The sequence below is a fragment of the Phalacrocorax aristotelis genome, chromosome 2 (assembly GCF_949628215.1).
Source record: "Phalacrocorax aristotelis chromosome 2, bGulAri2.1, whole genome shotgun sequence".
Classification (NCBI taxonomy): Eukaryota; Metazoa; Chordata; class Aves; order Suliformes; family Phalacrocoracidae; genus Phalacrocorax; species Phalacrocorax aristotelis.
This window is the reverse complement of record NC_134277.1, coordinates 6938823-7081463: the sequence shown is the minus strand read 5'-3', so window position 1 is coordinate 7081463 and position 142641 is coordinate 6938823. Positions and strand designations below refer to the sequence as shown.

General features: G+C 45.8%; 1 protein-coding gene and 2 long non-coding RNA genes across 4 annotated transcripts; 1 reads left to right on the top strand and 2 right to left on the bottom strand.

Moving 5' to 3' along the window:
• Positions 1-33506: 33506 nt before the first annotated feature.
• On the bottom strand, positions 33507-39270 carry LOC142052365 (uncharacterized). 2 transcript variants are annotated; one of them, XR_012658813.1, is made up of 5 exons: positions 39052-39270; positions 37345-38141; positions 35549-35793; positions 34283-34503; positions 33507-33829 (listed from the first exon to the last, which is right to left on the bottom strand). It is a non-coding gene; the product is annotated as an uncharacterized LOC142052365 (long non-coding RNA). The 2 variants fall into 2 exon arrangements; XR_012658812.1 differs by lacking the exons at positions 37345-38141; positions 39052-39270 and having other exon boundaries at positions 35549-37257.
• A 60-nt stretch (positions 39271-39330) lies between these two features.
• ACVR2B (activin A receptor type 2B) lies at positions 39331-136887 on the top strand. Its single transcript, XM_075082266.1, has 11 exons — positions 39331-39767; positions 118353-118560; positions 122266-122375; positions 123735-123886; positions 125004-125147; positions 126250-126393; positions 127286-127434; positions 131088-131202; positions 132775-132913; positions 135302-135432; positions 136576-136887. The coding sequence occupies exons 1-11, from the start codon at positions 39716-39718 to the stop codon at positions 136768-136770; spliced, it is 1539 nt and encodes a 512-aa protein (XP_074938367.1). The 5' UTR covers positions 39331-39715; the 3' UTR covers positions 136771-136887.
• On the bottom strand, positions 87984-92120 carry LOC142052363 (uncharacterized). The gene is made up of 2 exons (XR_012658811.1): positions 90879-92120; positions 87984-90788 (listed from the first exon to the last, which is right to left on the bottom strand). It is a non-coding gene; the product is annotated as an uncharacterized LOC142052363 (long non-coding RNA).
• Positions 136888-142641: the final 5754 nt, after the last annotated feature.

Sequence of the window (142641 nt, the reverse complement as noted above, 5' to 3'; positions counted from 1 at the left end):
CCGATGTTTTGCCTGTGCCAAAGGGGTCTCATTGTGTAAGGGGTTTCCTTCTGAATAGGACAAAGCAAAACAGCGAAGCAGTGGGATTACTGGGCTGCTGAAGGGAGACAATGGGGAAACAAAACTCAGGCCAGAGAGACATTTATTTTTCGGAGGGGCATGGCTGGCCTTACACAACCCCTTTTAAAGTGCTGTGGAGTTGTGTTTCTCTAGCACAATCCAGTCCTGCAGCTAAGCAGAAATCCAGTGCGTTTGAAACCTTTTCACTCCATCTTTAATTTAAAAAATGTGTACCCATATACTACCACAGACTGCAGGGGTATTAAGTTATAGGAAGGTCTAACCACAGGCTTTGGGACTTCTCTGCTTGAGCACCCCTGGATGTTTCAAGCACCAAATGATGATGGCAACCAGACCTTTCTGTGCTGACTACTTGATGTGGAAATCCGAGTGGTGCAGGTTCCGGTGATCCACTGCCTGCTGACCGAGCACATCTCTGTCGTTCCCTGTCCCAAACTGCCTTGCTTTTGGCTTCCAGCCTGAATTTTAGCTCTAAGCCCCCCAAAATGGTCCGAGGCTTTTCTGCTTGGGGGCAAGGAGAAGGGCCAGCCATCTCTTTGGGGCTGTGGTAGTGACCTGTATCCACAGTAGGGTGTGATTGAAAAGGAGGTGTTAATTCCGGGGTGCTGGTAGGGTACAATTTTGCACCTTTTTGGGGATTCAGGCTGTGGCTGTGGTTCTTTCCCTTGCAGAAATTTCTCCAGAGCCCCTCCAATGCTGAAAGTTGACCTTACCCATACAGGACCACTCAGTGCTGTCTCATTTGTCACAGGTGCTGGCTATGACCCCCCAGATTAGCCCAAGGAATTAATATTTCTTCTCAGCTTCCTACATGCCAAGCTGCAGCTCTCTCCATGCCCTGGGCATAATAGGAAAAATGCTGGAGAGAGAGCACGAAGGCATCCCATGGGGCTGCTTGCTATAGGGCTAGCTCTTGGCACTCCTTTGTTCCCCTACAAAGGCATGTGGGGTGGGGAGAAGCCAGTCCCATCATAAGTAAACAAATGCGCTGAGTTAAATTTTCTAAATGGAGTCATAAATAAAGAACTATCATTGGAGAAGTCCCTAAAGACACTGGTTTTGCTAGTTTTTTTTTTTTTTAATGTTGGCAGCTTCAGCAACTTTTACAGAGATGTCAGAGTAAATAGCCTGCGATCCTACAGCATCTTATAGAAGTCTTTAACAAGGTTTTTATGCTTTCATATTAGATGGGTTCCTAATAGACATTCTGTTCATGCCTCCTCATTTTATGTAGTGTAGAAAAAAAATAATAATCCTTGTCTCCAGCATATCTTAAAATGTACATCTTTAGCAATTTCTGACTTAAGGAAGAAAGAACTAGATGCCTTTTGGACAGAAGACGATCAGAGTTTTCTGGGATTTGGAACATCCCATAGCTTCTGCACTAGCCATAAAGGGAGAGGGAGGAGAAGAAATGTTTATTCTGTTTAACTTACAGACAGAAATTTAAGTGAGACTTAATCACACTGCGCAGGTAAATTTCCTGATACACTATTAGAAAGCTCTGTCATCTTGCAGATTAAAGGCTATCTGGAGTTGTTGCACAGTGAGGTAAAAAGGGAGCGTTAACTCTCCTGGCTCAGTAAGTACAAGGTGGGCCATTTCACTTTCAAAATGGAGTAAATTTTATTTCATGAGCAGAGTTACTACAAGGAGCATTAGTACAGTATGCTATATGTTTACGAGTTGCATTTGGGATAGGGTTGATTTCCCCCCAGAGAAGAGGTCAAAAACGTGATGAGATATAGTAGCTGAAAGCTGAGTCTCTCAAAATTCAACCTAAAAAAGCACATACACTCTTAACCATAGGCATTTTTAGCTCCTGGAACAACTTACCTAAATTCCCCATCATCTGACAGCTTAAATCAAGTCTGGATGTATTCCTAGAAAATATACTCTAAATCAGCTGAAAGTCAAGAGCCAGATGCATGATTCCTGCAGGGAGGGCCTACAGCCTACATTATGAGGGAGGTGAGACCAAATGGGCAGAATGGTCTTAGAGCTGCTGAAGCCAAAGAACAACATGTCCCACACCACTCAGCCAAGTGCATCTGCCTGCAGGGTGAGTACCTTTAATAAATCATGGTTTTTTCCTTTCTGTATCAATCACTTGTTTCAGCTCTGTAGCTTTCTCAAAGGAAATGTTATAAGGGCCCAAAACCTTCACCCATGGCTGGACTGCAAACACAACAATGGGGTTTTAAAACATGAAGCTGGTTTTATTAAAGTCTCCTTTCTTCCCTATGCCTGGAATTCATCCTTAAAACCTTCAGACTCCATCCTTTTCTAGACCTACCTCCAAGGTGACAGATAAGGTGAAGCCCACCCAGACTACCTTCAGAGTGGTCTACCTTGCTGCTGCCCGCCTGACCCAGTCGCTATGTATCGTGGATGGAGAGAAAAAAGCCTTTGTAAAGAGTGACTCTTCTGGCCAATGTTAGAATGAAGTGAAGAGTGCCCTGGACTCCCTTGGCTCTACCAACTGGATTGGCAGTGAGTGCAGGAGGACCTGAGGATGATGAGCTCGGACAGATTTACAGCAGAGAGGGTGTTACTTGAAATAATCCCCAAAGGAGAATTTAGCACAGCCAAGTTGGAAGAGGGAGGTGGTGGTGACAATTTTTTATTGGACCTACTCATATCTCTAGTTGAAACCCCAGATAAGCTGCTCAGGGTTGTGTTCCTTCGCCAGGCCTGACAAGAAATAGCAGGCTCCAAGGTAAATACGGGTTAGCTGCAACTGCTAATCCAATTCTCCACACAGGTCCAGCTTGAGGGCTAGGTGCTGAGGGCTGTCAAGAGGTGCCTGCTTCCTAGGAGCACAGTTCCCTGTGATTGCAGGAGCTGTGCTGGCTGCGTATATGGGCAACTCAAGCCTTGCCTGTACCACCAGCTACCTCCAGTCCTTCCTGAACACTGGCTTTCTCTTTTCCTTTCCATGTGTGTAAACCATCATCAGAAGCTCAGTGTTTCCTTTAATGCTATAAATAGACAGGCTGCAGGTTCCGTGACTGTGTTTGGCCTATATACTTTGTAAATATCAGTCTCATGGATTTCTATTCTCTTTATTGCAGGCCATTATCAAATCAGTGTGAACTCACAATGGAGATACATGCAACACTTTACAATGAGGTAGGAATCATTCAAGCTACAATTGCATCTAGTTTTGCTGCAAGGGTATGTCCTTTGTAATGTCTCTATGCTGATAACCTCGGAGACCTTCTTAAGTCAGAGTGGAAGTTTGGAAGGGTAAAGAGTGTCTACACCGAACCTGGAGATGTGACTGCAACGGAGATGGAGGCCTGATTGGCTTGGGCAGACCACCACGCTCCTGCGGGTACTGTAAGCTTGATTCAAGCTAGTGCACCAATGTGGTGTAGCACAGTGCTGCACAGTCAAGCCATGCTGTTCCGAAATAGATCGAGCACCTCACATTACACGAAATGTCCTACTATAGTGTTTATAAGACTACCTAAAGAGGGCTAAGACTGGGCCAAATGAATGGCATCTTGGAATCAGGATAATTTCTTAACCAGCAAATCTTTTACACTATGGAAGTGTAGTGATTTCCCGTGGCAGCTCTATTGCTTGGGGTATTTAAATCTAGATCTGGAAACAATAAAAAACAGCATGACCATCCAAAAGGCATCCTTCAGCTCCACTTCCATTGAAACCATAAACAGGAAAATGGTGATGGATTTACCACCCTGAGCAATTCTGCGGCCACCCCTGGCAGATGACACTGGACCTGACCTGCAAGACTCCACCCAGACACCACCCTCCCTACTCCACTCCAGGACATTAGCTTATGACTGCTACCAGCTAGTAGGGGAGCCACATTTCTTAAACAAGGTAAACAAAGTTGTTCAAATCTTCTGCTGAGCCATGAGGAAGGGATGTACCATTCTGTGCGTATCTGTGTTGGCCCTGCTACTATGATATCCGAGGGTGCTTCAGCATTAGGAGGATTTTTCAGGCAAACAGCAGGATAATAGACAGGTTTTATTAAGTGCTTCTAAAATATCTGCAGACAAATTTAATTCTTTAGTGCACAGAGCTTCACAAATTACCTCGGTGGTTATTGTGTCTTTAAGGTGCAGAACAGCCCGGATATCAAATGCAAAAGGCAAGTACCGACTGGAAGTAGACGGAATTAGAGTTGCTTAATTGTGTGGAGATGTGAAGCGAGGCTGGGTTCAGACAAGGACCTTCTTGTTGTCGGATTGTGGTTTTCTTGTTTACACTGTTCTGCATTACCTCTTTCTGATCCAGCAAATCTGTTGTCAAAAGCCGCATGTGCGCCTGCTTATAATAATTGGTAAAAATGGAATTGAAAGAGTTCAGCAGTAACCGAGGGCACTGATATCCCTTGAGCACTCCTAGAACTGCTGTATCTGAGGAATATGCAGCTGGAGCAATACACTGGGGACCCAACTTACGTTCCCTGGACAAAGCGGTTTTAACATATCTTAAGCCTAGAAGTTACAGTCTGCAGATCATAGCAAATCCGGTGTGTCTATAAAATCATAGATCTTCTTAAAACAGAGGAAGGCCTTTGAAGAAAGCAGAAACAAATCGGCCGAATATGGGTTGACTTTCTGATTTGTCTCCCTCCTGTTTATCAGGGCCCACACCCTGTCTCATTCCCTTTATTCTCTTTATACATCAAATGGTTGAATAGCTACTGTGAGTAAATCTGTCATTATGGCCTTACTTAGCATTCAGACCAACTTTCCTGTTGGATGCAACTTGTGGGATCCTAACTTTGCAGACCTAAGACGACTTGTGTAGTTTGTGTTCATATGAACAGAAGCTTCTGCATTCTGAAATGTTACAATCAAATAATCCCATCTGTATTGGGAGTCTGTAGCAGGCTGACTTACAGTTGCCTTTTTGCAGTAATTATGGAACTTCCTTGGTAGGAAGTATTTTGGCTGAGCTAAACCTCAGTCCTCTCGGCTTTCAGCTTCCTTGCACGATGAGATTTGTAAACACAGTGGAAAGTTCCGCATTTTGCATTTTAATGATCTCTAGGAAGACTGACCGCTTAGTGACAGCATCTCATACCTTCTTCAAAATATCTCCAGTCTCCTATACTTCAAAATCCCTGTGAGCATCCAGGGTGACAGGAAGGTATTTTTATCTCTAGCTTTTCCCTGACTTTTGGGCATTTCAATTTTTTCCTTAAGTACAGTGAAGACCCAGAGAAGATGGCTCTCATCTTCCAATTCAAGCTTTGCCCATCCTCCTGATAATGAAACGCACTGTTGTCTGGTTTTTCCCTGCACAGCATTTCTGGCCATAGGTGGGATGCAATGAAGTCTTCATCAACATGAACAATTAAAATAAAACTACCCTGTTGCTTATTTGTACTGTATTTTGAAAGTATAGGTGATGATTTTTTTTACAAACTGGATTTTCAAGGATCTGTCTTTAAGGTCTGAATACATGTTCATTAGGGGTTCCTAAATGCCAGTCTCCTCCTCCTGTCACTGGTGAGGGTTGCTTAGTATTTCTGAAAAATCAGATCCATTGCTAAAACACGCTGCCAGACAGAATTTGATATCTATTGTTAAAGTTCATTAGACTGAAGCCAAAAAAAAAATCCCCGTCTGGTTTGGTGCAAAGCTCTTTTTCCCCTGAGTGCCTTTGGCTATGAATTCTGCATATTCTAATTTTAAAGTATCATTCATTTTCTATTTGGTGATAAATGCTTTCCTGCGTAAGAGTCTTTTGATTGCTCTGCTAATTAAAGTGGATAGTTTCCTTTTATGTTAGGTGACTGGGCTTCTGGGTAACTGCTGTTTGCAGGGAACAGCCAAGGTTACGTGGCAGTGTTTACCTTCACTCTTATGACCAACAGAGACATGTTCTGGAGCTCCAAATTCTCAGTAAGAAAATGAGTATAAGAAAATGAGGGATTTGTCATTTTGGATGGTCTTTGTCCCCCTTTCCTAGGAATGGCTTTTTATCCATTTGCTCTCCTAGATTCATCACACTGTAAGAAAGTTTTGATGATTTAAAGGGCATAGAGACAGAACCAGGATGGAACCTCCAGGTTGTCCATTTTTTCCCTTTCTAAGCCTGTTTTGGTCAGCATAGATATTCGTGATTGTGGCACATGAACATGTGCTGGGAAACTCACTTTTTTTGGTGAATGCTATTTTAATTACCAACAACACTGTGCGTTCACATCTGCAAAAATGTTGCTTTCTTGATCTGAACTGCTCTGGCAAGCGTGGGGGCCTTGATCTGGAGTATTAAAGACACCGGAGAATACCCTGAACAGAACAGAAAGTTAATATCCATGGCCAGTCAGGGCAATCGAGTCAGAGGAAAGCTTCTACCGGTGGAGATCTAGCTACGATCCAAGGGTCCATTGTTCTTCCAGGCTGGACTCCTATGATGGATATCATCAACAAGCTATCAAAGAAAGGCCTTGAAATATCTCAAGTGAGGGTCTGAAAAAGGGAACTACTGTAAGCAAAGAGAAGTACTATGTAAGCAAAACTCTTTGCAGTGAATGGGCTTTACAGAATGCATAACAAAAGGTCAAGGGGAAGATGTGGAAGTTTTGGGGTCTCTCTGGAAGGACGTTACTCACATCTCCAGGATGCTTCTACCTGTAGCTGCATGTTCCTGCAGGTCTGTAACTATCACGGTGTGGCTGTGTCAGGTATGCACATGGCTTAGGCGTGCTGTTAAAACACAACATTATGATCTTTAGCTTTCATACTGTCAAGGAGACCAGGAGTTCTGCTGATGGTATGCAAGTGTTTTTGGTGAAGGGGAAGGTTCCTCTTGTTTCTGAAGTCTACGGAAGCTGGTCATCAGAGCTCACATAGAGCAAGAAGGTGTACAAGCCTTAAAGGCCACCTCCAGGGCTAGTGTCTAAAGGGATCTTAAATTCAACAGGATCAAAACTCATGGACCAAAGTTTGGGTTTAATATAACGTGATGACAGTTTTCAGGGAAGGTCTGCTTGGCGATATCTGGAGACCTAGTCTGACTGCTCTTCTCTGAATGCTAAATATCCCTTTAGGACCCCAGTTTCCTCTGTCCTGAGTAGCAGCAGGAATCGTGAGCCTTGCAGGCCACATCAGCGAGGGAAAGCAACCATGGATGCAGCATCTGCATATAGGGTAACTTGTTTTAGTCAGGCTCCTGAAGCAGCAGGAGCCATAAACTGACAACCTTATAACAGCACCATTTTCAGACTCCACAGGAATAGAGGGAACCCTAGCTGAAACTCTTCAGGCTTGAATGCTTTGATCCTCACAGGACTCTACATACCCTGAGCTGGGACCTTTGAGGTGAAGAAGAGCTTGGAAGGCAATGTGTGCTGATACCCTGATAACCATGTCTGCTGGGTATCATGTGAGGGGGGAAAAGAAAGAAAAAAAATTTGCCCTCTTGTTGGAGACATAGCTCTCTGCCTGCCCCGGTTAAGGTCGTGGGCAGTGAGCTGGGATCAGTCCTACCCCACACGCAGCCTTCCCCTTCCCACCTACAGCAGCAGATTGCATGGCACGCTGCATTAGTTATAAAGCTACACTGTGCACACTACTTTGACTCCTCTATAGTAACCAGGATTTTCCTTTTATAACCCTGACAGTACATATTGTCTATATGATTACCCTAGAACCATCTCTCCTGTGGTCTCTGAGGCAGAGCCACTGGGTTAATCACCAGCAAGACTGAAGAAGCTGCTATAGTCTTTTTGTTCATCATTTCTGCAGATGTGCCCCTTCCTTATAAGCACTAACAGAAATGAAGAGCCCAGACCTCAGGAAGCCACATGATGCAGCCCCCCCAGGTCTTGTTTACACAGCATTTCCCATTTCTAGGAGCTGGTGACCTGCAAGAAAGCCATCACCTCCACCTGCAGAGATGCTTCTGTCTGGAAAGCAGCGCACACTTAAAAAGGGGGAATCATGGCTTTCTTCAGTCCATCTTTCATATTTGCATGTGCAGTGACAGATAAGCATTGCCACATCTTCAAAGCCAGGGCAGTCTCAGGTGGGTGCCTTTCAAACTCCCCTCCTTACACTTCGGGGATTTTGATTTTGGGCCAGCCCTACCCAGCAACTGCACTGCTGTTGCTGAGCAGTGACTCTGACTTTTGTTACCTTGCGCTGAAACCTCCCTTAAAATGTGGAGAGAATTAGGGGAAAAAAGATACTGCAACAGACGGGTGAGTCTAACTCTCGGCCACTCCGGCTGTAATGGCTGTAACCAGTTGTCATTCATTACCAGGCAGTCTTCCATGTGAAACAAATGCTGTTCACCTTCCAGGTGTCCTCTTGTGGGCATGATGCTGACTGCCCTGTAGAGGTTAATTGGTTATTTAAAAGTGCCTCTTTAGGGTAATACACTGCTAATAGGCAGCCAGCAAGTCCCAAAAAATAAATATTCAGCCAAATAATTCTAGAAAGCAGAATTTCTTTGGATGTTATGGAGTCACCATGAATCCTCCTAATAATGCATTTTAAGCCTGGCTGCATTGGTTCACTGCAGTCATAATTCCAGAGCGCCCGTAGAGCTGATGTGGATCTGGGGAGTTCTTTAACAGATGGTTTCTTTTGGAAGCTGGATAAGAAGAGCTGCTTGTTAGAAACAGGACAAGCAGCCATGTGAGGAGTTTTTGAGTGTTCAGGTAGCCTTCCAGCTCAGCACATCTCTGGATTTAGTCACTAAGCCTGACTGAGTGAAGGTAATGCTTTTTGTGGAACTATGTAAGTCCAGGAACAGTGCAACTTGTGTTCAGGGAGAAGATCTCTGACTTTAGGAAGAGGACAGGATACAGTAACAGTGTATGGAGGGCTCCTTTAAGTCTGTGGCAGCAAGGTTAGGCATGGGAGAGGAGACCTGGGACAAAGGTGTAGATCAGAGGCAGCTGCAGACTCTGGGGACAGTACTGCTCTCCAAGTCCTCAGTCAGGGTTAGAAGGAAGTTCCTTTCTGTGATTCCCTGTTCTTATCATGGGATGATTACTGTAAATTCTAGGAGGAACACAGCATCATTCACTATTTCTTTTTAGTATAGCTAACATCTGCATCCTGGTATGTTTATTCTGAATGATTGAGTACTGAGGTCATTGGGGGAGAGCCATTACAATCATCTGCAGTTCTGCTAAAGTCAGAAAAGTTGGACTTGCTCAAACCAGGTTCAAGATTTCCTGCTCTTGTAATGACTGAGAGGATGTGAGTCCCCACGGGAATTGTACCATCCATCACTGAGATTTTCAACAGAGGTCCTGTGAAGACTTTTGGTCTATTCCTGCCTTGTGAAGTCCCAGGGTTGAGCTTACCTTCATACAGCTGTGCCCTTATCTCCTCCAGTTCTTGTAACCACATCTCATTGGCAATTAAAGCCTTGTGCAGTGGTAGGCTTTTTGCCTTCTCTGTGAGAAGATAAACTCATGGCGCGACCCACAGCTGTGTGTTTGTGATTAAGGGGAAAGAGTTCTCATCAGCTTTGATGGATGGACATTGGTTTGTGTTTCATATCACACAGCCCAAGAGGGAAAAAGGTAGTTCTGGAAGAAATGATGTTTGCTTTTCATATCACATCAATCATTTCTCATTATGGCATGCATAACCAAGTGAGTTGGATGTCTTTCCTTGATGTGGACACTTTTTCTATAGGAGGTTTAGTGACACCCAGGTCAAAGATCAGACAGACTCTCTGAATCCATTCCTAGAACTATGAACAGCATCATGATGAGCAGGTAAGTTTGCTGTACTAGGAGTGTAACAGTAAAGAAATTCAAATCAATATAGGTCTATATAAGTTAAACTGAGCTTTAGGGATTAATCAAATCTTAATTACAGACCAAACCACACAGCCACAGTTATTTCTAAATTCACTGTTTGAGCATTCATGAGGGTGCTAGAAACTAAATATCACCTTTTTGCATTACTGTTATTAAACATTACACATTCATAACCTTTTTGGTTGTAAATTATTAATGTGTGTAGCTATACTTTTAATTAAGACAAACTCTTAGGGACAGATTCTACTACTGTTATTTATCTTGTGCCTTTTCCCACCAGGCACTCCCTTAACTTCAATGGGATGGTTCATGTGATAAGATACTATTAATTTGTGTTTATTTTTGGAAGAGTGAATAGCGTGTTAGACCATATACTCAACATGGGAACATCCATGTCCAAAACGGCTTGAAATCTAAGATCAACAGCCAAGAAGACACAAACTAAAAGAGGAGTGATACAGAGAAATAATGGACAAGCAAGGTGGTAAAATTTATAGCTAACATCACTCCTGTGTCCAGAATAGGTGATAAAGAATTTCTGAAGGTCATAACTGAATTAGGAGAGTGGACAGCATGACTGTACATGACAAGTTAGTATTAGTGGTGGTATTATTTTGTGGGCTTAGATGTGGATCAAGGTCTTACTTTGTTAGGCACAATATAAACCCAGATCAAGGTGAGAGTCCTTGCCCTGTTATCCTTCAGTTAAACCATTGCTGGTGAATGTAGAATAATCCATATAAAAAGAGTGGAAAGAAATCTGAGTACGCTTATTAGTTGCAGATGCAGCACTATTGTAAATCTGCTGCAATGATAGATGGCAGGGGATCTCCGGATAATTTAAAAGGACTTCAAAAGGTTTACAAAAATCTCCTTTTAATTAAAAAAATATTAATTAAGGCAAAACAAACTGAGTTATGTTGACTTACATTGGCTCAATACAAGCCCTCTGTGGGGTCTAGTAAGTGTTTATCTCTTCAGCCACTAATTACAGGTGCCTCTTCCTCTTCCACCCCAGAGGACCTGGGCTGCTGTCAGCAGTGAAAGGTAGTTAGCAGCTCCCTGTTTGGGGTATTGCACAAGGAAACAGGAACTCAAAAGGGAAATGCACCTGCAGAAAACTTGAGAAACAATGAAGCATCTTAGTAACAGCACTCACCTGCAGAAAATATCTCTGAATCATTATTGCAACCTTCTCACTTAAGTTTTTGGCTCAGGGTACAGCTTCCGTCAAACAGGCAAACAAAAGGTTAGGATGTGTAAGAAATGGGATGGAGTAAATTTCAGTGTGGTATAAAACTAAGGCTTCTCTCTCATCTGGAATGCTATATGTCACTGCCAAGGGAATTAAAGGATGTTCAGATAAGGATGACAAGAATAATTTGAGACCTAGAAAAAAAAAAATCTTATATGGAGAGAGATTGAAAAGATAAGTGGTGTTTACGGTGGAAGAGAGCTAAATAAGATGGGCTGTGATAAAACCTCGTGCTGTCAGGGCTGTGGCAGGGGAAGGAGGGCGAATGGCGAAAAGGAACCCAGGAGGTGTGAGCATGCCTGAGCCTGCGGGCAGAGGTGCTGCCGAGCCTGCTCGGGAAGACATCAGGAAGGCTGGTGGGAGAGCCGGGGGCATCGGGAAGGAGCCAGAAATCCTGCTAGGGCTGAGGACATTACTTGGGTTCCAAAGGGAAAGGACACACACTGGTTGCCAAAACTTCCCTCCCTAACTCTATGCACTATCAGAAACAGTGAAAAGGAGGCTGGCTCAGCATTTTTTTTCATGTCTCCCAACACAAGGCATAAAATAAAAGAGTAGAAGTCAGGAAATCCAAGATTAGTAAGAACTGCCACTGTAGGAAACATGATAGTTTTTGGAGCTCATTTCCCCTGGATTTTGAAGTGGCCAAGGACTTAACAAGATTCAAAGAGGGACTGACCATTCTTGTGAGGAATTAAAACCCAGTACTGCCATAGTGGACATGAATAGACTATTTGGAGCAAACAGGCATTTCCCAGCTCCAGGGATTACACCATCTCCTAACTCTCAGGAGTTGATGTGACACCTTCACACAGAAGAACGTGGTCTCCAGAGGGCTTCCTTGCACTTGGCCTGGTTGGTTTTACTGTGGCCAGCTGCCTGTTCCTGAGATACAGCAGGTATAAGAAGGGCTGTCCTCCAGGAAGGTCAGCTGTCATGCAATTATAGTTCTCCACATGGCTTGAAGAAAGTAAGGCACCTTGGCACCGCAGCTCTGAATGAAGAAGAAGAGCCCTGGACTGTGCTCACAGCTTCACTGCTGGTTCCTTCGGTGCTCTTCTCCACACCACAATTTCCTCACATGTGAAATGGCATTAGTGACACTGACTACACTCAAAAGTTTGATGATCTCCTACTAAAAGATGCCACATGTGCTAATAACGTATATTTTTTTTATCACGCAATATGTGCTTAGCTCCACAGGACAAATTTGTTCTCAGCAACAAGCTCCAGCTGCCTTCGGTGTCACCGTCCTTGCTCCAGACAGGCATTAAGAATTTCTTCTCCGTCACCTCATTCAAGAAACTGTTCCAGCAAGAAGCTAAATTAAGTTTACCCAAAAACATTTAATTTAGCTTCACTAAGACAGTTATCCTATATTAGAGAAATACTCACTGGGTTTTAAGAGCATATTTATTTGAAGATTAACTACAAGGCAGAGTTGTTTATCCAGTGGGGCAACTGGACTAACAAGGTGAAAACTGAAGCACCTATTCCATTATATGACAGCTGATGGCCTATTTTTGATACTTTGGTGTTCCAATTTATTCTAAGTCACTGTTGCCTTGTGATTCTCCTGCACTTCCTGCCTAGGCAAAGCTGCTGACCTCAGTCTGTCCAGCTTCAGAACAGGGAACTCAGTTAAAAATGAGTCAGTAGGGTTAGTGATATTAAAGGAGCCTTTGGGATGCAGTCTAGGGTCTTTCTCACTCTTGCTCCTTCTTGCCCTGCTCCCAGCACCCCATCCTCCGCCCGTCTTTCTGCATTACAGGCTCTCTGCAGACCTCAAATCTTTAGTCTTTAGCTTCTTCTAAAACTTCAGCCTTTCTTCTGCAGCAGGTTTGTATTCATTTGTCCAGTAACACTCCTCCAAAACAAAGTCTTTCTATTAGCCAGAGGAAGCAAGTGAGTCACGGCTGTGCTGGGCTGATTCAGTTGCCTGAAGATAGGTGTCTAGTGCCATCTGAGATGGTCTAGCGTCTCCCACTTGCTGCTACGGAGGAGCATAAGGAGATTTTATATCGTATCTACCTGTCACAGTTGTCCTGGATATCCCTATATCGATTTACCACATACCTGTTTTTTGGCAACTGAGTCATGTATTTTTGTGCTTAATTGGGTGCCTCCTCCTTCACTTTGGGATACAAGAAAAAGAAATAGGCGTGTGAAAGCATTATGGCTGTAAACTCAGACTTTCAAAGCAAAGGAGCTAAGCATCAGCTCCTGTTGACTTCCAGTGTATTCTCTGGGTTTGTTTGAAAACACCAGCCACGTTCCTTACAAGGCCACAGGTAGCAGCGCTGCACATAACATCGGCAGCATGGCATCCCAAACTGGCCATGACACGCCTTGCCTGAGACAGTCTTGAAAAGCTGCTTTAGCCACAAATCCAGCAACAAAGTTCACCTCTCCAAATCAGTGATAAGGAAATAAAAATCTCTAATCTACCTCTACTCAGGGAGATGTGAGGTTTTTTGTTGTTTTCATAGAAAAGACAACTGATATTCTAGACCAGTGACATGCAGCAGACCAGTTCTTATCAGCATTAGTAAAATGGATCTAACTCCAAACTTGGTGCCAGTTTGAGTGGAGTTTTGATCAGAGGGCTTCCAGCGTTCCCCATCAACCTAAACCGTCCTCTCATCTTGTTTTTTTTTCTGCAGTGACACATGGGAAATAACGAGTTAGTTGAGGAAAACAAGAATAAGCAGTGGGCTGTAAGAAAGGCTAGGAACTAGCCTGAGGAGAAACAACCATCAGTTGTGCTGAGCAGTGGTCTTTCCATGGGGCAAAAGGTACAGATCGAGCTTGGCCCCAAAGGTAGAAGGGAGGGAAAGAAACAGTTAGAGGCATAAAGTTGAGAAGCATTATCAGTACTGAAGGGGCTCCAGATATCCTTCAGGAAAGCCTGGATGACCTCACAGATTAGAATAGTGGAAATGGGATGAAAACCTAAAATCCTGAATGCACGACCTTGCGCTTTGCATCAATTCCTGCCATAATCAGAAATCCTGTGGTCTCGCTGAGATTGCAGAGGAGAAAGACCCAGATGGATTGGTTAATCATGGCATGTCTGAGCTACTAACGTCATGTCATGTCACGTCAGACTAACACAACCCTGAGAGGCATCAGGAGGCACATTCCTAGCAAAGATACAGCTATATTAATGCCATCGTACAGGTGGCTGATGAGGCCTCTTCTGGAACAGCATGTACAATTCCCATCACTGGTGTTCAAAACTGATGAATTCAGATTGAAACAGGAAGGACCACTGATCAGGGAAACAAACAAACTGCTTTGCAAGAAGAGATTACAAATTGGACTCCTTCAGCCTGGGAAAGACAAATGTATATAATGACTGCTTATAAACGTATCAGGGAGGTAAACATCAAGTGGGGGATAGACCTATTAGCCTGAAGGACAACATTGGCACAAGAATAAACAAGAATGAATTGGCCATAAATTTAAGCTAGTAAGGAGGAAGAAGTGTGCAAGCGACAAGAGAAGTGAGTCTGTAGCAGCTTCTTCTCTGAACCATGGAGGGGAAAAGCTTGGTTAGGATTAAGTTGGAGCATGATCATTTCTGAAAGGGGAAATATGGAATCTGCCGCTGTAGGGATTTGATACAAAAAAACAAACCAACAACAAACCCCCAAAAAACCCAGAGGCACCCTTTAACCTGGACTAACCTTTTTATTTTTTTCTTTTGCAAGTCCAATGCCCGCAATAATGTTGCGTGGATATGAAAGGGGGAGGTGTCGGCTGCAGAATGCCTTTTAGGCAGAACTCCAGCATCCACACTAAAAGAAAGTCCTCCCTGACACATAGTCTTGCTGTTGCTTAACTATTCTTCATATGCTAAGCCCAAAAGCCCCATTTCCCAGGCATTCTGCAAGTGCATAGTTGCAGTCCCTATCCCAAAAGCTTATAAACTAAGGCAGGACTGCTTGTTTTGTTAAAAGTGTTTTATGGTGTCTCAGGGCGCTTTCCAAATGGGGCCAAACCATTGAAATAAATTCACAATATGCTTTTAGTGTTCAACTGATATATTAAACCGGATTACAGACTTGTATCATAGGAAATTATACTTGCGCTTTAGTTCCATTAGCCTACTTTAAACATTGGTATTAAAAGTGGATACTTACTTAAATACCAAACTGTGCCTGGGTTATAATCTGTTTCTCTGATATCATAGATCATTTGCAAACCACAAAGCCCCTTTGATCTTGCAGAATGCTCAACTGAACTTAAAAGGAAATTAAATGCAGAGCTCAATTTTTCATTAAATTGTCACCCACTGTTTTAGAGTTATGACTCTTCAGATCTGTTTCTTCTAACAGGTGGACAAACAGAATGTTAATACCACGGTATCTGCGGAGTTATAAAATCTGCACTTAGCAAGACATTTTCTAATTATTACTGCTTCTTTATTAGGAAGACTAAAATCTCAATTTTCCAAAAAGTATCAGGAGACTCTAAAACAGGAGTGAAAAATCAGAGCCTTTAAAAACTGGGGACAATTCTCTAGCCTCAGATGGTTTAAGACAATAAGAGCTAAACAGATTTTATAAAATTGGAGCTGCAAAAATCAGGGCTTATGTGCAATTAAAGAAGTCCATGATGGGTGGTTTGCCTTTATAAAACCAGGTATACAGTCCTTAAGATCTGCAATACAGTCACAGACTTTGATTATGAACCTAAAACTGCAGCAACAAATCTTGCAGGTGCTTTAGCCAGGGTCCTCAATAGGTGCAGAACCCATCTCACTGAGCAGGATCGCAGCAATCGTTTTGCACCCTAGAACTGCATCTCCAGCTCCCCGAAACACCGGCTGTGCAATGCCTCTAAGAGGCTGAATCAGGAAGCTGGGTGATACAAGCCATAGGGGTGTGTTGCATGACTCTTGCTATCTCATTCTCAGACTAAAGATCTATTGCAGCTCCATCCAGACAGCCGTTGGTGTCTTTAATCCAAGCTGTGGCAGCTCACCATTTTAGGCTTGAAAGCCTCCAGGTTTGGCAAAGATTGTGGCCATAATAGATAGACTTATCAAGCTACCTATTAAAGTCACCGTCTGATGCTGCAGATACAGGAAAGGCTGGCTGGAGGGAAAGAAGAGATTAGGAAGTTGCCTGTTGAATGCGTCCATTAGTACCTCTATTCTTTTGGGTCAGGGTTAGAGTCAAGTTTCGCTAACAGCTAAGCAGAATTAAAAGCTGCCTTGGATCTGTGAATTACCTGTGCTCCAAACTCCAATTTGTTCATACCAGAAAGCTGTCAGGGGAGGGGAATGACTGCAGTGACCGAGGCTGCTCTGTGTAGAGCTTCGCCTGAATCGAGCACGTTTCTCTGCTTCTCATTTCTTTGTTTTGTAGCTGGACTTTGCTTACAGCTGGGATTTTTTTTTTTTACTTTTTAATTACAGGAATTTTTTAATTGGAGGAATTTTGGGTGGGTTCTGTCAGGTCCAACAAGTCCTGTTCTTGGAAATCTGTTTTTTTTGGCAGGGTTTCGTATAAATCTCACTCTGGTTTCAGAAAACTTTCTCTTTTGAGAAGTTGGCTGAGCTTTTGTTTGTTCGCACAGTCATCCCTCTCTTCCAGGAAATGCGTTTGGATCTAATGTCTTCTTCTGTGAACAGCCTGGTTGGCTCACCGGGCTGTTAGAAACAGGGTGCTGGCTGCGTTTGCTGCTTTTATACCAGAGCCTTAATGCTCTGACAAGTTGAGAAATGAAGAGCAGAAGATGTTTTCGAACTGTGGAAGGAAAGAAACGGTGAAGGTGTCTGGGCCTAGGTGGGGAGACAGACACCCCTTTTCATCCTGAATTTCAATGAGACTCTGAAAGCACAGCTATTGTTTCCCAGAAGAGGAGTTTGGAAATACTGGGCAGATGCTTTTATTATAGTAATACAGTCAGTGTTAGTACAACAAAAATTAAAGGCAACTGTTTCCTCTGAGCCAGGGAGAGAGAGAAGACACTCTCTGTGTGTGTCCTCTTTCCACAAACACTGGTGGAAGAAGCAGTGCCTTAGGATTCTTTGAAAAGCAATGGATTAAGACAAAGTGTATGAATTTCCATGTTAAGACCTATTGCAAAGCACTGTTAGCGAGTATTACAAAAGATCGCAACTGAGGTCTGTCAGCCCAGGCTTTTTTTATCCGAGCCTTGCAGAAACTAGGGGGTTTAACTGTAGCCTAGTGGAAAAAAGCTTAAAGAGTTGCATTTTCTAGGTATATACCTTCAGGACTGTAGCTGTCCTGAAAAAATTTTCCACTCCAAAGAATTTTAAGTGGATTACCTCTGAGAACTGTCCTCTCCACACTCTCAGCACCTGAATGAGAGCAATTCTACTGTCATACACTTGGTTAATCCTGAACGATTTCTCTGTCTGATTGGCTTGAAAATCTTTTCTTAATTAGTAAATCAGTGCATAAAGGAATAGTTTCAAACTCCTTTCGAGTTTGCTATGGCTTGAGTCAGGCTCCCACTGACATTCTTCTCCAGTAGTGGTAAAGATGCAGCAAGACTAGGAGTTTTTGTTGAGGTCTTGCTCATGGACAACCCATTGAGCCTCATCATGCCATGCACATGCATGCATACAAAGAGAGCATCCCTGGCTCGAAGGCAACTATAGGAGGACGCTAAAAAAAACGGATGGGCGCAAACATAGCAGGGAAGCATGAGGCCACAGCAAGACAGTTAAAACGAGCTTGAGAATACCTTGGGCCTCTTGACCCCTACCACATCCCCACTGTGGTGTTTTAGCTATTGTGTGCAAACAAAGAGCAGGGAGGGGAAGCTTTAAAAATGGCACTGCAGTCAAAGAACTTTTTAAAAATTCTTTACGCTTAGCCTCCATTAGTCTTGTAATGTTAATTAGGTCTCCTGGGAAGTAAATGTTCTTCCAGGACAGCCTTTTGCTGGGAGGCAGAGTATGGATTGGAGGGAAGATGATCATTCTTTGGGAACAGAAGGCTTTGAAATCTCCTTTGATAATTGGCAGGTCTGGCTTACTTGCAGACTCCCCATGATAATACCTGTCTATCTGGGTGGGAGAACCACAATCCAGAAAATCCAGTAGAGAGGGTTAAATCTTCCTTTGTGTGGTCACAATTTTTTAACTTCAGAAACCTTACAAACCAACACTTAGCCTCTACCACTTTGTTGTTGAGGGCTCCTTAGGGCTCTGACTGTCATCAATGATGTGTTTGATATGTTTAATGCTTCGATTCAACCAGCTAACTACCAATAATTAGCCCTTAACCAGCAATATTTGGCCTTTGAAACTGAGAGGAGACATGTAGTACAGAGGATGCTGCAAGCTTTTCTCTAGGTACTTCAAAACTTGCTACAGCAGAAAAGGCTCCATCCAGGTGGATGACCATTTGCATCATGGTGCTTGGAGGGTCTTGATCCATTTAAGCATTTCCAAGGAACAACTTACTGACAAGTAAAATACTGCACCCCATCTTCCAGGCCCAGGACAGCAAGGCTACCAGTATATTATATGACTACATTGCATAACCTCCAGACAGAATATGTTATTAGGATTTATTAGGTTATAATCCTTTTTTGATTAAAAATTATAAATCAGCTCATGTTTGATGTTAACCCATAAATGCATAGCACATGTCAAGCAAAGCCCCTGGCCGTGCATGGAGGAGCCCACCCTGCTGCTTCCACCGCTTTGCAGAAAATAATGGACCCCATCAAAGGAGCGTGGCCCGTGCTGTGCAGGGGACATGGCTTTCAAGAGGTTAACTCTCAGAGATGGAGCAAGCTAAGCTGTTGCATTTGATTTATTGTCCCTCCTTTCTTCTTGTTTCTCCTTGAAACATAAAAGCTTGCAGCCCACAGACTCTTGACATTTCTTTTAAATGCTCTTGTCATTCAGAAATTGCCACAGTCATCTCCCATAACTTTGTACTTAGTGTTCCCAGCCCGTTTGGGATTACTTGCAGAAGTTGAAAAGGAAATACAAATAGATTACGGGGCTCAATCCTGCAAGGTGGAGAGTCTTCTAGCTCTGAACCAATAAAACACTTAAGCATTTACTTAACTTCGAGGGTGGGAGTAGTCTGACAGAACTGTGTACCAATAACTGAATTATAATCTTGAGAATGAAGATGTGAAGATGTCTGCAAAATAAACAGCCACTTCAGCTACCGAGGGCAGGTGACACTGTGTGGAATTTTTAAAGGATCTTGTTGATTTACGAGCACAATTATGGCTTGCTCTGGCACCTGCCACTTAAATGCTTTTCTAAAAATCTGCCTCCCTATGACTTGGGGTTAGGTCCCTGGGCTCCTTGAATTCTCTTTTGCACAGCAGGACTGCTTTCAGCTCATCCTGGCCGTACCACGCAGGTCTCCCTCTCCCTAACGCATGCTAATGAAGGATGGAGAGTCCTTCAATGTGCAAGACAGTTCAAGAGGTTTGAAACTTATTATCTCAGACCCAAACATCTCCACGGGAAACTCAGTCTCTGGCCTTTGTAGCTATCTAGGGTTAAGAATTAAAGTTGGGGTTGAAGAATAAAAGTTAAGAAAATCCTGGCCTTTTGGGAAAGCACCTTTATTTGCTTCAACACAGTGCAGGAATGCCAGATGGAGCTTTCATCCATTTATGAGCCATTGAACTAACGGCACATTTTTTAGCTCTGTTAGCTATGTATATGAACAGGAATAGAGATAATCAGCTTGTAACCAGCACTACATTCAATATGAAACCAAGCATAATGCCACCTTCAATATTACCTTCTGAAAGACAAACAGAGGAAAGACACCTATCAGGACCTTCCCCAATCTCTGACTGATAGGAAAGGTCCTATGATTCTGACCTGGGCGGTGCTGTTGATCACAGATAGTACTTGGGTTTGGTTTCTTACCTGTTTTGAACCTTATCATCCATCCAGTGCTCATCTCCAGGAAACGTTCCCTGTCATCCAGTCCCTGTATGCATTTTTTATTATTATTTTCTTGGAAATTTTCTTGATTTATTCTTGTTGGTGGAATTTTTTTTTTTTGTGACTAATGCTTCCAAAATCCTTTCTTTTCAGCCCTGAGCACTAGGGAGCCTGAATACTAGCCAGCTCTTCCATGCCACATGGAACTCATATTTCCTAGCTGAATCCTGACAGTTCACTGAGCAAGAAATCTTTTTTTTGTCTCACACATGCTGTAATTTAGAATAAAAATCTTAACTTTTTTGAGTGTCTTGTGGCTGAACGTAGCAGTTGTTTCAAAGAAAAGGTCATGCAAGGAAAGTATGACAGGGTGGTGGCAGATCAGGGTTCCAGACCTCCTCAGACAGAGGAAGGGAACAGACCCAAGTTTTCATCTTCTTGGGTAAGTGTTTGAAGATGAGGTTACTATAGGAAATGTGGTCCCTTCTCTTTTCGCTGTACCCTTTCCAATGCAGCACTGCTGGAGTCCATAGAGCACCTTGCCATCCCGGGAATTTCAGGCAAGCAGCAGTGCTTGTGGACATCGGAGCATGGGTATGGGACCCAGCTGGGCTTAGAGAAGACAGGGACATCCCCAGGCATGGGAAACAGCAAAATTTCAAAGAGTCTGTTCAGAATCTTTTGCCAGGGAAATAGAGACACTTACAACTTTGCAGGCACCAAGGTGGTATGGCAATATTTTTTTCACAGATCTCTCAGTTCAGCTGAGGTGTCTTTATTCTGTGCAACTGCTGTTTTAAATGTTGCCCTTTGTGATTTGCAAGATGAGGCCTCAGGTGGCTTCAGGAAGCCATGTTGCACTGAAGAGGCACAGCTTTCTCTCAGTAATCCTGGGTAAGGTAGCAGCGACAACTGACATGAAAGGTGCATTTTGTGTGACGTATGTGGAAAAGCCAATTACTTGTAATTAATGTTGGCTAAATGCTTTGAAGATGAAAAGCTTTTATGTAAGTGTGATTAACATCTATTCTGTCATAATGATTGTCTTTCTAATGTTTTAAGAAGCTTAATAGCGTGCTTCAGCTTTTCAGTGTTTATCTCTGCGATGTGATGACCCTATGTAAAGCATTCACTGGAAAACTGTAAAAGAAAGGCCTTTGGTGGGAGTTGATGTTGGCCACAAACCAAAAGTAAAGACGGAGACACTGTGGGACAGAGATGATTCACCTGTCAACAGCTCAATTTCTTACAAAGGTTCTTGATCAGCAAACCAGTTGAGTGATGCCTAAGTATTGTCCTGACACAAGGTCTTAAATTGTGAGCGCTCACTGCAGAATGGCTTATGGAGCCTATGAAAAGATAGTTGGTGCGTGCTGGACCCAGTTTTAGAAGGTGCATGGTAAGGCGTACCAGCTTACGCTTAGCAGGAGCCCGGGACCTGGCACAGGACCGAACAGACACCTCCAAATGGGAATTTTGCCACCGATTTCAGTGAACACAAGAAATGACTACATTGTAGCACGCACAAAAATAAGCTGTTATTGACTGAGGCTTATAGTCGATTGTCTTGCTCCGACATATTTTGCTTTCCAGTGTAAATAAAGTGGATTTCATTGTAAACCACTCACAGGAGATGAGAAACAATAAGGGTCGGATGCTGAACAATAGGCGTTCTGAGAAACTAGTGAGTTCATATGTTGGCAGTTGTTGTTATTTTCTGAAAATGAGTGCAGATGTTTTAGCATGCTGAAATCACTCAAGACTTTTATGGCAGAAAGAGGCCATAGAGCAAATAAACTGGTGACAGGTATAATGAAAGGCATTCAGTTTATTTGCTTGTTCAGAGTTATTTTATTCAAGGGAGCCCTGTTTTGCCTACCACAGGCAAATCCTCGAGACCGTCTTGAAGAAGTATCTCCCTGGAAAAAAGAATCATGCAAGATCATGTAGTAAGCCCAGGGCTTCTGGATGACAATCAAATGGGTTACTTAGTTCTTTGTAAGCAATTCCTAGAAAGCATGGGTTCCCAGAAGACACATATATGAAGGCTCCGCTCTTTATTTGCTGGTGGGGAAACACAAGGGCTGTACCTCCAGTAGTGAGGGGAATACCATTTGAATCGTTTGTGGTGCTGTTGCCAAGAAAAGAGTTCAGATATCACTGAACATCATACTGCTATTAGATCAGCCAGATAAAGGTCAGGGAGGCTTGCAGGGCTGTAGGAACGGGCAGAGATCGTGCTCTTTGTCTCCATCAGTTATCTTCCCGGATGAGCTAATCGCTTGGTGGGTTAGGACCAGTCCCTGCAGGTCTTCCCCGTATGGTGGAGGCTGCAAGAGAGCTCTGAGAGAGGGGTTGCTGGGTTCACCTTTTGCTCAGCCAACCTACAAAACCCTTCCCTGCGCTGCCCTCCTGGCAGTGGTCAGGGAGCAGGTGCTGGGGTCAGCATTAGCACCGATTGTAGCGGCGTTTGCGATCGAGCACCAGGGCAGTGTCACTCTGAACTGTCTTCCTTCAGGCCACCTCTCCTGAGGTTCAGTACATCCCTCGGAAGTCCCAGTGATGTGGTGGAGGGGCATTCAGGACTCACAAAGTGCCACCTTTACCCAGATGCAAGGTCTGCGCTTACCTTGTCAGTCTACACATGGCAAACCAGATGAGACAACCTGAGCTTCACTTGGACCTGCTAACACACACGGACGATGGATGAGGTCCTCAGGGCTTATCTCTGTCAGTTCACATGTATAAATACTTTGGCTGCTTTGCCTGCACTGGGATTTTTCCTCAGGTTAATTACTCTGTATTTGCTAATGCCATGTAGGAACACGCACTTTTTCCCCCTGGTGAAGAGGAGCTGGATCCAGAGAAGCGCTCACCTCTAGTGCAGCTTGACAGAGCACCAGCAGCTTCGTCTTTCAAAAATGCGATTGGTAAAAATGTCAAAACCATCCATGAGGCTGTTTGCCGCAGGTGGGGATTCACGTGCTCTCCCACCAGGCACCGAGGTACGCTGCTGGAAAAGGGGCATCGCTGGGGCTGTCCCCCTCCCTGGCATTTCCTGTGCGTCAGGTTTTCAAGTCCACCACCGTTCATAAATACTAAATTCCCTGAAAAAGAGTTTTAGAGGAGAGAGCTGCAAGATAACCAACCTTTCCCTCAAAGGGAGGCGTCTGATAACTTCAGCTTTTGTTCCTGTGACTTGCCCTTGCAGGACTGAAAAGAGCTTTGAGCACACACCCAGGAGAGCAGGAAATCTCTCCTACGGATCACTCGTAAAATGGCCCAGTTTGAAAAACACGCTGTAGAGAGAATGAAGCCTGGCTGCAAAGGAGAGTGGGGTATTTTTTGCCCATGAATAGGATTTCAAACTAGCAGCCAAAGCGAATCATTATACATCCTTGCCATATGCCACTTTCAATCAATAAGGCCTTATGCTCTGCTAACAATCATCCTAAACTATACCTATTAAAAAGAATGCACATTTTCATAGTAATATTCCATGCACGTCACCGTGCACAGACTGCAAACAGTTGAGAGTGATCACAACCGAAGGGAGACGGAGATTCTGAAACAACGGGCTAAGTGTGTGGACGTACACCACACTGTAGAGGCTGCCGCTCTTACACGTGTAGGCTGGTTTTTGCTTTTAATGGCATACGCTCCTACAGACTGATGCGTTTTTTTTCCTCTCTTTCAAGCGTATGCTTTCTTGATGACCCAGCCAGTTTCTCTCCTGGTGACCCAAGACTTTCTCAGTAGAGGCTGGTGCACTGAGGAAAAAGTGCAGCAATAGCCACAGGGGATGAGATATGGCTTCGGCAGGACCCCTTCTGTTTGGAGGGGGAGAGATGACAGCAATCATCAGGAGCTAATCACCAGTATGATTAGTTCATAGCTGAACTAACCTTTCTGTGAAGACATGGAAGCCTGCTCTACAAGGGATGCGGGGTTTGTGGGACATGTTGCAGGAGCAGGAGGTGCAGACTTTATTTCCTATTGATCACGGGACACCTCTGTTTCCCACCTGCCATTTCTTTTGTCTGCTTACATTGCAAACTCCTCCTGATGGGTGTCACTTCTCCAAAAATACTGTGTTTGCCGCAGAAGTTATTGACTGAAATGCCACAGTCTAAGCTGCTCAGAGCAGCCAAGCCTTACGCTATGGGCACGAAGCTCTCAGTAGATTCACTCATCTAAAGCAGAAATCTGCACTTGAGCTAGTCACCCATACCTTCCTTGCTAGTCAATGGAGAGCCAGTCAATACAGTCGATGGAGTCTACAGTGATTCATCTCTTCTTAAAGTAGATGGTTAAACCAGAGCAGATGAATTGCATAATAATAAAACCCACTTATATCTTGTTGCTGTTTGGAAAGCCCAGTGTGACAGCTCGCATTTAAAACTCTCTTCTGTAAATAGCTGAAATGAGGTGAGTCTAATCCCACCACTGCCCTCACAACCTTCCCCTGCCCTGATGCTCTCTGTGCATCCCAGGCATTTGCTGGTGCAGCTCACTCTGCATCCTGTAGTGCAAAAAGTTACAGGCTTGGGGAGGAGCGGCTGGAGAGCTGTCCGGCAGAGAAGGCCCTGGGGGTGCTGGCTGACAGCCGGCTGGGCATGAGCCAGCAGTGCCCAGGTGCCCAAGGAGGCCACCAGCCCCCGGGCTTGTGTCAGCACTGGTGTGGCCAGCAGGAGCCGGGCAGGGATGGGGCCCCTGTGCTCAGCACTGGGGAGGCCACACCTCGAATGCTGGGCTCAGGTTTGGGCCCCTCGGGACAAGCAGGACCTTGAGGTGCTGGAGCGTGTCCAGAGAAGGGCAACGGAGCTGGGGAAGGGTCTGGAGAGCAGGTCTTAAGAGGAGTGGCTGAGGGAACTGGGGGTGTTTAGTCTGGAGGAGGCTGAGGGGAGACCTTATTGCTCTCTGCAACTACCTGAAAGGAGGTTGTAGCAAGGTGGGGGTTGGTCTCTTCTCTCAAGTCACTAGTGATAGAGCGAGAAGAAATGGCTTCAAGTTGCATCAGGGAAGGTTTAGATTGGATATTAGGAAAAATGTCTTTATTGGAAGAGTGGTCAGGCATTGGAACAGGCTGCCCAGAGAGGTGGTGGGGTCACCATCCCTGGGGGGTGTTCAAAAAACACGTAGATGTGGCACTTCAGGGCATGGTTTAGGAGTCATGGAGATGTTGCGTTACTGGTTGGGCTTGATCCTAGAGGTCTTTTCCAACCTTAATGATTCTATGATTCAATGATTCTATGATTGGGTTGAGGGATGCCGGAGCAGAGTAGCAGTCCCACACTTGGCTAAAACATACCACCGCTGACCAACAGCCCACAGCCCCAGGCCCTCCCACATGTCCCCTGACCCCAACCCTCCAGTCCCACTCATGAGTCATGGCCAGATGACTCAAAATGCTGCATGTGAGCTGTGCATTGGGATTGCATCAGCCCTGGGTGTCTGGTTGTGCAGGAGCTCAGGCTAGACTATACAAAGTTCTTATGTCTACAGCTCCTAGATTAGTACAGCATGCACAGTATGCCATGGTCCCAATACAATGGCTTTCAGATACCACCACATAAAAAAAATTCTTCTTTCTTTCAAAGGGTGAATTTAATCTGTGCTTATTTCTAGGTTTTATAACTGAAGGCTGTTTCTGCCACCCTTGTGTAGATATCTTACACATGGTCTATGTGACCTTCATGAGTAATCCTTGTGTGTTTTGCAAGGTTCACCGTAAAAATTCTGTTAGTCAAAAGGCATTACTGCTCAGATGTTTCTGTGCTGCAAAATACCCCCCAGTCAATCAACCCCCCCTTCAAACAATTCCTGCCTATGCTTACTGCTTTGCAACCTTGTTTTCTGCGGGTAAAGGTGGGGAAGAGAACATGCTTACTTTTGAACAAAGAGCTGTGCAACTCTGGGTGTCAATTATACCACCAAAATATACCCGCGGTGGTGCAGTGCCCTTTTGCTGGCTTTCTGTGCGAGCACATATCTGTAATAGCATCATTTGTTGCAAATATTTCACTTCGTTTCTTCCTCTCTGGCACAGTATGCACTCATTGAATCTTGAAGACCTCGCTCCTCAGACAATTCCTCTTGCCTTTGATAAAGATTTGTAATCCTGGAAGGGCTGTTGAAAACTTATACTACTAATTTTTCGTCTTTGGAGGTATTAATGATGTACAAGTTACTGGATTCAGTACAAGATAACTGGCCAAATTGCTGTAGTCTATTTTACATGTGTAGTAAATACAAGTGATCAAGGGATAACTTCTGGCTTGCAAAGGCATCAATACTACTAATATCAGCTAAAGTAATTAAAATGCGTGTATTTGTTTAAACACTTAGTGTAGCTGTTCACCTTATGGTATCCTCTCCCTTCTTTTTAACATCCATAGACATTTTGACCTTTAGGAATGAGGGCAGTAAAGGCAGGCAGAAAATAAGGTTTACTATCACAAGAATGCTCAAGATCATGAAATAAACACACTTTTTCCAAATTGGGATGAAAGCTCAAAATCAGAGCCCCAGAATCCAGTCCTGCAATGACAAAATCACACATGGTCCCATCTAGTTCACATCTGGAAAAAATGGTTGAACACCTCCTAACTTTTTTGGCCACTGTTTCTGGCCGATACAAGATGCACCTGCTCCCAAAGCAGCCCTGCATCCCTGGGGATCCCGTGAAGGCAGCGATGGCGGTGCAGGAGCTGCCTTACGGAGGCCACCTGGGGATAAAGTCAAAAGATGAGCTTAGCTGGGTCTGAGCAAACAAAGTGGTGGATATTTCACACCGAAAGGTTCCTTTTACATTACTTTAAAGGGCTGTGGCTGGTAGAAAGGGAGATTTGCATCTGCCCATGGTGATTCATCCCCATGGCGTCCCCAGGCATGACGTTCTGCATGGCTTGGGACACAGGGCTGCTTTCTTACACGTCCTCTGTGACATTTTAGGAAGGATGGCAACTACTGAGATAATGATTTTATTACCCTACTATATCCAGAAATGCAGTGCAATCTCATGCTCTTAGTCTGTTGTTTCAGACACAGCCAGTGGGGCCGGTTCTGCATGGACATGTTGAGCTGAATTTAGAGCAAACTCAACTGCCTGTGCTGCAGCTAATTACAAGTGCTTCCAGTGGGTGAGATACTGGAGAAGAGCTTTAGCCACGGCAAACTGTGATCTCCAGCCAGATTCAAATCCACACCCCCTGCAAGTGCAGAAGTGTTTTCTACCCTGCGTAGAGCACATCTATTAATATTTGTGTCCCCAGTTTTTTCACCCTTCGTTTCCCTTTACATACTTCTATTTTTCCCAGTCAATAAGAATGATTTTATTCTTCTTAATTAGGTTTTTTTTTAGGTTTCCCATAGTAATTAATGTACTTTTCTTCAGCAATATAACCTATTAGTTAAAATATTAAATCATGACTGCTGCCAGATCTAAGGGACCAAGAAACATAGGTTTTTCAAAAGCCACTTTGTCTTCATCTTTTGAATGAGTTTGCAGCCTGCTTTACATTTTTGGGTAAGTAATAAGATATGTTGATTTGAATGAAGAACGATATAAAAATAAATTGCATTGTACTTTTAATTACATAGTCTTAATTTTTGTGGTGACACTCCAGGCTTTCATATAAAGTTGTTTAATGTTTACTTCTTTTTATTGATTTGATAATTTAAATACAAAAAAGTAATTTAATTTGAAAATTTCTACATTCATCGTAGGGGTGCTGCGCTCATTAAGGAATCAGGGGAATTCTGTCTCTTTCCCTCTTTCAGGCACACGCAGGCACATATATTCCATATTTGCTTTCTCTTAGGCGCCAGATCTCACCTACAGAGATGCTTTTCTTCTCCAGCGCTGCGAGACCGCGATCCTCCCTGTGCTCGACATTTTGAACCAGGGGACTTGGTGTGAAATGGGCTGCTACTCCAGGAAGCCCTCTTCTTGGGACTCCTTGGAGGTGGTTGAAGATACCAGTGGGTAGGTCAAGAGCTGCACACACTAGCCTCGGTGGGCTATTTCTTCACCTGAGAAGTCAGACACACCCCCAGCACTGAGAGTGGTTTGAGTCCATCCATCCAGAGGACATGGTAGAAGCAGATCTTGCAAAAGCCCACGGAAGCCATAGGAAGAGCCTAGTTTGGTCTCCCTTGGTTTAAGGTAAGAATGATCTCTTTACTGCTCTCCAGGTGCCATTCAGAAATAACTATGAGAATGCATCGAACCAACGGGAAACCTTCAAACCTTCCTTCCTCCATCAAAACCATCTCTAACCTACCTTCCTTCCCCCATCAAAACCAGCATCTGTAAGCTACCTCTTCCCCTCACCTCAGCTCTCTCAGAGAGGAGCCACAGACACGGCTCCATCCTGCCCCCGGCAGCGTTAGCCACTGAGCTATACGCCAGCCTTGTGGACTGGTTTTGAGGTGTTTGTCTTTTAGTTTTGGAGCTGCAAGCACATTTCAGAGTTTCCAGAAGTTAAGCAAAATTAAACTTCTCTTTCAAAAAATCTATCACCATAAAACTGTTTTCCCCCCTCTTCATTAATGATTTACTTTCTGTGGAATAAATGCACCAACTGAGGACAGAATCATTATTAAAATCTCAGTTAACAACACAATATTACTTTGGTCCTTTCATTTCCTCCACTATTATAAAATTCAAGATTCATTTCATTTATTAATATTAGCAATCTATTTTTTTTTAATTTTGACCAGGCACAAATTAAAGGGGGAATGATATTATGGAAGTGGCACTAGAACTTATTCCTTTTTATATAAAATCTATTTTTTCCCTTCCATCAGTTCTTTCTCTGCATCTAATATTGGCTTCTTTTGCATTGATATTCCCAGTGACTTCATTTGACACCTGCACTACTCCCGTGGAAGTAAACTGGAAGAGGCCAACAGACTTCCTTGGAAGGCGATTAAAATTAAGGGTCAATGAAGAGCTGAAGGCTGGCACATGGGTTTGGGAGCAAGGGAGCTGGGTTCTGGTCCTAGCCCTGCCACAAAATTGCTCTGTGGCCCGGTGCAAGTAATTTTATTTCTCTGTACTGCAGTTTCCGCACATTTAAAATAGGAACAAGAGTGTTTGCTGCTCATTGTTCAAGTCTCCTAGCAAATAAAACGTGATGTATAAGGGCTAACTGAGCAAGAAGGCACAGATCCTTCTCTCAGGAAACCTGTGTCCTAGAGTAGCAGCAGACAGTGAGGACAGGGGCAGAAGAGATGCACTCTGTTTTTCTGAGAGCTCACAAATTATTCCCATTCTGTTTATAACAGGTCATTGCTTGTAGGTCCTAATGAGATTTCCTTTGTGTCTCTCTAACTCCAAACATAACTGAGATTTCTTTACAATGTTTCACACGGAAAAGCTCGGCTCATGTGCAGCGTTTCCTTGGCAAAGAAAGGCTGGATTTTTAATGCTCTAGAATAATCAACTTCTACAGCTATGGCACATTTATTTCTTAACTTGTTTCTGTACCCCTACAACCCCAGGAGCTGCACACCAGCTAAATATGCATGGCGCTGCTCTTGCAATCTCCTTGATTGCAAACAGGGGATTGCTATTGTGGCAGGTCTTCTAAAACGCTGAAGTGCTGAATTCCAATGGTTTCACCAGCAACTGGAAGAAAAAGGAAAAGAAAGTTGGATAAAGCCCTCTAAGAGGCCCCAGGACCTTAGAGGACAATCAACAATACCTGAACTATCCCTTTGCCTAATACCTTCCTGCAGTGACAATTCCACAGCAGCCCAGGGGAATATATCCCCGTGCTGAACTACCCATACCCCTCTCTGCATCAGCCGCGCATGTATTTGGCAACTTGCTTTGTCTCACCTTGGTCCCCTCTTCAGACCACGCACTCTCTCAGCTTTTCACCAAAAGCAGGTTTTCTACACCTCCAATCTTTTACTTGCACCTCTCTGGGCTTTTTTCTGCTGAGCCGTGTCTTTCCCAAGGTGTGGAAATTGTTCTTATGCCAAGACCCTGCCACTGCCAGGCTGAATGGAAAGGCTGTCCTGAGCCTTCTGCAGCGTGTCCCTCCGAACAGGCATGCCGGGAGGACTTACTCCAGTGTGGGACTTCTGATGTGCTCCCAAGCATCACAGCCCCGGATCTTTTTCCGCACAGCAGCAGCCTGGCCAATTGCTCTTCATCTTGTATTTGAGAAATTGATTTTAACTCCCCTGCCAGGGAGCGCAACATTTTAATTACTTCTGTGGATGAAGCCGGTTGTTCCCATTCTGATCAGGACTTAAGAGATGAGTAAAGCAAAGCCTATCAGAGATCCTGCAGAAGCTTGAGCTGGAACCCAGGCCACTGGAATACCCCCAACTGGCACCTCTGCCATATGCCCTTCACCCTTCGCATCCTTGTCCCATGCCATCCTTTTTTTTTTTTTTAAAAAAAATCTTTCTTCTCCCTCCATTATTACTGAATTCTTTTCAAACCTGGTGCTAGTAGCTACCTGCACCCATTTAAACTATTGTGGGTCAATTATTAAAGGTTTGTGCACTATCCCACAGCATGGAATGGCCACAAGAAAAGAGAAACAGATTAGTTGCTTGCTGGATTATTGATAACTTCCCTGCCGCCAGTTCCTGCTTCTCAACACAAATGAGTGGCTTTTGGTGGCAAAAATAAAGGACAAGATCTGTAGCCTTTGGGAGCAAGAGAACCTGAGTGGATATGGAGCCAGGAAAGTCAAGACATGAAGTGCAGCCTTCTTTCCAAAGGACCTATTGCCAATTTAGGGGACACAAAGACACCTACAAATAGACAAAAACTTGAGGCTGGCTGTAAAAAATATTTCTGCCTTGTTCTTCTGAAATCCATCGAAAGGCACTGCCCGTGCCAGGAACCCACAATACCCTGGCATCACAGCCTGCAGGGCTGGCTGCTCTCACTTGTGAATACTTGTATCACTCATAACATGCCAAAATGTCCAAGATTTGAATGCCAGGGAGTGCTGGGAAGGAAAGCAGGTTCTTCTCACAGGCACGGCCAAGTGCAGCAGGACCTCACCTGCATCTGTATTGGCAATGTGTCACTCCTGCCTCTCTGCAAAATTGATGGACCAGTGATTGGATTCTTAACAGATTGGTTTTCATGCTTTGTATGTTTTATGACATGTGGTAGGTCCTATGCTATGAAGCTAAGGAAATAGTTTGAGAAAGGGCATTAGGGCAGCTGGGCAGCAAGCAACTGATAGGAGGGTAAAGAGGTAAGACCAAGGTGGAAGTCCATGAAACCCTGAAATTGGTTGGATGAGCCTGTAAGTGAGCCCTTCAGCATCCCAAAGACCCGCAGTGTAACTAGGAGGGCTGAACCGAGAGAAGTCCCCCAGAGTGGAGGAGCGCATGCCAGAGATGGTGGCATGGGGAGTCTAGGACTACATCAAATGTGTACGGTGAATGTCGTGCGACCCAAGGGCCTATAGTGACAGGACAAGGGGTAATGGTTTTAAAGTAAAAGAGGGTAGATTCAGACTAGATAAAGGAAGAAATTTTTTACAATGAGGGTGGTGAAACACTGGCCCAGGTTGCTCAGAGAGGTGGTGGATGCCCCATCCCTGGAAACGTTCAAGGTCAGGCTGGACGGGGCTCTGAGCAACCTGGTCTAGTTGAAGGTGTCCCTGCTCACTGCAGGGGGGTTGGACTAGGTGGCCTCTAACAGTCCCTACCAACACATACCATTCTATGATTCTATGATTCTAAGGGAATTCAGCCCTGAGATATGGTTATGCAGCCCAAGGGATGGAGCGAGGGTCATGCTGCACAGCCAGAAATATGAGGAAGGAACAAATGATTGGCCTGTTTTGGCTTTGGTAGACTGAAGAGAGACAATCTTCCAATGTGTAAAGGCTGGAGCCCAGAGAAAAGGAGCAATCTGTCCCCCATGAGCTCAGCAAGGACCAAACTGCAGCAGGGAAGGGCAGGTTTTGCAGGAAGGAAAATGTTCTGCAGGCAAAGCTTGTGAAGCCCTGGGAGCCTGGAGCACCGTGCAATGCCCAGCACTGCAGGAAGAGGTCAGATGAGCATTTCCAAGGAATGACACAGGTCAAATAAACACTGCCAAAGGGAGGAGGATGGACTGGATGACACCTGAAGATCCCTTCCAACATTAGCTCCCCACTTGCACATTGCCAGCTGCCAGCACATGGAAACAAGTTTCCTCCAGGCAATTTGTACCAGCATTCCCCCACGACGAGCAGCAGAGACCAACACTTTACGGTGTAAAAACAACCTCTGGTCCCAATAAAGACAAAAGCAAAACCACCTTGCTAGTGGTGCCCAATTCATTACTCAATACCACACAACGCAATAATCTTGCACTTTAAAGCTTAGTGCATCTGCCTTGCTCTATTTATACTGTGGTCTCCAGTGTTTATCACCTCTGGCTAATGGCAGTAGAGTATTTGCCACAAAAACTTAATTATTTGCCTTCTTTGAGAGGGTATTTTTCCTGATTAAAGCCTTCCTGAGAGCAATGCAGGAAGCACCACAGTCCCACCAGGCATTCTTATACCCTAACCACTGAAATCTGGGACAAAGGCCAATAATCTGGGACAAACTCTAAAAATACACCGAACACTCCAGGACATATTCAATTGGTCCTTCCATACATGCCTTCAGTGCATCCAGAGACACAAAGCCACAGGTGAGAGTAGTGAAATAAACCCTCCAGCATGGTCCAGATGGCTGCAGGAGGGATACAGATGCTTTTCTTAGGCAGAGCCTTTTCAAAGAGAGACACAGCACCTCCGTATGAACTTTCCTGTTGTTAAAGCTTAATTGCAACCAGTCTAAAAAAACCAAGTCTAGCTTTTTAAATAAAATTTGGAACTTGAAAGACATTTTGCCAACCAAACACCTGGGGAGGGACGAAGATGAGCAAGGTGGAGAGATGACAGGCCTGGACTCTAGGCTGCTGTAGCCACCATACGCACTTTAAGGCACCTGCACTGCGTTTTCAGCAGCTGAAGGCAACGTGCATAAAAACCTACCATCTTCTCTCACAGAGTACGGTAACTACTTAAACGGATAGGGTTAGGGAACAGTCTAAGGGCAGTGACTGAACACACTGTTCTCACTCTGCAGATTCAAAGGTTGTTGCATTCCTGTGCTTAGGCTCTTTTTCAGGTGTTGCAAAACTCCGTGGGATCTGCTGGCAGCCACCCAGAACAGCGCAGCACTTATGGCTGCCCTAACCTGGACCAAACACACTCCCGGCACGAGGAGGTTTAACACCTTGCCCTCCGCCTGCCGCCCCCAGCCGGCGCCAGCAACGTCGGCTGTTGCACAAAGCGAAGCGGAATGCTCAGGGTGACTTGGCGACTCCCGAGCCCCGAATTCATGGTGTTGCACCCAAACTAGCCTCACACTGAGGATGGGGAGATTTTCTTTTGCCCTTCTGCTTGTCCATGTCACATAGATAATCTCTATGCAAGCAAAATGATCTGATGATGGGACCTGCATTTATTTACTTTTGGCTTTTAATGGAAGAAGGACAGAGAGCGTTACAGGCACAGAGCAAGAGATTAACGGATTCCCATTACTGGAGGCTGTCACAGTCATCAGGATTGTCACCAGGAAGCGATTCCGGAGTTGCTACCACCAATTTGGGAGCACATTTTCCAGAGAGGCATCCAAGCAGTCTTAAACATTTCAAACAGAAGGGATTTTGCTGCCATGGCACTTCGTAATCTGTTTGAATGGTTAAGTGTCATCAGCTGGTAGAAACATCTTCCTACCACTGAATTTAAGATGCACTGACTTCAGCTCACTGCAACACGCGCTCCTGGAAGTTAGAAAGATACTCTTTTTTTTTATGAGCTAAGCATCACCCATGCTGTATTTGTATTTTATAGGGAAACTGAGAGGCAGAGAGCTCAAAAGCACGACATTAAAAGGAATGTCTAAAGTTTGGTCCCGTAGTCCGCTTAGAGAAATACGCTGCTTTTCCCCACTCCAGGCCACCGGCTTTTGCGACAGCCAGAGCTTTTGTACCTGAGGTTCAGGGAGGTCCCTCTGTGAGCTGCGAGAGCGGCACAGCCTGGCATTGCAGAGGAATTTGAATGCGCTACTAAAAAGCATAGTAGTGCTCAAGGGCATAAGACAAAGCCGGCAGCCACAGTAACTTTAAGTACAGTGAACCTCAATGAAGAAAATACTTGAAAGGAACCTCAAACATCAGGCAGACCTTTGACACTATGTCCTGGGTTAAAAAAAGATAGAAAATGTAGCCCTTTACCAATTAAGCATATCCTGTCATTGCAGAATTAGTCATATGATGTCCATAATCCTCGTTGTCCGAGCACAGAAGTCTCCAACTCGAGTGTGGGCATCCTTTGGTTCCCAGCGAGCTGGCATGGTTTGGGGGTACGGATTAGAGCCTGGATTCTCCTTTTTGGGGAGGGGTAACATGCTAACGGTACAGCCACCATCCAGCGCCGACTGTCCTCCGGAGCCTTCCTGCAATAGGCCAGACAAGTTCTCCTGGATTTAAAGGGAAATAATTATACGACAACTCTGCTGGCTACGGTGGTAAAAATAATGAGCTCTGCCCGAGAAGTCCTAAGAAAATTCATGGACGAGTAAAGCGACACTGAAGATCCAACATGAACAAAGCTTTGGCATGTGGCTCTGACACGGGCTGACACGTGCCAGTAGCTGGTATTTACACTTTAATCAAAATACACCCAAAAACATAGGGAAAAGCTTAAATTCTGGAGGACGGCAAACCTGTGGGTTTATGGGCATCCTGGTAAGAGATCCCTTTGCTCGGTATATTGCCCCCTAATCTGTCAACATCTGATGCCTTGCTCTTTAGTCTGCAGCTAAGAAAAGCTATCAAAAAATACTTTCATACAGTTTAGGGCCCATTCTGTCTGTCGTATCACTCGCTATTTTTACCGGCCGCACTGAAGCCAGACCGCAAAGGGCAAATTTGTCAACGTGGGTGGGCTTTTATAGCGCGAAAACCAAGGGCTCGTACAGACAGTAGCAAAGACCATCTGCATACGCGTCTGGAAGTTCAGGCTCTAATTTAAAGCTGCTTCAAATATAGAAATTCCAGCAAAGTTAATTGTAGCTGCATTATGGAGAGGTGACAGCAGAGAGTCCTTAGAAAGCTGGGGAAGGTTTAAATCTGCCTTAGCTCCGCTCCCTTTAGAGTTAGGCTAATATTGGGTATAAATCCTACTGGGAAATTCTGCAGGTGAGAAACCGACCGCACAGCAACGGCATTTCTTGAAAATAAGGATAAAGTTCTTTAGCAAAACCACCCTTCTCCGCATGCGGAGAACTGCGCAACACCACCCTGCTATATTAATTGGTCTGTACTTTTAAAAGCTTCCTAATTCTGCTCACAACCGAGAACTTAGCTTACTGTTATATTAAGAAACCGCTTCATAGTGTGGGTTGGTTATTACTGGGAAGCACTTAATTACAATAAAATGCGTAGTTAAACTGACAATTTATTTACTCAAGGTTATGAATATAAATTGTTTTTTCTTACCCGTGCATTTTGAAATGGGAAGGTAGAGGCTGGGATCCCAGGGGTTTCTTTAGGCTGAGCGATTTCCTACAAGCACCTTTAGGAACTGAAATGGAAACTGCAGCCTGCGAACCGGTTGGCTGTCTCGGTGCCTCAGCACACATTTCTCACCTGTTGCAAGTAATGCAAGTTTTGCTTAAGATGACTGGAAACGGGTCCCTTTAATTGCATCAGAGCTCTGTAACTTGCAACGAACCAACGCCGAGCTGAAAAATAAATCCCCGTTAGCGAATGCATGAAGAGATAAAGGAACCGTTGGGTCCCCTTCCCCCAGTATTTTCTATGTTTTATAACACCTCTGTCAGTATAAATTTCCATTCACTGAAGAAATTACATTTCATGAGAGCTACAATAGGATTTTAAGATAAATGACATGCGAGCACTGCAGTTTTATACAGGCTTAAGTGATCCAAGTATCTTTATCACGTGCGGGGTATCAAAATACATGAATTCGACTTGTTACAACAGCCACACAAGAAAGATTGAGTGTCACACGAGGCTGCAAAGCATAAAACCATCTTAGCTAGAATTTATTTCAGCACAGGAGGGTTTTTTTACTAAGTATAATTATTTAAAAATGGTCTGAGCTGTGCGACTCTAATGATAACTGGAAACAGAAAAAAGCTCTTGAAAACGCTGCTTATAAGGGCACTTCTTGCAAGTACTGCCTGCTCTTAACACTTGCTACCTTCCTTCATCGCTATTTCCGAAATTCTTGGAGGCTGACGAAGTTTTTAAGTGTCATCTTGCTCAGGCTGTAACATTATCTCCAGTGACAATACTCACTCCTGGGCTTTTATGTTGCAAGTGGAGAAAACATTTTAGCTTTTCAGAAGGGTAAACGTCTCCCTGTGAAACAATGTAAGCAGGAGGGACTGTAACCCTGGAGTATAAATAAACGAAATGAATAAACGAAAATTCACCGTATCATTTATCCCTGGGCAAATACCAGGCAAAAGGCCACGCTACGCCCTCCTTATTGGGGGGCTTTAGGGCAACATCGCAAGCACCCTGGGCCCGCTTCCTCAAAAATGATGACAGCCGCGCGATTAACGTGCTCCCAGCGCGATTAATGTGCTCCCAGGTCTCTGCCCGTAAATTCAGGTACGGTGAAATGGGGCTTTTCATAGAGCAGCGAATAAAAATAGGAGCGGCGTTTGCCAGGGGGCATTTCAGCCTGGGCAGGGACGCAGCCCAAGCGATGGCCACGTTAGCCACGCCGCCTGCTCCCAAGGACTCGTATTTTCTTGGTATGAATTCAATGTCTTGTTTTAGCTAATCATGGGGGTGCCGGTACAGCGAAACACTGGATCACGTTTTACCACCCCACATACCTCTCCGCACTTCAGCCATTCAGTAGCTGTTTAAGAACTTATTCGTCGAATGAAATAAGCAGAAATATTGACCCGTTATTTGCTTTCAAACGAAATAAGCAGCCTTAAGGAAAATACTGATGCATTATTTGTCTCTTCTCTTGAGGCTCGGAACATACCCCGAGCTGCTGCAGCTCACGGCCAGGACATTCCCTTCTCCTCTGACCACATTTTGCACTCCCTGTTGCACCCCGTGTGGCCTTCTCAGCGGTGTGTCCCACAGCATTCAGTGACAAAAATCAGTCCCCGCTGCCTCCAGATTTAAAAAAAAAAACCCAAACCCTACCTGTGAGTCTTGTTTCTGAATAAATAGGGATCGATCCCTGACCCACCCCTTGGCAGACATGTCTCCTTATTTTCCGTCCGTGATTTGACGTTACTCACCTTCCTTTTTCCATGCCCCAGACCTGCCCAGCAGCAGCTCTTCGTGGCTTTGTTTCTGCTGCTTTTTGCTCCAAAAAATATTTTCTTGAGCGTTTTTTGTAGCTTTACCAATTGCACTGCCCACCGGCGCACGCGCCGGCAGCGACTTTTCCCCCAAGAGTCTCGTGTTTGAAGTCGCAGTCGCTATATTCCTGCCGATGTACTCCTCTTTACTCAGCGAACATACGAATGGGGTATGATCCCATGAATGATACTACTCAGTTTATTGCAACTCCACCTAGGAATCCCGTTCACAGTTAGGACCTTGTTATACAAGTGCTATACGCGTACAAAAAATGTCTCCAGCTTCAAAGAGGTTACAAGCTCTTATAAAAACCTCCTGAAGTTTCCTGTGAGGTTCTTACTGTAAAAAAAATACACGTATTCCTTCCTGGAACAAAACGCTTCTGAAACTTTTAAAAGAATGATTCATATTTACTCTTATCTCCCTCCAGAAAAAAAAAAAAAGCAAACCGTTTTAGAAATATTTCCAGCCTTACTCCCCATCGGACAAATTAGCAAGAGCCGACCTGCGACTCAGGGCTGTGCGCAGGAGCTCCGCCGGAGCGCGGCGTCCGCGCCGCAGCCCTTTCTCCCGATGAGTCAGTGGACCTCGCAGACCCAAAGTCTTGGGAATGACCCAACTTCAGCATCTTCCCTTCCTCTTCCTTCCCCTTAAGATTCCTTCGGTGCTCCCTAATGCCGTATTTAGTTATAATTAAAATAAATTGCGGAGAGAGTTCAATTCCTGTGTAACCCTGGCGATAGAGAAAACGTTATTAACCCTGAAACGGCCTGAAAATTGATTCTGCTGATTTCAGCCCTGGCACCCCCGGACACCTTCCCTGAGCTTAGCGCTCCTGTGCTAAGATTTTGGGATGGAGGGACTTTTTTGGGTGCAGGGGCTCCAGGACAGGCGGGACAAGAGCAGGGGGAACACATTCTCACCAGCCTGGAAGAGGAGAATTAATTTTTTTCTATATTTTCCTTTTTTTTTTTTTTGGTAAGGACACGGTTTATACCCCCCTCCCCGGTGGGGGCGGGGGGGGGGCCCGCGCTTCTCTCCCCCCCGCCAAAACAGCACTGGCCGGGGGCGGGGGGGGGGGAGGCTCACCAGCGACCACCCCCCTTTCCCCCGAGAGGCCGCGGTGGCTCGGCCCCGCACCCCGCCATCCCCCCACCCCCCCCACCCCAGGGGCTCCCCGCGGGCGCTGCGCGGGGCGCGGCCGTGACGGGCAGCGCCGCTCCCCACTCAGCGCCCGCGGAGCCCCCGCGCCGCTCCGCCCCCCGCCAGCCTCTTTGTATCAAACATCCGGGTTTCCCCCGCTGGCTGCGCTTCGGCTTCTCCCTTTTTTAGAAGCCATTTTGGACTCGGTTCAGGTTTTTTTTTTTTTTAATCATTTTAAAAAAAAAAAACCACAAACCCCCAGACCTTCCCTTTCCCCGCCGCTCTTTTTTTTTCGGCTTTATCTTTTTTTTTCCCGCCCCCCTCCCCCGTTACATGGCAACTCCCGACCCAGCCTCTTGCTCCCGCCGCCCCCTCGCTCCGCGCAGCCCGCGATGCCCCGGCCCGCCGCCGCCAGCCCCCCGCCGCCGCCGCTCCGCGCCCCCCCCCCGGCGGGCCCGCGCCCGCCGCCCCGCAGCCGCCCTGGATGCGGGGTCGGTAACCTTGCAAAGTTTCGCTGCCGCCGCCGCCGCCGCTGCCCCGCTCGGTGCCGGCTCTGGGAACGCGTGTGCGTTGCACGGGGGAGCGTGCGTGTGTGCGTGTGCGCGGCGGTGTGTGTGTGCGTGCGCTCGGGGAGGGGGTTGCGCGCCTTGCACGCCGGCTGCGCGTGCATTGCGCGGGGAGGGGAGGGTGCGCGCACGCGGGCGGGTGCGCTCGCCCCTGCTGCTGGGGGAGCCGGAGGGGCTGGGTTGGGAGGAGGAGGAGGAGGAGGAGGAGGAGGAGGAGGAGGGGGAGTCGGTGTGTGGTGCACGCCGCGCTCCCAGCACAAAAGCCCAGGGAAAGAAACTCTTGGAAAGCTCGGAGCAAACGCCGGGGCCAGGCAGGAGCAGGTCGAACCGTCCGGGCGCTGCGGGGCTCTTCCTCCCCACTGGATACATTTTGCAGCTGCGAAGGAATTAAATCCGATTTTTTTTTTCAGGATTTTTTTTCTTCTCTTCTGTTTTTTTTTTTTTTTTCTTTTTAAGAGAGAGCGAGAGGGCAGAGCCTCGCTTCTTCCCCCCCCCCACCCCCCCACCCTTCTTTCACTCGATCTTTTTATTTTTGTTTTCTTGGGGATAGAGGGGCACGCGAGGGAAAAAAAAAATCCAAAACAAAAAGTAAAGGAATATGATTGCTTCGTGGCTGACTTTCGCCTTGCTTTGTGGAACTTTCTGTGCAGGTAAGTGCATTTCTGCGTGTTTACCTCCCGCTCGGGCTTACGGTCGCTTCTCCAAATGCAGAATTGAATGGGCCATGCAATTATTTGCAGCCACCCTCCAAAACAGAGCAGAGCAACCAGCGAGCCTGCAAACTGGGGAATAACCCCACCGCTGCGAGCTGCTTAATTTTATTATTTTCCTTTTTATTTTTTTCTTTCTTTCTTTTCACCCCCTCACACCCCCCCTTCCTCCCCCCGTTTTCTCCCCGCTCGCAGGACGAGCCTTCCCGTGCTGCTTTTTGTTCCCTTCAGGCAGCCTGTGGGAAGTAATGGCAATGTAAACACGGCGCGATATCGAGGAAACTTTACAAAAATGGGCATTTACTTCTGGGCGGGTGCTGCCGGAGTTGGGGGCGCGGGGGGGAGAAGCCGAGGAGGTTACGGGGTGGAGGGGGAAGAAGTTGGGAGCAACGGGAGGAGACCTGGGGGTTGCTCCGAAATGTGGGGAGCCGCTCAGGTAATGGCCATGCGTGCGCCCCGCTCCCGCCGGGCCGCCTGAGGCGGGGAGGCGGAGGGGACGCCCCCCCCTCCGCCTCGACGGGACCCCCCCGGTTCTCCCTCAGCTCCCCCCCCCCCCCCGGGACGCCGGGGTGCCGTCGGGGTTTGCCTGTGAGGAGGAAACGAAGCCGTTTGGGGTCGGGCCGGCGCTGCGGGGAGCTGGGAGAAAGTTGGGAAAAAGGGGGTGTGTTGGGGGGGGGGGGGGAGGGAGCTGGGGGAGCATCCCCCGGGAGGAGGCTGTTGGGGCGGGGGGGGGGGGGGGGGCGTGTGTGTTTATTTTCTGTGCTCTTCATGCCGTTTATGTGAGGGAGCCGGGCTGGCCCCCAAACTTCAGCTGCAGCCTGCGGGGTGCGCGTTTTGCCGAGGGACGCGGGGTGGGAGCTCGGCGGCAGCCCGGGCACGGCCGGGGGCGGGGGGGGGCAGCGCCCCGCGGGGCGGGGGGTGTGTGTGTGTGTCCGCAGGGTGCCCCATCCCGCAACCATCGGGGGGGGGGGGCAGACCCCCCTGTGCCCCAAGCATTGAAAACACGGGCACGCTTGAAGTCCCCACGCTCCCCCACTTTCCCTCCTTGTTTTTATTTTTTAATTATTATTTTTATCCCCCCCCCCCCCCCAATTCCTTTTTATTCCTGACGCATATTGCTCAGGAGAAAACCGGGGCGGCAGCCGATTTTGCCCCCCCCCACCCCCCCCCCCCCGCCTGGACACCACAGCCCCCTCCACACCCCCTCCTCCCCCCCGCCCCGGGGGGCTGAGCCTGCCGCCCCCCCGCCCCGGCACCGGGCTGTAACTTGTTACGTTACCTCCACTGGGGTCGGGGTCGGACGGGGGGGGGTGGGGGGGTGGTAGTTGTGGGGGGGGAGGGGGGCTGTTTGTGGCCGCGGGTTTCCCGGGGGCAGGGTGTGGGAGGCAGGGATGCTGCAGCCGTGCCCTTTCCCCGCTCCGCGATGGGCAGCCGGAGAGTTCCCCTCGTCTTTGCCATCGCGGCTTCATTGTATTGGAAAGCGGGTGGGAGTGGGGAGGGGGGGTTCCCCGCGGGGGTGTGTGTGTGGTGGTGGGGGGGTCCCCCCCCGCCCCGGGGAAGGGGCTGCCCGGCGGGGCCGGCCCCGGGGCGCTCCTGCAGCCGGGCTTCCTTTGTTCCGAATGCCCATTAAATATGCACTGCCTGCCTTTGGCATTATAAACAGTGCCATCGCTTAATTGTTATTATTATTTATTTTTTTTGTTAAGCCACACCGAAAGCGTGAGGCGGGTGGGGTAGAGGTGGGGGGAAGGCGATAAAAAGGGGAGCGGGCAATAAAAATAATAATAATAATAAATTAAAATAATTTGATGGTGAGCAAAGCCAGCCTGGGCTTTTTTATCTGATCGCTGGGACACTTGTACGCAGCTTTGTTTCCATGTGTTAGGAAGGGGGTTGTGCGGGCTTGTATTTACATAGCAGTGCTGAGGGAGAGCAGGTATTTTGGAAGGAGCAGGCGGGGGGGGGGTGTGTGCCATCAGTATTCCTGGTGCTTGGCGTTGCTATCATCACAACAGCTCTCTTGGCTAGAAAATTCTATTATGTGCATAAAGGAGATTTATGGTCAATGTATTTTCTTTCCATATATCTTGGAATCCTTTTATCTCGGGTGATTCAATAAAAGCGATGGCTTCCGGGGGTTGGGTTTTTTTTTTTTATTTGGTTTTGTTTTGGGTATGGGGTTGGGTTTTTGTTGCGTTTGGGGTTGTTTTTTTTCTTTAAACCTGATCCTATGGCTCTGTGCATGCAGTGGTAGAAATCTAAGTTGGAGGGAAAAAAATGCAATTGCTTTCAAAAAAATTAACCCTGAAAGCTTCTTAAATGTATCATGTTATGAAAAGGATAATCTGATAGGGCATACCTACGCTGACTTTTCCTCCCCCCTTGAAAATATGATAAAGAAACCCCCAAAATTAATAGAAATCTTTTTTTTTTTTTTTAAAATGTCCCCTTGGATCATTAAATCAGTGAATTAGCAGTTCTGTAAAACCCTCCCTCTCTTTCAAAGCCTTTTTTTGCCTTTCTTGTGATATTTATGAGTATTTATCAGCGTGATCTTTATTGTCCAGTTTTTCCTAAAGCTGCTCAGTGACAACAAGAAAAAAAAAAAAAAAGCGAAAACAACCTCAAATACCCAAAGTTGCAATGTGTTGCCGAGGTTCACAGCACTGGGCTTTGCTTGAAGTATGTCTTTTGTGTGTGTGCATGTTAGGACTGTGCGAAAGTGGTGGGCTTTTCGAAAATCGCTTGACCTCCATTGTTGATGCTTCTCATCGCTACCTTGGCTGGCTGTAACAAAGCAAGCGCGGGCTGCTATTCTTTCTTTTTTAAAAAATAAAAATCTGTTATGCTTAATTTTTGGAATACTGAGGATTCATTGAGGAAAACATTATGTTCATTTTTAGCCCTTTGTTTGCAAATTTTTCTGCAGCCCAAATGTTCAGAAATCATGTTTTAATCTATGAGCTTTAGAAAATACAGAAGGTGTAAAAGGATTTGTCTTGCAGAATGCATTGCTGACACGTTTTCCCGAGCCATTACATTACTTTTATTTTGGTGCGAGTTTAATGCCATGCAGCAATAAACTGTGCTGCAAATGGATCTGGTCTCCTCTTTCACTGTCTTGTATTTATCCTCTTGTGCTTGAGAAAGGGAATAAAACTGGCTTCATTAGCTTGCTAATTAAACACAATGAAGTGCATGGCCCAAGGTTAATGGCAGTGGCCTTTAAAAACACAAAACTCTTGAACAGGTGTTTGGGATATATATATTTTTTTTAATCTGTCATCAAATCTAGATAATTATACCACCGAGATAACCATTGTCACAGTTCTGTGGAGAAGAAAATGCTATGTTAGAGATGCGAGTGCGCGGTGCATTATTTTTAGTGTCATTATTTATAAACACTTCTCCAGGTCCTGCCCAGTCTGTGGTTTTACTCCCCCCCTCTCTTCCTCCCCCCATTTCAAAGTACCTTCTGCACCTTCCCTTGGGTGCAGGTTTTGGTGGGTCAGGATTAAAAATTCAGTATCCCTGGACCAGAGTGAGCGTCTAACCTGAGCCTGGGTAGTTAGCTAAACTATTTAGCGCTGAAATTTCTGCTATTTCTTGTGTCTTTGAGCAGCCCATCCAGGCTGCAACGCTCCTGCTCGCTTGATGAGATAGTAAGAAACAGCCAATTAAAGCGGAGGTCTCGTACTCCCCGCGCTCGAGCTGTCACCAGCCTCCTGTCCACTCTGGTCTCCATCAGCTGAAGCACGCTTGTCAGTTTTTTTGTGCTTTACGTGACGCAACAGTTGTAGACCTCCCTTGCTGCCACTGAATAGACGGTAGAGAAGAAAGAAACAGGCCAGCCCCACTTTTTTCCTTCTCCCCACCCTTTTTTTTTGTTGTTGTTCTCTCCCTCCCACCGTTTTGCCCCTTCTCCACCACGTTTTCCCCCCTTCTCCACCATGCGCTTTGCAGATCAGCCTAGAAGGGGTTTCCTGGTTTCACTGGTTCTGGGAAGCGGGACACAGGCTCAGGTGGAAGAGGGGCAGCTCTTGGAGCGCTGGGAATGGCATTGCTGTTAGGACCAGCCCAGGAATCCCACCGTGGTGGTTTGCATCATGCCTGTCTGCGGACTGACTTCCTCTGGCGGAGTGTTGCAGGTGTAAAACGAACCAAGGGATGTTTATCTTAATTTATCAAGGGCGAAGGAGGTGGATGGAAGAGGTGGTTTCAGGCTGGGCACCCAGCAAGGGTGTACTTGAGTGCTCTGTCCGCACGGTGCCTGTTTCTAGAAAGCTGGGACAGCTATAAAATAAAAAGAAGTCAAAGTTGCTCCACTTTTGGGCCTCGTAGTGGAAGGTGTTATGGCTGTCATGTTTCAGGGCCTACTTTTAGGAACGTTTCTAAAATTTAACGTTAATAGTAGCTGACTGTATGGAGCTGCACTAGAATAGTCAGAATTAGATGGGATTTCAGTAGCACTGCGTCTTTTAAGCCCTGTAAAAGATGACACCATTCTACCAAACACACCCAGGACAGTTATTTTGGGCTTAATGTAGTAGCTGTATTCTAAAAGTTGCAGGAGTGACTTGATAACCCCCCTGCTTCTGGCTGTGCGTGGCCAAGGCAAGGTACCGTGCTGGATGCCCCTTGTCCAGGGAGCGCCGCGCCCAGCGCCGGGGGGCATCGCTTCTCCTTACGGTGCCTCCCATCCCTCGCCTGGGAATCCGCGTATCCGACGCCGTCAGCCAGCACTGGAGAAGCCTTGCCGTAATTTGGGAAGGGTGGAGGCAGAGGAGAGAGCCTGGTTGAGTTCAGTGGTAAGCAAGACCCAAGTGAAAGGCCTGATGGGGGTCTCACCCTCAGCTTCAGCGACTGAAGAACTGCTCATGGGCTGAAAAAGTCTTGCGAAGGCGACTCTTATGAAAGTGGGGTTGGTTGGTGCCTACTTCAGCGTTGGCTTTCTCTCGTCGTTGGACTGAAGGAGTGGTGTCAAAAAGGCGGCAGCGTTCTCCAATTTCCTTGGGGAGCTGCGGGCAGCGGTGCGGGCAGCGCGGTGCCGTGCCTTGGCACTGCCACGGCTCTGGTGCACTCACTGTAACAAAACATTGTGGGAAGTTGGGAAATGGGAACCGCAGAGTGTAATCTCTGCTTTAAAGAGGTGTTGTCTTTCCCTTTTATCCCTCCTTGGCCTTTGATTTTAAAACTAGCAGGGGGGTGTGATTTTCTTGCCTGGCCAATAATTATTCAGTGTAGCACTTGGCATTCTGCACCCTGTTCCCACTTAAGCTCTTTTTCGTCTGTTCCTTCATGTGGAGATTTTCACATCAGTGAAATTGGATGTGTTTAAGAGAGGTGTTTGTGGCCGCAGCATTCACCAGTGTAAGCTTTCCTCTCCCCTGCCTTTCCCCTCCATTAACCATTGAGGATCAACTAATGTCTAATCTCTTCTCTTCATTATTACTTCATTCTGAAATAATTTTGTATCTCTTTAGTCATTTGTTCCTTTAAGGTATATTAAAAGAATATATATCACTTCCCCCCCTCCCTGACAATCTTCCTTGTAAGTTTTCTTGGAGCCACTGAAGTCAGGGGGGCAGAGGAGTAAATTAAAGATGAAACACTCTGCCTGCTTTCTGCTGACCCAGCACATTTTGTGCTTAGATTTGAATATAACCATTGGTCTTTTTCACCAATTTCATGTTCTTTTCTCTCTGTCATCTTCCTCCTTTACTATGGTATAGCGTTGATTCAAACTAAAAGTTAAGAGCAGCAATTGTCAGTGTACACTGTAAAATAATAGTGTGCTTCCCTCCAGCACACAAGTGCCTCTTATTTTGCCAGTATTTGAGTCTTGTTGCTCTGGTTATGTTATTGCATGTGGCATTGGTCCGTCATGCTACTTAAGAAAAAAAATACATTACTGATGTCTAGGTGCCTTGGAAAAACATAGCTCCTCTTTTGCAAAGTGCTGTTTTTGTAGAGAGAAGGTACCTACCCCAAAAACACTGAGCAGAGGGGCCAAGCAAGAGCAAATGTTACCGTCTGCAAGTGTTCCCCATTGCATCGTGAAGGGGCTCACCGAGGGTCACACCAAATATTTCGTACCTATACTAAAACAATAAGCTGCATGAGGAAGTGTTTCTGTATTGGGTAAAATCAGGCTTTATAAGGTGGCTTTATATTAGGCCACCTTATGCGTTTTTCTTTTGGTGACTTTGTTGAGGTGGTTGGTGTGTTTTTGCCCTTAGAGAAGATCCTTTCCCCTTAGGCTGGGTTGCCCGCAAGCAGGGACCGGCTCATGCATACAGGTTTGTAAAGTTAAATATAAAAGAAACACAGGGGAAGGAGCTCGGCTCGAGGAAGATGCCAATTACCCGTTTCTCATTAATAATTCTGCAATCCCCAGCTTGGTGTGCCATTTCATCGCAGATTCGGTTTCGGATCTTAGGGAGCTCTGCGGGCCGGAGGTTGCTCGGAGGAGGGCGCGGGGCTGGGTGCGGGCAGGGCTGCCTCGCAGGCGCTGGGCAGGAGGCAGCCTGGACCTGAAGCACCATTTTTTGGCTCGCTGATGGGTTTGGGAAGCAGGGGTGTATTAACGAGCTGAAGTGAGCCTGTTAAAATGTTTGCAGAGGAGCTGTTAGAAGTAAAACTTTTATCTGTGGATGTTTGCGTCCTATTCCTATAGTGCATAACCTACAGGATGTAACAAAAGCTCTTCTATGGCGGGAGCGACTTCTCAGGTCTTGGGAGTCAGTGGCAGGGCAAGAGTGTTGCTCCCCATCCTCTTGGGTCTGCAGCTGGTGTTCTGCCCACCCTGTTATCGTTTTTGTCCACCTGGAATTAAATTTGCTGAGAAAAATGGCATATTCTGTTAATTTTATGAAGCTAGAGGTATCATTTTGTTTTCCTTCTCCTGTCTCAGTTTCTTGCTAATAGATCCATATATGAGTTCCTCCTCTTTAAATAAAGAGAATAAAGCATGTCACGAAAAGATGCAGTGCCTTACAGTCTGAGCTACATTAATTTTCCATCTAAGTGGATACTTGTGCAAATTAAGACATGGATTTTGAACTCAACTCTTCATGTCTAATATCTACCCTTGTGTGATGACGGAAGAAGAAAAAGGGGCTCACGGGAGCAGAGGGAGCGCGTTAATCTTCCTCCAGTAAGGCTGGAAATGGAATGTATTGCTGTCACTTTTATAGAGAAAGAACCAAAAACTAGGGGAGGTGAGTGTGTCTTCAGACCAATACAAAACCCCAGGCCTGTGCTGAATGATTCCCAAACCACAGCAGCAAAGGTTGTCACTTTTAAAAAGTCTATGGTAGATGACGCTGCCCTGTAGTGTCTTAGGTGCTGTGACTGTCTCTACCTTTTCTTATTTAAAGCTTTTCCCATTATGGAACTTGTTTTCCAGCTGGTAGCAGAAGTTTACATCTCCTGTGTGGTGCCTGTAGTGCTAATGTAATGCTTCTTCCTAATTTATTGCTCCGAGGTGTGAGATTATAAGCCTTTGAGTGGATGAGAGGGATAAAGTTAGCTCCATTTGTGCCTGATCTATCAAATGGTCAATCTAGGTGGCTAACCTGTCTTTCCTCCAACGTTATGTATTTAAAATGCCTTGTGTAATGTGTGCAGCTTTTAAAATTTGGCTTTTAGGAATATTTTGCTTATACATAATTTACCTCTGCAGACAGTTCTGAATTCCTGGGGAGGGAGGAAGGCAACCGTGGATCTGAAGTGAAGAAATGTTCAATTAAGCTCCGTCGCCTTTTTGTGACTTTTTAAAAGCATTTAATAAGGTGGGGTTATTTTAGGCTTTTTAAGCCCTTTTAGCGCTATTCTCCTGATTTGCAGTCCCTGGCTTGCTTCTGCGGACTGGTGGCTGGTGCTGCAGTTTGGCTGAGCTGTCTGCAGCCTCCCCTCTCCAGTGGCTCTATTTGCCAACGATACTTTATTTTTTTCAGGGGAAATGAGGGCATTTAAGCTTTGCACAGTTGATGTCCAGGCCTTTCTCTGAGGCAGCAAGCTGAGCTTTTCACTATTAAAGCTGTAAGGAGAGTATGGTACCGGTCTTGGAAGAGCCTGTGAGCTTTGTAGGCGCTCAAGTGCGGGAAGGCAGTTGCTTTGTTTGAGACCCGTGCGCTACTGCCTGGATTTGCAGAAGACCCTGTACTCGTCAGAGGGAAACTATGGTAGACTCGAGATGTGGTGGCTGAGCAAAATGCCGATTTGCAGTTACCCTGGTGGTAGCCTTGTCCTGGCAAATCCACTCTTGGGACAACTGAGACGTGGCGGTGCAACCTGTGGGCGCATGGCTTGCTTGTTTCTCCCAAGTCTTTATTTTTCTTTCGCCAGTATGCAAACAGAAACACAGTGGGCTTTTGTATTCCTGCTTTAGTTCCTGAGGGTAATTAATGGGTTAAGAATGCTAATTCCCTTATATATGTGCAGGCTGAGAAATTCAGTTGTCCTTGGGTTTTCGTGGTGGGAGTATCCAGTTACAGCTTGGCGGCTATTGGGTAGCTCTCGGGTGCACGGAAGTTTGAACTCGGAATCCCTTGCTTTCACATGCACCCACAACTTATCAGGCACTATTATTTTTATAGGAAAGTCTGTGCTAGAGCACATTCTTACGCCTGGGGCAAGGCATTTTCCCAAATACCTACTCCAGTTGCGCTGGATAACAACGCTCACCTGCTTGAGTCCTAAAAAGCGAGTTTGGGGGGTGGCAATAGGCACTGTTTCTGACACACGTGAAGTAATTCCCTGCCGTGAGGTTCCCGTTTAAGTAAGGTGCCTGGGATGCGCGGGAGAGGAAGCTTAGCACAACCCAAAGGACAAGAGGAGGGTGGTGCGCTTGATGCCCGGCGCTGCCTTACCGGGGTGTGAGCCCTGGCTGCCGGCAGGCGTGGCGAGCGCCCGACTCCGGTGAAGATACCGCAGCTGTAGCATCTCCGGCTGAAATGCTGCGTGTGGAGCCTTGGGTGGGGATGCTGTCATGCAGTGTGCCCTGCCACGGAGCCACCTCATCCACGTTCCCTTGGCTTCCTTCCAAATAGTCCAAAGACCCATACTTAAACAAAAAAAACCTAATGGAGGTGAACATTTTTATCTGATCACTGTTGGTTTACTGCCTTGATGTTAAAACAGACCGTAGTCACTTCCTCAGGCTTCTGGAGCATCTTTTTAAAGGGAAAATGTGAAGCAGGGGCCTGCAGAAGGGGCAGGCTTGGCACGCTTAGGTCTAGCAAGAAATTACTGTGTAGATTTTAATCACCTTTTAGTGTCTTGGAAGCAAGACAGTGGCCCTTCATTCTCAATTTGCAGGCTTCTTTGCACAGGTGGTAAGGAAAAGCAGAGCCCGATGGAGCACTTCTGATGAGTGCGCTCGTTGTTGCTGTGCGGGTCCCCTCGTGGATGTGGCTGGGTGGCACAAAGCTCGTTCAGCCTGAATTTTGAAGGTGATGAAATAAAAAAAAAGAAAAAAACCCCACATCCCGCTGACGGTACCGTCCCTGCAAGTGCGTGTCCCGGCGGCTGTCGCCTGGCTGAAGCCCTGGCACTGTGCCTCTTTGCGTCGCAGGGAGTTTGGCCCGATGCATCCGTTCCTAGGGGGGTATTTTAACATTTATATTGTACCTGAGATAACTGGGGAAGTCCTTTACAGATAATTTTTATGGCTATAGATAATTTTCCATAGATAGCTTCTGCTGTCGTCTGATGGGACGGAGTTAGTGCTGCTAAAAGCACACGAGAGAAACTTCTTTTTTTTTTATTGGTAACAGAATTTCCTTTCCCATACAATCCTGTACAGATTGGCTATTGATTATGTAAATAGCAGCTAAAAGAAACCCTTCCAAGATAACTGTGGGCCCCAAAGGTAAATGAGATCACTCCTACCCTGTTAGATAAGTGAGATGCAAGCGTATCTGGCTGTGTAACTGTGTCTGTGGGCTCCTTCTCAGTGAATTGCTGATGAGAGGAGAAACCCGGAGCGAGGGACGTGCCATTCTTGCAGCCTGCGCTCGAGAATCGCCCCGTTGATGTCCCCGACGCTTTTTTGCGCATGGAAATTATTTCGAACCAGCTAACGTGCAAAACTTTGAAGTGCGGTATGACAAGATAAAGCCAGCTAAAAATAGGTCTGAATATGAAAGCCAGGCGAAAACTCGGGGGGTGGGGGGGGGGAGCCGAGGGTTGTTTTACAGGCATTGTTGATAGAGTTTCAGGGTCCCGAGAAGGGAAGATAAATGTCTTTCTGTTATAGTAACAGCTGCTCTCTGTCCATTGGGATCTAGTGTTTGCCCATCCAACTCATAATAATTAAACAAAAGAGTTATTTCATAGGAGCCTTGGTGGAGGATTTATGTTGGAATTTTATCTTTTTCCATGTAGACTTTTTTTGTCCAGTAAAGAATAATGCAAAGTTAACCTCTCACCTGGACCGGGTCTTGCTTCTTGTCAGATCCAGCTAATTACTACTGGGAGGGAGATAGCTGTTAACTGGGCATTGAGTTTTATTAAAAAAAAAACAAACCCAAAAACAAATTCCAGGTTTCAGTAATGCAGTTGTCCTTAAAGAGGTCTTCAGCGTTTTTGTGTCCTGAATCCCTGAGAAGTTGGGGGACTCTGCAGGGTTGTTACTGGCTCCCTAGTATGGCCATGTAAGGTGACACGCAGATTTCTTCTTCTCTTTCCCCTTATTTTTAGGGATCCACCCCCAATTCCCATTTTGAGAGCTAACAGCTAGTGTGAACAAGTGAACCGCTTCGAAGGGGTCCCACATGCAAAGTGTAGCAGCGTTTCAGGAATGGATCTACATCGTGGGACTTTATTCTGATGTAGCTGACTCTGCAAAACCCCCTGGTATGGGTCAGTCTTAGAGGGGTCACAGAGGTCCAGAGCAAGGCAAAGCTTAGTCACTCAGTACCTTCTTGCTTATTCAGCCACAACTTTTAATACAATTTGGGGTTACACCTGCACTCCAGAATAAAACAGTCCCTGGCCAAGTGGTACGGTGTGGCACGACGGTTGCCACGTGCTTCAGTTCTCCTCCCACCCGAGCAGGATGGGGATGCTCAAGCCCTGGCCCTGTCCTGTCCGGTCCCCTGGGCATGGGCTGGGGAGGCACCGGCCAGAGCCGTGCCACTTGTTCCTCCTCTTCGCAAATCTCCTACCTTTTTCTGTCATCTGCCTCTGTCCCTGCAGAGGGTTTCCAGAAGATTGCACCTGGAAATAGCTGGTTTGTAACTTTTTTTCATCGCAGCGGCACAGCTTTTTTTTTTTTCAAATGTGCTGAAGCTTCCATTCCTTGAAGATCACAGGCTTGAATTTATCCAGTGCTGAAGCACCACAAGAAGCTACCTGAAGCCCAGGGCTCCCATGCCAGGATGCTTTCCCAGATCTTAATGGGATACATGTCTCTGTGTAGCTGCCTTTTGAACCCTGTCTGTTAATTTAATGCCATTTACCCTGCTCCGAAGGAGACTAGGCCCAGTTGGATGGTAAGGTTAAAATCTGAGCTGCGCTATGTTTTTATTAATAATTTCCACTGGTGAAATATGGATCTGAGACTTTCCTCATTCGTTTAAACCTCATAGTTAATAGGCAATAGTGGAAATGTACCATGTACATGATTATTGCAGTGACCTGATTTCACATGCATTTCTGATCTAACGTCTGTTTGGAAAAAAAAAAAAAAAAGAATTATATATAAAATTTATTTTGGGAGCCCTGGGAAGGAGAAGGAAACCATTTATTTCAACCCCCAAATTCCTTTGAGCTGTAGAAACATTGTCAAAGTAATTGTAGCCTTTTCAATTTTTTTCTGTGTAGATTTCTTTCTGTGTAGTCTCAGAAAAACTGTGCTCTGTTGATGGATGTCACTGTTTTTTTACTTGTGACAAATACTTCCCAAGGTATTGTTTGAGTGATGTAAAATTGGTTCATGTGTAAAATTCTAGCTTTTCATGAATACTTTATCATGGATATGTGTATGCTAGCTTCTTCTGGATTAAGGTGTTATACCTTTAGTGGTTTGCTGTGGGATATAATCTTAATCATTTTTGCTGTAATTTAATCATCTTAATTAAAACTGCATTGAATTGTGGAAAGTAATTTGGGTCCGGAGAGCAGTGGGTTTGTATTTGTATTTTTACTTTTTTTTTTTTGGTCTTGTTAGAAGACGGTAATGGTCTTGGCAAGATTCCGCTAAAAATTAGCACAGTGTACAAAAACTCATGTTGCCAAGTTAGTACAGTATTTCTCCAGCTAATTGTGGCCTTGAAGGGTATAATATAAAAGGTCATCTTTGTTAGTGAACCGCAGGCTTCTCCTGCGAGACAGAAATCCATGTCCTTATCAAGGATGAAATCTTGGCTCCTTGGTTACACAATTGAGCTTTGCTATAATTTGGACATCATTAGGCTCTTTATTAAAGCAGCGGAACACTCTAATCAATCTTGGTGCTTTGCTTTCTTAAACGTACTTCTGTATGTGAATTTATGTTATGCCTTCCCCTTCTTTTCCTGCTCCACGAACCCCATGAAGGGGAAGGGTCTGAAGATGAGGTGGGATGAAAAGTTGCTGGTTTCCCCTTTTCAGGGTGTTCTTTGCCCAGGAGGTTCCCATTTGTAACAGTGGTTTTGAGAGCTGGGATGTTCGACCTCCTCTTCTCATATTCTTGTGTGGTGAAGAACCAGGAGACCACCATCCTGGAAAGAGCAGGCACTTGTTTTGGTTTGTGCTGTTGAACTTAAAAAAATATATAAAACTTCATGAAACCAAAGTTTAATTTAAAAAGTTGTTGGTGTTAACTTTTCTCTTTCATTAAACCCAAACAAAAGGGTTTAAAGTTTGGTTTGTTTGGGGGTTTTTTTGAGGGGAAAAGAACCCCGACCCAAACCAGATTTCTGGCACATGGTCGTGGGGGAAAGAAAAGTGGCTTTTTGGCCTTTTTTGCCCCTTTTTCATATTCTGGGTTTTGTTTTCATTAGTATGTTGGCACTCCCAGGAACGTATTTTTGTGGCTTGTGCCTTGTAAAACACAGCTGGCGCTTACCATTTCTTTGTTTGATTGCTGCTTCTTTAATCAGCAGGTATTTTTCTAGTTGGATAGATAAATGGATCTTGCTGCTTACTGGACAGTTAGATCTGATTTTGTGCAGCTGTAGAAGTTAGAGTTGTGCTTTGGCATAGCTTCATTTGCAAGGTTTTGGAGACACTAAATTTTGGTGCCTTCCATCACCTATATTTGGGTGGATGATGTGCTGGAAGTGCCTGTGTCCTTGAGGCACTCGGTGGAGTTAGAAATGCTTGTAAAGGCAGGAACAGCACTATCAGATCCTCTCTGTAAAGGACTGTCTTCTGCAATATCCCTGCCAACCTCACTTTCATACATTTTGAACATGGTAATCTGAGAGTACCACCCCAGTGGGACGTGGAAGTGCTGTTATTCTCACGCACAGATGAGGACTGGAGCAGAGAGACGTCCTCTGCAGGAGTGATGCTCAGAGCCTTGGTGGCATTTGGCAAGGTAAAGTCTGCGGTCCCTGGTCCCCAAAGACAGGGGTTTGTATGTGGGCCTTTAGATCATCTCAACGTTCCCATGCTGGGAGGTAGATACCTACAGCTGTTACGATTTTAATAACGTACCGTGTAGATGGCTTCCACCTCAAGCACAGATGCTGTGACAAACACCTGGTTTTGCAGTCACTCGGTGTATGTGCTGTGGCTCTGCTCAGAGTAACATGTTATGGCTTTAAAAATAATTAGAAACTGGAAAAGAGACTGTTGTGCTTGCGGGTGAAGAAAGCTCTGTCCAGGGACTTTTGGCAACCAGCAACTTCTTTCCAGGAATCCTGCTTTTCCTTGAATCCGCTTACTGAGGGTTCCCTTCCTCATGCTAGTACCACTGCTAGTGGCTCCTTGCTCTGTGGATGCACACCCAAGTGCTCAATGGCATTTGGAATGGGTTGTGCATCACCTCATTTACAACCCCCCGTTGGTACTTCCCCAGTTTCTGCCTAACAGATACATGTGCTCTTCAGGAGCTCTCCCCAGGTTTTGCTGGTTAGTGTAAAAATTTGCTCTTTGAGCAATTATGAGAACTGAATGTTTTTGCTCTGAAGGGGCGAGCTTTCAGGCGCTGTAAGTTTTTAATGAAAGCTTTAGGTTATGAATGTGTCATCGTCTCATTACGGATCCTTACAGCTTGGTGTCCCGTTGGTCTAAGCGAGTTTAACTGTCTCCAGCCTAAACTGAGTGCTGCTTTCAGTACTTACAAACTCTACAACTGTTAAAACAAACCAAGCCTCCAGTTGCAGCAATGGCAGCGGGGTTGAAGACAAGGAGTTGTCTCTGAGGAATATAGTCTATTATATGTTGGGTATAAATCAACCTCTGACTTGTGGATGTTGGGAGGAAAATTTCCTTGGGGACTTGTAATCCAGAATCAGCCTCCTATAAATCTGCTTGGATCTTCTCCTGAAGCATGTGGCGGTGCTGGAGAGCTGATTGTGGGTGTAGACCATAGTGTGAAATACTATTGTTCTTTCCCTTCCATCACCACGCTGGACGGACAGGTCCGAGGAGCAGATTATTTTTAGTATGTTAGGAGTGATGAGTTCATTGTCCTGTTCTCTCCCTCCCTCCCTCAGTAAAACCTGCAGACTTGGCTTTGGGTATTGGGAATTGAAAGCAAACAACAAGTATAACTGGATTGTTTTATTTGCTTTCTGGGGTTTCAGGTGTGAGAATGCGTGTTGGTTGCATTTTTGTGCTTTTTGTATTTCTTTTCCTGTCTCTTGAGGGGTGGAAAATTTTTTTTTTAAAATGGAAAGTGATGTTTTACATCTTCTAATTGTCTCTGAAAGATGAGTTTGTAGCAGACAGAAATCCAGCTAGTGAGAAATCCCGGGAAGGAAGAACAGGGCAGGAACTGATGCCACCATATCTGCAGGGACAGGTTGGCTCATGCCAGCTGGATGTGACAGTGTGTGAAGTTTGTCATTGAACACTTTCTTCAGATAAAGGGTTTTTTTTGTCTTTTTGTGGCACAGCCTAGTTACTAGCAGCAGTCTTAGTACTGCAGGTTAAGGTAACACTCAGAGGATGGGTTATGTGAGTAGCTCTGGTCCTTTGGGGGTTTCCGTGAAGAGCAGAATATGGTTGATGTCCTCTTTGTAGTTGGTGAAATTTTCCCCAGAAAGGTGAACCATTCCTACAGCAGCTCTAAACTGTCACCCCTATTCTGTGCTAGAAAAAAACCAGCAGTTAGCGCAGCTTTATTCCCTTCAGTTGCCTCGTGGGTTCATCGGCCTCCAGGCCCAGGAGGCTGCAGGGTCAGGCATCTCCTACAAGCCGTAGGACTTGTCCTGTCCTCGTGTTGGTCACCTCTTCATCCCTCTGTCCATCCTGGTTTGTGCACTGCTCAGATGTGGTGTTTACAGGAGCATTCTCCTAATGGGAAATACGGCCAGTAGCAAGCGATATATGGGCTTGGGTTGTGGTTTTTTATTAACCTTTTTCTTTTATCACGTCTGACGCAACTTGCCTACTTCTCTTCTTACCTTTTTTATGAATTTTTTTTTTGGTTGTGCTCTCCCCACCTTTCTTCAGAAGAAATTGTCTGTTCTGACTTAAGTAAATGTTTTCTCACTTGTCAGAACAAAAACAGCCTGGTGGTTTTTTTTTGTCTGTGTGTGTGTGTGCAGGGAACGTGTCAGGGTGTTTACGGGCACTGCTGCCGAGCCTGTCAGCAGCGGCTGGGCCAGGAAAGTCAGGCTCCTTCACAGATAATGTATCTTTACAGATTTTTATCTTCAGTTTGCAGGGAAGGGTAGCCTGAAGTCATTCTTGACAGTTCAGTAGAGCAGAAGGCTGTAACCACACCACTCAAGCCATGCCTTTGCTAACTGACCCGTTGGGCCCGCTAGCAGAGGAGAGGGGTGATGGCTGCTGTGGACAGGGACCCTCTCAGAGCCTCGCCATTGCCAGAGAGAGGTCCTGTGGTGATAGTCCTGTTAATCCTTCTACTTTCTCAATTAACTCTGTTCCCTTCCTGTGCCCTTGTGCTTGTTGCTCCTCACAACTGGAAATGGAGAAACCTGCCCCTGCCCTTTCCTCATCCAGGGGAAGGTCCTCTCCGACACGCTCTTTGGAATCCGAGTGGCAAATGATTTGCCATTAGTCAGGAGTCCTTAAAACTGTGCCCCAATAAAGTCTTTTTATGTATCTTTCTCCCAGGTGGCTGCTTGGGGGTGGATGCTTGCAGTTCTTTATGCATATTTCTTCTCCTGCTCCTTATGACCCAAGGGCCCTGGAGAGGGGGCCCTCTGGAGCATCCCCCACCCCTGGGTGAGCTCCTGTTCCCAGCACGACAGCGCTTGGCCCAGTTTCTGCAAAGTCTGGGCAGTGCCCCATGTGATCCGATGCATTTTTGCTGCAATTTAAAAGATGTCACAGGGCCCTTCTGCGTGTACGGGCATTGACACTCATCCCTCCCCCTCTTCCCCTATGGTATCTGGGACGCCGTTATCTACAGCAGTTCTGTTGTTCGGTGGAGGATGAACTGTCAGGAGTTAAATCGCAAACAGGCAGCAGGTAACTGGACTAAATTAAACTGGTAATGCCCTACTAAACCCTCTCTCCCTCCCCTCATATCCTTGGACATGCCTTTTATCTGGACTGTAAATTGAGTTATTGTTGTTGATGTTGCTTCAGAGGAGCTGCAAGAATGAGTTAATGGGAGCTCCTGAGAGACATCTCCTCAGAAAGACTCCTCTTAGTAAAATGTTAAGGCACCTTTTTTCCTCTCTTCCCTAACTTTTCTGAAGTTAGAATAGAAATAATCACTCAGTCTTTTCCACTTCAAGTTTCATGATACATTTACAAAGGAAAAAAAGAAGGCCTTATAAATGTCTTAAGTATTCTCTTTTCTTGCAGGCTTCATTGTAAAAATATTTATTGAGACCTCACTGGCTTAAAGTGTTGTGGTCAGCATCATGAAAGTAATGTTTTTGTTTGTTTCTTATTTTTAATGGTACTTAAAAAAAAAAACAAACCCACCCACGAATACCCTCATAGCTAGGAAATGCTTGTTTCCCTCGCTTTTTGGTATTTCTTTACCAGACATGAACCTGAAAGGAAAAGGAGCGGCTCCTTTCTGCTGTCAGAGCTGAGCCAGCGGCTGAAAAGGAATGTTTAAAATAGTGCTACAGTTTGCAGTAGCTTTTTCTAAAGAGTTTTTCCTAAAAGATCAGGCATAAAAGGTATACTTTTTTTGGTGGGTTGTTTTTTTTCTTTTTTTTGTGGGGGGTGGGGGTGTGTGTTTGTGGTGGTTTTGTTTGTTTTGTTTAATTATCCTGGTTTTGGAGCTGTGGAGGGACCAGATCCCAGGGAAGAGAAGGAAGGGGGATGTCAACCTTTCACACGATTCGGAGAGGAAGAAGTGGGGTAATGGGAGGACTTGCACGAAGAGAGGCAAGGAGGCCTGTTGGTGCTTCCTTTCACCACTTCTACTTTTTTTGTTTCTGCACTTCTCCTGCCTCCAGTTCTTGGTACCACGTGACTTAATTCTTTTGACACCAGCATCTCCTACACATCTGTTTGTCCCTCTGCTAAACCCCTTCTGTCTAAAGCGTGCTGGCTTTCGTCCGTCGGGGCTGGACACGTGGCACTTGGGCGTATGGTGGTGCGGGAAGGTAGTGGCACACGCCGGGGTGCGAACACTCCTGGGGGCCGGCTTGCCCAGTGGTTATTGCAGGTTCCCTGGGATGTGAGTTAGTCATTATAAAGCAATGGGGAAATGTTCCTGAGCTTTCTCGGCGCTGATGCCCCCTTCGAACTTCTCATGGAGACATTCGTGTTTGTTGTCAGACATGTAGTTGAGAACACAGACCTGCAGTGGGGCACCTGTGGGTCCCAGAGCGCCACTTAGAAATCCCTGGTGTCAGGAGAATATAGGTGGGGAAAAAAATACCTCGGAAGGTATTTGAGAGTCTCAGGCTGGTATCTTTTTATGACCTGTAGCTACCTAAATTTTTCTTACTATTTTCATCTCTGTCAAGACACGGGGCTCACGACTGTTGTGAGCTGTGGTGGCACTAAGCCAGGCCTGGAAGCTGGGGCTGGTGCTGATGGTAACAAAGATCAGAGTTTGGTGCAAGAGAGAGACTTTCTGGAATCAACTGATGAACTAATTCCCCGCGTTTGTTGTTGAAAATACAAACTTTGGAAATCCTACTCCCATGTTGGCCAAGGAAAGACAAAAAAACAGTCAGGGGCAGTTTCTGTTACAGCGTCGTCGCTCTAAAACCCAGCAGCGGTTTCTTGTCTCTTGTCTGCCAGGGCACACTGCAACCTCTCCTCCTCAAGTGGTCGTGGTGGCTGACACAAACCATATTTCTCAAGTCAGAAATCATCTTTTCCACAAAACACAAAGGTCTCTGTGTGTACATGCAAACCTTCCGTCTGTGGAGGGAATAACGTAACCTCTGTCCTTTCAGGCTTCACCTCAGTTGATCTGCACCACATGTCCTTCAAGGTAAGCTGGGTAAGTGGCTAGGAGTCAAGGCAAGGAAAGAGAAATCCCGTCTGAGGCTGACCTGATGCCATCTGACATTCTGCTTATTTGCAAAGAGGAGGTTTCTTATGGAAATGGCGGGACAAGTTCTGAGTTGCTGCAGCCCCTCACGACATGTTAATCTTCAGGGTGAACTACAACAGCCTTATAAAACAAGGTTTTTACTTTGTGGTAAAGACTTTCTTCCACGGGCCACCTAAGTCTGCTTGGATCCTTGACACGTTAGCGTGCCTCAGTTGAAACGTTGAGAAACCGTTGTATACATGTGCGTTAATTCTGTAAAATTAAAACCTCCTTAATTACCCCTCTACTTAGGTTTTATGGATGATATGGTACATGTTCCCTACTTGTAAGTGGGGCCAATATATTCTTGCTCTCTCTTCAGCCCTCCTTCCTGGAGAAGCTGAAAGTTTGCAGCGTGCTTCAAAGACGGAGGAGTTAGTACTGCGGCCTGTCTGCTCTCTGGCAGATGCAATCCCCTCCCTTAGGAAGTATTCAGCTAGAGGTTACAGAAAATAAAGCACGTCTCTGTACGGTAATATTTTTGTTTTAAATGGGGTCTAGAATTTATAAGCTTGGGTAGGAAATTTAGACTACTGCTGTGCTTGCTTTTTCTGTCTTTGTGAAACAGCATTAGCTTTGAGGCATCTCAATACTTTCTGTTGACTTTGTGCCAGGGTGAGGGTTTCTCGAGCCTGCCATCCAGCTTTCCATGACTGTACAGTTTGGAGCGTGCCATCGGCACGCAGCAGGTCATAGTGGTCCTGCCTTGGCGCGGGAGCCCTTACTCCTGCCCTTATTCCAGCTACTGGTACTTGGACTGGCAGAACAGGTGTAGCCGCTGCAGAGAAGTTTAAGGCAATGAAATGCCTGTCGTTGTCAACAGAAGTTACTGGAAGTTTGTGTTTTTCTCACTTTTGATTGGCATGTATGATGTCTTCAGGAGGAAAGGCAGCATCTTTTCTGTTCGTCGCCTCTCTCCCAACACCCAGCAGCTGGCTTGCAATGTGGTTGCTCTTCTGTCCCATCCACATCCCGCTTGGTGCACCAGCATGCTGGGCTGGGGTTGCGTTTCTCACTGTGCTCTCCGCTGGGTCTAGGTAAAGAGTGGGAAGAGCCAGAAGAATGATTTGATGGTCCCTGTCCCGCGAGGACATAGGGAAGGGAGGGCTGCGGCCGCGAGCGAGCCGGGCTCTCTGCCGTTACGCTTTCTGCCCACGTCCCCTTCTACAGTTGCATCTCGTCCAACATTCCTGATTCTCCTTGGCCCAGCACTCGTCTCTGAGATACCCCGCTGGGTGCTCTTTAAAACGTACTGTAATCTGGACATTGGCTCCGTGTGGTCTGCGGGCCACCGGCCAGGCTGTGGGACGGGAGCTGCTCTCTGAGGCGAGGTCCAGCCCGGCCGCTGTGGGAGCAGGTGGGTGACTGCCGCGGCCTTGGGGACATCCACATGGCCGTCCCGCCCCAGATGGATGTGGGGATGGGCCAAGGGGTGATGAGGACATGGCGGGATGCGGGGTGCAGTGGGAAGGTGAAGGACATCTGGGGATCCTCAGCAGAGCGAGCCATCCCAGGAGAGCAAGGGCCATTAGCTTCCATCCATTTGAAGGATGCATGTGGCAGCTCTCCCATCCCCCTTGTTTCCAGGCGGCGGTGTGTACTTAGCTATTCAGGATTTTCCTTCCTAGAAGGAATTGCATTGGGTGAAAATCCCTGCACGAAAAAGCCGCTGTTGTTCTGGTAGGATTGCGTTTGAGAATGCCTTCTAATTCGAAATCACAGCTGAACCAGGACTTGCTCCTATTTTTTTGTTTTGTTTTGTTTGCATTCCTAAAAATCATCCAGACTTTCTCCTCTTTAAAAGCAGCAGGGCTGCAAACCTCTCCAGCTGCCGTTACGAAATGAGTGAGTTATTCTAGCTAAGTAGAATAGATTGGACTGGAAGCACTTCTGGAAATACTGTGCAGGTTGTGGACCAGCTGTTGGCAAAACTAGCCAGGGTTTTGTACACACTGGGCCCCAAAAAAGAAACGGTATTTTACCATGGTCATTTCCACCCCCCTCTTATTCCACTGCAAGCTCAATCCTGCACTTTTTAATTAAAATTTGAGCTGTCTCAGCACTGGGAGAGGGCTGTAAGTCTGCGGCAGGAAAGGGCAGTTGTTTCCCGCATGGTAGCTGGTTTCTCCGCCTCCATCGGGTGGTTGGTGAGCTGAGACAACAGCATGTGCGAGGGGACAGAGTGGAGGGAGCTTTTTTTTTTTTCCTCCGATAGCAGAGTTTTCCTTGCCTTTCCAACCCCCTTCAAGAGCTGACTCTTCCTCTGCTGCTCAACACGTGGCCCAGCGGCAGAGGGGGTGAAGGGAGAGTTCGCAGTAATTAACTCAGCAGAGCATCCAGTGGGGAGCAGGAGGGGTCTGTCTGGGACAGGTAGACCCGCGCTCATCTTAATCCAAGCTGGTCTCTCCGCATCTTCCTCAGTCTAATGTTCTTGGGGACAATCTAGTTTCTTGGAAATCTTCTGCCGTCCCAAGAGTATATCCCAACTTTTTAATTTAGGGCTCTGGTTGTGCACGAAGGCTTGCGAGCCTCCTTCCCTGCCCGGGCAGGTGCAGCAGGCTGGATGGGCACCGGGTACAGAGCAGACCCAGTGGTTTTTGAGTTATCTTTCTTTTGGATGCATAGTCAAAAATTCTCCCAGCAGCATCTCCTCTCTTTCATGGGAAGGAATGTTATCATCAAGCAAAATACAGAGAGCCAAATTCTTCAGCCTGCTGCTTGGTTGTGAAGCATATGTCCTTTTTGACTTCCTTCTTAAATATTTCCCCTTTCCAGTTTGGGTCACCTCTTAATCCATCAGGTTTTCAAACAGGCAGACACAGATAGGAATTTTGTTCTTATTTTCTTGCTGCGCTTGCTTGGTGTCTGCTGTCAGGTATCGAGCCAGGCCAGCCGGAGCCAGCTACTCTGTCCTGCCCTGTGCAGGAGCAGCAAAATCCAGACACAGTCTTGCCACCGCTGGCTAGGGTGAGCTGCTGCTGGTTTCTGAATGAATACAGCTTTAATGCCTTGCTGTCAGGGATTCTGAACATAAAAGGGACCTTTTCCCCAGCCTCCCAAGGGAAAAAACCCTAAACACTTCTAAAGCATCATGTTCAAGAGTCTGCATCTTTCTCTAACCTGTTGACCAAGAGGTTGGCAGAACTGGGGAGATGCTGCTGGTTACGTCCCACCTGCTGCTGGGATAGTTTTGACTCCCTTAGAATAACTTGAACTAGTCTTTGCAGATTGATATGTTCCTGCTCTGCACTGAATATAGCGTTTAAAAACAAAACTTTGGAAGTGCTACAGGAGGAACCATTTCCTCCAATTCCTTGCAGTCTGCCTGGGCCAAAGACTTGCTTCCATTTTGATGAGCAAAATCATGATGCTTGGGAACGTTGGCAATTCATTTCTCATTGCAGAGTAGCAGCTGTATGGTGCAAACTCCCACAGCCAACTTTGCAGCACCGAACTAAGGTTTTGAAATGTTGCTTGTGGTCCAGCAACACGTGGATTTAAACAACGGCTTGAAACTAGGCCACGCTCTGATTTTGGGGAAGACAAGGCAGTGGCGAGCTGTGACTCTGTGGCTGAGTAGGCGTGTTGTAGCAGGGAGATAAGCTACCGCGTCCTCACTCCTCTGCTGTAAATTTTACTGGAGATAAGACACAAGTACGTTCATAGTGACATGGTTCGGTGACCTCCCAGGACCTTGTTTAACTGGGGGTGAGAACGTCCCTGCCTTGCCTTCGTGACGATTTCAGAGTAGTATAGCTATCATGCAATTGTTACTTTATGGCAAAAAAACAAGGGGGGGGGGAGAATTTTACTCTTTAGCTGTTTTATCTTAACTTGTGTTGTAGCTTGAATGAAAACACCCATTTTATCCTGCTGTGCACGGGGTCAGAGACCCTGCATACCTCCTCTGAAACCCAAAAGCACTCAGCGAACTCCATGGATAGTTTTACTAGGTGTACTTGAGATTGCGGTATGCTGATACACTACTTTAAAATGCTGTGTGAGCTATTTGGCTGGGACTTTTGGTCGTGGACTCCCCGTGCTTTGAAAAGCACTGGTCTCGTCTAGTCAGGAAAAACGAGGATCTAAGAGGGCTCAGATTGCTGCGATTGGCCTCGGAAATCCTCCGCTGGACCATGTTGAGCAAAAGCCTTGCTCCTGGCATTGGTGGGGAGGGATATCGCCCTTTGGAAAAGTTTCAGTAGCATGAAATGCTGTCCCTCCCAGCGTGCCGACCCCACAAGGTTGAATTTTTTTCCCTGCCCCCTCTCGCCTCTGTAACTTTTATACATAAAAAACTTTGCCTCGAATTTTTCACCTTTGCATTATGAGCACAAATTACTTCTCTCTTAGGTGTAAAACAAACAAACAAAATACCCCAAACATTCTGAATGGCTGATCTGCTTTCCAAGGAGTTATTTCAGTGCAGTAGGTCATCAATGTATTGCACATATTATGGCCATGCCTTGGCATTTGTTTTGCGTTTGTAATCCAACACCCAGCTGCTTCAGCCACAAACTCCAGGCAGCTATTTAGTGGTTCAGCTAGTGTTGAGGAATGCATTGTGGTGGTGTTTACTTCGTTACGTGCAAGGCTTGTATGGAGTACAGTGAGGTTCAATTAAAAAAGAAAACGAAGAAAAACCAAACCCAAAGCCAAAAGCTGAAAACCCAGGCTTAAAAAATGAAAGCTTAAGGTAGATATTAACCCAAGTCAGGGCAGAGGGTCACAACAGAGAAAATTTGGGTTATATTCTGCGGTCATTGCAAGCATTCTTGATGATGAGAGCAGAGATTACTTGCAGTGTGATAGGGAACTGGACCAAGAAAAAAAAAAAAAGTATCCATCTACTCCTCTGCTGCAGCTGTTCTGTTGCTTTTCCATCTCTGACTGGGCAAAAAGCACTGAAAAACCCCACCCAGAGCAGTAAATGGGGCTTTCCTCTGGGTATACTCAGTTTTTTTCTGGTCCTGATCTAGGTTAATGTTTCAATTATAGACTTGGCGGATGGTTTCACCCAGCGTTTCCACATCCCCAAACTCTCGAGTTTTACTGAAGTGCTATGGGGTGAGTTGCCCTGTACCTTAATGTATATCTAGTGTGGTAGTGAAAGTCCGTGAAGTCAAAGCGAATTGAATTCATTATGTTCAGCTGGATAATTAGGATGCTGCTAGCTGGTTGCGTAAAGGATGGCAGTAAGCAAAGCTTTCGATCAGCTGAGAAGGATTTTGTGCATATTCCTGCTGAGGCTCTCTAAGTCTCCTGGGGGTGAGGAGCAGTGGTGGCTCCTAAGAGGATATAAGGTACTGAAATCTTGCTGCTCCGGGAGAACAGGGAGAGGGCAGAGCTCTTCCTTCTCCTTAGCAGGTGGAGATTGTCATGACAGTGACTTCTTGGTCGCAGAATAGCTTCTCATGACAGGCGAACATGTTGTCTCTGAAATGAGGAGTGATTAATGGGGGGGCTATTCCTGTCCCCATGCTGCAACAGCTGGCGTTGGAGGGGAGGGATCTGAGGATACAGAAAAATTCAGGGAGCTCAGCCCTTGTCCCTGACCATCACTCTTGTGGATGAATTTGGTGGGGTCAGAGTGAGGGTGGTTACCTGGACTCCCAGTTTGGGCTGACCACAGCAGGGGACACACACTGAGTGTTGAAAAAACAAAAGCGGGAGGGGGGAGAAATGTGCTTTTCTGAACTGGAAATTCAGCATGTGTGTGTGGAGTCTCTTGGAAGAGCCACTGCACTGCAGTGGTACCTGCAAATGTTCTGGCGAACAGGGTGTGATGCTCAGTTGTAGGGCTTTGCTGGTCCCAAGTCTAAGTACCTGGCCCGGTCACTTTATGGTTTTGCTGGAAGAAAGAGCGATAACCTTTTTGTGCTTTATAAAGCGTGGGCCTGCTGAACTCAGAAGTCTTTAGAAAATAATGTATGGCCTGAAAAGAATAGAGGCGGGATTAGGGTATAAATCTCAAGGTAGCTTGGCTGTGTGACCTGGGCAGCCTGCACAGCGAGGTCTTTTGGTTTTGGTTTGGGTTTTTTTTAATATTAGGCTAGAGAGCAGTCATTCTAGTTTTAGGCTTGGATTTTGGGGGGGTGTGTGTGTTCAGTTTATCCATGTGTCATTGTGCTTTCTAAAGGTGATATCATCCTTTTTAGCTTCTCACTGTTCTTTTGTGAAAGAAATAAGTGACGTTACCTGTAATGGTACGGGAATACATTCAGACAGGCGGCCAGGAGGTCTCGAGTGCTGGATGGACACAGTTATCCAACAGAGCAGGTTTAAAATCCATTTGGGTTTATCTGAGCAAAAAGTCCCTTGGCATATGTAGCTATATCTGACTTGGCATTTATTTTTTGGGTTCAGAGATTTGCTTTAAAGCTCACGTATCACTGACATGTTTTTGGGGGATGCCTTTATATGCAGCAAGCAAACTATGCCGGGCTCTAGGAGGGGTTTAATGAGTAAAGGTTGGAGCACTGACCTTTTCCACGTGTATTGTTTTGGCTTGGATCCCACTTAGAGCCTGGTGTCTGACTGCCCTGCGTTTGTGGCTGGAGTCAGGGCTTTATCAGCCTAACTCAGCATTGCTTATCAAATCCCAGGACAGGAGTTCAGTTTCAGTGCCAAAAGGAGAAACTGGTTTTTTGTTTTTTTGGTTTTTTTTTTTCCCCTCTTCCTCCCAGAGGAATGAAATTTGAGGGAACTGAGAGAGGCTGCGGTTGTCTTCTGGTCCCCTGCCCAGGGCACTGCACTGATGGAGGCTGGGGAGCAAGGTGGTACTGCTCCCCACAGGTCTCCTAAAATGAGTACAGAGGCAGTGTCCTTCAGAAACAGATCTTTGCATCATGCTCCTGTGTTGAAAAAAGTGGCGGTGGGAAAGAAATCTAAGCCTGTTTGTAACAAAGCAAATAAGAACAACCAGTATTTTATTGAGAAGGGACTGAGACATCCCTTAATTCCAATAAGCTCTTTGTCCTTTACAGCAGCAGTAAGGAAGGGTCTTCCTGCCTCAAAGCTGGTGCTTCCAGAAGGGTTTCCTCCGTGTACAACAGCAGTCTTTAGATCCAGAGAGGTGTTGGATCCTGCAAACGTCTTCAGCTGCAAAATGGTTATTATCCAGCTATTTTTATAGCAGAGGGCATGTAAAAGTGGCTGTGTGGATTTGATTTGCCTGTTTTCCCTGTCAGCGTAGGTTAGGTATCTTGTCATACTCTGCAGTGGCTTTCATTAAAGTGGTTTCCAAGCAATAGCACTTCAGTGGTTTTGTTTTCTTTCTTTCTCTCCCTACTTTTCTGTCGGCACACTTCAGGTTTGAGAAGAGTTGAAGGAAGACGGGCATGTTTTTGGTGCTTTCTCACCTAGCCTGCAAATCTTTCCCTGCAACCTGGGACCAACTCCTACCTGCGCCCCATTTTTCCAGACTCCCAAACCTTTGCAGTACCAGGCTTAAAAAAATCCTAGCTGATGCTGTCTTATATGTTATGGGACACTCTAAAAATAGTGTGCTGCCCTTTTTAACAGAAGCATGTATTATTAAAGAAAGAATGAACAGGCGAGGGAACCAGAATAAAATCCCCCTTCTTCTCACTGAAGACAAGCTTTAAAAACCTCTAAGCCAAAATATTTGACCCTCTTGAAAACAGGAGCAACTCCTTGGGAACTGCAATGTAAACTTTTTTAATTTCTCAACTTGTGGCAAGTTGGTTGTTTGCTTTTGCAAATTTAGGTCCCAGGTGATGGGAGTGTTTGGTTTTTTTTTTTTTCTCTCCAAGAGGAGCAGCAGCAGGGATGGACCTGGAATCAGCGTTTTCCTAACCACTCTGTGCCCTTGCTTTTCAGCCACGCACTTGTAGGTGGTTTATATATAGTGATAATGGGGCTGATTGTATTTACCTTGCCTGGGATGTAGCAGTATAAAATACTCCTAAATTGGGCTGGTAGCATCTGACACTGCACAGTCATTCACGTGGGTACGGTGGTGTGTAAAACGATACCGTGCTGCTGCAGTAGCATCTTATATTCGCTGCTGGCGCAAACGAAGCCAACAGGATGCCCTCTGTCTTTTCTCATCTGAATGACCGGTTGGGACAGATTATTGCAGGGTGTTTATAAGCAGCAGGCTCTTCTCTTTGGCTCAGTTTTCTGTGTGTTGCTGGTTGAATAACAGTGTGTATAATAAGCAATTAATGTCTATACATTTAATTTTAAAGGACACAGTAAATAACAGGTTTTACTTCCCTCCCTCCCCCAACTGTTGCATTGAATTTCATTCCCTTTAATTATACTAACAAATGTGGAAAAAATTATAAATATTTATAGTGGATTGGGTGGCTTTATTCCATAAGTGAGTGAATGTCCCAAGGTTGATTATAATCTCCCATTCAATCACAAAGCAAAAGTATCTATTATACAACTTCAAGAATGAAACTCCAAACTTCTGCCAAAGGCAGAATGAAGCACCATCGGGTGTCAGGAATGTTGTCGGTATGAACCATGGTGTGACTGGCCAATACGTTTTTGTTATCCCTGTTTCTGAGTGGCTAAAAAGTGAATTATATGGCTGTAATTCTGGTGTGACAGTGCATTTTAGGTGCTGCCAATAACTAATTTTTGGAAAACAAATGTCAAGCATTGTGCTTTGACATTGACTTTGATTCAGCGTGTCTTTTAGAGTTCTAATTTGTTAAAGGCTATTTAGCCAGGCATATAAAATGAAGGCTACATAAGTATTTTTCCCACTTTTTTTTTTTTTAATTCCGTGTAAAAGCTCTCCTCTCAATATTGCATTTATTTCCCAAGTTTCTCTCTGGTAATCTGAATTTGTTCCCACATCCTTTCCGTGCGTGCTGGTCACAGGAGCAGCCATCCTCCTGGCAGACCAGGGTGTTACTGGAAATGCTGTATATCCGTTCACCTTCAAGAGTATTAGCAGCATAGCTCTTCATATGTCCTCAATTATTTTTTTTACTTAGTGTCCTGCCTTTTTTTTCCTCACTTGAAGTGCTGTGCCATTAGAGATGGGTCTTCTCTTGCTGCAACAGGAATATATAGTTTCAAGTGGAGTTGTGGAAGGGTTGAGCGTTGATCGCTTGGTGGAAAACAAGAGCTAAAAGTTGGATATTGTTTAAAGCTGGTTAGTTGCATCAGCATATGCCTGCTTTTGCTTTATGACTGTATGGTTGAGAAGAAGGGAGAAAAATATCTCAGCTTTCACCACTGAGCATTTGATTGTTGCTTTAGTGCTCTGAGCAGCTCTCGGTGGACTAATTCCTCAGTCAGTGTGCTTCATCTCTGCTAAACTGCTGGGACTGCTTCGGTGGGCTCAGGCTGTGTGTCTGCACCAAGCTGCTCCAAAGAAGACCTGCCTGAACTTTTTACAAATGAGGGGAAATTTTTTTATGTATAGATAAAAATATATATAAAAAAGCATTGCAGCTATAACTACTGAGTAATGATCTGTTTGATTAAAATGATTTTATTTTAAAGAAAATAAAGAGAAGACTTGCAAACTTTCTTTCAGTTATTTATTAGCTGTCCTTCTTTGTGTCATCCAACTGCTGTAAACCAGCCAGGTAGACTTTTAATGGTGCGGATTGTATTTTATAAAGAGTCCAGCATAGTAAAGTATTAACTGGAGACCATAATAGAATCATAGAATCCCTGAGGTTGGAAAAGACCTTTAAGATCATCAAGTGCAACTGTTAACCTACCCTTGCCAAGACCCACCGCTAAAACATGTCCCAGAGCACCACATCTACACATCTTTTAAATACCTCCAGGTATGGTGACTCCCCCACCTCTCTGGGCAGCCTGTGCCAATGCCTGACCACTCTCTCAGTAAAGAAATTCTTCCTAATATCCAATGTAAACCTCCCCTGATGCAGCTTGAAGCCATTTCCTCTTGTTCTATGGATAGTAACTTGGGAGAAGAGACCAACCCCCACCTTGCTACAACCTCCTTTCAGGTAACTGTAGAGAGTGATGAGGTCTCCCCTCAGCCTCCTCTTCTCCATGTTAAACACCCCCAGCTCCCTCAGCCGCTCCTCATAAGACCTGCTCTCCAGACCCTTCACCGGCTTTGTTGCCCTTCTCTGGACATGCTCCAGCACCTCAAGGTCCTTCTTGTAGTGAGGGGCCCAAACCTGAGCCCAGCATTCGAGGTGGGGCCTCACCAGTGCCAAGCACAGGGGCCCCATCCCTGCTCTGCTCCTGCTGGCCACACTATTGCTGACACAAGCCCAGGTGCTGGTGGCCTCCTTGGGCACCTGGGCACTGCTGGCTCATGCCCAGCTGGCTGTCAGCCAGCACCCCCAGGGCCTTCTCTGCCAGGTGCTTTCCAGCCACTCCTCCCCAGGCCTGGAGCGTTGCATGGGGTTGTTGTGACCCAAGGGCAGGACCCGGCACTTGGCCTTGTTAAACCTCATACAGTTGGCCTCAGCCCATCGATCCAGCCTGTCCAGGTCCCTCTGCAGAGCCTTCCTGCCCTCAAGCAGATATCCCACCTGATTTGGTGTCCTTTGCAAACTTGCAAAGGGCACACTTGATCCCCTCATCCAGATCATTGATAAAGATATTAAACAAAACTAGCCCCAATACTGAGCTGTGGGAACCCTGCTCATGACCGGCCGCCAACTGGATTCAGCTCCATTCACTACAACATAATAGAGACAGTGATCATTATCGTCAATAAAAACTGGCAAATTTGCTGGAAGTGTCTTGTGATTTTATAACTTTAGCTGTCTATCTTACATTATGCCTAAATAAATGGGTCTCTCGAATTAGAAATTTAAGGCTTAAATTAGACCAATATTCCCACAGATATCATTATTTTTGTTTTGCCTTTGAAGAGCTGAAATACAATCACTTCAGTTTATCACTCATACCCCTCCCTTGTAATTGTTGAAGAGGACTGAAGTGACAGTATTTGAAATGTGGTCAGATGAAATGTTGGTTATGTAACTTTTCAATAGGCGCTTTCAACTGCAAATAGCAGGTTTGAGCTGAGGCTTGAGTAGAAGATGTGTCAGACATAGATTCCATACTTTCTGTTGTGGTTTTTTTTTCTTTAATTTTTGAAGTAAGTTGCAGTGATGGGCAAATGCTATATACTCTCCCATGTCTAAGCTGCTGGCATTTGCTCCTTTGGCGTCTCTTCTCCATCTACCAACCCTCTTGCCATTCCCACTGCATCACTTCTGTGGACATCCCCCAGCCTTTCCTTTCAACGTTTCCTCCATCCCCAGTATCGCACAATCTTTTTTAAGCTCCTTTTCCTCATCTTTAAAGATTCTTCACAGCTCCCTCTCCGGTTGCTTAGGTGATGTGGTGCTTTGCCGCGTCACTCGGACGATGCCAGCCTTAATCATCCGTTTGTCTGGCTCTCCTGCGGGCGTCCTCGGCTGCTCTTTCATGTGCTCCTTAAATGGGTCCATGAAGACACTTCTTTTTCCTCTAAATTGTTCTTTAAGACTCCAGGGATCCTACAGAGAGTTGGTATTCACACATGCTAGGAGAAAGGCCCTTTTGATTTGCTCAGAGAGATAATTCAGTGAATCCTGGAGATACAGTTCCGTAGGAGGCTGAGGGTTTTAGCTTTCCAAACCCCACGAATTTTAGGTGGTGCCTGTGTAAAATCACATTATCCGTGGGTCTTGTTGTGGATTTCTGTTCTTATCTCTATTGCTCTCCCTTTCCTTTGTTTCTTCTCAAATTAAATTGCAAATGATGGGATGGCAGAGAGGGAGGCAGGGCGGGAACCTTTCCTTATGTGCTTGAATGGTTCCTGCCACAGCGAGAGCGTGGTTCTGTTTCGTACCTTTTGATACTACTTTAATGTAGACCTTTTTGCTGAATGACATGTATAATTCCCCAACAGCACTATCCACATTCCTGGGGCTAGCCTGTGTTCCCTGTGTGGGCAGGCAACTTTCACATGTCTTTTATATAGACCACAGTGACCGTGAGATACTCAACAACCCATTTCATTTTCTTCTGACCCCTTCCCAAAGTTGGAGTAAATTACTTATGTGGTGTGGTTGCTGGTAAGACTCCTGGTAGTCCAGCTCCATAAGTTAAGCGGAATTGGTTGTGAAGTGCTTCCCCTGTATTTTAACCTCAAGTCATGCCATGCTGGGTCTCAATGGCCATGCGGTGGGAACGAGGACTTGTGCTCACCACGCCGGCAAGACTCGACGCGCTCTGCTGCGGCCATTTGCCGTGTAGCTTTTGTCGTGCGTAATAAAAGTCATATTTATGGATTGGTAGCGGGCACTGTCCCATTCCTGAATAGCACTGATTTGTACTTCAAGACCGGGAGGCACCCAGGAGTGCGCCGAGGGTGAGAGTGGTTGAAGCTAACTGGGAGCCAAGTGCAAGAAGGAGGGGGAGAAAGCAAGGTCCCAATTTTTCTAAAGGAAAGCATGGCTGAACACCTGCTGTTCCCCAACAGAATAATATGAATTTGCATCAAAAAGGGGTCCCAATCAGTTGTGCTGGCTGCTTTTGAGGAGAGCAGTTGTGTCTGGAGGCATTCTGTTGGGGGAGATGTCTTCCAGTGAAAGCATTTTCCACACAACGGCAGTGGGGCCCACCCCGCGGCTGGCATTTAGAGAGGGGTGGAAATGCTATTTAAATTTCAAATGGACTCAAGTTTTCACAGTTGCCATGTCAATAGATCAAGTTCCTTGAAATACATTTTAAGCGGAGTTTACACAGAGCCGCAGGAGCCCGCATTGACTCCAAGGCCTGCCTTTATTGTGCCTCCAGCAGCGGTAAGTCAATATGGCATATTGAAAGCAGCTCTGCTCCGCCGCTGAGTGAAAGTTAGCAAATTTCCCCAGTCTCCTTCCAGCTCCTTTCTTGGGTAACAGCATGTTTAACTAACTGAAATGGTCTTTTTTTCTTCTTCTTTCTTCTTTTTGACTTGTTTTGGGAAGGGGGTTAATTAGATCAGGCGATCAAAGTCATCACACCTTCCAAAATGCCTGTCCAGGCAAGGCTGAAAAACCGGTGTGATACAAGGGAAGGTAACAGGAAAACAAGTGGGATGGGGCGGTGCTGATAAGGGCCGGCAGTTGCTCAGTACAGAACAATAGAAAATAAAACTCGGAAAACAAGACAGGCCAGAAGAGTGGTTGTATTTCATTGTGGGAGCTGATAAACGTTGCAAACCGTAACTCCGGCGGTTCCAGGAACAACATCCTCTGTGAGTGACCTGATCTGACCCTCCCTCCAACTGTTACCCTTGCCTAATTGTGGTTCTCATTCATTTATCATCCCTCCCTACCCAAAATATCTCCAAACCCCATAAGTCTAGGGCTTGCAGCAGGTGTGGTTTGTGGGCAGAGGCTGCTGGAGATGGGGTTGTCTTCAAATAGAGGTGGTGTGGGAGCTCTCAGCGTGGTTAGAGGTGACTGCTCTTGGGAAAGGCTCCAGATCTTGCCATTAACTTCCACAATTGAGCCATCAGGTTACAAATGTATCTGACAGAAATGTCATGGGTTAAAACTGCTTGTGATTTCTCCCCGTGCTTTTTTTTTTTCCCTGGGGGAATGGTGCGTGGAACAACACGTTGTGCTTCTGCATGCTGTCGTTCGTGGCTGACGCTGTAATCAAATGTCTCTGGTCTTCTGGCATGCGTCCGCATTTTGTGTGTGGGTGCATGCAGTGAGTTTGCAGTGCTGGAAACTGTCTTTGATTTCTACAAGACATGTTTGAAATGCTTCTGGAGATGTCGTGTGCACTTCCTTCTCCATCATCCACTCGCGTGTGAAAAATAGTCATTTCTCCTTGGTGTGACTACCATACAGGTTGTCCCTATCAAAGATGCTCGTTAACTATTTCTTGCTGGGCTTTCCCAATGGCTATGTGAATCTGAACGTCCCCATCCATGGTGAGTGGATGCCAGCAGGTACTTCTCCGATTTTGAGTTTGACCCGCTTAGGTATTCTAAGACGTGGCACGTTGCTAGCTCTCTGCAGTCCTCTTTGCGCTGGTGTAGCGTGTGAGGAAGCTGGAGCAGGACGTGCGCTGGAGCCTAGACTTTGAATTTTAAATGCTCTGGTATGAGTTGTTTTGTTTCTGTTTGGATTGCGCCTACCACTTTTATACCCGAGTGTTACCCTGCCAGGATAAATCACTCTTGAGGTGACCACGCATTTCCTGAGACAGGCTGTTAACTTAAGCAAGCAAACAAATGACCTGGCAAATCGCCGTGGGATGTTGGGCACTGATGATGGAGCCTTTGATTCTACAACCCAGTGAACGTTCCTTTTCCAGGGCTCTGGTAAAGCTCTGTGATTGTGGTACCCAAAAAAGGATGGCTAGATTTACATTCTGTCAGAAATAGAGGGTGGCATGGGAGAAACATGTCCTTTGATTTCTAAATGGGGGAAAAAAGGAAAATATTTAGGAAGGAAAAACACTTCTGTGACTAATTATTTTTGGTTTCTTTATAAAAAAAGATCAAGACTGTTAGAGTGCTTCTTCCCCTCCAAAACATCTACAAGTGATCAGGCTACCAAACAGACTAATTAGATGTCAAATAGACTTCAGTTCTTAAATTGGTTTAGTTACACAATGCAAAACATCACATTGGGAAGCAGATGGCGTGTCATTTTTAATATGTCTTGTAACTTGCCTGAAACCACTTCAAAGTTTCCTTAAGGAAAATGTTGCTACTACTGACCGAAAGGGATGCCACTGAGCATCTCGGTGTTACAGCAAGATGTTGGGCCAGTGCCTTGCAAGTATGGTCAGTGCCTTCAGAGGCTTGGAAGGAGAGGTGTCTTTTTAAAGGGGTTTATTTTCAGTGGATAAAGAGCTGGTGCTCTCTTAGAAAACTGGTACCCTTTGAGGTTGGGCAAATCAGACACCAAAAAGAAAAATCAAGGCTGTAATATAATCAGTTCTGAAAAATCTTTCTCTATGCCAAGACTGTGTAGCTCGATTGGCAAGCCTTTCGGACTGTGCCTTCCTTTGAAATGCCAGCGTTGCTCTGGAATCTAAAAGATATGTTGAATAGGAATATGGAGGACCAGAAACCCCGCCACAGCGGGGGGAACCCCTAGCCTCATTTGCGAAACCATGAAAATGGCTCAATATCTTGTAACTCGAGTCATTACAGCATTAACATGAACAGAATTAAGTGCTGTCAGGCTGTTGCATCGCAACCTTAGTTACTGAAAGAGTAGGAAATGAGTGTTTGGGTGATAAACAGGTTTAGGATTGTGGTGGAAATTAAGTAATACCAAAGTGGAGGGAGTGCTGTGCTTGAGTGATGGAAACTGGGAGGTAACCTCAGTTGTGTTTTGAATCTATACCCAAATATGCTTCAGTGGCTTTGGAGGATGTATCTGTTGCGTAGGTGGAAAAGTCCATGAGATGCTGACAGTAGCAATGAAAACAAAGTCAGAAGCAGGTGAAGAGTTTGGGTTTTTTTGATAGGGTCTAGTATATCTAAAAGGTCAGTTTAAGTATCCTCAGATGATTTAATGCTTGAAGAAACACGTCTGCCCATTATAGGTTTCATTAAATATTTTTAGAAGAGTATCAGTTTGGGTTGGGTGAAAATCAGAAAATAAATCAATATAGGCAAAATAAGGCAGAGGGTTTAATTTCTCTCTAATATTCTTCATTCATACACAGCATTAGTTTTGTTACTTAAAATTCATATTTCTAAAGGAAAGCGATAAATGAAAAGGATCAGTTCCAAATTAATATTTTAAACTGTTGTGCAGACTTTCTAAATATCTTCTTCTTTTATCACAAAATAACCTGAAATAGTGGAGTATCCTCCCTCCTTTCCATCCCTCCCTTCCCGATCTCATAAGCGTCAGGAGGGGCAGGGTAAGCTTTGCCATGGGGCATCCTCTTGTCAAAGATGCTTAATTGCTTCCGAGTCTACTAATCTAATATATGAACAAATACTGAAGCAATTAATTGTGTTGATTTAAAACCCATTTCCCCTCTTTTCTTTTTGCTTCCTCGTCTCCAAATCTTTTCCCGTATTCACCCTGTCGGTGACAGACCGTCGGTTGTGAAACTGGGTAACGTATTGGCCTTTTTGGGTCGGGAGGGTGGGGCTTGCAGGGTGAGTGCTGTTTTAGCAAGGAAGGAGGAGGCGGAGGAGTTGCTTTGGATGCGCTGGCGGCAGGGGATGCTTTCTGCTGGGATGAGGTGTGATCCAAACCGCTGTTGGGTGTGGGACCTTTGGTCATCCCCACGGGGTAAAAAGGAAAACCAAGCTGCATTACACCTTCCCTTGGCAGGGAAGAGGGGAGCTGGCCCTTTTGAGTTGTTTTCGCACCCTTTAGTCCCCCTGCTGGTAACAGAGTCTATAATTAACCTCATTAATATGATATGCAGGATCTCAATCAATCTCTGGGCGATTGCTCCCAAGGATATCTTGCTAAAGGCCTATATGAAAAGTGCGTTTGGCACCAGAACGTGCCGAAGATCTTTGTCCGTGGCGCTAATTGCTTGTGTCATCCTTCTCCCCGCTGCCAGGTACACACGGTTCTAGAGATTTTCCTGAAAGGCAAAGAGTTTCCTTGGAAAGAAAACAACCCTGCCTGTATTTTTGATCATTTTATATGGGAGCGGTTGTTTTTTGATGCTGCTTGGGGGAAATTGAGGAGGTGGAGGCAGTTTGGAGGGGGACTGTGAACTCGGTGGAGAGCTGCGTGGTTCTGAAAGGTGCTTCTCACCTTTGGGTGCTTCAGAAAAATCTGTTTCTAAAAGAAAAATACCCGAAACCGAAGATGTAAAGCAAAAGAAGCAAGGAGGGGGATCACCTGCCCTGATTTGTTTCCTTGCTTCCCCAACATGGGAGTGCATGACAGTGTGGAGCTGCATCAAGGTCATGAAGTTTGCAGAATAGTGACCGGGTGGAGGAGAAAGAAAAAGCAAACACAGAAAGACTGGGATTAGTTTGGGATTTTGGGGGAAAATGGTTGTCCAGGGTGTTTCTGTGGTAGGCTGCTTTCTGTTGAGTACAATTCGAGTCAATTCATTTTATTCGGCTCTTGGCATGACTTTGTTTTTTGGTACCTGGTGGGTTTCATCCTCTTGCAGACCCTTCCACGCTTTTACTAAGGATTCACAGGTCTTGGAGGACACCTTTTAATAATATTGGCAATAGAGTTGCTTTTATTGGTTGCTTTCCTAGACCCTTCACAAGTAGTCCTGGGATCCTTAATGGTCTGTCCATCTCATTTAAACTCTTAATTCCTTAAATTATGGTAGTGCTTCAGCTGATGGACTGGGAGCTGTTCAACTCTTTTTTAAATTTTATTTTCCTAAAAGGAAGAGCAAGACGGGAAACTTTATTTTGTTGCAAAGGCATTATAGAAGCTTTCAGCATGACCACACTTTTTATCTCACAGTGGGAGGAAAGATGCTGGAGCATTTAAGAGAAATCGGGGGGGAGGGGAAGTGGGTTCTGGGGTGCCTTTGCTGGTGGGTGGTTGTGGGTGTTTGCTCACCTCCCTGGCAGCGCTGGGTTATTTGCTTCATGCGATCCTGGTGCGGGAAATGTGTTGGAGGAGGACGGGAGGAGCAGCTCTTTTGCCCATCTCGCACATCGAATCCTGCCTTGCTCGTTATTTTAATTACGAATGTTTTACTCATCCTTTTGTTTGCATGGGGGCTGGACTCCAGCAGGAGCCCCTCGACCATACACTCAAATGAATAAGAATGACCCAAGAAATCTGACCTACTGTTGTCTTTCATTCTCAAAGCTATTTTCAGGAACTGCTGTTTTTGTTTGTGCTACATCTTAAAAAAAAAACCCTTTTAGCAGGCTCAATCGGTGGGCTGCAGGAGGATGGGAAGGCCCTGTAACCATTTCCCCCATTTTATTTTCCATAAAGTGCAAGCATTTTAAGCAGAAAACCTGACAAGTCGTTTCCTATCATGCATTGTAATTATCTATTATAATAGGGAATAAAGGATTAATTAGTTTTCAAGCTGCAGATATGATTTAATTAGTTTTCAAGCTGTATCTGAAACACCTGTCTCGGCAAAATCAAAGTGCTTTCATTTAGGGGGGAAAAAGAGGGGAGAGGGAGAGAAGGAGAGGGCGAGGTCAGGGTTCGCTGATGTTTGCTGGCCCATGGGGTCGCTCCCTGGTTTTACACCCTCAGCATTTTCTCGTTATAACTGTCTGATTTATAAGTGTTTAATTGCACCGATGTGTGCACACGTGCTCCAGACATGCCACTGCCGGTTCACGCCACTACTCCGCAAAATTTGAGGAATTTTGAGTGTCCTTTCTAAGATGCATGTGCTGAGCCCAGGGAGGTCACGGAAGAGAGGAAAGGACCAAAAGCCACTGTTTTTTGTGAAAATCTCAGCTCCAGTCACTTTCCTCAGGGAGGGCAAAGTGGTGGCCGTGAAACTCTCCTCTGGCCATCGATTTAGGGACAGTTCAGTGCTGAGTGGTCAATTTAGGCCAAATGATGTTTTTGCTGTATGTGAGCAGTAGCTGAAGTCTCCCGTCATGGGCAGCGGCATCTTCTCATTGGGATTTAATGTCATTTGGGAGGAAAACGGGTGCAAACCAGGAGGATTGAGGGGTGGATTTTACCGTGGCATCACCACTAGCACCCTGGGATGGTGTGGCAAAACGAACCCCCAGGCTGCGGCTTCGCCTGGGGGCCAGCTCTGCCTATGAGAGAAACTGCGTCCTCTCTACTATATTTTCTTTGCAAAATTAGAGTAATAATAACAACAACAATAACAACAGTAGTCTGCAGGAAACCAAGCTACTTCTTCCATATTGCAGGGTCATTCCCTGGGAAGAAGTGTCCAAAGGAATGACAGTTTTGCACCTTAAAGGTGGGAAAAATGGACCTTTCCTGAAAAACGTTTTTTTTTTTTTTTTAAATCTAAAGATTTTTCTTGGCACATATTTTTTTCCCTCCATCTCCCTTTCTCCCCACCACTTTTATTTCGAATTGTGCCTTACAAAGCAGTGCTACCTACCCAGCCAGACGCAGGGTGCAGCGTGCTTTCTTCCTGTAGTAGTAGTAAAGGTCACGCTTCCCTGCGGTGGCTTTTTTGGCTGGGTTATTTTTAACTCAGAACAGCCCATCTGCGCTTCCCCTCTCTCTTGCCATCGCGTTCGCACGCGACGGGGTCTGCGGGAACAGAACAACAAACCGATTGCACTTGAGTTTATTTTCTTGTTATTATTTTTTTTTTTTAATTTTTTTTTTTTTTTAACCGCTGGGGCTCTGCGGTTGGGTTGCGCCTGGTTGCTCGCCAGCAGCTATAAATAGCGTTGTGTACAAGCAAGAAGTGCCTGAATGAGGTTGAGCGGCAGGAAAGGAAAAGCCCCTTTTGGCTTCCAGCTGGCTGCCGGCCAAGCAGCGCATTGCTTCAGCAGATGAGTGTTTTGAGGTAGCGTGGGAAGGAGAGAGCAGTGAGTAAGATGGTCTTTCTCCGGTTAGAGGTGTGTGTGGATGTCTGTGTGTGTGTCTTTTGTTGGGATTTTATTTTATGAATGGCTGCCTGCGGGCAGGGCGGTGCTGCTGGCGGGGATGCTGCGGGCTGCAAGCGGCTTCCAACCGAGGTTTGATCCCTCGAGGTGTTAATGAGTGAGCCTCGGGATGGACGTAGCGGTGAGGATGCTCTGGAGGAACCCTGGCGAGGTGGTATCAGGTTAGGAATCAGGTAGGTTTTGGGGTTTGATCCCTCGAGGTGTAAATGAGCAAACCTTGGGATGGACAGAGCGGTGAGGATGGTCTTGGAGGATCCCTGGCGAGGTAGTGCTGGGCTGAGAATCAGGTAGGTTTGGGTTGTGATTTTGCCCCTGCTGCTGATGTGTTTAGTGTTGGTCAGGTTTCTTCTCCCTTTCTTCTGGTTTGGAAACGTGCCATCGTATTTGAACCGGGGTGTTGGATATGTGTATGGGTGTCCTATCTCCAGCGCTTCTCATGACAGGTCATGATCCTCATGGGTTTTGGACTTTTGAGCTCAGAAAATGGCAATGGTCCTTCTGCAACCTGAGGGTGGACCCCTGAAGGGCACCCATAACCCCAAATCCGCTTCCTTGCACCCAGGCTCTTCTTTCTTGGGGGGAGACGATGATTTCTTGCATTACTCTAGCACTGAGTGGGCCCCGGTGCAATTGGTGCTGTGCAAATAAACTAGGAGGAAACACTCAAAATCAACACCTGATACATATATATTTTTCCCTTCAATGCATAGGTAACTTAATTTTAATCATGGACTTTGCCTGAGAAGTTTTTGTCTCTACATATATTTTTTAAAAAAATGCCTTTAAGTGCTACATGTAGAAGCATGGATTAAATGGCATTGTTACTGTTGAATTAAATGAGTTTTTAGCAGAACACTTAGAGACACTTTTTCAATAAAACCTGAATTGGATGGGGAAAACCTGACTTTCCTCTGTCCAGTTATTTCAGCTCCACTGAAAAGCTTTCTAGGAAGAGCCGCAGCTCAGCCTGGAGAGCCTGCCAGGTTTGTGGGAAGGAAAGAGGATGAGGGGAGAGTTTGCTGTCTTTGGCTTTCAGTTTTAGAAAGAAAAACAATAAAAAAACCCACCAAGTTTCCTTTTTCAGTATAGTCTGAATTTGCTAAAATTGAGTCTGAAACTTGAGTATTTCAATGAGTTATGAGATACTAAAAACAGGGGCAAGAAGTAGAAACATTTAGGGAATTTATTCTCTCATCCTTCTCCCTATTATAAATTGTTTGCAAACTCAGTGAGAAACATTTATGCTAAAGAAAACACATTATATTCTTTAAGAGGTACAATAAGTGATTTACGTAACCAGGTCAGATTTCTTAAAACTTCAAAACCGATGAATTAGCTCTACAAGAAAGTAAGCAGGACTTTAGGGTTCGGCTGATATGCTGATGAAGGCAGCATTAGTTTTTAATAGTGATGTTAATGAGTTAATGATTGCTTATATGGCGGAACAATATATTCAGATATTTATGCTCATCTATGCTGTGTCGTGCTATGAATGAGCCGTTACTGTAACCCATCGCCGCCCAGAATAACCTCAGATCCTGCACAGCCTGCTTCAGAAAAACCATATGCTGTGGGGTTTGCTCTCGTCAACGTTTTGGGAACTTTCCCTTTTTTTGAAGCTTCCTGCTAATTATGTTGGTCGTCTGGCAATACAGATAATGCAGCATTAATTTAATAAATCAATCTCCCTCTTTTTGGTTTCATAGCTGTTCAAATGCTATAGCTGCATTATATTGCTGGATCTTTTTTTTTTTTTCCGTCTGTAATGGAAGAACCTCAAAATGCAGAAACGGCACTCTATTTATTTGAACTATTTAGAGGAAAATTAATTGGGCTATTTTTATGATTGGTCTTTTGTGTCACGGTCTTCTTTTTCACTATCTGATTTCTGTAGCTAGAGTAAAAAGACCAGAAAAAAATCTGCCTCATTTGAATTGCTGATATTTCTTTTATAGAGGTTTAGGTTGGGGTTTTGTAATTCCTGCTTTCAGAGCAGGAGATGGAGAGCTTGTGCAGGAGAACGCAAAAGAAGAAGTTTCTTTTGCGCTGTCGGTATATTGGGGCTGCTTTGATCTCCCATGATGAAATGTAAGATGCTGCAAAATGAAGGGTTGCTCAAGAGACTGAGGGGGCTTCCCCCCCACCCCCTTCAGTTCTTGAGGTGGCTGGATCAGAGAGGGACCATATGCCAACCGTATCCTGGGCTGCATCAAAAGAAGCGTGACCAGCAGGTCGAGGGAGGGGATTCTGCCCCGCTGCTCCGCTCTCCTGAGGCCCCACCTGCAGTGCTGTGCCCAGCTCTGGGGCCCACGGTAAAAGAAAGACATGGACCTGTTGGAGCAAGTCCAGAGGAGGCCACAAAGACGATCAGAGGGCTGGAGCACCTCTCCTATGGAGACAGGCGGAGAGAGTTGGGGTTGTTCAGCCCAGAGAAGAGAAGGCTCCTCCAAGGAGACCTTATGGCCACCTTCCAGTACCTGAGGGGGGCCTACAAGAAAGCTGGAGAGGGACTTTTTACAAGGGCGTGTAGTGATAGGACACGGAGCAATGTTGTTATATGGGAAGAGGATAGGTTTAGATTAGATATAAGGAAGCAATTCTTCACTGCGAGGGTGGTGAGACACTGAAACGGGTTGCCCAGAGAAGCTGTGGATGCCCCATCCCTGGAAGTGTTCAGGGCCAGGCTGGATGGGGCTTTGAGCAACCTGGTGTAATGAAAGGTGTCCCTGCCCATGGCAGGGGGGTTGGAACTAGATGATCTTTAAAGTCCCTTCCAACCCAGACCTTTCCATGACTGTATGATTCTATGAATCTGTGACCCTCCGGAGGGAGCAGGATGGGGTGGGGCGTGTAGGCTGGAAATGCTTTTAGGGGAATTTGAGCAATGAAGGTTGGCAGAGCCCTTTCTTAAACCCAAGCGCGAAGGTTGCAACCCCCAGTCCTGGTGGGGCACCTTCGCCTTTGAGGCTGCAGGATTGCTCCCAGGTGAAACTGAGACACAGAGGGCTGGCTTTTCAACGTTTCCAAACTAGGTAACTTGTTCTGCACAGTGGTGTTTGCTAGCCCAGGTCAGAGATCAAATGCTGGACTGAGCAGGGAGGTTGTAAGCGGGAGTTTGGGAAGTCTGTGAAGAAGTGAACTTGGGAGCACCACCTTCAATGCTAGGTTTGAATCCTCCTGAGCTGTGCTTTCTCCCTCTGGTGCAGGCATTGTGCGTGGATGTGGGAGGTTCCTAGTGGTGCTGCTCTGGCTACTCGAGCAAACCCAGATTTAGGGTAGGGGTTTGGTAGCTGGCAATTACTGACTGTCCAGCCATTACTTGCAATGACAAGAAAACAAGGTGGCTTGAAGCCCTGGAAGGTGGCACAGGGCTGATGTCTCTGCCTGCATTAAGGAGTGGGTGACTCCTCTAACCCAGCCCTTACCCAGCCAGGGAAGAGGCTCCCAGCCGTGCTCTCTGCACAGGCAACACTGGAGGAGAACTGGGAGCTGCCTGCGCCGTGCCCTGCCAGCGCAGCGGGAGGAGCGAGCCCGTGGTGGCTGGACCCCGCTGTAATTGCTGCTGCGGGTGTATGGCGTCCCGTCCGGACAGGTAAGTCACATCTCTGGTGATTTTCCTTCCTGTTGTGCCGTGATTTTAAGAAACCTGCTCTTGGGTGTTTCCCCCTGAAGGTTTGCTAAAATATGTATGTCTGTGGTCTGCCAGCCGGCAAAGTGATCTTTGCCGAGTGCTGGGACTGGGTCAGAGACCGTGGCCCCATAGTGAGCAGCTCTGGTTTGATACAATCCATTTAAAATGGTGAAAGTTTCCTCCTTTTTTTTTTTTTTTCTTCTTCCTTTGCGGATGTCATATAGATTATTTGAAGCAGATAATTATCACCAACTTGTGGTTCTGTCCCTTTCCTCCCCGCTCTGTGTATGAAGGTCTGTAAAGACTTGAGCTGAGGTACAAAGGGACTGGCTGCCTGTCCAGCTGCTCCCCGGCATCACCGCAATGCTGAGCCACATTGGAAGGTCACTGGAGGAGCCTTTTCTGACAGCAAGACCTTGCTATCCAGGGAACCGCTGTTATCCCTGCGATAAAATGCTGTTGATGGGTTTTTTTTTGGCGAATAGCCTTCTCCCCTTAGAGTCACAACTGCTGGAGGAGTTGAATTGTCCTGCATGGGGTGGATGCTTTGAGGAGACAGAGCCAAGCAAGGCACTTGGAGCGCTGCTACCCGGTCCCTGTGAACTCCCTCTCCTCAGTGGCCTTTGCTTGTTTGTGGCACCGTAGCTTGTTGATGGAGAAGCGTTGTCCTCTAATAAAAGAGAAATAGCAGATAAGGACGTGTTAATGATGGAAGATGCCGCATGAGAAACAAACACCAAAAGCGCTTTGGGGGCCATTGGCAGTGTTTCCCTTTTCGTGCGGACTTTGGTGCAGTTCATGGACAGCGTAAAGGCTGTTAGGAAGTTGAAGTTACTGTAGCTCTGAGGCTAAAATCTGCTTTGGCTAATTGTGCTACAATACCTCTCCATTTGACGCTGATTTTTTTAAACTGTATTAAGTGTATTTTCTAGTTAAAACATCTCCCAGAATGACACAGTATTTAGTACTCTAAGCACCTAATGCTCATAGCAAAGGGAGCCAGAAGACCTTCTGCTTGGGGTGATGCCATGTACCCGAGTTTCACTGCTCCAGAAGGGATTCACACCTCCCGGTGCAGCTGAGAAGGTCATGCATGCATCAATGGAAAGAGACCGATAGAAACCACACGGCTTGTTTGAACTGTGGACTAAAAAAAGCATGAGACTTCATGCTTTAACTGCTCTGCTCAGTCAGAAAAGAAGGGGGATAAGAAGATAAACTTGTTCCCCTTCAAAAAAAACGTATAGCCATATTGGTTATATAGCTGATATAGCCATAGTTGAGGGCCAACTCTGCTTCGTCCTGTTGATGAGAGGAAGGATGAAGGAGGCATCAGAGCTCTGGGCCTGTGGGAAATCCCAGGTTGATCCTCCGCTCTCTCGCCAGGCTTTCCCCTGTGGTCCTTGGTAAGTCACCTTGCCTCTCGGTGTCCCAACCCCCATCTGTAACCAGAGAAAATGCTGGGAGGCTGAAAATAACACGTCGGGGTTTGTAGGATACTCAACCTGTCAGGCGGTGGTTATGTATGCACGCAGTACGTGCATGCTGAAATTGCCTCCTGGTTATGCGTACAAGAAATTGCAGTTATGATAAAACCACAAGTGTATAAGGTACTCGTTTTCCTAGGTGGTCAGGTTGCATCAGTTTGGGTTGGGCTGAAGGCCCAACCAGGTCATGACAAGCGCGTTCAGTATGTGAAGAACAAGATGCATCATCCCCGACCAGCAAATCTCTTCTTTGTTGCTACTGTTATGTACTTCTTGTGTTTACTTATACATACATGCATTGAAATTATGGAGAGGGTTTTGCAGGGTTATTTCAGGAGCAAAACAGAATCACAGAATCCCAGCATGGTAGGGGTTGGAAGGGACCTCTGGAGATCATCTCGTCCAACTCCCTGCTGGAGCAGGCACACCCAGAGCAGGGGGCACAGGAACGCATCCAGGCGGGGTGTGAGTGTCTCCAGAGGAGGAGACTCCAGAGCCTCTCTGGGCAGCCTGTAGTCACTGGAGAGAGTGGGTTGCAAGCATTGCTAGATCATGTTTTCTTTCTCTGTTTGAAACTTTGGAGTATGAGATTGTAGAGAGTTGTGTTTTTGAGACATGCGAAGCAGTGTATTTGAGTGTGCAGTGTAATTAGACTTCTAATTAATTAAAGCCTTGATTTTAGATCCAAAATAGTCCTGGTGGTTGGGAAGAACACATATCGATGTGATGGCATTACACAGTGTCCCTAATGACTGCACTGAGAACTGCTGGTCCAGGGCACTCCAGCAGTGCTTCCATAGGGATCCCAATGAAATATGTAGGGCAGGGACACATGCTATTAGGAGAATGATGTAGGCACACTGCCATGGAGATACAGGTTAAATCACTGTGGCCTAATGCAGATTGGCACTAAACCTTGTCAAATTAGATGTTCAACCTTTCCTCTGTCAGAGGTTGCATTAACCAATGGTGTAATTAAGAAAAAAACAGTAATTTTGCTCCAGGAGAGAGTTGAGAGGGGTCCTGTACCTTGAGCTGCAAGAGCGAGTAACGCGAGTGTCTGTTGAATTCAAGTGTTCGTACTAACAGGTTTTTAGCAAAAATGAGTCAGTAGGGAGAATTAATTCTAGTGCCAAGTAGAAGTTCCTGCTGCAAAATATTGTGGCCTAAAGAAGTGGAGAAGATGGGGTTTGGTTACAAGGAAAGGTAAAAACGTTCCTTTTGTTATGGAGGTGTTGACAATAATTGGCTGTTCGGTGGTTGCTTTGATAGATACAGCTGTATCTATCAGACTGTGCCTTCTTATTATTTGTTTTTATAAACTATAACAAAAAAAACCCACTGATTTTAAGCAGTTGAGCCATTTAAACTAGAATTTGGTTTTGTTTGTTTCTTTGGCTCCACATCATTCGTTCACACCAGTAAAGTCTGCTGGTCTGGAGAGGGCAGGAGCTCCAGAGGAGCAATCGTGCAGATGTGGTGGCCCAGAACTTCACTGGATGTTATGTTCCTCCTGATGATATTTTTATGTTTTTGTGAAAGCTCCTGTCTGCTGTAGCTATTCGGTGTCATCTCGGCAAGCTCAGCAAAACTGAGCGCCGTGGTTGCATTGACTTTGCAATGCTGGAAGGAACCTGTTTGGTTTTTGTGTTGGGATGACCTTTTGAGTACCTGATCCTTTCTCTGCCTGGTGAGAAAACAGAGCTGTCCCATTGCAGCTGATACTTTCCATGGTGGAAATAGCACAAGCGAATGTGTGGGGATACAGAGACCACCCGTTTTCTTGGGCTGGAGGAGCAATGCAGGAGGAAAAAACTGATTTTCTTGGGCTGGAGAAGCAGTGTGAGGTGGGAAGAACCTTTTTTCTTGGGCTGGAGGAACAGCAGAGACTCTGGAGGTGGCATTCTGCTAGTGGGGGTTACAGTCAGTCGGACTGCAAGAAATCTTCAAGTGGAGTGAGACTCCCAGGGGCCACGCAGTTATTGATAATCAAGCCCAGGCTCCGTGAAGATGGTCTCAGCAGCTGTGCTGGTCCTTTCATCTTCCCAAGATGACCTGAGCACTGTCACGGCCGTTCAGGTATCACGAAAAATCCCCAGTTTAATGGCACAGTCCTCATGGCTGCAGCGTCAACCCGAGCTCTGCCAGGAACGGCCCCAGTGGGTGTTGTTTGACTTGACAGATTGAAGGTGCTCGTTCAATTAATGCTGCATCATGGTTCGCTTTCAGTAACGCGGGAGGTGTCAGCAGTTTTGTTTACGAGCCTCTGTGCTCTCTCGGTTTAAGTCATTCCTGACAAAAGGAAGTTTAAATGCTTGCATTGATTCCTGGCTCCGCACTGCAAAATATCCGCACGTGGCAAAGACGCGGAGATTTTTCAAAGCAGCCTAAAGGATTTAAAGGGCTTTCAACATCTCAGGCACTGAGCTCCCAGGCCTTGGACCACTGCTTTTAAGCATCCGTAAGTCACAAATAGATTTAGAAGATAAAATGCTGGAGGCTATTAGCTCTCCCAGCGCATACTTTAGTTGTTATTTCTTTTGAGGAGGAGCACACTTGCTAAATGTACCCTTTGTAATATTTAGAGATTGATATTCACAGATTTGGCCTTTCTAAAAAGCACGTTGGGTTTTGTAAAGAACACTATGGCTTAGAAGCAAGATTTCTGGAGACTTTCAGCTAAGTGTCCTCCCTGTCACTGAATAAACTACCCAGAAATATAGCCGGTAACAGTTTATTACGTGATACATGTAAGAAACTAAGATGCTTTTTAGTTTTCAAGTAAAAACTTGAAAATAGCAGAGGGAGGTTGTGTTTTGGGTTTGTGGTGCGTTTTTTTCTTTTCTTTTTTAGGAAACCCAAGTTTTTAAGAGAAGTAGTTAATTTTTTCCACTTCTTTACAGACTTAAGATGTTCTGTACTTGAATGCGTCCTTTGAAATTTTTTTGAAAAGGCTAATTCTGTGTTTGCTGAAGAAAATAAAATATAATATAATAAGATGTCCCAGCATTTGGGGAAAATTGTGGAAGAAAAAAAAAGAATTTCAATTTGAAACTGTATTACATGTCAGATATTTTGGAGTTAATTGGCTTTTGTATCTTGTTCGTTTGCATTGGATCTACCAAAATAGCCTAGATGATAGCTCTGCTCCATCTGGTTATTATCTTGCTTCTGTAATATCCTTGTGCCACGCTGTTGTGGCCGGCCACGGCTGAGAAAAAGCTTGCCTGGAGATTCCTGAAGATCTGCTCTGTTATACGTTACCAACTTGTCAGGGACTCACTTGACAAATTGAAAATTAGCCAAATGCTTTTCCAAGCCAAAAGTAGCCCGAGATGATGTCTATGCATCATACCAAAGAGCTCCTTTTAGTTCCGTAAGGTGACTGACTCCAAATACGCCTCAGATTATTAATAGTGCCCTAATAAACCTGGAGAGTGATCCTATAAATTTCTACATGTTCGGGGGTCAAGCAGTGAAGTCAATATTAATTAATAGTCAAATGCAGTGTTTTATTTCATGTAATCAGCCTCCTGACAGTCTGAGTAGTCTTGGAGGTTAGTTACGCTCGAAGAGTGGGAGCGATGCCAGAGCATCCCGTGCTCCCTTGTTATAAAACAGCAGATAACCTCGAGCGGTTGGGTGTAATAGCTGCAGTTTCAATCCATCGCCTGAAATGCTCCGTGCCCTTTCATAAGGGGCAGTAGGAGCGACGTTCTGGTGGACCTCGCGGTGGTTTCCCCATGCCCTCTCCACCAGCGCTCAGCGCAGAAGCATTGCAAAGCACCAGAAGTTGGCTTTATCATGAGGGCAGGAGAAGGGGGCAAAGACCCGGGTGTTGGGGTGGCCTAGGGTGGTTGGTAGCTTCAGTGGCTTCGTGGCGGCAGCTCCAAGGCAGGAGGCTGCAGGGAGAAAGGAAGGACGCGCGGAAAAGCTCCGCAGTCATAGCATAGGTGGGAAAGGAGAGGGGCTCCAGAGGGAGGGAAGAGAATGCCCCTGAGGATGGCCCTGATGTCAGTTCTAGTATAAACTAAATTACTTCAGAATTGTTTAACGTGCACTACTGGGAATATTTAAAGGATTAAAATTCTTTTCTGGGGGGATTTGTGTTTGTGTACCTGGACTGTCACATTACTGTGCTCAAAAGCAAATCCATTTATTTGAAGGAGTGATTTATAGATTATTCTGCCTTTCAGTAGCTGATCTGCAGCTCCTGGAAAGTCCTCATGAGCTCTTCTCCTATGCCTGGCTGGCAGTTGGCATCTCACTGAGATTTGGCCGTGCTTTAGAGACGCCCTTGGTGGACAAGGGTAGGCGATACCTCAAACTCGTTGCAGGACATTTGATAATAGAGAGCCCATCTTGTCCAGAAGTTCTGCCTTCACTTGTTTTCACGCTAGCTTGAAACTGTAACGTGCCCCAAGCGCCACCCTTCACCCCAAAAAAAGGGCTGAGGGGGAAGAAAGGAAAAAACAAGAAGAATATTTTCCAGGCAGATGCACAGATTCCTCTTAGCCAAGGGTGTTTGACAGTGCCAAGATGGATGCTTCATCCAGGTATTTGTATTTTCTCCACATTATTAGAATGAATTAGGATACCTTTTGGCTACCCTCTCTTCTCCCAGTGGCAGGCTTCTCATAAGTTATTTATGTGGGATATGTCACCCTATTAATTATATTCCTATATAACCTTATGGGGCTGATGCAAAATGCTCCCCAGCATGAGGAAGAGTCGTGTGATGGAGCCGAGCTGGATCCACGGCGCTCATCTCTGCACCTGCGCCGTACTTCATTCTTGGGGAAGAGAAATAAAAAATTTTGGGGACATTTGTAGCCAGTTAACCCAGGCAATACTTCATTTTTGTGGAAGAAAAAAAGGGATTTGTGGCCAGTGAAAGGTTTACTACTGAATTTTTAAAATATCAGGTATATACACATGCACGCGTAAATACAATACGTGAACATAAAATCACCATATATTCACTGCCAGTGCTACTGATGGTACATTAGTGTCTTAATTCAATTTAAATATATTTTGCCTGCCCTCCTGTCGCAGCTGGAGTTGCAGTCTCCAGGTTCCAGTGCCCTCAGTGAAGTCCCTCACCGTGGGGCAGCGGGGTGGTGGCCTTGCAGGGTAGAGCCAAGCATGTTGATGTTTCCAAAGCAAAACATCGCGCTCTCTTCATTTTTTCCCACTGTTGAAGCTGATCAATTCACTCAAAGAATACGAATTTTTGAATGACGTCTTCCTTTGTCCCAGTTTTGGCCAGTGTTTCTGTTCAGACCCATCATATATTTATATATGTTGTCTTAATGTCATGGTTAAGGCCTTTGCTGAAAGTTATGGGCTGATGCCTGTTGTCTGAATGCTAGCTGAATTGGGGTTTTTAATAACATTAACCAGATTTTAGGCAGCCTGCTTTTGCGGGGACGTACGTAGATGGAGGGTAGGAGTGGCAGCTCCTGTCATGCTCCACTTCTCCGACACTTAAGGACGCAGTTGTTCATCATCTGCATTTCTATGTCCAGGTGCAGGTGAACATTAAAGTTTCTGGTTTTAACCATTATTCAGTGAAATTGTTTAAATTCTGTCTCAAAGCCTGGGCTTTGTTTCCATGAGCTCTTCTTATCCCAGGTGTTCCTGAAGGAGATGTTAGGCGATAGCGTTGCGTGGCTGCCCACCCCGCTCCTGCTCAGCTTTTTGACGTTAGTGCCATCTCGATGGATGAAGTTTTTAAAGGCGATGTGTTTCTACAGCTATCCCAAGAAAAAGCTGCTGGGTTGAAAGAGTTGTGCTTCTGCCATCTTCTTGGCCGGGTGTTTTCTCCCATCTGGACTGTTTGGGGTTTTGGGGTGCAAACCCCAGCTGCCTGATGGAGCTGCAGAAGGGATTGCCCCGTGGGTCAGCTCGCCAGCAACCTGTTCAGCAAACCTCTGGCCGACGGGGCATCCCAGCACCGGTGCAAGACTGCATACTGTTACAGTCGCTGCCTTTTTCTGTGTTTTGGGGTTGGTGGCTTTTTTTGTTTAATAGTGTTTTGACTTCATCTCTGGCTGTAATGGATTTTGTGCAGTTGAGGAGATAAACTGAGAAGCTCCACTCAAAGGTACCTCGTTGACAGCCTCTCCTCCGCCGCAGGAGTGCTTTCTTTTTCTGGCTGTGTGTGGTTTTTAGCTGTAGCGGCTGAGTTTCGAGTGCGTGTTGTTGAGCACGTCGCAAGGCTTTTTGGTCGGCAAAGCATGTGTGCACGCAGCACCGAATTGCCCGGCATTACAACGGGTTTTCTTTTAATGCCAGCTATATCAAAACAATTTAGCTAGATCCCTTCTTTCTACACTGGTGCAAAAGCAGGATAAATAACCCAAGATTGATTAATTTGGGAGATGGGTGTTTTGGGGTAGGTTTTTTTCCCTTCTAATCCATGGGGCTGAAAATTGGTCTTGGCTTCAGTGGGGATGAAGATGTGTTCCTGCCGTGTGGATTTAGATATAGCTGCAATCTGTTATGTCTTCTCCTAATGAGAAAGCTGGCTGCCTCCTCTCCCCCATAGCATTTCTTGCTCTGTTTCTTGTCCTTTTTTATGTTTAGGTGTGCATCTTCCATAAAGCCCAGCAGCTTGAGCATCTTTTAGTCTCAGTTTAAGCACATGCTTGCGCAGTGCCTCAGGTAGGGGGGGATTTAAGTCCTGAACTGCCACTTTCTAGGTTGCCTGTTCCCTGAGAATCTGTCTGAAAATTTAACACAAGCCTCCAGCTTTTTTCAGATATGCTTGTGACATGAGTAATTAAAGAGCTCAGTGTTTTCCTAAAGGACCAAATATATTCCATAACTTCACCCAATAACTCTCGTTGTGCAGACAGAGGTATCTTGGATGAGACCATCCAAGTACCTGGAATTTCTCGCTGATATCGCTGTGCCTAAACTTGAGCTTTTATTGCTGTAGCTACATCACCCAGGGATCGGGTGGCCTCAATGCCAGGGTAAGTGCCACACCAGATGTTTAAATAGCTGTTTTTTGAACTAATTCCTTTGTTGTGGGGTAGCTCTGAGTGGATGGAGGCTGATTAATGCCTGCCATTGAGTTTGGGCATTCATGCCTGAACTCCAAGTTTCATTTTTATGATGGGGGAGGCAAAAAAGCAGCTGTGTGAACTGGTTTAACTGGTGAAGTGCTGGTGTTGTGTTGTGTGGGAGTAAGGGGCACGGCGGCCACAAGACCCGGGTGACCACCTTGGCTGCACTTTGTTCTCCAGGATGGGAAAGAAGTTGTAGACCACGGCCATGAAAAAAATGAAAAAATACTTCAGCATCTTAGTGTCTTGGCAGGTGCGAGCCTTAGAGCTGGCTTTCCAAAGGGTATCGGAACCCTTGCGTGATTGACGGGTTTAGGCGGTATCTGCCCAGGCGTGCCCACGTTTGCAACCAGGTGTTGGAGTTCCGTCCTCCACCTTCATGATTGTTCTTTTGCCGAGCGCCAAGAGGCTTTGGGTGTGATGCTGAGACACCCTTTCTCCAAATGGGTCCCTCCTCTATTTGCAGGGGAGCTTAAGTGCCCGTGCAGAGACAGGATTTAATGTGAATGTGATGCCGTAAGTCAAATGCATCCCCTGTCAATGTCTGTATTAAATGGAAATAGGGCTGGTTGGACTCCGCTAATCTCTGGTTTGTGAGGATGAGCGATGGAGAGAGTCTTGGCCTACTTTGAAGTGAGAGAAAGGGAATGTGTAAGGGGAGGCAGGAGCTGGAGTTGCTAGGGAAACACGAGCGAGGATGCTTGCATGGCTCTCACCTGATCCCTGTCGCAGCAGCTCCGTGGCGCAGGTTCCCTTTCATACAAGTGTCATGTAGCCTCCTGGGTGAATTCGCGGTCACAAAAATCTGCTTAAATTGTCCACTCCGGGAGCGTTTCTTTCCTGAGGCTCAAGGGGCAGCAGCGGTGCCCAGCAGGACCCCGAGGAGATGGGGGACACATGGTCAGCCCCTGGGTTGCTCCGGGGATGCGCTGCCCGTCGGCATCGTGGCCAGTCCCCCAGGGTTGCGCTGAGGAATGAGGCAAATAGGGATTCGAATGTCTGGATTCCTCTTGGCTTTCCCCCACCCTTGTAAGATTTAATAATGTCTTGTAAATGTTTTCATCAGCTGCTCCTGTGTTCTTTAATTGAGCGCAGATGAATGAATGGTGTTTGTATGACTGTTTTTTTTTTTTTTCATGTTTAAGCAGCGATCTGTTCAGTTTAAGCAGTGAGTACTTTTGGGGGATGCATGTGGGACTGTTTGTAGTGTGATTATTTTCTTAAGTTTGGAATTAAACAGTTCAGGAGGAAAGCAATTGAAACTTCCCTGTTTCGGCTGGTTCCTTGGGAAGCAGCCTATATTGTGCAAGAATTGGAAGCAGCTGGCTTTACTTTATAATTAATCAAGGCAGCGATTATCTTGCGATAATCTTGCCCCCTTCATCTCCTATTGCATAAGTAAACACAACTTTAGCTTGTATAAATTGAGTTTTGGCCTTCCACCTGTTGCTACCAGAGGTGAAAATTCAAACATGCCGTGATGAGCTTCAGCCCCGTCGCCCCGGGCTGGTGCAAGAAGGGGCTGAGCCGATGGAGCCCGGTGCCAACTCACGCTGGCCGCGAGCGAGCTCCCCCCGACTCCGTCAAGCGGGGACCGCGTTTCACAGCTAGACAGCCGCAGGAGGAGGTGTATGTGGGTGCTGCGGGGCTTCGGCGCTGTTCCAGTAACTGTTGTTTTTTTTTTTAAATGAAGCATTTCTGGCCAGAGACTGACTCTTTGAGCTTCAAACAGATGAAAAAGACCAATTAAAGAATAAAAGGCCCCTGCTAAGGGGTGAGTGGGGGGCTTGCGCTGCGGTGCTGCAGACTCAGCATCTTGAGAGCGGTGGGGTGGCACTGGGTGCGATGAGCTCAGATTAGCTGAACTTGGTCCTTAAGAGCCTTGGTTACATGCGAACTTGCACTGGACTTGAGAGGCAGTTGGCACGCACACAGCCGGCTTTGGGGCAAAGCCTCAAATCCCTTTTGGCCAGCTCACCTGAGTGCTGCCGGGAGGTCAGCATTGCCACTTCTGCAAATCCCAGCACCCCAGGCTGGGCTTTGCCTTTCCATGCTGCTTTCAGGTCCTGTTTAAAAGGAAGGAGAAAGCAAGTCTGAATAGCGGACTCTGCATTCGTCTCTGATTTTATTCCTTACCATTCTCCTGCAATATCTTCCTGCTGGGAAGGTGAAACCATGAGCTGGAAGGAACCGGCTTCTTGCTTGTCAGCGGCGCCACAATGGCCCGTTTGCTCGCCCGGAGGCGGGGGACGCTCAGTGCCAGCTCCTGGTCAAAATGCATTTGGTTTCTAAATTAAGACGGGGATTCTGCAGAAACCCTTGGCATAGGTGAGTTGGAAAAAGGTTTTAAGGGTAAGCAGGTTATTTATACTCTGCCTTGCGTGCCCAGCCTGTGTTTGTGCTGCTAAGTCGTTTATGTTTGTTTTCTGGAGAAAGACCTCTGCCATAAATACTCCTCTAACCATCAGTCAGCAGCAAGCGGAGGGTGGCCGTAGGGCACAGTGTTCAGCTTGGATGGAGGAGTCTGGCTGGGGAGGGGGGTTTAAATGGGATACAGCCCCTTCCCGAGGGCTGAATCCTGCACCATATGACAGCTAAGAGGGTGCAGTGGGCTAGGTGGTGTGAAGACAGGTAGTCCTGCCCTGAGTTAGAGGTTAGGGCATCCACGTGCACACGTGTATGGGTGTCCCCAGCCTCCCTCTTCCATCCCTGAGCAACTTAATTTTAAGCACTGGAAAGATTTACAGGCTCCTTGGGCTGGGAGCAGTCACAGGTTCATGCCTATGATAATTTTTAAAGTAGGGATTGGTGTGCTTATACGAGCCCTGGCACGCTATGGCAATTATCCCACTGATGAAGTCCCTGGGAAGCACTGTTTAATGTACATTTTGCTCCTCGGGACATAAGTATGAACTGGCCATTGGGCACTCAGACTAGTAAAAGGGGTCTGGAGGTGCCTCTTGGTTCGGAGGTGGAGGAAAAGGGTTTGGCAGGAGCTGAAACCCACAGGGTATTAAAGAAAATCCCCGTCTCCCCATAAAATGTCTGCAGGGACATTTATCCTCACATTTGTCTCACGGGCTCTTCAGTAGGAAAGAGTTAACTGTCTCCTCATATGTGTTGATCGCCACAGCCTTGAGGAGGTTTCTTTTCTTCAAGAAATAAACATAGCACGTGTTCAGCTAAAAATATTACAGGAGGAATCCTTTCTTGGCCACAGCCCCGATACGGGAGAGCAGCTGTGTGTCGTGGGGACTTGGTTTGTATTTAAACTTTATCTGTCTTCAAAGTGATGCTGTGGCGGTCGTGGGGCGTTAGAGGAGCCGAAGTCCCCATTGATCTTCTTTTGCGTCCGAGGGTGGACACGGACTAGGACTTCTTGGCAGCTATTTGCCGTGTGGGTTGGAGGAGGCCGTTGGTTTTGTTTGCAGTTACCTGCAAGAGCAGGAAACCTGGAGGTCACTGGGATGAGTTGCACTTGGGTGGCTGCAGGATGGAGCATCTCTGAGGTTGCTCCTCAGCGTGACCATCTGCTGCTGCACAGAGGTGGAGGGCGAGGAGAGGTGTCTCAGCTTAACTTTTCATGGGAATCAATCCATGACACGGAACCTTCCTCATCGAGTGAGGCACCCGGTTCGCTGTGTTAACGGGTAAAATGGATATTGACCCCGTGAATCGACTGTCTTCCTCTAACCGCGCGTGCCTTTGATCAGTTCACTGCATTTGAAAAGTCAAACCGCTCCCGTGTGTCTCTCAGTGGGGTGGGATTTCTTATGTTTGGCTTAACCTTCTACTTTAGGGCCTTTTACCCCTGCAGGTAATTTCAACTTAGTGTTTCCAGTCTTAAGCCCATAGTGTGGGGTTACTGCTGCCTCGATAGACTCGCAGTGTGGGATGGGACTTCCTTGCTGGCTGTTTAACACCGCAGGTGGACGCTGCTGCTCCTTATCATGAAGGTGCTGGGAAGCTGCACTCAAGGACTGGCATTCCCTGTGCTAGCTGCTCCCACTCCCAGACAGATCATTTTATTTTTTGCCTTACTTTGCATTGTAAAAGTAACCATCCCCTCTTTTTTTTTTTTCTTTTTTTTTTTTTTTCATTGTTGGACAGTCATCGCCCACCGCCCCAAATCCCAGTTGAGCCCTGATGCTGAGGGGCAGATGAGGCAGCGAATGTATTCAGCCCAATGATTTCCACATGAGCAGGGCTCTGTGCCGGTGAAAGACGTGAACCCATTGCAGAAACCTCCCACGAACAAAGCTTTGGAGAAAGGATCAACCTTATTAGCACATTTAAGGAGAAAGGGGGTTTGTCACTGTATCAGTTTATGCTTCAGCACACTAGTCTTGTAAATCTCTTCATGGAAGGATTGATTAAAAAACTATATTTACTTCCCCCCCCTAAAAACCCAGAAAGAAAAAATTAAATCCCCAGCACACTAGTTTGCTGTAAATCTTTTAAACAAAGTTTATGGGGTTTGATGGTTTGAAGTCTCCTGCAGTTAAAATTATATTTTTTTTTTCCAAGCAATCTTTTGGTTTCCCAAGTATTCTTCTGGCCTTTTCACTTGAAAAGGAAAGGCAAACTTTCATGAATTGAGCAGGGGCACTCTTTGAATGAAGCGAGGGTCAGTGCTTCTCCAGGCTTTTCTTCCCATTGTTTGAAGAATACACTGAGGATGGTAGGAGCAGATGTGCTGCTTCTATCCGGGCTTTTTCTACCCCTAGTACGGATATGAGCTGCCTTTGCATTAATTCCTCCAATGGTTTCTGCAGTTTAGGCTACATTACCTAGTGTATTGAGGTTGGTTGTAAGCATAGGATGAGGCTCTTCTGATAAAGAGTTGGTGCTTTACATTGACGCCATCCCATTTAAAAACAGGAACAGCAACAAAAAGATGAAAAATATCAGTAGAAGGAAAAATTAGTGAAAATCTTTTGTTTCTGTGATTTGTGTTGCGGGATGCGTACGCTGCACTTGTGACCCTTCGTAGCGGTGTATCTGCCACGCAGTCCTGCCGCAGCTGGGGTCGGTGGACTTAGTGATGGAGGGTGAACTGATGCAGCGTCCAGCCATTGATCGCTGCATGTGAAATGTCATTTGTAATAGTACCTGCTGCTGGGATTTAATTCCAGAAAAAAAAAAAAAAAAAAGGTGGAAGGTGAAGGAGATTGCATTTAAAATAAGTGTATGTGAATGATTTATCTGTATTTCATAATATGCAGAAAGATTAGCCATGCTTTGAACACTAGACTACTAATGGCTTTTGTTTGGCCAGTGACTCTCAATTTAACTATGCTATAAATGAAATGGAGAACGGGCACTCGTGGTCACGAATGCTTTAATGTTAACGGAAAAAAGAAGTGTTTTTTATTAGGGTAGAGGTTAAGCAATCTGGCTTTGGAGCAGAGATGCTGCATTAATTAAAGGCAGCCAGAAACCTGGCAGATTTTTTGCTTTTGGGGGGAAATCCTGCAAACGGTCTTGCTTCTGACTATTCAAATTGACATGCAAACCTCTGCCTTGTGTTAGTTACAGAGGTGGCATGCCTGGTGCGGCTTGGTCCTGTCATGGAAATGCTGTTGTGTCACTGCATGTTACTCGCTGGGTTCCCGCTGTTACGGTATCTTTTAAAGTAGGTTTTGTCTCGCGCGCACACGTCATCACAACCACTGCTTCAAGGACAGTATCTCTTTCACAAGGACTGTATCTCTTTCACCTTCTGAATCTCTCATCCTCTCGAAACAGAGCAATTGTTCAGTGGAGAACGTAAAGTACATCCTCATCCCTACCCGCCACTAATGATGGAGGCAGTCTGTTTTGGTTGGGGAAAAAAAAATATAAAATTCATGTAATTACTCATCTATTCACCTCCCGTTCTGTCCCATTCTCTTGCCTTATTCACACACACGTGTGGGATGTGGTTTACCCAGGGGAGAGGGCAGAGCTGGGCTCAGGTCTGTGCAACACGAGGCAGCAGTGGGAAATCCTGCTTCTGTGAGCGATGGCTCCAAAGAAGCAGGTCATGGTCTGCTTCTCCCCTTGTAGTGGGCAAGGAACAATCTTTACTCCATGAAATGACCATGTGGAAAATCTGTGACATGTATCCCTCTTCCCCGGGGGGGGATATACTGGGAAGAAATCCCGGTTGTCTCTGCTGGAGCTGCCTTTGCTGCAGCCCCCTCCTAATTCTGCCTTGTCTTTTGGAAATTACTGTTTTGCACCCGATTCATTATCAAAAAATGTCCACTCGCGATGAGGCTGGATTAACCATGACATTTTACAAGGCCAGCGGGGAGAAATGCTTTGTGATGAGGTGAAGTTAGTTTCTACTCAAGCCATGTGCTTTACTCTCCAAAATGTCTCATGTCTGGAGGGCAGCATGCCTATTTCGTGCTTTCTTTCTGACAAGTACATTTTAAAAACAGGGCTAAACTTCAACCAGTCAAACTCACTCCACCCCCTGGTCAGAGTTGGAGAGGTGCTATCTTCAGCAGGATTTATGATGCGTTTGTGTGCTTGGAAGATGCTATGTGATACCCAGCCAGAGGCTTGACCGTTCAGGGAAGCGGTCGGATGACAAAGGGAGTCACCCAGCAGAAGCTTGGTGTGATGGGCTTGAGATTTTGTAGAAACTAAAGTTGTTGAAGAGGCCGTGGTGTTCTAATTTAACCTTCTACATAGCACGGACAGAGTAACTATCAGCTGGTACCCGCAGCCTGTCTTTTTTTCTACTGGGGTACGCTTCAGGCTTAAAACCCATTCCAAGAGAAGAGTCTACTTAAGCCTTTAAGATTGCTTAGCAGTCAGTAGAGCTGGAAACAGCACGGTCAGCTGAGAAGCAAAGTGATACTGGGTATATCAGTTCCAAACCCTGCGGGGATACCCATGATGTGGCAGAGGCTGTTGCTACAACGGAAAGCTCTGCCGAAGGAATGGGACCAAGAAATCTGACTGTAATGAAATCTGATATACACCCTGGTGTTTGAGTTGAAAACCATCTGCTTGATCTCTCCTGCTAGTCCAGCATGAGAAGTTTGCGTGCTTCCAAGGGGAACTGTCGAGTTGTGTCCTTCATCTGTAAGCGGAAGATGGAAATAAGATTTGGGAGATAGAAATCTTCCATCCTAGGATAATGAGATGAGAGAATATAGCATCAGGAGAAAATACCTGGAAGGCACATCTGGCTGATGCAGATGACTCCTCTGAAAAAATAATTTGTCAATCCTTAATCTCCCACCGAGGATGCCCTGAGTTTGGGATTCCTGTTGTGCCCCAGAAAACATCTTGCGGATTCATCAGGCTTCCCTGTGCATTGAAATGCACAAGGAAGAGTCGCTTGCTTTCTCGAGCTGTTGCAGCATGCTCTGTTCTTGCCATCCCTTAGGCGGATGGTTTGCGAGGTGGGATTTCCCAAGAGCACTTGGTATTGATTCAGCGCTGCTTCCAGGAGACAAGGGAAATATCTGCTGAGGCACTTGGAAGCCCCTCCTGGAGTTCTCAGGTCTGTGGGGACTTCCACGTGTCCTTTGATCTTGCTGTCTGCTGTTCTTTGAAACAAAGATTTTGTGGAGAGAAGATAGTCAGGATTCCTGAAGACTTTTAACTTCTGTTCTGCAGCAGCTCTCGGAACGTCTTGCCTTTATGGTGTCGATCCCCCATCCAGTTCAGCTTTGGCCTGGAAGACACAGAGGGCATCGCTGGAGCTGCGAGTGGGGCTTTTGGTACGGACAAACTCAGGGCAGTGCCTTTCTGGTTTGCAGACTCTCCTGCTTGATGAGCAAGAGGTCACCCTGCAGAAGGGGATGAGACAGGAATTTGGGGAAGTTGGATGCAGCCAGGAAGTCTTGGTACCAAAACACTGGGTGCAGTGGGGAAGATGTCCTTGTCTGAGTGCTGTGCTCTTTGAGTCCTCGCGTGACTTTGAGTCTCTGCAGGGAAGGTGGGTTGCTCTGTCCTTCACCAGTGAAACCACATCCACGTGAGGCTTTTCTCCAGTGGCACAAACCTGCCTCGCGCTGCTGCCAACAGCTCCTTGGATGCTGCGTCGGGAAGAGCTCTTTGGACTGCTGTTGTAATGCTCTCGCTCAACATACCCTGTGTTTGCCTACCCGGTTTAAAGTGTTACTAGCTCCTGAATACAGAAACTATTTGCAGGAATTCATAAGCTTCCCTGCTCTTGAGCGCTTCAGCTTTTAAGAAGTGGCTGCTAAAGATTTGGTCACATACGCCATGGAAATTAAAACACAATATGAATTTCATGTGAGATAGCTGCTCCTAAATGGCTGCGCGCATGTAGGTATTCCTAATCTGGAGCAGAGATTAATTTTTAATCTGTTATATTTCATTGCAATATATCCACGAAGCTAAATTGAAACAAAACAGTATTATTCCAGGATAAACATGCTCGCCTGCGGGTATCCAGGAGGAACAGGAGCCTGAACAACCCTGCTGGAACAGCGCCGTGTGCGCACAAGCAGCAAACCGATTGCAGGCAGCAGTTGTCTGCTGCGATTTTAAGAGGGAACCCATGATGTGGAAAATCCTTTGCAGCTGATATGTCAGTCATACCTGAGGATCAGCCAGAAGGGAGGGATAACAGCACGTTTGCTTCCCAGTCGAGGGCAAGCAGCTTGCAAAAACCTCGAGTAAAGCTGGAAATAAGCTGCTGGGACTTAATAGGGAATTGCAGTGCGCCGTACAAGCAGTTGTAATGCTGGAGAGTAAGAAGTAAAACACTTGAAAAAATAGACATGGTGCTGGTGCTCCTGTTCTTGATCAGTGTCCTACGTGAAGTAAACATTGAGGAAAATTTCTTGCCAACCACCATTTTCCGGGGCATTCGCACAAGGCCTGCTCTAAGTTAGCTGGTTCTGCAGGAGGTGTCTCTTCAGGAGCCGTTTGCACCAAGGGTCATGTGAGGGGATGGGGAAATTTTCAAGGTGGTTCTGGGAACTCATTAGGCTAAAAAAAAAAAAAAAAGCTATGGTGGGTGTAAGTGGTCACTGTATTTTTCCCTTTTAACATACCTGAGCTGGGCTCCCCACCTCTCCATCACCCCCTTCCTTCTTGGTGCTCGCCTGCGTGTGCGGCTCGGGATGTGCCAAACCAGAAACTCCTCCCTGACCCCTTTGGCCGGATTTTGGGGTAGGGAGAGAAGTTCCTGGCTCGCAGGGGTTGAGATGCGTTCAGGATGCCTTTGCTCCAGCAGAGGTTTCCACGCTGGGCTGCCTTCTCATCCTCTCCCTGCGTGTGCCACTGGCGTTGAGCTGGTGGTCCCAGGCAGGTTGGTCAGCCCCGGTGCCAGTGTCCCTGCACCCAGTGTGGTTGGGATGATGGGTGCTGGTGGTACCCGGGGTGTGCAGCCACGAGGCTCCTCCAGCCACCGCGCTTCCCTAGGTCGGCTGGTTGGAAGCAGTGCAGGACGCCACATTGTCCTTGACAGAGTTCAATAGTGCTTCTTCCTTCCTTTTTTTTCCCTTTTATTTTCTTCTCTCTTCATGGGGGATTGTGATGCTTTTCTGCTTCAGCTATTTATACATCCAGACAATCCTGCCCGCTAGTGCTGGTCCCTTCTTTAGCCTAGCCCAGCTCCTTCCTTGGAGGTTGCCCTCACCTGGTTTATTTTGTGACAAAATGAGCCCATCTTCACCCTGGCTTCACCTCCAGGGCTGTGAGTTATCTGAGTTCAGAGCTATGGTATTTCTCTCTTAGTCATACAGAGATATTCAAAGCCCTGGTGCTAAACAGCATCAATCCAAGGACCGGCTGCCTGGGGTCGTGGGTGCCTGAGGGAATTGGGTGAAACATCTCTTTGCTTTTTGAGCTTTCATTTAAATTGGGTGTTCAAATTGGAAGAAGCTCTGAAAACTTCTTTTTTTTTGTTGCTTAAAAACCCACAAACCCATCGCTTCGAAAGAGGGAAGAGGGCAGGTACGGGGCTGCAGCTGAGATTGCGGGTGGTGGTAGCAAAGCAGTGAAATGCTGTGGGATCCTGGATTGTCGAGAGTCGTGACATGCCTGTGGCATCTTCTTATTGTAGGGAAACATTTGATTTCATCTTAGCAAAACCCACTGGGTGGTTTGTGCTGGGATGGCGGCGGTGGCATGTCAGTTATGTTCCTTGTATTTGATAGCGTGCTGTTTCACCTCCAGTAGAAATAGGATGCTTTTCATCTAGCTCCAACATCATCTGTGCTAAAATGGTTGATGATTAATGTGGTTTTTCCACTAAATTAAGGAAATCTCAGCAGAAGGTTGGAGCAGAGCAGGAAACGGCAGCCAACACCATCTCTCCTTAAAGGGAGAGACCCACCTCCTTCCCTATTAAAAAATCAACAATAAAGAAATAATTCCTTTATACTCATAGCTGATCAGAAATAACTTGCCCATCTCCAGAGTCTCCTTATGTGTTTGCTGAAAATCTTTTTCAGGATGCAGGGCTTTTTTCTAGTTCAGGGAAATTGCATCCTCACTGGGAGCGATGCTGTAATAGTGTGTTGATGAGGAAGCAATCTGGGCACTTTGGTTTCCTCTTGTATTAAACCTTACAGGGGGTTTACCTGCTGGAACCAAGAGGATTTAAAAGGAAAGCGGAGATGTTCAAATGAAGATAGCGCGCTGGGTCTGACAGTGTTGGGAAACGGCTGTAAAACATTAGGGAGGGTAGCCTGAAATTCCAGGCAGTCAGAAGGCAAATCAAAAGTAAAGATAAAAAGTTCCTCAGAGGTATTTGCTTAAAAAAAAACCCAAACAACTTGTGGAAGCAGTTTGGTGCTAATGCGCACCCAAAGATTTAGCAATTCAAAGGAAGAAAATGCTAAAAAAAAAAAGAAATTAAAATTCCTTGTACTCTTTGAAAGGCAAGAGACTGCTGCCTTAGAAGAAGTGCCATTGGCACGTGTGGTGTGTTCTGAAATTGCTTAGGAGAGAATATTGAACTTGGGAGGGGAGTGGAATGGAGGGAGAGTAATTATATATAATCTTAAAATGAATTAGGTGATATAAATGTAATGAAAGCAAATCCTGTTCCTGGAGAGACTTTTCAGTTTGCATTTTGATATCCTAGGGCAATGGCATGTTGCTCTCTGACAGACAACCATTTGATTTGGAAATATGTGAATAATTGGGAAGTGGAACCTCTTTGAATTTGTTACTTTCCCCTCTAGCATTTGAAGGACTAATTATAGGAAGAGCTGCAGAATGCCCTAGGTGGGCATGCATGCAGCCAATTCTGTGCTTTGCTGGTTGCATGAGTCACTGCACTGCATCCTGTGCTCTTTGACATGTGTCCTTGCTTAAAAAACTATATATTTATTTTTTAGATGGAGAGATAAGCGTGTTATACTCCGTGTCACCGAGCCCTTGCTAAAGATACATGTGGTACAAAAAATGCTCAGCAGCTCTGTGGTCGAGGCTGGGGATGGGCTGGGACGTGCAGGTGGTTGGGTAGGAGTAAACGCATGCGCGGCTGATGGGAAGAGTGAGCGGCTGAAAGCTTAAACATCTCGCCAAGGCTTGTGCTACCTGCTCGATTGAGAGGCATCGCCCTATTTTAAGATTACTTTAAAGAAGGCCTGAGGGTCCTTCTGTCTGCAGGTCTCTGCCAGCAGCCGGAGGCTGACCCTGTGCTGGGCAGGAGGGACCGTCTCCCCGTGCCCAACGTGGGCACTGCCGATCCAGCGGATGGCGCGAGCAAAAATCGATGTGACCGACTCAAGCTCTCCAAGGAGGAGAGAGGGTTAATCAGCTGTGTGGCTGGTCCGAGGCACTTGGTCTCATTGATCATCTCTGCCTGTGCCCAGCCGCAGGATGGTGGGTTTGAGGGAGATTCGGACCAGCATCGGGGCAGGAGACACTGAGTGTGTGAATAAAAATAGTATTTTGGCAGAATAAAAACAGAATTTTGCTACCCGGAAGAGCTCACAAATCCTAAATAATAATACTGTATAAACGTATGAATGTCTTAAAAATAGAGGAAGTCTTTCTTTGCCACTGAAGGTAGCGTTCATGATGGGAGCAAAACCACTGCTGGGCTGGACTGTGCAGGGGCAGGAGGGAGTGAGGTGGTGGATATAAAGCCACAAGCCTGCGTGTGAGATCTATAGTTCCCAAGCTGTGCTCAGCAGACCTGTTACAGTGTCTTACATTAAGCTTTTGTTGTTTAGGTAACACGGGAAGTTTGGGATCTTCTGACATCGATGAGTCAAATATTCCTAGTAGCTCATTCCTGACCTGATGTATAACCTTGGGCTTGGAGCTGTGCCTCCTCCTCCAGCTCCCCCCACCTGTGATAACTGGGTGACTATAGGAAGGATGGGAGTAACTTTTTTAGCAAGGCCTATAGTGACAGGGCAAGGGGTGATGGTTTTAAACTAAAGGAGGGTAGAATTAGACTGGATATAAGGAAGAAATTTTTTACAATGAGGGTGGTGAAACCCTGGCCCAGGTTGCCCAGAGAGGTGGCAGATGCCCCATCACTGGAAACATTCAAGGTCAGGCTGGACGGGGCTCTGAGCAACCTGGTCTAGTTGAAGATGTCCCTGCTCACTGCAGGGGGGTTGGACTAGGTGGCCTTTAAAGGTCCCTTCCAACCCAAACCATTCTGTGATTCTGTGATTCTAACAACATCTGCTGCTGTTTGTAAAGTGATGCTGGCATGGAGAGCTGCAAAGTAAACCGGGATCCTTCACCAGGCTAGGATGCAGGAGGGCCCACTCATGGTTCCAGCCGAAAGCCGATGCATGAGGTTGCTCACGATGCAGTACATCCTTTGTCTCACCTTCTTTAGGCAATATCCTCTTTGGGAAGAGGCTAGCGCAGTGAGGACCAGATGCATGTTAAGCCCTTGGGGCCATATTGAAATGCAAATGGAAATGAAACCATGTATTACTTCCAAGAGCAGTAATGGTGGTTATAAAGATGAAAACGTTGGTAGACTGTGTGTCAAAAGGGGATAGCTGGGTATGAGCCCTGACAATACTTTATCCTCTTGGGAAACCTGCATGCAATGCAATGTTGTATTTGGGGTTTCGAGGTCATTGTTACACAGATTATTTAAGCCTGGATGCATTTTTAGCTGGACTTTGTCTAAAGAATAAACATAGCCAGGGCTGTTTTCCAGTCATCAGCTAAACAGCCAGATTGAGGGCTTGAGTCAGCGATCCTTGCAAAACGTTACTGGCTGTCTTCAAAAAAATCTCCTAGCACTTTTCGCTTTTGAAAATGTAATCGTGCATAAAGTGTTGCATGTTATTTTTAATTCACAAACGATGCTAGTGCCTGGACCTTGGGTGAGTGTGTGTCTTGGCTCTGCTTCTCACTCGTGTGTGTGGTGCTCTGCTTCCTATGTGAATCCATGTGCGCCTGGGATGGCAACGTAAGATGGGAATAGCCCTCTTCCAAGAATAAAAGAGCTTAATTATCTCCTTCTGAAAAGAGCAGTGGCGCAGGGGCAGGAGTTGCATTTTTACTACGCTAGGGACGTGTGGCTTGTATCAGCATAACTAACATGTAGTCCCTATCCCACTAGAAAAGCCTGCTGTAAACGAGGGACTCCAGCTCCTGCTGCAAGGCTTGTAGTTCTGCCCTTGCTTTTGATTCAATCCATAGAACTGCTTTTCAGTAGAAACATCAGTATCGTTCAGATTTTGTTGTGAAATAGCTGAACCCCATTAGTTATCCCATGCTAGAAACGCACCTTTTATGGCAAGGAGGACAATACTTTAATTCATTGCTGTGACGAGATCAAAGGTGGTTGTGAGATGCCAGCTTGGACTGAGCACTATGGTGACTTCTCTCTGCTTAGATTTTTCAAAACTGTGTAGTGGCTTGTGGATACTTAATTTGAGACATTATAAATATTTTTTGTCCCCTCAAGAATCGGGCACCTTTTCAAGAGAGCATAGGCTGGCTACCCTGCATGAAAATCTTTACTCCCATTGAAACTCTTGGCCCACATCTTCCAGAATACAGCTGGGCAGGCACGGCAGCTTCCTCTGCATCAGTATAAAGGTCACTTATGATGTGTTGTTAATGAATAATTACTACTGCATGCTTCCCTCTTTAAATGGCAGGGGCATCCTTGCTACATAAAACATTAAATAGTTGTTAAGATGGAAAATACCACTGAACAGATGAAAATCCCTTGCAAAATCTCTGCCCGTTGGGAAGCAGTTGCAAGGGTTGATGTGAAGGGGAGCAGGGATGGGCTCTGGCAGGGAGGAGCTCGCGGAGGCGCTCTGTCCTTCTCCCAGCAGCTGCTGGCTCCAACTGGGCTCGGGGCAGTTGTTTGAAGGGATTGGGTTCCTCGAATCCCAACATGAAAAGAAATGCAGACTGTCTGGGTAGTCAAAGGGAAATCAAGAGCGAAGTGGCAGCCAGTAACATATTGCGTTTGGTTCACCAGTAGCTGCTTGGGTCTTGCAAAATTTGAAGTATCTTTAAATGATGTTTTTCAGTTTGAAGGAAAGTGGACAATATAGGAAGTGGGCAACGGCCAGACTGGGCCAGAACAAAAGCCCCCCCAGGCTGGTGGCCTGTCCCCATCTAAAGCCAAAAGGCACCTGGGGAGGAATGGCAGAACAAGCAAGTGCATGTGGTTGTTTGTAAAACATGATGAGGCATCTTCTGAGAAGGGGTTCCCTACATCGCCTGCTCTTTGTGTGACGAACTGCCTTCTCCAGGTTTGTTTTGAACTGGAATCTCACCAGCTGTGATTGTAGCTTATCAGCTGTCTTGCCCTTCATCAGTTGTCTCACCCTTACGAAGTAGGGGCCGTCTTTGAGACCGATCCGCAATAATTCTGGTCTTAATTCAACATTAAGAGGAGTTCATCTCTTAGTGCTCACCAGAAGTCCCAGGATAGCTAGAATGATAGGTTGTTTTGCTGGGGTTATTAAAGAAAATTAATCCTGGACTAGAGTATTTATATTTAAAAGCCTGAACTGTGACGTGATACCCAAGGGAAATGTGTACATGTACTGGTGGGCTAAAACCCTCCTATAGTCTTATCTTTGCTCCGACCTTAAAAAGAAAGATGTAAAAGGTGGAGAGTTTCCTGGCCGTGTTTTGCTGCCCTGCCTGGGGCAGGTGCATTCACCTGCTTGTCGGTGGGGAAGCAGATGGACAGTCCTGTGCTTTCTGAAAAGTTATCAAAAGCTTTGTTTGCTCTTTTCGGATAGCTGCAACACCTTACCAAAGTTCAGGAAAATTGGCTGAAGGGCCCTGAGACCCGGGTGTTCAAACCTAGGGGATAGCTTAGTGGTTTTATTGCTCAACCAGCTGCTGTCTCAGTGAAACTTTTCACATTGCCTTGGAATTTTTTTATTATTTTATTTAGAGAAAAATTGAATTTATGGGTGATGTGTCTTCCATTTCTGTTCCTGCTGATTAGCAGGAGTGTACGGTAATGTCTCATACTGCACCTTTTTATTAGAGAGGTGGGAGTAGTTTGCACGCCTGTGTCCCTGGTTATACCTGAGCAGGGGGAGGCGGTGAGAAGATGTGTTCAGGGTTGCAGATTGCTCATCTCTGTGTAGCTGCCAAACCTCCCTATGTACGTTCCTGCAGGCACCTCTCTCATCTTACAACTCATGCACATGAAGGTAAACAAGTGATTGTTGCATCTTGCTGATGAAGCTTTTGAGGAGGAAGGGAGAGGGTTTGGCTGCAGCCTAAAATGATCATGGTGCAGGTTATGGAGGGAGTGTTTGAAAGATTTTTTGCAAGGTGGTTTAAACAAGGATGAAATGGTCCTTGATTGCCCTCTTACTGAAATCTGGAGGAGAAGGAAGAGAAAGAAATGTAGAGTATCTTCAAGTTTTCAAATTGTTTGCTCTCTCAAGGTCAAGGCCTGACCTACTATCTGATACCAGGAAAGGTCTCTCCCCTGAGTGTTCAGGTTAGTAGAGGGAGGATTTATATAGAATTATTGCTTAGAAATTCAGCTAGGTCTTATATAGTGCCTCAGATGTCGATGCCTGTTGATAGTCCTTTTTACCTACAGGGAAATGAAGGCGTGGCAAGTCAGGGGTGACTGGAATCAGGATGGTGACTGGCAGCAGAGCAGTGCTGTGTGCTCTGGGTCACAGCTGGTAACACTCAACATGATGACAGTCACCAGGGATCAAACATCCTCTTGTCACCACAACAGTTGTGTAACAGAGGCTGACGACTATATACTGTTGTTTTTCTTTCAGAGATCCGACTGTCTCCATTATAGAATCACAGAACAGTTTGGGTTGGCAGGGACCTTTAAAGATCATCTAGTCAACTCCCCTGCCACGGGCAGGGACACCTTCTACTAGACCAGGTTGCTCAAAGCCCCATCCAGCTTGACCTTGACCATTTGCAGTGATGTGGCATCTGCAGCTTCTCTGGGAAACCTGTTCCAGTGTCTCATCACCCTTATCATAAAAAAAATTCTTCCTTATGTCCAGTCTAAATCTACCTTCTTTCAGTTTAAAACCATTGCTCCTTGTCCTATTGCTACAGGCCTTGGCAAAAAAGCCTCTCTCCATGTTTCCTGTAAGCCTCCTTTATACATTGAAAGGCTGCGATAAGGTCTCCCCAGAGCCTTCTCTTCTCTTGGCTTCTCATTGCATTTCCAGTTGTAAATCCCTCTAAATACTTGTGGTGTCCCTGAAAGTGCCCAGACAAGGGCACCTCCATCTCCTCATTCTCGTACATCAGCATCTGAATACGTGGGAGTGGCATCAGAGATGCGGCTTGTGGAGATTCCCACCTGTCTGAGGTTAGGAAATTGTCTCAGAGTACAGTACTTTCTCTCATTTTGCTTAATATTGGAGCCAGGTCACCATGAGAATGGGCACCTAAATAGAAAGTTGAACTGGAAGGGGATGTACCCAGTTGCTGGGCGGGAGCTGCTGAGCTCATGGTATCCAGAAAGCTCAGACACGGATGCCGTGTAAGTGCTTCTCCTTCCATGCCACGTGCTCACTGTGGTCCAAAGAGTTTTAGTCTTCCTTGTGGCTTGAGAAAACTAGAAAACACCGGGAAGGAGAAGACCTGCACACAGTTATTTTATTGCTTTCCACCTGTGTAACAGGCAGAGTTTCAACTCTCTGGGACAAACTGCTGAGAAACATTTTTATTTCAAAGTGGAATCCAGAAGCTGGTGAGCACGTGTAATCAAGATGAAAGCTAATAGGTGACTTTATTCCGCTCCCCTCCCTTTACATAATACCTCTTCAGCATCTCTTTTACAACTTGTCTTTAGAGAAGCGCTGTAGTTATCCAGCCGTTTCTTCCATGCCTTTCATTATTGTAACAGAAACAATCACTGGAAATTGCATGATGGTATTGGATTGTGCTACATTCCTTCCTCAAGTCATTTGACGGTAGCTTTTTTCAATAGACCCGAAGGAGAAAGGTACATTTCTGTAAACACAAGACAAGTCCTAGATGTGCTGTAGCCACTTGGGAGAAAAATCCATTGTAAAAGAGGCTTTGAAAATTGCTCATGTGGGATTTGCCATTAAGAGCGTAAAGACGGGAGAAATGGACTTCTGATTCGGCTGGCAACTTGCTTCTCATCCTCTAAAGAATTTTAGGAATGTCTTCACTTCCTTTTGGAGGGCTTAAGGCTAGTGTGTGGTTGCAAGGGCTAGAGAGTTGCTTTTCTTCCTGCCTCCCTTCTTTTTCAGGCTAGGTTCAACCGCCTTCTTGTGCTTTAAGTGAAGCTTGTTAACTCTTGAAGTACCAATGTATTCTGGGAAAGAGGCCTTGAAAAGTCTTTCTTCTTTTGCAAAACTTGAAAGGTCTGAAGATCTTGGATGTAATGTAAAAGATGTCGCTTGCTTCAAGGAGTTGTCAAGTATTTTCGTATCTACTGCCGTGGACTGAACTGAGGAATCTCTGCCTGGGATGTGGTAACACATGCTTGTCCTTCACCAGTGTAACACTGGCTATAGACTGTGCTAGTGCTTGTTTGTGCGCTGTATTTTGATTCTATTCTTACTCTTAGAGCTATAATGCACCAGGGCATCAGAGCATCGGCGATAGCACACGTGCTGGGGAATGCAGGCTGGACTGGCAGCTAAAATTTGCGCGTTTTATTCTCTGGAACATAGGGAAATATGGGAGTTTTGTCATATTGTATTTAATGAGAATGGCCTTTGCCCAAAAGGACTTAATTACCCATCAAAATATTGAACCTTCCAGCATGCGACAGGGAGCCGTGGGCTTTGCTGCAACTCAGGGCTCTATGTAAAGGCCTGGACATGCATCCCCTGCATGCAGTGTTTCTTCTTGCTAAAGCCCTTGGTTCCTCTGAAGCAGAAGTTTGGTTTTCTCAGGTGAATAAAGTAAAGACCCCAGTTGGGATCAGCCAACAAACATCCATCATCACACCGCAACTGAGGTTTGAACTTTTACGTATGGTAAGTTTTTCTCTTAGCCAGTGCCTCCCCTTCAACTGGCTGGCAAGGAGAAGCTCAGTGCCTGTAAGGCCACGGAGTAGCAGAGAGGTAATCTTAGATATCTGATTTCTAAATCGAGAGAATCTTCTTCTACTGAAAAGATTTATCAGATTAATTCTTCCCTGAGTTTCCCGCTTGCTCATGTAATCTGCTGCTGAAGTGAGTCATCTCAATGGTCTGTGAAATTTGGTCAGTGACAGAGTTTTGAGCCCTGTCCCACAGTTCAGAGTGAGTGTGCTGTTTTATTTCCTTTCTTCCTCCATCCTGCCGAGAAAACTGCCCAACTCCGAGCTTTGATTATTCAAGTGGAAGAGGGTGACAAGAAGACAAACAAACATCATTTAGTTCTTGGGGACATGCTTTCCTGATGCTTGACCTTTTGGACTTCCAACATCTTCATGTCCATTTACATGTATTACAGTTTTTCCAATTACCAGTGAATTAAATTTGGAATTGTGGTATTTGGAAATGTCAAGCAGAATCAATAGAAAAGCACTTGGGGCCCAATCTTAGTAGACTCAGCACATTTTAAAGCATATTTGAAATGGCCCTGCTGATAAATCTTAGAGGACCATGTGTGGATTATGAATTGAGGTGCTGGTGTTTGGGTACCGAAGCTCTCTGTGGCTTGCCAGGTGGGCCGTGGTGTGTTAGACACATCGGTCTCTCCCTGGAGAAGACCTTAGAAATCAGGAGCTATGAAAGGCATTTCTGGCAGCAGCATGGGAGGATGAGGATGCAGGGATGGAGCAGGCACAGGTGAGAGAGCTGGGAAAGGTATTGTCACGTGGTTATTGCTATTCCTTAAACCTCTGCGCTCCACAGGGGGATGCTCCCCTATCCTCATCCCTTTGCCTGGAAGGAAATTATTTTTTGTAGGCTTGCTTTGAAAGCTTTTCAAAACGTCACTGTGTAGGGGAGGGAAATATTTACGAACATACGCGATTTCACTTCCTCCTCCCATGCTCTTTGGAGACCTCATGCTGGTTCCCGGAGAGAACAGGAGAGAACAAATGATTATGTTTTAAATGTCATTTCAGAATTTGCTGCATATTTTACTTAGTGATTTGTGGCATCTGGTCAAAATCTGCCCTCTGTTTGGTTTTTAGGAGTGTAGTTGGAAATATCTTAATCTTGTAATTAAACTCTTAGTATTTTCCTTCACCAAGGCTGCAAAGTTTGGGGGGTGAGACAACCTTCTCGGTAGCTTATTTGCACAGTGCTTAGCCCACAAGGGTCCATTTTTCATGCCAGAGAGTACTCATTGCTGTTACAAGCCAAATAAATGGTCTGCTTAATGCTTTTATAAATGCACACCTCATATTTAAGAAAAAAAAAAAAAATCTCAGTAACTATATGCTTGTTTGAAAACTCGTGGCCTGGGGGGAAAGCACAGCCTCGCCTCAGTGGAAGTCCTGTACGGAGCAAGGCATTTTCCTGGTGTAGTGATGGAAAGGAAGCCAGGCGGCGTCTCCAGACGAGCAGGGTGGATGGAGGAGCAGTCGGCGTTCTCCTGCTACGCTTGTGGCAGAGGTCCTGCACGAGGTGGCACGCGTGGGGACAGTCACGCATGGACAGAGCGCAGCCCCTCGGGAAGCTTGGCCGGGCGGTCTGCGGCTTCGCGCGTTCTCCTCCGCCCCGCCCCGCGTGCAGCAGGCGGTCGGTGGCCGTGCCCTTTTTGGGTGCGTAGCTTTCTGTTAATCAAGGCTGACTTGATTTTGGTTTTATCCTCTTGGGTGTAGCGGAGGTTTGTGTATCTGTAAAGGAAAAAAAAAATTACAAAAAGAAATTGGGCCTTTTTTGTGTGTTATTACTAATCCAGTTTGAGCTCTGCTGTCCAAATTGCCTCGTTTGTGACCCAAAGTGCATTTAAACATGAACTGCAGAAGCACCACGGCATTAAATGCTTTTGATTGATCTCCCTGATGGTTTTATTAAAGAACTAAAGCCTTTTTTTGGGGAGACAGATACAGTTAGTGATGTGAAGGGAGAAATCTAATTACATTTTGGCTTTGTCCTTAACTGAAATGCTACAAAATGGGATTTTTCTAATGGATAACTAAAATGATCTCTTCTTTAAATAAAATATAGAAATGACCAGCTGAGTTCAAGTAAAAAATGCACTGCTTCCAAAAATTGATTAACTGCTGGCAATGGTTCTCTCCTGCCGCGCACCAGTCCAGCCGGTGACCTGGCCAAACCTCCTTGGATCGCTCTGCCTGGCCAGAGGAATGATTTACTAAACCTTTTCCTGAGTGATCCTCCCCTTTGGGCCAGGAGATTAATCTCATCAGCTCTGTGTGTGTGTGTGTGTACACTCAGTATTTCACTAAATCGAATAATGCTGTCATCTCACTCAGCTCCGTCTTCCCTAAACAGGAATCTGTCTGATTTTATGGATTTGTAAGGAGCTGGGATGCCACACGTCCTTCTCCAGAGCCTTCTTCTATCCACCCTATTCCACTTAAAATACCAGTGAAATTATTCAAAAGAATTAAACCTTTATTGCATCCTTTCCCTGAGCTGGCAGTAATGACTCTTAAAACATGCTCCCTATATTTTACAAAACAGGTTTTACTAGCAGTTTGGGGGAAGATTGCAATAAAGCTCTAATTCTTTTGAATAATTTCCTTGTTATCTTTTACTGAGTTAAGTGCAAGTTAAAAAAGAGATATATGGGGGGGGAGGGGGGGATTGCTACACAGATGTCCGTGGACGCTGTGAAGCGTGAGTCATGGTGTGAATATAGAAGCCCTGAGTTGTCATCCCTGGTGAGCAGGGAGGATGTATTTCTTAATATTAAAGTTCCTTTTTTAATTTTAAAAGAAAATGACTTAAAGCCTCCTGTCCTTTTGAGACTGGTTGTCAATGGCATCATTGCAGGTTACCATGGCAATATATGCTGAGATAATAGATTAACAGCCATTGATTGACTAGAAAACTTAGAGCTCTCTTATCGTGGGATATGCCAAATGTATTGACAGAAAACAAAATTCAAAGTAATATCCTCCCTTGGCATTACACCATTGCTGTTCTTGGTGCTGCATGTGCCCGGTTTTACCTGATCTGGCTTAAGAACCAAAACGTTTCGAAATAGTCGATGCTTCACCAGGTTTTTTAATAAGCCAGGGCACTGCCCATCCCTGCATCCAGCCTACCGGAAGGCTCTGTGCCTGGGCGTATGCGGCCATGGGGGTCCCCAAAAGTGGGATGAAGTTTTGGCTTGAGAAAGGGGGTCATTTCTGTTACGTGGGGCCCGTTTCTGTTACGTGGAGCTCCGCCGTTTCAAGGCTTTTGTGAAAGAACAGGGATATAAGCAACGAGTCTTCGAATCCTCATGTACAGTTACGTACTTAACCACAGATGTCATCGCTAGTTTGATGCTTTGCCTAAAAACATATTTAGACCGTTTTATTTAAGTACAGCAGGAATGAAATCACTCCGCTTGGGGAATAAGTGCTGGAGCAACATTTACTAATTGCGGATTCATTATCGGCTCTGCAGAGATGCGACTGGGTGGTCTCTCTAGAGCAACATTTTCCAAACTTTCTCAATTGCAAGCCTTCTTCTGGCTTGATTTTGGGATCCAAAATGCTGGTAATAACTATTTGAACTTCTTGTATTTGCAATCCTGTGCGTAACTTCTGGGCAGGTGTCTGGGAGAGGGAGAGCTGGGGGGCAGCAGCCCTTCCCTGCCTTTCCCGCCCCACCAGTGCCTCCCAGTGTGCTCTACTCATGCTTAGATCGTGGTTCCCCCACTGAAGGTTGGGCCAAAATTCAGCCCTGGGTTTGGAGGCGGCTGGTTTAGCGTCCCTGCAGGCGCTGAGCAATGGGAAGGGGCAGGCGCGAGCTGCTGCTGAAGTGGCTCATCCCAGCACATGGTGCGCTGCAAGGTGAGCGCCCAGCAGCCTCCTGTTCCCCAGCTCTGCTCAGCCATACCGTGGTTTGAGGGATAGCTCTTGAAAACAAACCCAAACCTCAAACAAAGGGCCCGACTTCCATAATCATACATGCAAGAATGCATCCGCAGTTGCTTAATTGCTACATGCAATTACCCTCCAAATTAGAGGGCAATTACCCCAATTCAGTGTACAATCTCTGTCATTTTATATTATAAAATTACATGTACAAATAGCTATATAGGGACATAACTAAGTGTTTGCAAATAACTTCAGTTGCATACACAGTTTCATGTGTAAAGCCCGGTGGTTTTGACAGTTAGGCAAACAGACTGTCTGGTAAATCACTCCGTGTTTATGCAGACTATTTTGACACATCCCATCTTTTTGTATATACTTTCATTTTAGGTTTTAAAAAGGGGACAGGCAGAGATAAAGAGCTGAGATTTATAGCAGCCCTCAGCCTTGGGGAAGATATTCCCTGTGTATCTAATTATGAGTTAGGAGCCCAGCAACAGCTAACACCTAGACCTGGAGTTGCTACACTGGATCTTGGCTATAATTTAGCAGCTGTTGGATAATGACACAGCCTCAGTGATCTGTCGGCAGCTCCAAATTAGGAGAGCAGAGTTTAGTCTCAGATCAGCAGCAAGGTCCCACGCCTCAGCAGGCTGAAGTCCTTCAGTTCAAGAGGACCCTTTTTAATGAGCCCCCTCTGTGCCTTGCAACTCCCAAGTAGAGGAGAGAGGTCTTCCCACGTCACACAGTGTTTCAACTGCTCTTACCATCATTATATGCCTCAGATAGGTGCTGGGGGTCTTGCTCGGCAAAATCCTGGTGATGCTTCAGTCATCTGGAGCAGAAAATTGACCCAAAGGAATCAGCGTAATGATAGCTTCTCAGGACTGAGGTCAAAAGTTGACTTCCACCCCAAAAATGGGTGGTGGTGGGTAGCCTCCCTCTGCCTTCATGATGTGTTGGGAGTTATTTGGGCTTGGTGGTGTTTTGTGTAAAGGTATTCGTGTGTGGCTTTTGTTTGAGGAAGGCGTTGGGAGAAGCCACTCCCTGTCATCCCCAAAGTGCTGGGTGGATGCAGTGGGATGCCAGAAACCCATCTGCTCCTGGAAAGCCTGATTCTTCCTTAGACTTTGATTTCAAACAGGACTTCAGACTTTATTCCTTAAATATTTGTGGATCGTGGTATTAAAATGTTTATTGTTTTTGCCTGGCTGCTGACATGAGGCTCTTTTCCGTGGAGAGGACTGGGGCTGATAGCAGGCTGCGCTGCTGGAGATGCCATGCTCCTGCCCGACGTGTGTGCTCCCGGTTTGCTTGCTCAGCATTTTTTGCAAAACGCTGCCTATGCAGCGAGGCGGTTCTGCCTGTGCTGGTTTCTGCAGACGTGGTTGAAACATCTCCCTTGCAAAATGCATACGTGTGGCAGGGGCCAGCAGATCCCACCTGCATTTGTACCTCTTGCCTGTACCTGGGAGTTCCTGCTGGTAGGAAACACCTTTTTTTCCAACTTTTGCTTTGTGGCTGGCAAAGTGGGGTTAGGTGGGAGGGGAACGGGGGCCCAATGAATTAAACCAAGTTCCGATATCAGTCTTCCAACACTTGTTTAGCAAATGTCTTATGTCTCATTACTCCCAAGTCCTGTTGACTTTCCGCCAAAAGCTGAGCGTGGGTGTCCTCACCAGGCAATGCCACCAAGTGAAGGAGGTCAAAAGCTTTCATACCACATGCCAGTGCTGGCATGAGGGAGATGACAAGAGCATCATGGGGAGGGAAGGGCAGGACCGGGGGGACACAGCCCCTTTAGTCCATCTCAAACTGTGGTTTGTGACTTCACCCAAAGGCTTTTGTTTTAGGAAAAGCTTTTTGTTGCCAAAATTAATCCTGTCACTTCGTCAACTGCTCAGGTTTGGTTCAAAACCTCCCTTAGTCCAGGTTGTGCTGCTGTGGGTTGAGGGAAGCTCACTCAAGTCCAGCCCAACCCTTGTTGCGCTAATGCGTCAGCTATGTCCAGTGGAAGGAGAAAAGCACCTCCTGCATCCAGAGGGGCGATACCCTCCAATTTTTCTTGCAACTTGAAATGAGAAGCAGGACATGGGTGATCTGTACCTCTTCCACCTGTGTTACTCTGCAGAAGTGTCCAGCTCAGTGTTTCTTACAGACCTCTGGTGGCCTTGGGGGAGCAGGCACTTCCATAGCCATTGCCCAAGGGGGAAAGAGGAGGCAGGAAGAATTACGTGGGGCCCTGGAGATGCAGGAGCAGAGCTCAGATTCCCTTCTCTTAGTCACAACCACCCCACCGTTCTCCCTCAAAGGGTCAAAACCCTGTCTCAATTCCCCCTTCCTCCATTCAGCTGAGGTTTTTAACACAGTGAGTGCAGATAAAGCAGTTAGCTACAAACTTTCGTCTCTGCATGATCCATTACAGAGCAAGGTGTGAGTGTTTCTTGATGAGCTAAAGCAGCAGGTAAATTAACACCCAGTCCTGGAGCCATGCCCCTTCCTGCTGAGTCCATCTTGGGCACAAACAAAAGGGTTTCTTGCAGTCCTGAGCACCCAGCAGGATGAGGGTCCTTACCAAATGGCTTTTAAAAAAGATCTGAAGGCAGGTAGCAAACACGCAGGTTTTTAAAGTGTCTCCTTAATGCACACATCCTTAGGAGCTGTTTTAAGGAAACATGTATTTATTTTGTCATCCAAAACTTTATACATGCTTTTTTCAATTCATCTAAACTTTGACAGCGGGGGAAAAAACTGCGAAAGGCCTTTTTCCTGGCGCGGTTGCTGTTTGCCGAGTTGGGTTTGCGTGTTTGCAAGCAGATCTTAGTCTTCAGCTGAAACTTGTTCCAGAAAAGACAACTGTCTTGGGGGAAGGGAGCTTTGGGCTCAGCACAGGATTTAGCAGGCTCGGTTTGCTGGTCCCAGAGCCGATATAGCTCTTGCTTCACATCTTTTTAACATTCCCTTTTCAAAGCACAGTGGAAACATCAAATCTCACCACAGCTTTGTGCATTACATTGGCCCTCGTTGCGGGTGGAGAAAACAGAGGCTACACAAAATTGCTCGAGGTTACAGACGGAGGTGGCTGAGCCAGGATTAGATTTTGGGGCTGTTTCCCAGGCAAATGGTTCATTAAACCTTCCTGATTTCTGGGAGATGGGGTTGGGGAGGGGGAGGAATTTTCCATCCAGGGATTCGGTTTGGGATGATGGAAATGATATTACAAAATGTATTTCAAGGACTGGACCAGAAGGTGATAGTGAGTCTTAGCTATCAGGTATCAGCTGGAAGCCATTACACTGAAGTTATTTAGTTATTCCGTTATAAATAAAAAGATATCGTCGTCCCTGCACACAAGACAATGCTGATTTAACCAGTATTTAGCAAAAATGCTTTATCTACCCCAACAAAGTGTGGTGTAAGTATCAAGAGAACAAATATCAAGGCTTTAACGAGGAGTGTCAATATTGACACTATTCTGTGTTGAGGGATATTGGTGGGTTGTTTTTATTACAGTAAGCAACTTGTCAGCGGAAAACTCAGAGCTTTGCAAGTGCCGATAAAATCTGCAGGTGCTATTGAAATCGAGCTCTTGTTCGTGTGTGCTTTGAATATAATTTCCAGTTTCAGAAGTCAGCTTTATGACTTTCTCATACCCTCCTCCCTTGCAGTCTCTCCCACAATGCAGATTAAACCTTCTTCCAAAAAAAAAAGAGTTACTGAAGGATTGAACATCTCTTCAACTTGGAAAGAGATCTTACTAGTCTGATGAGCTTGCTCCATGCCGTGAAAATTACCTGTTGCTGAGTCCAGGTGTTGGTATCAGGAGCAGGTTGGACACATCATCCCTAGTTTGTGCAGAAACTATGGTTTCTCCTTTAACCTTCTTGCAGTTCTGCTTCTGCACCGTGCCAGGTCATCTGCGCTCCTTGCTTGACGACCATTGGCAGCAGAATGTTGGTTCCCTACAGCAGATCAGGCTACATTCAACAGCATGAATGCAATCTCTAGCTCAAGCGCCATCTCTAAAGGGCTGTTCATGCACTGCAAAATTGGAGGTGAATCCTGCCACGAGGTAACAGGCTGGAGTCTTGGCAACTGGAGGAGCTGTGGGCTGTGGAAAGGCAGGTCAGGCTTCCCCCAGCATCCCGCTCACTTGGTACGAGATGTTTAATCTTGGCAGGTTGGATCTTCACTTGGGAGTAACACCCCCTTCTCCAGTCAGGTTTGTGAGGGTACATAGATGAGTAGTGGATGGGTGTTCACCTCTGGAAACGGTGAAGCTACAGGAGGTATCCAGGGCCTGGAGCTGGTGGCTGTGCCCAGGCTGGGTGTTCTCCCTGCTGGCTGGAAGCCACTTGCTGCCCATTGTCTTGTGAAGACTGAATTGCATCACCTTGTAGAGACCTTTCAGAAGTGGCTGGTTTGCCATGTTGAGTGAGAATCACAGGCTGGGTTGCATTTAGATCTTCCAGACACGGCCTGACTGCCTTAATCTCAACATTAAAGGTTGCACGGCCTTTGGAGAAGATAGTCATAAAAGCACTGCAAAATTTTCCAGCCAGAAACTTGGTTCTGTGCTTTGCAAAGGACTGACTATTCTGGGAGCACAGCACTTTCATTTCACCATCCTGCGGGACCCATTCATGTTTTCTACCCAGTTGTCAACACATTTTATTGGGATACCTACATTTTCCATGATTGCAATCCGTCAAAATAATGGCCAGGTCTGACCTTGCCTTGGGTTGGGTAATCCCAAAGAGAGGTGGCTGCAGGGCTTCTCAGGATTTATGCAATCACAAGCTTCATGGTACCTTTTGTTGATGTCTGCTTACATGTCGTGTGTTTGTTTCATTCTTCTCATTTTAAACTAATCTTCAAAATCCCACAAAGCAGAATATTTTCAAATGAAGAGGAGATTTCTAGGGCTTAGGACAAAACAAGTCACCTGCAGATATCAGTGTTCCCTTCCTTGACTCCATTTTTTAATGCACGTGTCTGTAATCATATTTCCGTTCCGCGCCATGGTGGCTGTGGGGGAATTGTTTCACTTGGGGCAGTAGCAACTCCACGGTCCGTTGGTACAAGGCTGTAAAGGGGGCAAGACCCACAGGCTACGGAGACTCCTTTGTCTGTGGTGGCCAAACGTCCGTTTGGGATGGCCAGAGTTGTTTGGGGAACAGAGTTGCTTTTTGCTCAAGGTCTTGCTTGGGTGGAGAGGCAGCGTGAGCTGTGTCAACCACAGCTAAAATCACAGTATTTATCATATGGACACCTGCTGAAATAAGCCTGAACTGGGGTCTAAGTGAGGAATAGGCGCTAGTCTGGCCCTCCTCTGCAGGACGAATATTATCTGTTCTCAGTTACATCCTACCCACATAAGAAACCATTTATTTTCAGGTGATGCTTCCCAAAATAGTGGTGGAGAGGGAGGGTAACTCCGTTGCGTTACAGCAAGCAGCAAGTAGCACCCTGGGAGGTTGTCTTTCCTACATACGGTTTCTGTGGTTAGAAAATGCTGGATATGGGTCACCTTGTACATCCCTCTGTTAGGGTCCTGTGGCCAGAGGAGACCTGGGGTGGTTCTCAGCTGGGCTCTTGGCTTTACCTTGAGCTCTGTTGTGAGCCCAGGCAAACCTGACCTCTCTGTTCACCACCTCACACCAGCAAAGGAGAATAACCCTCTGCACCATGCTGAAGCTCACATTGATGAGCTGCTTAGTTTCCAGGGAGGCAAATGTATGCATCACCTAAAGCAAAGCCATGTGGAGATGCGTCTTCCAGGATCTGTTTCTGATTTTGCATGAACGTACTTGGGGTTTGAAATTTCCTTCAGGACCAGGCCATGGGGAGGCTGAGACGAGGGAATGCATTTACTACAACGCCAACTGGGAGTTGGAGAAGACCAACCAGAGCGGCGTGGAGCGCTGCGAGGGGGAGAAGGACAAGCGTCTCCACTGCTACGCCTCCTGGAGAAACAACTCGGGCTCCATCGAGCTGGTGAAGAAAGGCTGCTGGTTAGATGACTTCAACTGTTATGACAGGTAATAACCTAACTGTTTTTTCCTGAATACAGGTTTAATTGTTCCTCTAAGTGCAAAGACTCATGATTTTTGCATGGAGGAAAAGAAATCAAGTCCAAGTCAATTGGCCCATTCATCCCCTGTAATTACTTCTGTTGCTAATGCAGCTCTCAGAATTGTCACTTATCTGCCTTGACTTTCTAAATAGAAGCTGCAAAAGGCACTTTTAGGGTTTTTTGTTGTGTGTTGTTTTTTTTTCTTAGCAAAGCTTTGATAATTCTGGCATGCGTTGAAAAACGTGTCCTGTACCGTCAAATGAAGAGCAATATGTTCTTCCAAGAGCATTTGGCGATACAAAGGAAAACTTGGAATCATTAGGAGCTCTCTAGAAAAGCACAGATATCTGGGGGTGGTTAGAGGTTGAGATATTCTGGCATTTGTGATGTTGCAAAAAGTTTCACTGTTCTTCGGCTGAGTTAAGAGACGGGCCAGGAGAAAGAGTGGGGCAGCAAAAGCAGTACGCGTGTTTGTGTATCGCTGCCTGTAGTGAGCTGAAAAGGAGTAAGGTTGTGTACCGTGAAGGCTCCAGCCTTATTAAATAGATGAGAAAATGAACTAGTCTTTTCTCATTTTCCTTGATGCATTTCTACAAAGGGGAAAAGAATTACAGGTAAAGAAAATAACCCTCGGAAGTTTCACAGTTTAAAAGGACAATGCTCAGTAGCTCTGGACTCACTCAGTGTTTCTATTAAAAAACCCCCAATGACCAACCAACCAACCCAAACCCACCCCTTCCAGTACGGATTAACAGAACATAAAATTCAAGGATTACCCTTGATACAACACCAATGCAGGTGGACCTCACCTTTGTGCAATTCCCAGCCCTGCATCTTTGTAGCTTCTCATTCCGGAAGTTTTAGGACATCAGGGCCTAAGCTGTGGGGCTTAAGCTGGGACTAGATTTGTCCCATGGCTGGAGAGTTTTCCCCCTTCGGTGCCGTACACTCTCCCTGCTTTTGTGCCCGTTGTCTTAGCTTATCCCAACGGTGAGTTGTTCCTCATCTTCCTTCTACTATTAGCTCTGGGGTTACTTTCCCACCACACCTATTCCCTTGCGAGTTGCATAGCTGAGCTCTATATATAGCTAAATTTTTATTCTTCCCGATAAATCAATCCTCCTTGGCCCATTAGTCATCTTAATGCCGATCCTTCTGAGAACAGAAGGTCATTCTAGTTTCCTACTTCCAAGCAGAAGTGTTTACTGTAAACAGATTTCTCCTCTCAGTGCCTGCTCTCATATACAGTGACACTTGTATTGTCACTGAGTGTCTCTGTGCACGGATGTAGTGGTTCTTAAACTTTGTCATAATGTGTTGCTCTGTTACAATAGTAAAAAGTTTCTAGGGCTTCTCACAGCCTTTTTGCAGCCCTGGGGTTGAGCATCCATTATCCTGCAGCCTGATTCTTCAAAGATGCAGTTCCAGGGCAAAGCTAAAAGATCTTCTGAGAATTAACAAACAGTACAAGTGTTGAAAGCAACATTTGAAATAAAGGTTACCTTTAATTAAATAAATGCTGTTTAAATAGAGTCATCTTTTTTTTCCCTTCCCTTGAGTGCGCTCGGCAGCCTTTCACGCAGGTAATGTTGCATCCCAAGACGGCAAAAATGGCTAAAAAGATGATTTTTTGATTGACGGTGCTGTGCTGATGCCCTTTCCATCTCTGGCTTCAGCACCTTTGGGATGCTGAGCTCCTGGGTGCAGCCTCAGGAGATGCACCTGTACCTGTATCTGCCCTGGATGCAGGGCACGGTCCTGTTCTGCCAGGCCGCAGCTCTTCTCCTAGCGCAGGCAGCACATGCTGGGCTGTGGCAAGCGCTGCCTCCTTGTCGCTGGAAGGTGAAAAATTCGGGAGTGCAAGGGTTGGGATGTTGAGGGTGATGGCTCCTTACTGTTCGTTATCTTAAGGAAACAAGGACGTGGCACATGTACATTTAAGGCTATAGGAAAAAGGTAGTGTTTAAAAATCAACTTGTGTGCTCTTCATTTATTTACACAGCCCCATCAGAGAGGTCGCGTTCACGGTCCCTTGAAGAGCATGTGAACCACCACGAACGTGCCCTCGCTGCCATAGAAAAATGTGTCATTCTCTCCGACTGTCTCATTTGTAATATTTGCTAAGTATAACATGTCATACGTACCTGGATGGCTGCCCCGAGCGCACACCAACTCAAAGACAGGGATAATGAATTGCAGATGTGGAGCAGGCTGTTTTCACTCATTAGCTTGATTTTTTAACCAACAGATTTAGCAAAGGATGTGTTTTCTATTGAAGACTCCAATGCTGATACTGTTAAATCCAAATGGCTTGTTATCTGATTTCACGAAAAAGCATCTGGAAACATTGCTTAACTTGTTGAAACATCTTTGTTCATTTCAATAAGTCAAATAGCTGCTTTTTTTCTTTGAAGTTTAAAAAAATACAAGCCTGAAAAACAAACCAAGTGCTTCCCAGCTGAGACCTTGCAAGAGACATTTTGGCTATAGCTGCTTTTTGGGTTTTTTTTAACCCAAAAGGAATAAAGTACTGAAAACTACCCTGTGTTACGATTGAAGAGAGCCCTTTTGTTCTTCTCGTGGCAGTATGTCAGTGATACCGCAGGAAGGGAGGCTTGGCATGGGTTCATAAATGAGTAATAATGTCAAACACATATGATTGTTTTGCTACTTCCTCCGCGTGGTCGAAGGAAGGAAGTTATGCATATAATTTAGCTGGGCTTCAGGAAATAGTTTGATACAGTTCTCTGTGGAGAGCAGCTCTGCAACCCTAGTAGCTAAAAGAGTGTAACTAGCAAAAGGTGGCAGGGAAGGGAAGAAGGCATTTAAGAAAGAGAAAGGAATGACTGCTAGAGCACTGCAAAAATCCCCGCATGTCTCTTTTGGCATTGATCTGTGGGAGAGGGAGGATGTGTGGCAGTGGAGTTGGTCTCATCCGTGGAAGCCCCTAACGCACAGCGTGGAAGGAAACCTCCGTGCTGAGAAGGCTGTAGCGCTGCCTGGATAAGAGGCAAATACAAAAAAATGAGAGCTGCAACCTGATTTTCTTTAAAGGCTTTTGCGGAGGAATAAGTTTTTTAAATGAGAAGGAGGTGGCACCTGAAAATCAAACTTTAAAAAAACAAAGCCAAACCCAAACCCTGCAGCCTTCCTCCTGCCTGCAGCAGGGCTGTTGTTGCTGCTGGTGTCTGCTGCCCTGCTAGTGCATATAGTGATGCTTAAGGCTGCGAGAGCAGTCTTAGCTCAGCCCACGTCATACGTGCTTTACGGCACAATCTTTAATTGCACGATCAAACACTGCTCTCCCCTGACAGCAGACATATGGGCTGTGGGAAAGACACTGTTTAGGGAAGGAGGCATCTCTCCTTCGTTTTTCTGCTTCTCATTCAGTTAGCGGCGGCGGCTTTTATTTATTACTCGCTATCTAATGCCTCTGGTACATATGGAAGCATTTGTTTCCTTTACGGTCTTTTCAAGGATCTTTGCTATCCACTGGGGTATTTGAGTGCCAAGTTGTTTTCTGTAAGTGGAGACTGGCGGTCTGTGCAGCGCAGCAGCAGGAGAGGGCGCGTGGAGAAGACAGTTCGGGGCAGGTCGAAGACAAGAGGCAGGAGTTGGCTGACCTTTTTTCTTTTCCCTTCATTGCCACGTCTGTCCCTCCCTGATGCAGGCAGGAGTGCGTAGCCACAGAAGAAAACCCTCAAGTGTTTTTCTGCTGCTGCGAGGGCAACTATTGCAATGAGAAATTTACCCATTTGCCTGAAGTCACCGGCCCAGAAGGTGAGTGACTGCTTGGGCGGGGAGTTGGGATCTCTTCCTCTAGACCCAGTTTGTGATGACTTTGAGCTGTTGGATCTTGAGCAAAAAAGTACTTCTGACAGGACACGAAGTACCATTTGGGTTACAAAGTCCAGAAATCCTTCTGCTGGGATTCTTCAAGAATAGTTTTTAAATGTTGTTGAATTCTGTGGGTAAAGTGTGTTGTACCAACACCTTGTATACCATCAGTAAGGATTACATTTTCTTTATGGTGGACATTCACAGTGGGCTTTTACAAAGCAAAATCCCACACAAGGGGAAGAGGGCAGTGCGATTTATACAGTATGGATCAACTCAAACTCTTAAAAGGTATTTGACACCTTCTTCATTAATTTTCCTAGGGCACAGGTCTCCAGATATCTTAGGCGTCAAGGATTTTTGCATTTGATTGGTCTTTTCTTGGTCTGGGGATTGAAAGCGAATGTGTGTGTCAGCTTTCAGAGTTTGTGGATATACTTCAAGGAAGAAAAGTAATAGCAGGTCCTTCTTCAGAGGCTAATAGAAAAATGATGATTCTTTTAGCTGTAGGCTTGCTAAAGTATCATTCAATAAAAATTATTAAGGGATGTGGATCTTTTCCTTAGGATGGTTTCTTTTGCTATCAACTACTTGCATTTACTGAGCTGTTCCCGTAGACCTTGATCAGATTTTCCTGGGCTTTCCTGTTAGGTTTTTAATTGTTTACATGGGTTTTATTATCTCCTGTTATTAATGTACCCGTAGCAACCTAGTAGCAAATATTCTTCTCTCACAGTTTTCTGTTTAATTTGGCAAGCCTTGCTATTTTTTCCTTCCCTGTCTCCAACATAGCAACATGGCTCCATTTAGTATTCCCATTGTTTGTGTCTCAACTGCACTGATGTAATTTGGAACAAGAACTACAGTGGGAATAATGCATTTGATTGTGGCTCCGGCAGCATTTTACTAAAAACTGACATCTTGTCAATCACTGTAAAAGGCAAAGCAACCCTGCGAGGGATTTCATGCTCGTTTAATATGTTTGGAAGGGTTAAGAGGAGGAAATTTTCTGTTTTTACGTATCCCAGCAAGAAATACCTATCTTAAGTAAAGGTCAGATGGAGGCTCGGCTTGCTGAGTGTGGTTTGGACCATCGTAACTCCGTTATTAGTAGTCATATGGAAAAGAGTAAACTGCGGAGCCTCACGAATAATGTTGGATGTGATGGGACATGCCACTAAGCATTGTCAACTTTGGAGCAGAAGGAAGGATGGGGTTTGGTTGCACCTGGACATGTAGCTGACAGTGTTGTTGCATGCTTGAAGGGTCCTTTCCTTCGTTTACCCTGCTCTTTTTTTGCAGTCATATACGAGCCGCCGCCACCAACGCCCTCCCTGCTCAACATCCTGGTATACTCGCTGCTCCCCATCGCTGTCCTCTCCATGGCCATCCTCTTGGCCTTCTGGATGTACCGTCATCGCAAGCCTCCCTACGGCCACGTCGACATTAATGAGGTGAGGGAGTCGCTCCCCTGTATTTGGACCTTACAAAAGGCACGGAGGCTGCTCGGTATATGTTCACATCCACTTTCGCTTCACTCTTTTCAGGTGGCCTAACTTTTCTTCTCTATCTTTTTGAAGTTGGTGGTACAGCTGGCCTCCATGGTAGCGTTAGCATCCCCTGTGAGGCTGGTGGGTTTCGATGGGGTCATCACCATGTCTGAAATTCCTGAGGAATGGAGTTACACAGCTCTGCTTGGTGGCTACCCTTCCCCCTAAACTCTCAAACCTGTTGCTTGATTTCAGCCAGCTTTGCGGAGGAGCAGAGATTAGAGAGATGATAAAGTTCCTACCAGCTTTATGGGGTGAGGGGAGATGCTTTCCCTGTAGAAGCTCAGTTTTTATGAGCCATCAGAGAATGCATGCAGGAGGTCATCCATATGGCCCAAAACCATCGGGAACTGGTCTTTGCTGGCTTTGCTGTGCCCTGAGCCTTCTGGTTTCTTCTGAAGAGCCGAGCAGCTACCTCTCCCTCCCTCCTCTGCCCATTATAACCCATACTGTGAACCTTTCCCATCTGAAAGCAGATAGGAGAGAGCTCCAACCCTGTGCATCCTGCAGGGTTGCATTGTTCTGGACAAATGCAGAGTTTAAACAGATATGATCTTTATGATGCTGACAGACCTGTTTACTGCCCATTGCTAGGGTTATGTGAAACACCTAATGAAGTGCAAAGCAGTGGGAGGTTTTAGGTGTAGTTGGTTCTTGGGTCAGAAAGATCAAAAAGTTCCTACTTTTGGCAGGAGGTAGCCTTGAGGTCATTGGTGTTTTACATCCCAAAATAGCTCTTGCTTTGAAAACAGAAGAATTTGGGATTTGCCAGAGGATGGCAGGCAGTAGTTCGACACACAAAGTGACACTTGGAGGCATAGACTGTTGTATATGTTCTATACAAATACCCTAGAAAGCAAGATAGGGAATTTTGGGCTGCAAACAGTACATCTAAATAATTTGTATTAAATAAAATGTCACTTCTTTATGCCTCTTTCCCCATATGCAGTCTCTCCATTCCTCCTCTCCCTTTGTTTAACAGTCCAGCTTCAGCTGGTGACAATGTTTTTCTCTCATGCAGGACCCTGGCCCACCACCCCCTTCTCCCCTGGTTGGCCTAAAGCCTCTGCAGCTCTTGGAGATCAAGGCGAGGGGACGCTTTGGCTGCGTGTGGAAGGCTCAGCTGATGAATGACTACGTAGCAGTGAAAATCTTCCCTATTCAGGTGAGAGGGGTATTGCATTAGGTTCTCACTCGCCGGGCTTCCTCACCGGTGCTGAGATGCTCTAAGTGCCTATGGAGGTATTTTTAAGACCATAATAACAAAGATGCGTTTGGACTCTTCTGCTGGGGGAAGAAGTTCAAGGACCCTCCCTTCCTACACATTTCTCTGTGTTATCTCATTGCCAAATGTCTCCTGTAGTAGTAGTTGTTGCAAGAAGGGCAAAAACAAGCACATTTGGAAATCTACGGGGTATTTTAACGTCACTGCAAATGTGTTGTTGAAGTCCAGTGAGGCAGTGTGCAGCTGCAGTGCCCGAAGTGCACACAAAGGACCGAAGCCCTGGCTTTGTGTGTTCTGCCTGGGTAGATTATAAATCCGGACCCGAACCCAGCAAACAGTTCACAGCTTACAGAGGCACAGCCCCAGCGCTGTGAAAGCTAATTGCACCGCAGCATTTCTGTCAGCTCACGTCTTCCGCTCTAGGAAACCTTTGAACGTTCCTGACTTGACTCTCTAAGAATTGCAGATGGAAAGAAAAAAGCAATCAAAAGTCAAATGAAAGAAGAATGACTGAAACATCTTTGTGCTCCTCTGCTATCTCTTTCTTCATTAATTTTTTGCCCCATATTTGTTGTCATAGCGTTGCTAAAGGAGATTTGTAGGAGACTTCTGTCCAAGCCAGCTGTGACCTACTAGTAAATATTCAATAGAGCCTAGATTAGATTTTGCAATCGTAACAATTACAGCTACGATACAGATCTGGGTGCTGTATGCACAGGTTTTATTCTTGCAAGCTTCCTTAGAAAATCTTGACAAATCTTATTTCTCAGCAAGGTTGGGTTTGGATTCCACCTCCCTCCCCACACGTGTGCTTTAGGAATAGCTGAGGATAATTTTGGAGGAGGGGGGCTGAGAACAGAAACTTCCAGTCTTTCTCCAGCATCTACCCTTTAGGAAAACAGCCTCATTTTGAAGGGATGCATCACACCTGAATGCTAGAGGATGATATTAGGAGGAACATGAGCAGCTCTGACTGAGCTGAAGGAGCTGTTTGCTTTAAAGGGAAGTGTGATCTTTGATGGTGCATTTCTCCGTGCTTTAGGATAAGCAATCTTGGCAGAGCGAGAGGGAGATTTTCAATACTCCTGGCATGAAGCATGAAAACCTTTTGCAATTTATCGCAGCAGAGAAAAGAGGGACAAACCTAGAGACAGAGCTCTGGCTGATCACAGCTTTCCATGACAAGGTAACGTATCATTGCACATACATTTTGGGAAGGCAGAGAGGCGGCTGGTTGTGAAGCAGCAGGATTTGGTGTTTAATATTCTCCCAGAAGCTCCCCTGTAATCCATCCAGTCTGTCCCTCGTGAGCCATGGCTCAGTGGCAGTGGAGAAGTGCTCCCGCTCCCCTCCTCCAGAGGCCCTCCCTTTAGCTTTCAAAGCTTTCCTGTGCAAACGTAGGATTAATAAAGGTGGGACCTGTGGAGAGAGGCAAGCACTTTTGTGCCACAGCTCATGTATGTGGTGGTCACCACCTCTTACCGTGTGTAGATGAGCAGGTGGGAGCTGGGTGTCACGGACCGTTGCAGTCCCAACTCGCCCCTGTCAGATGGGCTCTGTGTTTGCTTTTGAAGCTTGGGGCATGTCTCCCATTTTATGGATTGCTTTAGTTATCAAACATGACTAACACTTAAAACAAACACGCACAAATCCAGGGTTGAGCCAGCAGTGTTATCCCTCTCTTTAATCCAAGGTCTACTGAGCCAATCATCGCCACAACCAGCTGATACAATGCATCATCTTCTTGCATGGAAGGCTTTCCTCTTTCTTAAGTTAGATGAATTGCTCTGTTTTGAGATGATTTTGTCCCTTCCTTACCTCCCTCCCCTTCCCTGGCAGATTAGTAGGCTCCTTTTAGACATCCATATACTTTCTGTGCTGTCAGAGGCTGAAGACTCAAGAACGCTTCTGTTTTTTATTTCGTCTTCCTTTTTACTTTTACCAGTGATTTTTTTCCCCCCCTGTTAAATCAGGTTCAAATTTCTCAACCACTCATTAAAACCGTTTTCTAAATCAGTTGACACATCTGTCACGTAGCAGGGTCCGCGATTAAGAACATACGATGTCCTGTTTCGCAGGGCTCTCTGACGGATTACCTGAAGGGCAATATTATCAGCTGGAATGAGCTCTGCCACGTTGCAGAAACAATGGCCCGTGGCTTGTCCTACCTTCATGAAGATGTCCCGTGGTGCAAAGGTGAAGGACACAAACCTGCTATAGCACACAGGTACGGCCTCTTTCGTTGACACCATTCAAGTACTGTGTTCAGATGTTCGCAGCCTCTTTGAAATTATGTTGTTGAATGGAGGAGGAGATTGTGCGTTTAGGAAGTAAATGCCTTTTAACTCAACAAATCCTATGCTAAGTAAGGATTTTTATCAACAACATAGGAAATGGTGAAGGGCAAGTGAGTGTCTTGTCTGTGAAACAGTCAGTGTGGTTGGTAGTGGTTTATGGCAGATGTCTGAAGGGTAGGTGCTTCCCTCTTCCATCAACTCTCCTCTTGACAGGTAGTGGGAAGGCAAATCTGGGTGCCGCAGAACCGCTCTTTGAAAGGACTGTGCTTGATGAATCACGTTATAATCCGTGTATTTCTATGGCCATACCAAGATTTGGACCCTATTTTTTCCTCTAAGTGTTTTAGACTGATAACTCCACTGCATGTCTTCCCACAGAGCTTTTGATCTTTAGGTAAGAAATGGGGAACCTGTAGAAACGCAGAAAATGGCTGCTGTTTATTTTTCACTGTAGTTTTATAGTGCCCAAATTGTGCCAGGGTGCTTAGGAGAGGTGCCAGGATGCTCAGAAGAGGTGCCAGAGCAGGCACCACTGTCCCTCTGAGATCTCCTGGCACACGCTTCAACCCACCTGGGTGGCAGCACCATGGGGACAGCGTGAATCCAGAAAGCAGTGGGTTAAACCATCCTTATTGCAACAATACTTGTTTTAGCCCTTCTCCGCAGTCTCATATTGCTTGCCCCGGACTAAAGCATTGCTGCCGCGCGGGGGGGGTAGTTTTCCAGAAGGGATTTACGCAGGCTACACGCCATAATCCGCGGCTGTACTCCCCCACCACCCACCGCATTTCATCTAGGAGGGACTTAAACCCCACATCCAGCTGCAGCAATTTGTACCCGATCTAGCAGGGCCTTCCTCATGTACAGCAAGATAATCCCTGTTTTTTGCAAGGGTGTCCCTGCCCCCCAAACCACCCCCCTCCCCAGACCTGAAGGTTTCTGAGAGCTGGGGGCTGTTGAAAGACTGCAGGCAGCTGCCTTTGTGCTTCTCCTGGAGCTGACCCCTGTGTCCCTGACATTTGTCCCTGTGGAATAAAGGCAGTGGTTTATACATGAAAATTCCTGAGGGTGGGGAACAGAGGAAGGCTATAGAAAGGCTTTAAAGCAACAGATCGTGCTCATTAGTGTCCCCATCATTTAGCAAATGATAAAAGATAGAGAATGCACCATTTGTGTGAATTTAGCACATACCTAAGGAAGAGGGATTTCAGGACACAGGGGATTTCCCGTGGATTACCCCACTCCTTTTAGTTTTATTTTGGTTTTAAAAGAAGACACCAAATACATTTTAAATCTGGGAGGGGGTGGTATTTTTGAATGGCTTAACACAATGCATGTGAAGATGCTGGAGCTGCCAGATGGGACTCCCCGAGTCATTGCTGGGCAGGGGTACAGCTAACTCCTTGCTGGCCCCTGGCACTACAAGGAGGTTTAAGGTTATGGGATCGCTTGTTGGTGCGAAAGTGCCCCCACGTGGAAGCTGAAAATAAAATCTCCGGTGTCTGAATCAAGTTAACGCACCCATCGCTCATAGTCTGCTTGCACTCTTATTCCCTCGTTTGAAGCATTACACGGAGAAAGATGCTTTCTTCTTTTCAGGCCACTTTCCTGTATCAGTGACCATTTTAGGATGGTCTAATGCATACGGTGTTAGCGGAAATTCTAGCTGACACGGCTTGGATCAGGTCTTTCTCCCTGTCCTGGATATGTTTGCATTGCAGCTCACACTCGCCAGTTCGAGGTGGTTTGTGGAAGGAAGGAAAGCCTGGAAAAATGGGGAAATGTATGGAAATAGGAAAAAACACAGGAAGTGCAAAGGGAAGTCCCTGCATCATGTACCAAGATGTAGCAGTTAACTGTTGCATGCCCAGTGGGTCACCAGCAGCAGCAAATACCCATACAATAATATAGGTTTACATCTCGCTTCGCTTTGGAAACGTATCGTTCAGGCAGACTGTCTGATAATTTCTGTGTGGTCCTCGTTGAGCCACTGTTTTGCAGAAATCTCATGCACAATCTGTACCATCCTGGAGGGCATAATCCCCTAATGCTGACCGAGCAAAGGAGTTTATCTGTGTCATTAGATGATGGCTGTTTTCTAAGCCTGTGGGGAAACTGCTATAGCGTGGAAACAGTCAGTCTCTAAGATGACATGGTTTAGGTAAATGGTGTTTTTCTGTGTAACGGAGTGTTACATACGTTTGGCAGGCTCTGCAAAACTCTGTGTCCCCTTGAGCTGATGGAGGCTGGTTTCTGGTGGGGTTCCCTGGCTGTATGATGCTCTCCAACTTCACACCCACTTCCCCCATCTTAATCCTCGAGCCAGAAATGCCCATCACATAATGTTTAGCTTAGAAAGGAAAAATCCTTTCTTCTGATTTTTTAAGCTCAGAATCAGGGACCGGGTGGTACAGGATGATTTTTGCTCACGCTGCTTCGAGCTGGTGCTCTGGCGTCCGAGGCTGCAGTGAGCAGCCCTTCTCTATGGTCCAGCAGTTTCTCTCTTCCCAAAGAATTTTGACAGGTCCCTCTAGTGTGGAATAATTGTATCTGCCCTCATTAATTATTTTGTGCAGGCCTGCAATGTCCTGCAATCAGCAGGGTCACCGAGTGAATTGATGATAGGGAAATTATAATGCTGAGCATACAGGACAATTGCCATCTGCTGTCTAAGGTCTGTAATTTAATTACATTGCCAAACGTTCATTTTCAGAAGAAAATGCGGGAAGCCCAGGGAACAGGGCTTGACTGCTTAGGCATCTTGACCCTCCTCCACCCTGACTTTCCAGCCCCTGCAGATTTACCTGAGCTGCCCTGAAACAATCCCGCTGCAGCACAGGACTGACACAAATGTCCCCTTAAAGCCGCCACCAAGCACAGACCCACCATCTCTACCGCAAACGCTTACACCTGCCTGTCAGCTGCCCGGTCCCATCCCGCCAGCTCCTCTGAGTGGGGGCTCACCCCATCCCCTGCTTGCTTTCCAACCCTCCAATTGTCTGTGGAAGATCGGTCCAGCAGTCCAGCAATTAAAACATAAGTGTAATAGATGACTATGGCAAAAGTCTGTTGAAGTGCGTAGTCAGGGTGAACAGATTCCCATCGGCATCTGCTAATTTCCAGAAAGATCTAATTTTGTAGACAGGAGTGAACATCCTTACTAGGATAAAGAGTAAATTCACCTCCTTAATCTGTCCTGCATTTGTCGTTGGGAGTGAGAAACGTGAGAAGTGCCCAGAGGTGGGGGTCCACAGCTGGTACTCAGAGCAAGAAATGGTGCCTTATAGTGCCTGCTCTAATTAAAACACCTGCTTTATATCATCCCTTGCTTTTATTCTGAGGTTAATTCACTGTAGGCTTCAGCCGACTCTGTGCCGGGCAGCACAGGGCTGCTTGGTTGTGTTTTAGGGACGCAGGCAGCAACGAGCTGCTGAATTTGCCAGGGCTGGCCGTGCCAGAGAGGGAATGAAGGAGCTGATTTACTGGGGGCTGCTGAGCCTATAGACTTAAAACATGTTGCAATGTGATTTAGACGTGTGCCGTAATAAACCCTTCCCAAACTTGCTTCTTGGCTTGTCCGTAGGGACTTCAAGAGTAAAAATGTCTTGCTGAAGAACGACTTGACAGCAGTGCTAGCCGATTTTGGACTAGCTGTACGGTTTGAACCTGGAAAACCTCCAGGGGACACTCATGGACAGGTAATCATTATCTTTAACAATAACATTTTAAAAAGTTGGGCTTGCCATAGCTCCTCAGGAGTGGGGGTCAGTTTGTATAGATGTATTTAATTCTCTTTGAGATATGTATTTTTCCATAAAAGCTTGTGCTCAGACATAAATTCCAGGAGCTGCTTTGATCTGGGTGAGAGGGGAGAGTGCTCGGACCCTCCTGACTGCTGTGCAGGTGGAGTCCTCCCGGCCCCGGGGGCAGACGGCTTCTTCTTCAAACACGGGACTTGCTGACTCTTCATTGTCTGGGTATTAAATATTAATACTCCTAAAATTATTCATTTATTTTTAAGAATTCAGCTGGGCTGGCTGCTTGGGTGACCTTTAGCAATGGCAGATCTTGAGAGCAGGCTGTGCGCTGCGTAAACAATTTAGTGTGCTTTTATGGGCTCTTAATTTTCTGCCTTTGCTTTGCGTTGCGGCAAGTGGCCCTTCGTCCTGCTCTCGTGCTGGGGCACAGCAAGGCCAGCATCCCCTCCGGGTGCCTCCAGGGTTTTTTGAATGCCCATCTCCAATACAGGCTCCCGTTTTACCTTTATTTCAGGAGGAGTGAACACTTCTGGGTGAGCACCCCCTGGCTTTCCTAATTTTTGCCTTCTTTGTTTGGGCTTTTCCAGTATTTTCTATGCCTTTTCACATCCTGGCTTCCCCCTGTCCCCACTGCCTCAGGTAACAGCAAGAACAGATGAGAATTTCCTGAAGGAAAATATTAAAGGCATTTCAATTCTCATCTGAAAAAGGTGGGGTTTTTTCCTTGCTCTGCTCTCCACTGTCCTACATTACAGGCTATAACTCTGCCGTGTATGTAACCACAACCATGTGAGGAGCTTGGTATGGCTCTGCCTGGACTAAACAGAACAAGGGAGGTGCTGTAGTGGGCACTGAATCCCCTCAAAGCGAGAGGGGATCTTTTCCGAACAGATCACAGCAAGCCAGGGCAGGGTAAACTTCGCAGGGTTCACGCTTTACTACTCCTGTGGATGCAGGAGACTTGTTTTATCCAGGGCTGTCAAACCAACACCTTTTCCTACCACTTCAGGATATATCAATTTTACTCTTCTCTTTTTTTGATATATAATATTGAATTTCTTTTTTTAGTGAAAGGGGATTGAACTTTCAACAACCATGATAACCAAGTCTGACTTGACCTCAGGGTGTTTCATGTGTCTCCAAAGACAGCATTTTCTCATGCAGTGTGTGCTGCTGGAGCAAAACGTGGTGGGACACAGAGTAGGCAGCGTTTCATCCGTACTCACCGCACCGCACCTCATTTAAATTAGACCTGTAGCGCACGCTGCGTGACTATCACACACGTAGCCATGCACTTCGGCTTTTTCCTTCAGGTAGCTTATCTATACTTGAGTGATCTTAGTGACGGTCGGTGTCAGAAAAAACATCCCCCTTTTGCATGTATTTGTAGTGAGGTGCAACTTCAGCAGAAGTAGCCTTAAGGCTAATGAAACCAGCTGTCATTCATCTCCAACCAGCAGAGGCTGATGGGCCCAACTGGAACATAACCTGAGTTGTTTTTTATCTCTGTAGGTGGGAACGAGGCGGTATATGGCTCCCGAAGTGTTAGAGGGAGCGATCAACTTCCAACGAGACGCCTTCCTGAGAATAGACATGTATGCAATGGGGCTGGTGTTGTGGGAGCTAGTCTCCAGATGCAGAGCAGTTGATGGTAAGAATAAGGATTGTCCCTTCCCTGGGAAGCGCTCTGTTTCAGCATGGTTTAATGGTCCATAGAATGGGCCTGGTTTTGTTTTTAAAAAATAATAATCAATGACGTATTTTTAAGCAGCTAACCAGTTTTTCACTTGCTTGTTTTTTAGCACAAGCTGTCATTCTCTGTAGATAATAACCTTTGTAAGTCTTCAGGTCTCAAAGTGCTTTTAACTGCGCTGGTTACGTTGCAAGTTGGCTGAGAACTCAGAGGGAGAGGAGTAGGTGATTCCTCCATCAGTGGTGGGTGTCCTTTAGTCCTGAGCCTGCTCTGTGCCGCTGTCCGTGGCACACTGCATTCCTGCCTGTGACCGAGGCAGGCTTTGAGCTCTGGAGAAGAGCTGCGCTCAGCTCCAGCTCGGCTGTCACCTCGCTTCGGCAGGGCAGTGTGGTGGCCTGAACAGAATGCCCAGAAGTGAAGCACCTCAGTGAAATACCAGGAACACAGGGCTGGAAAGATGATCTTGGGTCAGCAAGGCCATTTCCCTGCTATCATAAGTTGTTAGGTTTAATCTCTGACTTTTTCTGACCGAGCCCTCTCTCAGCAGTGGGCTGAGTTTGTTGTTCCATCTGCAACTTTGGAGGATCTCACTTTCTCCTGAATGATCCAAAAGAATGAACTTTCATGGTGTCTCCCTTTTCAGGTTTTTTTAATCCTAAGACAATGCTGCAAAATGGGGCGTCTTTTCAGTCCAAATAGGACATCTGCCCTTTGGTGACACCCTCGCCATTTGCAGGACCTTGCTCCTGGTCAGGGAAGCAATCATTTAATTGTAGTAGCTCCAAGGCTGCTTGCTCCATCTTCTTTCTTCATGTATAGATATGGGTGCTCTGGACTGAATATCAAGTTCATAAATAAACAGTACCTCACCTTGACTTCAAATGTTTTTGTTAGTGATACAGTAGGACTGAGGAGCTTGATTATAATTAGGATGTCTGCATAGGTGTGTGGTAAGGGGAGGTCTTTTATCCAGATAAAATGCTGGAGGAGCGGAGAGGTGGGAGCACAGTGGGCTGAAATGGTGGTACCCAGATCACTCATGTAGGAATAACCCTTCTCTGTTGAGGCCCCCCAGATATCCGCTTGGATTTTTGCCTGTCATGTCTTTGATCGCCTTCCAACTCTTCTCAGACAGCAGCTGGCCAAGGTGCTCCTGGTGCCATACACAGCACTGTTAAATCACAGGGAAGGCTTCCTTTGGGATAATGGGGCATTACGCGGAACCTCATCTGCACTTCTAGCTCAGAAGTGATGCGTAAACAGCAGATTTGGCTTGGAGATCACCTGTGCAGCTCTTCATAGCCTTGATTCCTCTTGGAGGAAGAGGAAGGGAAGGTCTTGCGCATTATTGTGCCATCCGTTGGAACGGGTGTTTCAGCTGGGTTTAGTGACTGGCATTATGGCAACAATAATAATGATAAGCTGTTTCAGTGATTTTTTTTTTAAGAGTACCTAAACATAATTTTGTTGGTGTCACAGTTCATGACCAGCTAAAGTAGTCAGTTCTTTTATTTTATTCTGGAAAGGCCCTCTCGACATATCTCCACTGTTGAAAGTAGACACTCTTTGCTACCGAGAAACCATAAGCAACGCCACAAACCACCTTGAGAAAGCCCATCCGTTAAGCTGGGCTGCCGTTTGTGTGAAAGCATCTACGCCTTGCCAAAAGCCAAATGAGGTTTCAATAAGCAGAAGTTATTGTTACCATGCGGCATCTGCACTGATACTCGTAATAGTTGTCTCATTCCTATGGCCCAGGGCAGTTCACAGCCATAACTGGTATAACTAAAGCGTTCAGAAATCATTTTGCACTTAGGAGCTGGTACCTGGGACAAGTGCATCTGGCTCCAGCGTGCCAGGGCTGGCTCAAACCTATGAACAAGCCAGATCACAAAGGAAGAAATTATAAGCGTTGGATATGCTTGACCTTGCTAGTCAGTGCCTGAGATGAAATTATTCTCATGCTGAAACCTTCCTGTAGGTTATTGTGTGTTGAATTGCTATGCCAAAATGTGAGGAGGATGGGCTGACTTGATCTTTCTATTAAAATAAATCACGGGCTACCCAGCAAGCCTCCTTGAAGGAGAGCAGTAGGATTGGGAGGCCCAGCGGAGGGTTTGGATTCGTAACTCCACGAGGTGGAAAATGCATGGCCAGACAAGCAGCAGGGACAGCAAAGTCCATTGTGCAGGAGGAATGTAAATCACATTTGTCTGCAATGACGTGAACTTCGGGCTTTGCTGTGGTGGGTTGAGGTTGCTTTGGAGCTGCGGCTCACTCATGGCTGGGGAGGACATGGCTCTGCAGAGGACATTTCTCTAACCCGGTTCTCCGTGTGCACCTTAGGTCCAGTGGATGAATACATGCTGCCTTTTGAAGAAGAAATAGGTCAGCACCCATCCCTTGAGGACCTGCAAGAAGTGGTGGTTCACAAGAAGATGCGCCCTGTGTTCAAGGATCACTGGCTGAAACATCCCGTACGTCCCTCCTGGTTAATGGTGGAAAATGTTTTCGTGTGTGACGGGAGCAAGGGATGCAGTTCTGCGTCACTCGTTAGCTTCAGAGGGAAACTAACCAGTCCACCCCAGTGCTAGAGAGAGTCAGCGCTGGGGAATGAGGGGTTGCTCAACACCTTCATGCTCCCCTTTCCATTTTTCCCTTGTATTTATAGAGTAAACCAGCTGCCTCAAGTCAGCCAGTGCTGAACGCGGAGCGTGTGGTTGTTTAGTAGGACTCCTTTAATACAGTGAAAGAATGGAAAATGACGTCCCTTTCATTAAGACAAACAATCCATACCGTTAGAGACGCGTTCCTCACAAGCTCGATAGCATGCAAGACTTGAACAATTTTTTGAGGAAAAATTAATTAGACGTGAAGGCAAGCAGACAATGAAGCAAAATGCAGCCTGGGTTTCCCAGAGGTAGATCATTCCAGGCTTGCATTTTTAATAGAAGAGGTGATTTTTTTCAGACTGGGAAGCTGAGCAGATGATGAAATCTCACAGGGCTTCAGTAGGGAGCTAAATGCCTCTATTCTGACCAAGCTGCCACAGTTTTGGCTAGACTCGGGTGTACTAACGCATTGCCTAGAAGTCAAGGAGAGCTGCGGGTTGTAGATAAAGATGAGCGTTCCCGTTCAAACGAGGGTTCAAGTAAGAGCTGTACTCTTCCAGCGATGTCGAATTCGGTTATTTTGGGGATATCTACAGAAGCGATTGCAGACGAAGCAGCTGTTTCGTAGTAACTGATGCAATGCGGTCAGCTCTCATGGCTTTATCATGGGAATCGTAATACCTGATGTCTTGGCTTTTAAAGCTTTAACTGCTGAATCTTGGGGCGTATGTCGATATTTTAAAAAGTACTTTTAGGGCTATGAAAAAAAGCTGGATTTGACTGAGCCCTACAGCCTTAGAAAGCAGAAGCTTAAAAAACCCCAAAAATACATATTTAAAGTAATTTTTGAAGCTAATCGTGTGATAATTTGCGTAACGTGGAGAAAACATTCTTAGTTTTTCTTTACAGCGTTAAGCTGTGTTAAGCGGACCGCCTTGTCTGCTGCAGAGGCGGTCCCCGGAGCAGGCTTTGTTGCTGAAGATGCTTTCTCCCCCTTGTTGTCCGCAGGGCTTGGCGCAGCTCTGCGTGACCATCGAAGAGTGCTGGGACCACGATGCGGAGGCTCGGCTCTCGGCGGGCTGTGTCGAGGAGCGCATTGCGCAGATCCGCAAATCTGTAAACGGCACTACCTCGGACTGCCTCGTCTCCATCGTGACGTCTGTCACCAACGTGGACTTGCCGCCCAAAGAGTCTAGTATCTAAGTCCTGGTTCACTTTTGTCTTTCCAGACTCAGTGGATTTAAAAAAAAAAGAAAAAAAGTTTAAAAAAAAACCCACACAAAAAAAAAAAAAAAAACAAAAACACAAAAATCCAACAAACACATGAATGCAGCTGCTATTTTATCTTGACTTTTTATTATTATTGTTATTATTATTATTATTATTTTTTGGATTGGATCAATTTTACCAGCACATTGCTCTACTGTATTAAAAAAATGGACATTTCAGCAAGCATTCAGGTGCCGACTAATGAATGCAGAAAAGGTGCAGGTACCTCAGAACCTCAACAAACTCACTTCAGTTGTTTTTATTTTATTCAGTTTTCTGGGTTTCTCTTTATCGGTCTGTCTTCTAAGCGGAGCATCTGTGACGTAAAGGAAAACCACCTACCATCTTAGAAAACGCAATGCTGCAAACTGTGGAGGAAACTTAAGACTGTTATATAAAGAATACACCTTCCTCAAAAGGAATTTTTTCCCCATTTTGTTTTGGTTTTGGGTTCAGTTCCTTTTTTTTTTTGTCTTTGGAAGTGAGCTTCAAAAAAAAACAGCAGATGTGTCTTTTACGGATCTAACGGGTGTCATTGTAACATGGAAAAAAAAGTAACTGGGCGGAGAATGTTAATTCTTGATGGTAGAATTGAAGGGGGGAGCATAGAATAGGGGTGGGGAGAGTCACGTTGGACTTGGCAGCATTTGGGGAAACATCATTTGCTATGGAGCTACTTCTCAGGTAACCATTAGAGGAGGGGCAGGACATTTCTGGGCAGAGTATTAACGGCTGCAGTGTGTGGAGAAAGCTGAGTTAAAGAGCCAGTGGTCGTAAGCAAGGTGCTAGTTCCTTCTTCCTCCAGTATCTTGGGCTCGGGCAGTAAAAGAACAAAGCAGAACTAGAGTTACCTTTTCTTTTTCGACTCCAGGTAGTTACAGAAGGATGCTGTTAAGCGGTGTCATTTAAAGAGATGGGAGAGTGTGTTCTCAGAAGCACTTCGGTAGAATACTGGAAGATGGGAAAGTTTTTGCATCTCGCTTCAAGTGCGGGTCAGCTCAGGCAATTCGGCCTCGGGGGTGATTATCTGTCGGCCCAAGCTACTGGTGCAGATGGTGGAAAGAGGGAAAGTGTGAAAACTGGCTCTGTAATTTTTTTTTTCCTTATGAATTTGGGGCTGGGGGGTGTGTGGAAATACCTGAACTGGCGGCAGGTGGCTCCTGTAGCATCCGAGAAGCCTACGAAGGGCCCGGTTGCAGGATGCAGAGGCAGCTGAGCAGCAGCAGTGACGATCGCAGCATCTCTCCGACTGGTTTCTTTGACGCTGCTTTCTCCTTACTCTGTGACGAAACTCTTTTGTCTTAAAGTGGTGCATATTCTAAAATACCATTACTCTTATTATGCCATAAACTTGCTCTAGTCAGTGAATGTTCCTAATGCTGCTGGTTCAACATTGAAATATTTTTTTAATTTGCAAAACATGCAATGTTTAAAAAAAAAAAAACTAAAAAAAAAAAAAACCACCGCAAAACACACACACACACACACACACACACACACACACGTTACGTGGCTTCCGAGGTTTAAACTGAAAAAAAAATAAATTAAAAACTTCATGACCACAGACCACCTCAAACCAGAAATACCTCAGAATTTTCTACTTGTATGAGTTTTATTATATATTTTGTTAGTTGTGTTGTCTTGTAGTAAGTATATTTTAATGTAAGTTGGCTTTTATGACAAGGGAGTTTTAAAAAAAGAAAAAAAAGAAAAAAAGTTCCAAAATCTTTTAGGAAGTGCTACCATTTTTTTTTTTTGTTTTATAAAGCACCATTGTAAATAACTGTATACAGTTGTAGAATAACTGCCTATATAAGGTACCTGGGCATTATTCACTCTTATTTGTGAAGGCTGTTTTCCATTCTGTGTTATTTTTTGGTCTGTTTTAGTGAAAGGACAGTACATCTTTTTTATTATTATTTTTATTTTTATTTTTATTTTTTTGACTTTTAATATAACATGAATTCTGTGTCTTGCTAGACTGACAAAGTTATGTCCGTTGGATGGCCAGAACTTCTAAATTTTGCTTTGCGTTAAGCCAAAATCCGGACCTAAACTCATCACCCTGTAATGAAGATGTAAAAAGTCTGTGTTATATAAACAAATTGGACTTCTTGCCATTGCCAAAACTGTCAGCATGTACCCTTGCACGGGTACAATTTATTAAGCAAACAACATCGCTAATTGGAGAAAATAGAAAGAAAATTGAAATACATTTCTTGAAAAATATAGCTTTAAAACCCAGAGGTCACAAATGAGGACACCGTCCTTTATCTTGAAGAGACATTAAGATAATTGCCTTAATTTGTCTATCTGAATAAAGTCTTAACCTAGTCTTTCAAGTTACTGAATGTATATTGCATATTAGTACGTACCCACATGTAACTGTATTTCCGTGTGTAGGTTTGGAAGTTTCTGTTTCTTAATGTGCTTCTGTTGAGAACACCTTGACAAAACCAGACAGAACGATACCATTCTGATGCGGCCGATGTCCCCCGTGGTGGTTGACATCTTTGGGCCTGATGCTGCGACATACCTATGCTTAGCATTAAGTGTGTAGGTAGCTCTTCTGGTGTCGTGACGTTAGGCACTCGCTTAGTGTTAAGCATGGTCCTGAAGGTTTTCAGGATCAGTATTTTTCACGTTTAATACATTTCTGCACTGAAATTTATATAAAAATGTGACTGTTTTAGAAGCGAAGCGATGTAAGGGTTGGGGTGGAGCGGAGAGCAGTTAAGGACGAGTGAATACTTGTTTCGAGGTGGGCTTGCGCCCGTTTCCCTGGGAATGGGAGCCAGTTCATATTGCTGCAGAAAGAAAAAAGCTGTACTGTCTTTTAACTGTTAATATCTGTTTGCTGTTCTGGATTTTTTTCCTTCAGCATTATGTATTGTGGCTAAAACAGGCTTATTACAGCAGTTGCTTTTTTATCCTGATTTCTTTAAGAAGCTTTAAAGTATTTATTGAAAGTGCCATATGATTTTGATAGCCTATTAGACAGTCTCTGAAATCTTCTCTTTTGAGAGAGCATAAACAAAAATTCTCACGTGTAGCTTATCTTACTGCGGGGAACTGCACGGCCGTACAAACTTTGACCAAATGTTGATTGTGAAGTTTTACGTCTTCCCTGGTGTAATGGTTCCTTATAGATCATCTTGTCAGCAGGATTCAGAAACTGATTTTAAAAAGAATATCCAAACTGCGTGTGTGCTCAGTTACAAATTTTAAGTGTATGTAGGTATGTGTGTCTTGCTTTTGCAGCAGAGAAGGAAATCCTGAACTTTTGCTTATTGACCAATTTGCACCAGTTTAGCTAAAGCTGTTCTTTTAAACTGGTGTTTATTTATTTTATTAATGAAGACAAGCTCCGATTAACTTACTGGTCTTTGATCACTTGAGCTGTCAAGCAAGTAGTTTCCTCACCGCTAGCCTAGCATTTGAACTCTCATTGACAACCTGATTTTGGTTCTGTTCGGTACCGCAGAGGCTTTTTCCAAGTCAGCAATCGGGCACATCCACAGGTGTAGCTGTAATAAGCAATTGCGGCTCTTTTCCTCTTAACACTCCCTTGAATGCGGTGGGTACCACACCTCTTACGTTACTTCCCAAGCACTAAATTTCAGTTCCCATTCAGACTTAGAGGAAATAGCTCTTCAAAAACTTTGCTGCAGAATTTTATTGTTGACCTTCCTCTCCTGTATGGCAGTTCTTAGGTGAATGCTAACCTTGAACATCCTGGGTGAAAATCCTCCTTGGCTTTAGGAGCCAGGATTCCCCATCTCTCCGGTGTAGCTCCCTTTATGAATTTCTTACGCTGGCTGGGCTGGTTTTCTAGGTGGAGGAAGTTTGAGTTCACATTTTGAAACTGGAAATACCACACGAACTAAAGTTGCTTTTTTTTTTTCTTTTGAGATGGTAGAGCTGTGACTTGCTAATGAAATTGCATTAGTACAGCAAGGCTGGAAGTTGTATGTGGCTCATGTTGAAGTCTATGTGCATGTTATAAGAGATGGTTATAAACCAGTCTAACCATCAGTTAAGTAGCACCAGGCTTATTCATTATGATTAAGGATTGTAGCTAGTCCTGATCATAAAGTTTTCTCTATTTAAGACAAAAGAAACCCACTTTTTATTCTACCTTGTTCTTCAGCTGAAATTCTCTTACAGAATTAACTCTGCTGGGTGAAGTTACACCTAGGGAAATGCCAAGATCTTTGCGTATGTTTGTTTCAAAGAGAAGGCCCGTGAGTGCCCCCCAGTAACTCCACTGCATTTGACTTGGGTCTCCTGACTCACTGCTGTTTCCACTTGATGTTGTTGGTTTCGGCAGAAGCAGCAGAAGCCTCGGGTCTGCTCAGTGCAGTGTTGCTAGGGGGGTATTGTCAGGGTGGCTGGGTCAGGCCTCGCCATTAGGAGTCCTGATCCCCCTTACCCTTAATATCACAGCGCAGTATCTGGAGAACACGCGCTGTATTCCTCTTGTGCTACTTTGTAGGCAGACTGTCAGAACTTGCCCTGTTTTGCATGGGAAAGATCTGGTTTCATATAGTATGGAAGAAACCCGTATTGCAGAGGAAGGTGCTGGTTGATAACGTGACAGTGCTGTTGTTGCAGTCCTCTTCAAGCCACACTCCGCTTGAGAAGTCGCTAAGCAGGCAGCGTCCCGCAAACTATTATCACTTTTACATACAGAATATTGTTTGGTAACATTGTAAATAAAATAGACTATATAATAGAGGAAAATAAGGACATTTTGACTTTTTTACTTTTGGAAAAATATATATATATATTTTAGTTACATATACAAACAAAAATTCTACATTGTGTGAGAATTCTTTTATACCACAAATTATTTTTGTAATGTCTAATATGTTTCTGCAGGGAAAAGGGAGAAAGGTCTGTGTATGCACAGCAAATAAATAAATAAAAATATATATATAATGTTTAAATTAAGTGTGCACTACATCAAAGTCTAGAGGATAGAACAAGTTTAGCCTGAAACCAGTTTGAGGAGCAAGTTTGGATGTACTTGGACATGCTTTGAGGACGGCACTGAGTATATGTTTAGGTTATCTTGCATGTCACATCCCTTCTGCTAAAGATGCTTATTGCTTTTCTGTGACCATCTTCAGTTTAACCAGGAAGAGTTTTTTCATGTATTCATGCGAGTATCCATGTGTGAGCAGTGTGTCTCTTGGCATATGCCGTGATGCTGCAGTAAGTTGTGAAGTCAGGGTGTTAAGAATTTACCGAGACCAAATAGCCGGGCTGATCTCGCTCGCTGCCGTATCCGTTTATAGCAGCTGCGTCTGCTGCATTGACAATATGATCTGTAAGGAGCTGTTGCCAGTAGAGTCCTGATAAAACCAATTCCTAGAAGTTCCTTCTCTCTGAAGTGACACAATAATCAGGCTTCACCAGAACACGCAGATATGTGCTCTGTGTTCCAACATCAGATTTTACGGTCTGGGTCGGAGGCACTAAAGAAAAGGAGCACTGTCAGGTCCAAAGACCTACTTAGAAAACAAGCATTCTAAACTGATGTAAGCAATCCAAGGTTTTCTAAAAGTGTGAAAGAAAAAAAGCTTAAAATGTATTCTTTTCACTCAAACTAACTCTTCCCATTGGACCAAAAAATCACTCCTGTCTTTTTGGTTCCCTTAGCCTTGACAGCACAGTGTCAGTGGGGTAGGAGTTACTGAAAAAAAGCTTTAAACCAAACAATACATAGCGCTACCGTGAAGCTGGTTTGACAGCGTGCCTTTTGAAATTAGTGCTCAGACGACTTCGAGCAGGCTCCTGCCA

Bases quoted from the DNA above. Each gene is read 5' to 3' on its own strand.
- ACVR2B (XM_075082266.1), top strand. From the start codon at position 39,716: ATGATTGCTTCGTGGCTGACTTTCGCCTTGCTTTGTGGAACTTTCTGT. The intron at 39,768-118,352 runs GTAAGTGCATTT...AATTTCCTTCAG, and splicing joins TTGTGGAACTTTCTGTGCAG to GACCAGGCCATGGGGAGGCT. The intron at 135,433-136,575 runs GTACGTCCCTCC...TGTTGTCCGCAG, and splicing joins ATCACTGGCTGAAACATCCC to GGCTTGGCGCAGCTCTGCGT.